This window comes from Monodelphis domestica, chromosome 1 (genome assembly GCF_027887165.1).
Source record: "Monodelphis domestica isolate mMonDom1 chromosome 1, mMonDom1.pri, whole genome shotgun sequence".
NCBI classification, from domain to species: domain Eukaryota; kingdom Metazoa; phylum Chordata; class Mammalia; order Didelphimorphia; family Didelphidae; genus Monodelphis; species Monodelphis domestica.
This window is the reverse complement of record NC_077227.1, coordinates 75,695,900-75,840,078: the sequence shown is the minus strand read 5'-3', so window position 1 is coordinate 75,840,078 and position 144,179 is coordinate 75,695,900. Positions and strand designations below refer to the sequence as shown.

General features: G+C 39.8%; 2 protein-coding genes across 3 annotated transcripts; one reads left to right on the top strand and one right to left on the bottom strand.

The window, feature by feature from the left end:
- Positions 1–72,827: 72,827 nt before the first annotated feature.
- SLC25A28 (solute carrier family 25 member 28) lies at positions 72,828–85,432 on the bottom strand. 2 transcript variants are annotated; one of them, XM_007478649.3, is made up of 4 exons: positions 85,018–85,430; positions 78,326–78,554; positions 76,861–76,917; positions 72,828–75,476 (listed from the first exon to the last, which is right to left on the bottom strand). In XM_007478649.3, exons 1-4 carry the CDS (start codon positions 85,306–85,308, stop codon positions 74,959–74,961), a joined length of 1,095 nt encoding a protein of 364 aa, XP_007478711.1. In that variant the 5' UTR covers positions 85,309–85,430; the 3' UTR covers positions 72,828–74,958. The 2 variants fall into 2 exon arrangements, with proteins under 2 accessions (XP_007478711.1, XP_007478712.1); XM_007478650.3 differs by lacking the exon at positions 76,861–76,917 and having other exon boundaries at positions 85,018–85,432.
- A 13,145-nt stretch (positions 85,433–98,577) lies between these two features.
- Positions 98,578–143,683, top strand: ENTPD7 (ectonucleoside triphosphate diphosphohydrolase 7). Its single transcript, XM_007478648.3, has 12 exons — positions 98,578–99,227; positions 101,398–101,580; positions 110,358–110,563; positions 111,596–111,746; positions 119,095–119,198; positions 120,374–120,430; positions 120,688–120,821; positions 121,688–121,854; positions 122,625–122,949; positions 139,832–139,917; positions 140,240–140,401; positions 140,783–143,683. Exons 1-12 carry the CDS (start codon positions 99,220–99,222, stop codon positions 141,012–141,014), a joined length of 1,815 nt encoding a protein of 604 aa, XP_007478710.2. The 5' UTR covers positions 98,578–99,219; the 3' UTR covers positions 141,015–143,683.
- The last annotated feature ends 496 nt before the right edge of the window (positions 143,684–144,179 follow it).

Here is a 144,179-nt window from a genome sequence, read left to right as displayed (position 1 = left end):
GTCCCAAAAGGCTGGAACTGGGAGAGGCTCCAACCCCACAGACATGAACCCTAAGCTGAGGCTTACCATCATTTTAGACAGCTGTGCCCAGGAATAGAGGGAGGAGTACTTGCAAGAGCAGACCTGAGGGCCTCCCAACTTAGCAGGACAGTGGAAAGAAAGGACAGTTGCCCACAGCAAATGGAGAAGATAATGTACACACTCAAATGGAGATCAATGAGAAGCACTGGCACTATGGAAACAGAAGGGGTTCTTGAAAGTAGAGGAAGCTCTCCGTTCTAGCACATGGAAGATTCCTTATCTGATGAAGAAGGAATGAAAGAATGGCCATCCGTTTTAGAGGAGTAGTTTTTTGTTTAATTTTCCATTACTGAGATGTGTTGGACATGGGTCTTGGATCCTTCTGGAAATAAGTTCCATTCCATTTTAGAATAGCTTCCAGGAGAGAAGGAGATGCTGGAGAATGAGAGGAGGTCAGCAAATGATTATTTACCATTTGTTACAGTATATAAATTGACCTCTACTGAAATGACTGTGGTTCTTTTGTGCACTGTCAGACAACGGAAAGCACCATGGAGGGAACATTTTGGCACCAGTGGATTGAAAACAGTTCTCCTAAATTTCTTTAATATCAGAACAGTAGCCTACGCTTTTTTGAGAAGAAAAAAAGTAGAATGGCAGCCCAGTTGAATATTAACCATTTAACAAGCAAATATTAAGCATTTAATAGGTTGTTGTCTTGAAAAAATACCTACTATGTGCCAGGGCACTGGGCTAAGTGTTAGGAATGCAAAGAAAAGTAGAAAACCCTCTCTGCCCTCAAGGTGTTTACATTCTTAAAGGTGGAATTTCCAGGAATGTACAAATTTCATGCAGAGTAGATCCAAGATAACCAAGATAAAGGCCTGGGAGGTCTGTAGGAGGAAGGGAATTATGGAGAGGAGAAGTGAAGGACTAGAAAAATCTTCCTTCAGAAGATAGAGCTTGGATGAGACTTGAAAGAATCAAGGAGAGTCTAAGAGGTAGAATGAAGAATGAGGAGAGCATTTCAGGCATGGGGAGCAACCAAGGTAAAGTCAGGATGGAATTTTGTGTGTGAGCAACAGTAAATAGGACTTGTGACTAGACTGTCCAGTTCCTGGAGGGGAATAGTATTTAAGAAGACTGGAAATGTGGTCAAGGTTTATTTAAATGGCAAATACATAATATAATACCTGATTGTTTTTATTTCCTGTAGAAATGTGAGGTTTCCAAAATATGATTGAAGGCCCTAATTACCTTTGTATTCTCAGGATCAACCATTCTAGCCAAATTGCCTTGAGTTGTCTCATACTTTAAAAAATAAAATAAAATTTTCTCAATGAATAAAAATTCATGTTTTCTCCTTCCCACTCCTCCTCTGAAGAAAGAAAAAGAAAACCCTTAGAGTATGCATAATCAAGCCAAACAACTCCCATACTGGCCACGTGCAAAAATACATATCTCTTTCTTCAACCCATCTCCGTGGAGAGGTGATTTTCTCATTTCATCATTAGTCCCCTGGAGGTTTGGTTGATCACTGCATTAATGAATTCCTTAAGCTTTTGAAGTCATTTGTTTTTACAGTGTTGTATAAATTGTTCTTCAGTTTCCTCTGAATCTAGTCAGACAAGCTACGGAGGTTTCACTGAAACTGTCCCTTTCTTTTCACCATTTTTTATGGTACAATAATATTCCATTCCATTCATGTATTATAACTTGTTCAGCTGTTATCCAGTGGATGGGCACCCCCTTATTTCCAGTTATTTGCTACTATTGCCACATTCTTTTTTGGTGTGTTTGAGCTGGAGGTGGACTAACTCAGGGTCCTTTTAGATTCTAATAAAGTTCTTGGGAATTTTTTTTCAAAATACCTACACAATCAGCTAAGAAACACAGTGGAGAGAGAGTCAGGCCTAGAGATGGGACGTCTTAGGTTCACATCTGGCCTCAGACACTTTCTAACTGTGTGACCCTGGGCAAGTCACTTAACCTCAATTGCCTATTCTTTACTGCTTTTCTGTCTTGGAATGGTCCTGATTCTAAGACAGAAAGGAAGGGTTTATAAAATCAAACAAAACAAAATACCTATAGAACTTCACAAATTCGTGAGTAACTTATGATTAAAATTCTCTAGAGACTTTTAAAAAATTTAATTATTTATTAAATAATTAAAATCAGTCCAGAGAAAGAAAAAACACCAGCCACATGTGGCCAGCCACTTTATTAGCTGCTTTCTCCCTGAGCCAGTTGGACCAGCCCCAAGCCTGATGTTATACCTCCTCAGTCTTCTATTCCAAGTAAACTGATCCCCTTTCCCCTATGCCAATTTATACTGTGACCTCTCTTTCCCAAGCCTCATTGATTGGAGGACTCCAACTTCAGTCCAAACAAGATGCAGGTCTTCCAGACACCAGGAGTCACTACCAATTAAGTATAAAATAGCTGCACAGCACGTGTGCACTTTTCTCCACCTGGCTCTGCCTAGCTCATTTAATTGCTTCACCAATCAAGAGACTTGTTTACAGATAAATTATTTATTTCTACTCTGCTCCATCGAGGGGGAGAAGCAACTCATAGGTTCTGTCTTAAGATCAAACTTCTTTTCCCCTATAAAATCCAAAGGTTGTCTTGAGATGCCCAAAAAGGGTTCAGATGAATATTAACTCTCCACACTCTTCTTAAAAATTTTTAATTGATATTTTTAGTTCACCTGCATTTCTCCTTGCTTTATCTTTTTATGATCGTTTGACAATATACATTTAAACAGAACCAAAATTCACAAACTTTCTATATATGTATATATATACACGCACACTGATGCACACCTCCTTGACCTTTAAGAAAAAATTCATTTTTTAAAAATAAAAGTTTATTTTCCTTTTTGAGTTGCAGCTTCCCCCCTTCCCCAAGTGAAAAACTATTTTAGCAATTTAGGCAAGCCAGAGGAATCAAGGGAAGAAGGAAGGAAGGGAGAGAGGGAGTAAAGAGAGAAGGGGAGAGATAAGGTTCATGATCCTATAGAATTAAAAAAGTATGAGGGAGGTGGTGGTGGGAAAAAAGGAGAAAGGGGAACAACATACACAAACTAATAACTGTAATACAAATTAATACAAAATACAAATAATACAAAATAAAATTAATTAATAAGTGTAATCAGAAGAGCCCCTCTGATCTGTTGGGCTATTTCAGAACACATTTCTAAGGACAGAGAGCACAGATCTCTGGAAGTGGCCCAGGGCACAGGGATATCCTCATACATATTGTTCCCCTTCCCCTCTCCATCATGCCTGAGGACATTTTTCACATCATCCACTCCTCTGTCCAGCAACCCAGTGGGAATGCTTCTTCCCTCCCCTGTCTAGGCTAAGGGGGTGGCTCATAAGCAATGTGAGGGTTTCAGTTTAGGCACTCAGTCTCTAAAAGGTTTTACATCATTGCCATAGGACATAAGGATATGAGCCTCAGACACTTCCCAGCTGTGTGACCCTGGGCAAGTCACTTAACCCCCATTGCCTAGCCCTTACCACTCTTCTGCCTTAGAATCAATACCAAATACCTAGTATTGATTCTAAGATGGAAGGTAAGGGTTAAAAAAAAAAACCTTCTGTCTTAGAATCAATATTAGGTATTAGAAAGACTAGGCAATGGAGGTTAAGTGATTTGCTCAGGGTCACACAGCTCAGAAGTATCTGAGGTCAAATTTGAACCCAGGACCTCCCATCCCTGAGTCTGATGCTCAATCCATTTAGCCACCCAGCTGCCTCCCAATATATAGGTTTTAATTGGCATTATATGCAGTGCTCCAAATCCCCAACTGCCTTCTCTGCAAAGGATAGGGCGAGGTGCCATCTTTATATCCTTGTTCTTTATCATTTCAAAACATTCTTTTTAAAAAATTGATTTGTGGTTGTTGCTTTTCCATTTGCATTGTTATGGTCATTATGTGATTTTTTTTCCTGGTTCTGCTTACTTTGCTTTGCATCCATTCATATTACTCTTTCCACACTTCTCTAAATTCATTGTTTCTTACACTATCTTATTACATTCAGGCACCACAGTTTGATTAAGTATTTCCCCAGTTGATGGGTTATTGCTTTTGTTATAGAATGTTTTAAGGCTGAATCTAAGAAATTGACAGGTCTTAAAGAGTCTAACTTTGATAACTAGCAACATCTCCACAAAAAAGAATCTCGAGGCTCCCTGAATGGGAAGTTCTGATGGATGTGAGACGATACTTCATAATTGTTTTGTCTGCATTTCCATTATCAGTCGTGATTTAAAGCATTTTTTCATTAACCTATAAATGGCTTTGATTTCTTCATCCATAGAAAATGACCACAAGGGGGCATCATTTCCTCATTTCAAAAATAGCCTTCCAGAGAGCATTTATCTCTCTTCAGGAACTCTTTTCCTAGAAAAAAGAAATCGTAGCCAAATGGGGTCATTGATGGAGGGCTTGAAGGGATCTTAGAGGCCTTCTAGTCCCACTTCTCTTGTTTTTCAGTTGAGGAAATAAATCCAGTGGGAGGAAATGACTTGCCCCAGGTTACACAGGCAGTGATTGAATATTTAGGGGAAACAAGACAGGAAGAATTTTAAGTCATCTGTTGCATAGCTACACTTCTCTGGGGAACAATTTGTCTAGTGGAAAGCATGCCAACCTAGCCCTGGGAAGACCTGGCTTCAAATCTCAGCCCTGCGATTTAGTAGCAGTGTGACCTTAGACAAGTCACTTTTTAACCTCAGTTTCCTCATCGGGCAGGCACTGTGCAAAGTACTTTACTATGATAAATATCAGCTATTATGATTTGTTATTTCACTTCTCTAAAGTTCAGTTTACCCCTCTGCAAAATGGGAACATTTTATTATAACATTATATGCCTCACAGGGTTGCTATGAAGAGCCAGTTAAAGGAAAGCCATAAAACTTTACATGATTATAAGTTATTATCCTCTATTCTAATGCTATCAAATTCAAACAAAACCCAATTCCCTTAGCATTGATTTAGAAAACCATAGATGAACATTATCTGTGTTGTAGTGGGGTTTTTTTTGTTTTTGTTTTTACTTATTTTGTGAATTATTCCACAATTACATTTTAATCTGGTTTAGGCTGTATTTGGTAGTTTTGGAGAGATGCCTACAACTAGTGGGTGGGCTAGTCTTTGACATTTTGGTTTAAATTAAACCTCACATATTTAAACTATGTACCTCTCCTCTATTTGTCATAAGTATATAAAAAATAATGAATGAAGCCTTGATTACAAAAATTAATTAAGTCGAGGCTTCATTCATTATTTCTAATGTACTTAATTAAATCTCACAGGGGTCAAAAGATATGAATAAGAGGGGACAACTAGGTAGCTAAGTGGTTTGAGAGCCAGGCCTAGAGACTGGAGGTCCTGGGTTCAAATCTAACCTCAGACACTTTCTGGGCAAGGAGTGACCCTGGGCAAGACACTTAACCCCATTGCCTAGCCCTTACCACTCTTCTGCTTTGGAACCAATACACGGTATTAATATTAAGATGTAAAGTAAGGGTTTAAAAACATTTTTTTAAGATATTAACAATTAATTTTCATATGAAAAAGTCAAAGCCATCAATAAACATATAAAACTATTCTAAATCTCTCTTGATTAGAGAAATGCTTTTTTTTTTTAAACAATACTGATGTACCACCTCACATCTATCAGACTGGCCAATATGGCAGTAAAGGAAAGTAATAAATGTTGGAGAGGATGTAGCAAAATTGGGACACTAATGCATTGTTGGTGGAGTTGTGAATTGATCCAACCATTCTGGAGGGCAATTTGGAAATATGCCCAAAAGGCTATAAAAGTACGTACCTTTTGATATCATTAATGGGTCTGTATCCCAAAGATAATTTTTTAAAAAGGGAGGAGAGGACCTGTTTGTACAGAAATATTTATAGCAGCTCTTTTTTTAGTGGCGAAGAATTGGAAATTGAAGGGATGCCCATCCATTGGGGAATGGCTGAACAAACCGTGGCACATGTTGGTGATGGAATATGATTGTACTTTGAGAAATGATAAGCGAGATGATTTCAGAGAAAGCCAGAAAGATCTGCAGGAACTGATGCAGAGCAAAATAAGCAGAACTGGGAGAACATCATGCACAGAAACAGCAATATTGTTTGATGATTATCTGTGAAAACTTGGCTACTCTTAGCAGTGCAGTGATTTGGGACAATCCTGAAGGACTTATGACAGGGAAATGCTCTCCACCTCCAGAGAAAGTTGGAGTCGTCTTTCACATCAATGCATTTATGGTTTTATTTTGAGGTTTGGGCTATGTATGACTTTGTTCTTGCAACAGTAACCAATATGGAAGCATCTTTTACATGACAATAAAAATAAAATTTAAAAAGTTAATTAAAATAAAAATAACTTAATTAGACCTCATCCATCTTCCCCCTTTGCTTCCTTCCACTCTTTCTTAATCTTTCTTTTACTCCTTAAGCTTGCTCTTCTTTAGAAGAGGACTATGCAGTGGGAAACATTTTTCTTAGTACAATTGAATTGTGTCAATTATTTCAAAACAATAGCCCAGAGGTAGCCCAGCACACTTCTGAGATGTAGCTGACACGCTAGGAGAGATGGAGATGAGGAGGAAAGAATTTCAGGCTTGGGAAGCAATTAGTGAAAATGCTAGGACAGTGCCATCTAGAGCTAGAATAGGGTTGTAGTTTCAGAACTATAAGGAATCTCAGAGACCATCTAGCCTAACCCCCTTATTTTACAAATAAGGAAACTGAAGCCTATGGAGTTTAAGTGACTTGTCCAAGGTCACACAAGTAGTTAATGTTAGAAATGGAAATCGAAAGCTGGGGCTTCTGACTTCGAAGTCTTTGTTCTTGAAACATTCCCATATAAAACAGGCATGATTTACTTCTATTGCTCTCCAAATTTTTGGTATATGGAAAGGCGGTATGATATAAAATGCAAACTCAGTTTCAGAGCCCCAAGCAAAGCTAGAGAGCTACAGCTTCTCCCTCACCCTCGTGCCTGAACCCTATGCTTCTCCAACTCCAGATTCAAGCCCTTATGCTCATTGAATCCCCGAGTCGGAAGAAAGCTCAGGAACCAACTTGTTAAATCCATAACTGGACAAGAATCTCCCCCATAGCATCCCAAATATTCATCCTTCAACCCTTTGCTTAAAGACCATACATGAAGGGAAGCCCCACCACCTGCCAAATCAGCTCATTCTATTTTGTTGTTATTCAGTCATATCTGACTTGTGAGCCCATTTGTGGTTTTCTTGGCAAAGAGACTGGATGGGTTTGCCATTTCCTTTCCTAACTCATTTTACAGATGAAGAAACTGAGGCCAAAAAGATGACATAATATGCCTTGGATCATATAGGTAGTATCTGAAGCCAGATTTGAATACAGGAAGATAGATAAGTCTTTCTGACACCAAGGTGGACACTATCCACTGAGCCACTTAGCTACCCACTCCATTTTGGGACAGCTTCCTTTTCTAGAAAACATTTTTTTAAATGTCAAGCCTATATCTGTCTCTGAAACTTCCACCAAAACTCCTAGTTCTACCATGTTGGGCTGAGCAGAACAAAGGTACTTCTGTCACATTACAGCACTTGAAGACAGTTAGTATGCTATCCCTTCCTCCTCCCCCCAAATCTTCTCTATACTAAATATTCCAAAATTCTTCAATGGAACTTAATATATGTCAGACTTTCATGGTCCCTTCCCATTCTGATTACTTACTTCTGAGCACCTTCTAGTCTGCCAGGTCCTTCCTAAAAGGTAATACCCAGGACTGAACATAATCTCCAGAGTGATCTGACAAGGATAAAGTATAGGGGAATTATCATCTCTTTAGTCCAGGACACTGTGCCTATTTGCTTGTCAGTCTGTGTCTCTCTGTTTTTCTCTCTCTCTCCTTTTACAAGTAAAGGGAACTCTCAGTAAATAAGTCTCTCTACCACTGTACACTAGCACTTCTAGTCTTAGAAAGTTGTCTAGGTCACCTGAGGGGTTAGGTGACGTGCACAGAGTCACACATCCATTATGATCAGAGGCAGGACTTGAACTCAGGTCTTTCTACTCTCTACATAGCTCTCTATCAATCACTTTAAGGCAACCTTTCAACTAGGCCTCTCTTAATGCAGCCTAAGATCATCACAAAAGAGTTAATAATAGATAAAAGTTTATACAACATTTTAAGGTTTGCAAAGTATTTTACACGGTATAGTTTGGTTTTCTCTACAACTCTATGAAATAGTTACTATTATTATTTCCATTTTCATATGAGAAATTGAGGCAAACAAAAGTTAAGTGACTTACCCAGGATCTTATACCTAGTACTGAGGCAGGATTTGAACTCTGGTCTTCCTGATTCCAATTTAGTGCTCCATCCTTTGCACTGTTGACTGACACTGAGCTTGATGTCCATTAAAATTCCTGGATCATTTTCAGACAAAATTTCCTCTACCCATGGCATCTCCATCTAGTCCTCTGGGTTACTGAGCCCCCAAATCACCCAGAACTCAGAGGGGTCCCCAGAACCTGAATTGCAGGGCAATATCCATAGCTGACACATACTTAAGTCGACTCAATTACCTGATTCTTCTCACTTGCACATTCATTCTCAGCACCACTTAATCTGAACTGAATCCACTTTCTTCCATCACTGACTTAACACCCAAGAATTTATCATTTATCCCTGCAGCAAACTCACTCAGCAGCATTAGGAGAATGCTAATCATTAGGACTGCTGTCTGCCCTTTTAAAGCCAGTGGAAAAAACTAGGAGATACAGGCAATAAAGACTTCCCATCATCTTCCTCAGAGTTGTTTATTTTTCGATGAGGATGTCTTTTCAGCATAACACTTTCCTTAGTTTGGGGGGTGAGAGGGGCTCAGCTCAGGGTAAGCAAGGTCAAGATCTGGCTGTCCTCTGTTGCGAGCTACTCTCCAGCTGATGGAAGGCCACCTCCTTCAAAGAATCATTTTTAATTTTTAGACAGCTGAATGCATTGTTTTGTGTGTACGTGTGTGTGAGCCCGTCTGCTTCAGTGCAATAGTTCATGCAGGGTTGAGTCTGGAGGATGTAACCTCTAAGCTGCCTACCCCAGTGTGGACCAGTGAAAAAAACTCTGGTTCTGGCATCAGAAAACCTTGGTTCAAATCGCACCTCCAAAACTACCTGGTCAATGAGCTTGGGTGAGCCAATGAATTCCCCTGGGACTCAGTTTCCTCATCTGTGGGATGAGAGGGTTGAAATGGATAGCCTTTGAGATCCCTTCCAGGTCTAGATCTATGATTATTTCTTTGCTCCCTGAAATGGTGGGATGGAAGTGGTGCACCTCTGGAATGTGCTCTTTTTTTTAAAAAAAAAGAATCAATACTGTGTATTGACTCCAAGGCAGAAGGGCAGTATAAGCTAGTCAATGAGGGTTAAGTGACTTGTCCAGGGTCACACAGCTAGGAAGTGTCTGAGGCCACATTTGATCCCAGGACCTCCCATCTCTAGGCCTGGCTCTCAATCCACTGAGCCACCCAGCTGCCCTCTGGAATGCCCTCTTTGATCCATGGTTCATGACAGGGGGGGTATGAGAAATCATCGCCCTCTTCCATCAATCATGAAAGTTACCTTAGGATGTGGCTTCATCAGTAGCTGCTAAAAGAACTTGCAATACCCCATGAAGCACTGGAAAGCCTGGCTTTAATTTCCTTAGGAACCCACCATGGTTCTATGTTATGCAAATTATCTGGACAACTTGTTGATGGGAATAGCCATGTGGAAGGTTTGTAAAGAGCCCAGGAAAGGACCATGCTCTCCACCATTTCTCTGAAACATGAAGTGACTTTCTCTCCTATTTTGGGGTTCTGTTATCCTTAGGACACATTCAAATGAAGTAGGTCCTATCGTCAAACACTGTAAATAATGGCTTGTGCCTGTAGAAGCTAATGGCATATTATACCTGTTAAAAATCAATCCCAGGGGTAGCAAGATGGCTTAGTGGATTGAGAGCCAGGTCTAGAGATGGGAGGTCCTGGGTTCAAATCTGGGCTCAGACACTTCCCAGCTGTGTGACCCTGGGCAAGTCACTTAACCCCCATTGCCTAGCCTTTACCACTCTTCTGCCTTGGAACCAATACACAGCATTTATTCTAAGAAGGAAGGCAAGAGTTAAAAAAAAAATTAATCTCCAGGTAATGTGTTTATCTGTCCTGTGGTCTCATTATCTCTCCCTCTTCCCTTCTTTTCTTTCCCTCTCTGCTTCTTCATCTCTTTTCTCCCTCTTTCCTCTCTCCTTTTGCTCCCCAACTCCCTTCCCTTCCTCTTCTTCACCTGCTCTCTTCCTCTCCCTCCTTTTCCTGCTCCTTCTTCTTTTCCCCCTTCCTTTCTTCCTCTTCTCCTATCTCTCTCCCTCATTCCCAGCTCCTTGCCCTGCCACAGAGAGACCACCACAGTAGGAGTAACTGAGTTCAAGTTCTGTCTCTAAAGACCTTCCTTTCTAGGAAAATCTCATTAGCTACCATGATTTTTTTAAACTTTCTTTTTTATTGTAAACTTAACACTTGTCAAAAACCAAGAAAGACTATATAAGAAACCATAAAATTCTTATGTGTTGTGAAGATTAAATTTAACTGTCCCCTGATTGTGAAAATGAAAATAATTAACTCTACCCTGATTGTGAAGATTAAATTGCTAGCCCTGACTACTTTTAGACTTAATCACCAAAAGTATAAACACCCTACTTAAAGGTGAGTGGGGAGATCTGCCCATTTTTAGATTTAAACACCAAAGTTGTAAACACCCCATTCAAACTTGAGTGGGGGAGGCCTGTGACCCACGTGTGCGATAGTGGGTGACGAATCAGAATCGACTGACTGCCTCCTGGGCAATCCTAAAGCAGGACTTCAACTGTGATTGGTAGACATAGAATTAGGGGAAGGCACAGGAAGTGATGCAAGAGAAAGTGTCTTTAAAAGGGAGGGACAACTTCCTGAGTGCAGTTCTACTTGGAGTGGAGGTTGGCAGAGAATCTCTGACTGGACCCCAGACATGGTAAGTGAAAGGCTAACTCCTTTCATATTGGATTTTCTGAAGAGACTAGCCTTTGGAAAGACATCCCCAGTCTAAAGACTAACTCTCCCTGCCCAGGTTGAGCCAGGGGCTGGGTGTAAATTACTTAGTGCTTAGGCTAGATATCTTACCCTATCCTCTCTCTGATTTTCTTACTTCACTCTTTCTGTATTTTGTAAATAAATTGTAAATAAATCTCTTTGGAATTAATATAACTTCCTGGTGACCCTATTTTAAATATAATCCAGTCCAACCTTTTTATACAACTAACCCCTTTTTCCCCCATATAATGTGTCATTAAAAAAAATTTATATATAAAATTGACAAAGTAGGAACAAAATAATTGTGTTCCCTTTTTACTCCTTTATGTTTTCTTCTCCCCAGTTAAATAGGTCTTTTATTGATGCTCTTTCCCTTCTATAGCTATCTCTATGCACTAATTTCCTCACCCTATCGTCTAAATAGAAGCCCTCCCTTGTAACAAATATGTATATTAAAGCAGAACACATCATTCAATTGATCATAGTTGAGAATGCACACTTCTTTTTGTCCCTCTAGTCCATAAAATTTTTGCCAAGATGTGTTGGGAGAATATGTTTCATTATCAGTCTTTCAAAGTTGTAGTTGGTTATGCTTGCTTCTGAGTTCTTATGCTATAATGTCCCTCTCCCCTTTTTAGTAGTTTTTAAATTCCCAATTTCATATTGAAAAGAGGTTGTTTTTTTTAAATAAATATAACCCTTACCTTCTATCTTAGAATCAATACTTGGTATTGGTTCTAAGGAAGAAGAGTGGTAAGGGCCAGGCAATGGGGGCATTAAGTGACTTGCCCAGGGTCACACAGCTAGGAAGTGTCTGCGGTCAGATTTGAACCCAGAACCTCCCATCTCTGGGCCTGACTCTCAATCCAATGACCTACCCAGCTGCCCTCTGAAGCAGTTTTAAACATTTGTTCTCTGACATTTTTTGATCCAAATTCTCCCCTTCCTTCTTTCCTTTTCCCCCTCCCCAGATGTCAAGTAATCTGATATAGTATATGTAACGTAACATAGGTAATATATATTTCCATATTCATCATGTGTAAAAGAAGACACATCTTCTGGCCAAAGAAAAAGGGTCTTTGGCTCCCAGATAAAACTGAAGAGAGAAAGATGTTCCAGAGTTTTCCTGGGTAAGAATTAGAAGAAAAGAAAAGTGCAAGGAAATATAAGAAAAGATGGCATGATGTGGAATTAGCTTATCTTTCCATTGTGGAAGATGAGGAGAAAAAGAAGGCGCAAACTCCTCTGATAATTCCATAGAGAATAGAGTGTTTGATCAGTTCATTTTCTCTCCTGGCCAGTAGGTTGTGATGCTATCTAAGAACAGCTTGGCTTCTAGACCTGGTAATGAAGGAAGGGTGGGTACAGCCTTAGACTGGTTTGGTGGACAGAAGAGATCATGGGGCGATTTTTGGGATGTTCATAAGTCACTTGTTCAGAATTCAGTATTGATGGGAAGTCGATTTGGTGCCCTGGCGTGTCTTCTTGAATTCAATCCAATCGTGATTTGTTCTGTCTGCTCTGGAAGGCATTATGTTAGGTACAAAGACCAAAGCAGTCCCTTCCCTCAAGGACATGACATTCTACCAGGGGGCACGACGTGTTCACAAATAACTAATACAAGGTTAATGAGGGAGAAAGTTCAAACAAGTACCAAGAAGGTGGAGCCTTAGCATGAAGGAAGACACGAATTCCAAGAGATGATAAAGAAGACGGAAGCATTCCAGGCATGGGATACAATCTGAGCAAATGAACTAAGGCATCGGAAATGGAGTGTTGAATTCAGAAAACTTAATGGTCTGGTTCATGGAAGGAGATGGTATGTGAAAGGTCTTAAATGCTAAGCTGAGATTTGATTTCAGTGGCAACAAGGAACTAACTCCTGATGGTTTTTATTTTTATTTTATTTTATTTTTTAAACCCTTACCTTCCGTCTTGGAGTCAATACTGTGTATTGGCTCCAAGGCAGAAGAGTGGTAAGGGCTAGGCAATGGGGGTCAAGTGACTTGCCCAGGGTCACACAACTGGGAAGTATCTGAGGTCAAATTTGAACCCAGGACCTCCCATCTCTAGGCCTGGCTCTCAATCCACTGAGATACCCAGCTGCCCCCTGAAGTTTTTTATTTTTTTATTTTTTAAATCCTTACCTTCCATCCTAGAATTAATACTGTGTATTGATTCCAAGACAAAAGAGCGGTAAGAGCTAGACAATGGGGGTTAAGTGACTTGCCCAGGGTCACACATCTAGGAAGTGTCTGAGGCCAGATTTGAACATAGGACCTTCTGTCTCTAAGCCTGGCTCTTAATCCATTGAGCAATCCAATCAGCTGCCCTCTGTCATGAAATTTTTTTAAACAGGAAGTAATATAATCATGCCTGCCCCTTGGGAAGATTCTTTGAGCTGCTGAGTGATGCAGAGGGCCTGAGAATACCATGAGACACTTAAATTAGTAAATTTAAGGTACTAAAACTGTCAGCTATACTGAGACTTTGGGGACTCCCTATATAAAAGGAAAGAAATATTGAGGGACTGATGTGGATACTGGAAAGGCACCAAGACACAAACACAAATCAGAAGACCCGGATTTAAACCCTTCATCACTTGCTACCTGTGTTACTGTAGGCACATCACTTCATCTTCGACTCTATAGCCTCCTCTTTTAAGTCTGTGAAATGAAGGCGTTAGATCCGATGGTTGCTAAGGTATCTTCCAGCTGGAAGTCTTTGATCCTATGACCGATATGGGTTTAGAGAAGGAGATGGATTTTAGAAATGCTGTATGGAACTTTGAAAGGTGGACAACCTCTGACTAATACAATGATCATTTATGATTTCCAAGGACCAATGAGGAAACATGCTATCTGTGCCATAGAGATGATGGATTTAGAGCGCATAATTTAGAGTGTATATATACCAGAGGACCTTGATTTACATGGCAAATACTTTCCAAGACCCTTGGTGTGAACTGAAAATCACACATAATTGCAAACCCCATTATTTAATAAGGATTTTTTATTCAAATATATCTACACACTTTTACAGCTTTTCTTGAGCTTATCAAAGCTATCAGCATCTCCGTTCTTATGCTTTGGCACCATTATTTTTTTTTAAACCCTGACCTTCCATCTTAGAATCACACACTATATAAGTTATAGATATACATACACACATATATATATGGGGTATACATATTATGTCTAAAATCTATACACCATACTACATATAAAATATATGTATATGTACATGTATATAATAAGCATGGATGCTATATATGTACATTATACATATGTATATGTTTTTTTATTATAAGGGACAGCTAGGTGGTACAGTGGATAGAGTGCCAGGTATACAGTCAGAAAGACTCCATCTTCCTGAGTTCAAATCCAGCCTCAGACACTTTTGAGTTGTGTGACCTTAAACCAGTCACTTTACCGTATTGACCTCTGTTTCTTTATCTATAAAATGATCTGGAAAAGGAAATGGCAAGCCACTCCATTATCTTTGCCAAGAAAACCCCAATTGGGGACATAGAGTTGGACTTGACTACCCAACAACATAGTATATACAACGTTGAGGGAATTTGTTTTGCATGTTTGTTATAAGAAATTTATTTTGCTTTTCTTTTTCCCTAGAGGATGAAAAGGATAAAAAATTAATTTCTCTTAATATTTTTAAATAGAGAGAAAAGTATATTGGAGGGTGCTACAGACATGAAATGTTCCATACACTTTCCAATGAAGTCACTGTAATATTAGTGTTACTGGATTGTTTTACTTTGTTACAAGAAATATCTAATGAAGAGTATTCTATAAATATATGTAATGTAAAGACAAAACATATCAATAAATTTATTTTTATATTTTTAAATTTAAATTAAATTTAATTTAATTTAAATTTTTAAAAACTACATTCAGATGAAGAAATCAAAACTATTAATAATCACATAAAAAGTGTTCTAAATCCCTCCTGATTAGAGAAATACTAATCAAAACAACTCTGAGGTATCACCTCACACCTAGCAGATTGGCCAATATGACAGTAAAGGAAAATAATAAATGTTGAAGGGGATGTGACAAAATTGGGGCATTAATGAATTGCTTGTGGAGTTGTGAATTGATCCATCCATTCTGGAAGGCAATTTGGAATTATGCCCAAAAGATGTTAAAAGACTGTCTACCCTTTGATCCAGCCATACCACTTCTGGCTTTATATACCTCAAAGAGATAAAAAACATTGTACAAAAATATTTATAGCTATGCTTTTTGTGGTGGCAAAAAAATTGGAAAATGAGGGGATGCCCTTTGATTGGGGAATGGCTAAACAAATTGTGGTATCTGTTGGTGATGGAACACTATTGTGCTATAATGAATGATGAACAGTTTCATTTCTATGTGAACTGGAAGGACCTCCATGAACTGATGCAGAGTGAAATGAGCAGAACCAGGAGAACATTGTACACAGAAACTGAAACATTGTGAGATGATCAAATGTAATAAACTGCTACTAATAGCAATGCAATTATCAAGAACAATCCTGTGGAACTTATTAAGAATGTTATCGACATCTACAGAAATAACTATCAAAGTAGAAATGCAGAAGAAAAACATATGATTTATCACTTGTTTATATGGGTATAGGATTTGGGGGGGGGGGTTAAAAGATTACTCTATTACAAATATGAATAATGTGGAAATAGGCTTTGAGTAATAAGACATGTATAAACCAGTGGAATTGCTCATCAGCTCTGAAAGGGAGGAGAGAAGAAGGGAGAGAGAAAAAATGAATCATGTAACCATGGGAAAATATTCTTAAAAATAAATTAAATAATGTGGGGGGATAGGAAAAATTATGGAGGTAGAATCAACAAGACTTGGAAACTGATTGACTATTGGTAATGAAAGAGACAGAATAGTCAAGGATAAGTAGATGATGATGTCCTAGAACAAGTTTAGGAGTGATATTAGAGTCAAATACTTAGATCAGAGAATCTTCTGCATAGAAATGACCCTTAAACTCATGGGAAGCGATGAGACCTCTAAGATAAAAAGTATGGACTAAAAAGAGAAAAGGTTATGAGATAAGAATCAGTAGAAATGAAGAAAATGAATATGTAAGAGGGGGAAAGAATTTTAAATAGGGCATGTTTCCAGGAGATATAAGAGGAAATGTTATTCAATCATGCTCAACTCTTTATGATTTCATTTGGAATTTTATTAACAAGGATACTAGAGTGGTTTTTCATTTTCTTCTCCAATTCATTTTATAGATGAGTAACTGAGGCAGAGTGAAATGCCTTGCCTAGGGTTACACAGCTAGTAAATGTCTGAGGCCAGATTTGAACTGAGGAAGGGGAGTCTTCCTGACTTCAGGCTTGGCACTCTATCCACTGCACCACTTAGCTGTCTTTCAAAATTAAATTAAATTAAGAATCTGTAGCTCTCCCTTCTAGGGAGAGACATTTTCACCATCAAATTCTAGAAGATGATTTAATAAAAAAACCAATAGTTGGCCCTGAAGAGTCTAACTAGTTGATGCCCAACAGATGGTAAGTAATAGGGTGAACTTCAGTGACCATAAGACTAGAGAAAACTCTCAGAAGTCAGAGGCAGTTTTGAACAATTGGAGTAGAGATGACTTGGCTCAACAGAAATGATACATTTACCCAAAACCTAAATGAGATGGCCAGTAGGGACGATGTATCCCAGCAGAAATGTAATGTTCAGATGAGAATATCAAAGAACATAATATCACAAGAAATAACATTTGCAATAAAGAGGTGTAAGTTGCTCCTGCCATAAGTGTGCCTTGACCATCTTTCTCCTAGTCTATACCTTCCATGATGAGCCACCAACAAATGGGTTCCTGATATTTGTATATTTATATGTTCCTTGGTCATATATATTCACTAAGTTTATACACTCTTCCATTGGTAGTATGATAACATGAGAGAGTAGGGGTATGTATTGGGCAGAGGGGAGATCTTTTCTTGTCACTTTATTTACTATTCTACATATGTGCATTTTACAAATGAATTAATTTATTCTCTGGATGACTGTTAAAAATAAATAAATAACCAGGGGTAGCTGGGCAGTTCAGTGGATTGAGAGCCGAGCCTAGAGATGGGAGGTCCTAGGTTCAAATCTGGCCTCAGACACTTCCCATCTGTGTGACCCTGGGCAAGTCACTTAACCCCCATTGCCAAGCCCTTACCACTCTTCTATCTTGGAACCATTAAACAGTATCATTTCTAAGATGGAAGGTAAGGGTTTAAAAACAAACAAACAAACATCACTGAGGGCTGATGAGCTATAGTTTTGACTAAGTGCTGACCCAAAGAGATCTTCAATGGCCTCAAATATTTCCTAGTTGACTGACCCTGGGCAAGTCACTTAACCATTACCTAGCCCCTATCATTCTTCTACCTTGGAACCAATACATAGTACTGATTCTAAGATGCAAGGTAAGAGTTTAAAAAAAATGAGTTCCTCAAAACTAGTGGACAGTACTATGTGCCAGGTACCTTTCCAAATACTGGGAGTATAAAGGAAGGTCAAAAAAAATTCCCAATTTCCAGGAAGTTACCAGAGAGTTACAAATAAAAAGAATGCCATGCAATATTGAGGGCCCAGCAGAGAGATGCAAATCAAAACAACTCTGAGGTATCACCTCACACCTAGCAGATTGGCTAACATGACAGTTATGGAAAGTAATGAATGCTGGAGGGGATGTGGCAAAGTAGGGACATTAATTCATTGCTGGTGGAGTTGTGAACTGATCCAGCCATTCTGGAGGGCAATTTGGAACTATGCACAAAGGGCGATAAAAGAATGTCTACCCTTTGATCCAGCCATAGCACTGCTGGGTTTGTACCCCAAAGAGATAATGGACAAAAAGACTTGTACAAAAATATTCATAGCTGCGCTCTTTGTGGTGGCCAAAAATTGGAAAATGAGGGGATGCCCATCAATTGGGGAATGGCTGAACAAATTGTGGTATATGTTGGTGATGGAATACTATTGTGCTCAAAGGAATAATAAAGTGGAGGATTTCCATGTGAACTGGAACAACCTCCAGGAAGTGATGCAGAGCGAGAGGAGCAGAACCAGGAGAACGTTGTATACAGAGACAAACACACTGTGGTATCATCGAACGTAATGGACTTCTCCATTAGTGGTGGTGTAATGTCCCTGCACAATCTGCAGGGATCAAGGAGAAAAAAACACTATCCAAAAGCAGAGGACAAACTGAGGGAATAGAAACACCAAGGAAAAGCAACTGCCTGACTACAATGGCTGAGGGGACATGACAGAGGAAAGACTCGGAGCGAACACTCTGATGCAAATACTAACAACATGGCAATGGGTTCAAGTCAAGAACACATATGATACCAGTGGAATCACACGTCGGCCTCGGGGGGTGGGAGGGAGGAAAAGAAAATGATCTTTGTCTTTAATGAAAAATGCATGGAAATGATCAAATAAAATACTATAAAATTAAAAAAAATAATAATAATATTGAGGGCCCAGTTATAATTTGAATTTGTAGTGGGTCCAGGTGCACAGTGGTGTGATTTCATTGGTGGTCTTCTGCAATGTGAAAGTAGGAGGAGAGAAGGTAGATGGCAGGTGTGGGATAGGTGAGATCAGTGGAAGAACCAGAGGACAAGATATGATGAAAGTATAATTAGTGAGTTAACTATGGGGAGGAGGTTATAAAGAGAAGAAAGTAAGGTCAGAATAAGGGTGATAGAGGAGAAATGAGAAGGGGTGGAGTGACCCATGGTTGCAGCTGAGTATGAAAAATAGTTTTAAGGAGGAGTGAGATGGGAGGATAGGTAGAAGGACAGATGATTGTTGTCGGGGGGAAGAATTTCAAAGTTCAACATCATATAGGAGGAACAGTTAGAGGCGATGGTGACATTTAAGGTAAGATCAATCCCTGATGAGGCACAGGGAAGGTGTAGGCCAGGAGAATTAAGGAGGTTGATGAACTGGGTGGCCAGAGTATTGGGGGGAAATCAACTTATTAGACTGAAGTTCCTCATTATAATAACTGACATTTGTACAGCCCTTTATGCTTTGCAAATCACATTTTACATATATGTGTGTATGCATAGATAAATAGGCAGACAGATATACACATATAATTAATCTCATATAAGCCTTAAGAAAACCCTGTAATATAGATAGGTACTATCAGCATTATCATTATTTCTCTTTTACTGATGAAGAAATAGACCCAAAGAGATTTAGCTCATGGGCTCACAACTACTAAGAGACAGGATTTAGATCGAGCTCTAGACTTAGAATCAGGATGGCTTGGTTTTCTATCTCACCCCAGACACTTATTAGCTAGTTGACACAGGACGAATACCTTTACCACTTTGTGCCTCAGTTTCTCCATTTGTTAAATGAGGGAGTTGACCTCCAAAGTCCCTTTCAATTCTAAATCTGTGATGCTATGATTCAATGATTTCCAGTCCAATGTTCCTATCAGGGATGGTATGGAGATAAGTTAGAGAGGAAATCAGAAAACTGCCAGGAACTAAAATCTGAAAAAGGAGTGAGTGTAATCTAGAAACCAGTAGAATCCAGGAACAAGGATATGTACTGAGTGAAACAGATTGAGTGAACCTTAAAGGTTGCTGAAAGATGATGTCAGAAAAAAAAATTAGAATAGGCAATGGAGAAAAAGGGGTATGAAAACCCTTTCTGGTCCAGTGGGTCAAGGGACATAAGAAAAGACATAAACAGCACTGAAAAGGGGCCAGGGATGTATGTTTTCTGAAAAGAGCCAGGTTCCTGTGATGAGAGACAGAAAGAGACAGAGAGATAGAGAAAGTGAATAGGAAAGATTTAATAACATTAATAGCAATATTATAATAATAAATATGTAGTGCTTTAAGATTTGCAAAGTGCTATTCAATGCCATATCAGTTAAATTACCAAAAAATTATCTTATAGAACTAGAAGAAATAATATTGGGAGATGTATCATGGAAAGGGGGTTTTGATCTTGGGAGAGCAGAATTCTAAATCTTAGAGATTAAGGGAACCAAAGGTATGATAAAGCTATCAATAGGACGGTGAAATACCAATTGGGCTTCCATCTTATGTTCACGCTCCAGATGCTTGGTTCCTGAGAATGATGAGGAGTTCAGATGTAGGCACCCAGGGACCAGACTGAATTCACATGAGAATAGCTTTGAAGTTGCATCCCAAAATGGTGGCATGAGGCACTTCCAAACTGTATCCTTCATGCAGAGTACACAACCAGCTGTGTCAGACCTGGTATTTTAGACCCTGGATGTGGAGTCTGTCAAGGCAGCACGAATCCTTTGTTTAAGATCTCAGTATTTCCTATTCCAAGTCTGGCAAATGAGTCCTTGGTCAGAGGAGAAATAGGCCTTTTACAAGAGAATGATTTTGATCGGTATCAATAGAGGAATCAGCTCCCATTCTAGGATTACTAAGTAGCCTCAGTGACCAAGGGAGTTCATCTTACCTGTATGTAGCCTCTTGTTTTTCCACCTTTGAAAGTCCACTCATCAAATCTGACCTCAGACATTTCCCAGCTATGTGACCCTGGGCAAGTCACTTGACCCCCATTGCCTAGCCCTTACCACTCTTCTGCCTTGGAGCCAATACACAGTATTGACTCCAAGACAGGAAGGTAAGGGTTTAAAAAAAAATAAAAAATAAAAAGAAAGTCCACTCAACCCTTCTCCCAAAGGTAAATAAATCACTTTGCACAAATAAAATGCCATAGAGGTACTAATTCAATGCAACAAGTATTAGATAGCTACTCTGTGTAAGGCATTGAGCTAGATACTGAGGATACAGAGACAAAAAGGAAACATTCCTTTCCCTAAAATAGTTTACATTCTATTGGGTGGAAACAGCATGTACATAGATAAATATACACAATGTATATATAAAGTAATGTGAGGTGATTTCAAGAGGAAGACAAATCACTGATGACTGGAGGGCAGATCTTGCTCTATTCCCTTTTACTCTGTTCTTTCTCACCAGTATTTTGCTTTTTGTCACCCCCTACTTCCCAGTCCCTCCCAATTACCTCCCCCTTCCCTTGTCTTTTTCCCCTTCTATACTCTACTGAGTACACTGGTTTTTCCCTCTCTGAGCCAGTTATGATGAGAATAAAGTTTAAGCATTGCCCATCACCACCCTAATACTCCCCTCTCTAGAATGATTTTTCACTCCTCTTGATGTTCTATATTTTTATTGGTGATATTTTAATATGGTTTGGAGAGGATTCTCAAGGTGACTCAGAGTTGGTCTGCTTTATTCCGCCATCTTGACTCTGCCCCTGAAAGTCTATGACTGGAGATAGTACCTAAACTATACTTTGAAGGAAGCTGGGGATTCTGGGAAGGAGAAGTGAAGAAGGAGTCCCTTCATAAATGGAGGGCCAAAAAAAAAAACGTGGAGGCAAGAAATGGAATGTCATGTATGGGAAAGAGCCAAGTCAATGAATCAAGCCAACTAACCTATTTGTTAAGTACCTACTGTGTGCCAGGCACTATGCTAAGCCTGGGGATATAAAGAAAGGATGATGGGGATGGGGTGGGAGTGGGGATAGTTCTCCCTCTCAAAGAGTTCTCAATCTAATAGGGAAGACAACATACAAATAACCACATGCAAACAAAGATATCAACAGGATAACCTGTAGCTAAATTTCAATGGAGATGGTGATAGAATTAAGGAGGATTGGAAAAGGCTTCTTATGAAAGATAAGATTTTAGGTGAGTCTTGAAGGAAACTGGAAGATAGTGATGACGAGGGAGAGAAGTCTAAGCATGGAGAAAAGTAAGTGAAAATGCTTAGAGTTGGGAGGGGAGCGCTATGTATAAAGGCCAATAAGGAGATCTAAATCACAGAATTCTGGGTGGTTGAGGAAGAAGAGGGTGTATAAGGTGTAAGAAGCCTGGAGAGGTACAAAGGGAGCAGGTATGGCTTTAAAAGACAGAGGAAGGGGAAGGTAGGGGGCTCAGTGGGTAAAGAACCAGATCTAGACACAGAAGGTCTTAAGTTCAAATCTGGCCACAAATACTTCCTAGCTGTGTGACCCTGGGCAAGTCACATAACCACCATTGTCTACTCCTTACTGCTCTTCTACCTTGGAGTCAATACTTATTATTGATTCTAAGACAGAAGGTAAGGTTTTGTTTTTTTTTAAGTCAGAGGAGTTTAATAAACAGGCCAATCTAACTGGAATGGAGATGTGTTAGGAAAAGTGCTGGATAGGAATAATAATACTTTAGAAGTCTTCAAATTGTAATCTTGATAATGGACACAAAGACTTGTACAAAAATATTCATAGCTGCGCTCTTTGTGGTGGCCCAAAACTGGAAAACGAGGGGATGCCCATCAATTGGGGAATGGCTGAACAAACTGTGGTATATGTTGGTGATGGAGTACTATTGTGCTAAAAGGAATAACAAAGTGGAGGAGTTCCATGGAGACTGGAACAACCTCCAGGAAGTGATGCAGAGCGAGAGGAGCAGAACCAGGAGAACATTGTACACAGAGACTAATACACTGTGGTACAATCGAACGTAATGGACTTCTCCATTAGGGGCGGTGTAATGTCCCTGAACAACTTGCAGGGACCCAGGAGAAAAAAACACCATTCATAAGCAAAGGATAAACTATGGGAGTGGAAACACCAAGGAAAAGCAACTGCCTGAATACAGAGGTTGAGGGGACATGACAGAGGATAGACTCTAAATGAACACTCTAATGCAAATACTATCAACAAAGCAATGGGTTCAAATCAAGAAAACATCTAATGCCCAGTGGACTTACGCGTCGGCTATGGGGGGTGGGGGTGGGGAGGAAAAGAAAATGATCTATGTCTTTAACGAATAATGCTTGGAAATGATCAAATAAAATATATTTTAAAAAAAAATTGTAATCTTGACTTGATTCTTATTTTCAGTCATTTTTCAGCTGTGTCCAGCTCTTTGTGACCTCATCTGGAATTTCCTTGGCAATGATACTGGGATCCTTTGCCATTTCTTTCTCCTGCTCATTTTACAAAAGAGGAAACTTGGGCAAACAGTTAAGTGACTTACACAAGGTCACATAGCTAGTAATTATCTGAGGCTGGATTAACCTCAGGTTGATTGTCTTCCTGATTCCATACCTGGTACTCTATCCACTACACCACCTACCTGCCCCATAGTAGACTTGTCTCTACTCTTCAGAAAATGTATGACATTGGCCATATTAATCTCCCCCTCTAGGCCTCAATTTCCACATTTATAAAATAAAAGTTGACCTTGATTACCTCTAAGGTTCCTTTTGGCTCAAACAACTTATAACTATGATAAGAGGTTATTGATGTTGGCAGAATAGTGTAGAAAGCACATTTAATTTGAAATCAGGAAAGATAGAATCTAATCTTGGCTCTGTCATGGCTGAGTGACCTTGGACAGTTCAATGCAGTTTGACAAACATTAAGCATTTTTTTTAAAAAACCTTTATCTTCTCTCTTAGTATTTCTTTCTTTTTTTTTCTTACCCTTACCTTCCATTTTGGAATCAATACTCTGTATTTGTTCCAAGGCAGAAGAGTGGTAAGGGCTAGGCAATGGGGGGCTAAGCGACTTGTCCAGCGTCACACAGCTAGGAAGAGTCTATGACCAAATCTGAATCTGGGTTCTCCCATCTGTAGGCCTGGCTTTCAATCCATTGAGTCACCCAGCTGCCCCCTCCAATCAATATTCTTTTTTTTTTTCTAAAGTATTGGATTCCATATAGGAATCAATGCTGTGTTTTAGTTTCAAGGCAGAAGAGTGGTAAGGGCTAGGCAATGGGGGCTAAGTGACTTGCCCAGAGTCACACAGCCAGGAAGTATCTGAGGTCAGATTTGAACACAGGACCTCCAGTCTCTGAGCCTGGCTCTCAATCCACTGAGCTATCCAGCTGACCCCCTCTCTTAGTATATTTCTAAGACAGAAGATCAGCAAGGACTAGGCAATTTGGGTTATGTGACTTGTCCAGGATTACACAGCTAGAAAGTATCTGAGGCCAGTCCTCCTGGCTCCATATTGTTAAAATGGGAATTTAAGGGAAGGGAAGGTTTTAAGGATGGGAACACACACAAGTATGTAAATAGTTTTATTAGCTAAAAGGGATGGGGATGGATGGACCAACTGACTATTTCCCACCCAGAGAGTTAACTCAATAAGGTTTCTACTCAACCTAACTAAACTATCACAAAACTAAAAGGTAAATAAACGATAAAGTCCAAAAGGAGAGCCCAGATTCTCCCAGAGTCCTTGCTAGGATCACACTGAAGAATCCATCGTATGGTCCTTACAATGATCCTGGAAAGGGAGATCTCCCCCAAATCACTTCTGTCCACCAGAGTGAATGGGGAACTCAAACTCCACCTTGTTCTTGAGGACAGTCCAAGGCAGGCAGCTTCAGAGATGATTTCTTCAGGGAGCCTCAGCCTGGGTCTGAATCCCAGCCTCACTGCCCAACCACTTCGAATCCGGACCCTGCCAGCTCTACAGAATCTGGGCCCGAGGGCTGTCCATCAGCTTTGCTCCTGGAGCTCTCTGTACTGTGCTATCTGGCAGGGGCCTGCTTAGCATTAAATAAATACATGTGTCAAGTGCTCTGCTCAGAAACACAAAGACCAAATTGTAACAGTTCCTGCCCTCAAGGAGCTTTTATTCTACCTGGGCAGAGGGAGAAAGAGAGGAAGAAGAGACTGCAAGTACACAGTAAGTAAACAGAAATAAAGTACATACTAAATAAATATAAAGGACGTTTTAGACAAGGTCGTAACTAACAACTTGGAAATTCAGGCAAGGCCCCTAGTAGGAGCTGGCCATTGAGCTAAGCCTTGGAGAGAGCCAGGGAGAGCATTCTAGCCCAGGAATGGGGAAGAAGTGAGAGAGGAAATATCATGGAGGAACACTAGAAAGCCAGTTTGGCTGGAATGTAGGGTACGTGAGAGGAGGCATGGGAAGTCACTCTGAAAAGATAGATTGGAGTAAGATCTCGAAGGGCTTTTAATGCCAAATGGAAGAGTCTATTGTAATCTAAAGAAAATAGCTATTGGAATTTCTTGAGCAGGACAGTGTGCTTTAAGAATATCATTTTGAGGGGGCAGCTAGGTAGCTCTTTGGATTGAGAGCCAGGCCTAGAGATGGGAGGTCCTAGGTTCAAATCCAGCCTCAAATACTTCCCAGCTGTGTGACCCTGGGCAAGTCACTTAACCCCCATTACCTAGCCCTTACTGCTCTTCTGCCTTGGAACCAATACCCAGTTTTGATTCTCAGATGGAAGGTATGAGTTAAAAAAAAAATATATATATATACATATATATTTCTCATTTAAATGATATTATATATCATATTAATTAATCAATTAAAATATTATATATCATATTATATTATATATTTAACATATCATATATATAGATATCATTTGAGGCAGATAAGTGGCTCAGTGGATTGAGAAATAGACCTAGAGACAGGAGATCTTAGGTTCAAATCTAATCTCAGATACTTCTTAGCTATGTGACCCTGGACAAGTTACTTAACCCCCATTACCTAGTCCTTACTGCTCTTCTGCCTTGGAACCAATACATAGTATTGATTCTCAAATGGAAGGTAAGAGTTTAAAATATATATTTTTAAATCATATTTATCATTTATATAATATTATATTAGATATATTAATTAATCAATTAAAATATTATATATCATATATTTCACACACACACACACACACATATATATATATATATATCAATCATTTGGAGGAGGCAGATAAGTGGCTCAGTGGATTGAGAGCTAGACCTAGAAATAGGCGGTCTTAGGTTCAAATCTAATCTCAGATACTTCTTAACTATGTGACCCTGGGCAAGTCACTTAACCCCCGTTGCCTAGCCCTTACTGGACTAGCTTAGAACCGATATAGAGTATTGATTCTAAAATAGAAGATGAGTTTGTTTGTTTTTTTAAGAAGAATGTTATTTTGACAGCTGTCAAGGAGGGGTTAGAGAGGAGAGAGACTGGAAGCAGGAAGCCTACTTAGCAGGTGAAGGCAAGAGTCCTGAGGACTAGTCTCCATCTACAAGGGTCCTGAGGAAATGTACTGAGAATTCAGATTGTCCTCTATGAATAGGGAGAAGAGATAAGTGGAGAAGATGTCCCTCCATCCTTCTGTTTCAGCTGTGTATTCAATACTTCTTTGAAGAGTGTAAAGGCTCTGCAAATGAATTGCGTTCATAGGGATTAGTGAAAAAATACCCAATTGGGGGGGGGGGTTCTCAACATCTTCCAGAGAGCTGAGGTTTGGTTGGTGCTAGCTACCTCCCAGGGCTTGGGTGAAGGAAGAACACTGCTCCTCCAGATTTGCAGAATGCTGGGAAATAGTCGGGGGGGGGGGGGGGGGGTGGTGGAGGGAGGAGGATAATCAACCCTCCATCTTCGGATGAGGCACCCGGCAATAAGAAAACAGATGAGCAGCCTTCCTTGGTGCAAAACTGACTGGCCTTGCTAGTCAGCTCCACAGCAGCCAGGAAGGAAGCAGCAATCTGTTTGCTAAACCCAGGACAGGTTTGAAGCTAGCCGAGTAAGGCAAAAGTGACTTTGCAGCAAAAAAGTGAGAGGGAAAGGCCTGTTATGCTGGAGTTCATGCAGATGGGTAGGGAGTGTGAGGAGAACAAACAGTGGCTCTAAGAGTGTGGGGGTGGGCGGGTGGGGGGGGGGAGGGGGAGCTGCCACTCTCAATGCCGATCATTGTGGTAGGAGAGCCAGAGGGTGAGGAGAAAGGGCACTTCTTGTACTGCATTGGGAAAAGATTTTCTCTGCTTTTCTCAGGATGCCTTTTTAACCCTGCAGCCCAGTGCGTCTGAAAAATCTAATGAAAGCTAGAAAATCTGATGGCCTGAGCAAAGTACAGGGACCTACTATGTGCCAGCCATCAAGCTGGGGCTACGTAGGCAGGGAATGAAACAATTCCTACTCTCAAGGAGCTGATTCTTGGGGGAGACAACACAGGTAAATAAATGCAAGACCTTTAGGGAGGGAGGGCACTAGGCAGCTAGAAGAATCATGTCGGGGACTTTGTATAGAAGGTGATGCTTTGACTGCTAGACTACAGGGGTTGAGGGGATATGACTGAGGAGAAACTCTAGTGCAAATACCAACAACATGGAAATGGGTTCGAATCAAGAACACATGTAATACCCAGTGGAATCACGCGTTGGCTATGGGATGGGGGTGGGGGGGAGAAAATGATCTTTGTCTCCAATGAATAATGCTTGGAAATGACCAAATAAAATAATGTTTAAAAAATTAAATTTAATTTTAAAAAAAGAAGAAGGTGATGCTTTTTTTTTTAACCCTTACCTTCCGCCTCAGAATCAATACTGTGTATTGGTTCCAAGGCAGAAGAGTGGTAAAGGCTACACAATGGGGGTTAAATGACTTGCCCAGGGTCTCACAGCTAGGAAGTGGCTGAGACCAGATTTGAACCCAGGACCTCCTGTCTCTAGGTCTGGCTTTCAATCCACTGAGCCACCCAGCTGCCCCCTTTTGATGTTTTTTGAAGGAAGGCTCTGCTTCTAAAAGATAGAGAGGTGAGGAAAGAGAGTATTTCAGGCACTCAGAACAACCAAAACAAAGAATTAGAAATAGGAGATAAAATGCCACATGTAAGGAACAGACTACCCAAAAAAAGCTAAGGCTTTGTGAGTTTCCTGTAATATAAGAGGAGATTGGTGGTGCAGTGGTTTGAGTGCCAGGCCTGAAGTAAGGAAGACTCATCTTCCTGAGTTCAAATCTGGCCCCAGACACTTATTAGATGTGTGATTCTGGGTAAGTCACTTCACCCTATTGGTCTTCGTTTCCTCTTCTGTAAAATAAGCTAGAGAAGGAAATGGCAAAGCACTCTACTATCTTTACCAAGAAAACCCCAAATGTGGTCATGAAGAGTTGGACATGATCAAAACACTGAAACGAAAGAAGAACAACAAAATTGCTGCTGCCTGTAACAGTTCAATAATAATTGACTCAAAGCCCAGAGGTTCCATTTTCAGAATCAAGACTCTTCCTGTTTCTTTACCAGCTCCTGCCCCTACCTCACTCTCTCACTATTTCTCAATGCTGTATTCCATCTTGGTAAATTTAGGATACCCACATCTCTCCCTGGATACCATAGTACCATACTAGTAAGAGAAACCTCAGAATTCTTCTGTTCTAATAAATAGTTACAATTTTTAATGCAAAACACAGCTCTGGAAATAACAGGGGATTTTTTTATTATTGAAGATTTTTCACCTCTGCTCCTTTGTTTTTGATACAGGTACAGACATTTACCCATAGTCAAAATGCTTGTCTCTTACCTTCTCCAGTGATGCCCTCTTACCCATGGTCAGAATTCTTGGGCTCTGACCTCCCTCAATGATGCCCTCTTATTCTGAACCCTCTTCTACTCTAGGCTATAGGGAAACCAGAAGTATAGCTATGAAGAGTCCTGGAGTCTAATGGCTAGTCCTTGAGTTTAGGGTCTACCTCTTATTAGCAATGCAACCTTGGGCAAGCTATTTCTTCATTCTTGATGAAATTTCTTCAGCTGAAAAATGAGGATAAAAACCCTCTCCCTACCTAACTCATAAGGTTGCAGTGAGGATCATAAGAAGATATATATGTATATAAAGTGTTTATTAGCCTCTAAAAGTTTATATGAATTTGACTCTTGTGCCAAAGGCTCTCTCCTAATAAAAATTTTGGGACCCTTTCTTACCTAGTTCATTGCTCTGCACTTCTGAGAAATATGGAAATTTCACTACTAGGTGTTTCCCCTAAAGGTAGTTATCAGCTCCCCTTACAAGCTTTCAGTCTCACTCACATCAATACACAAAATAATCTCCTTAGAGAGACCTTTTTCTTTTGTGAGCTATCACTAGATAAAGGAAAGAGAAAGGATGGGGAACAGCTGGTAGAGCTGTCTGATTTTCTTAGCTCTGTTTCTCCCAATTAGGTCAAAGTCATCCATGATCTATCTAGCTATCTCTTGATTCAGCAAATTACAAGCTCATTGCTCACCCTAGCCCTTCTCCAGGAAAACTGGATTTCTTCACTAACTGATCTCCTTTCTATGAACTGATGGGTAGAAACAGCAAAAGTCTAAAAACTGGAGTAAGAGTTCCCAGTCTTGTTTAGGCCTCAAAGCATCTTCATCTTTCCCTACTCTCCACTCAGAGAGATCTTTAGGGGCCAGGTAGTCTTTTTAAATGTTGGTTATTCTCCAAATCATTCCCTAATTTTGGGGATCTCTTTTTTCCTCCTTAGTTTGGTGTCAGGGGGTTGCCAGTGGTCAGGTAGAGTGATGTGGGGTTTTTGTTTGCTTTCTTGCCTTGCTTTTGGCCTTCTCTGTGAAATGAGTTTCTGGTTCGTGACTCAAGGTTTTTGCTTTTTTCTGGATCAAGAATGCATCTTTCAAGGTGTCTAAACCATAGCATGCATTCAGAACAGGAAATCTATTTGCCCTGTTCCAGACTCCAATGGTAGCTTTCCCTTATAAGGATTGGAGCCACCTTCTAACTAGGGATTCTTAGTGGAATGAAGGAAAGTCACAGCATTGCTACAGAGTCTTCCCTTAAATTGGGGTCTTTACCCCAGAGCTGAATGGGAAAAAAGTATAGTTGTTAGAGTATTTCTTCTAGTATTCCAAACTTTGCCCTGAAGCAACCTTGAGAAGGGGGGATTTGGACAGAGGATAGGTGGGATGGAGGATGATCTATTAGATCACCCTGACTCATACTGGATCTACTCCATTTTTTTTTGTCAGTCAAACCATCCTAAAGGCCAAAGTTTCAATACTGATGTTAGATCAGAAACTCAAGCACACACTAATGTAATAATAAATAATAATAAAGGTCAGAAGGGCCAGAAGGGGGAAGGGGAATGTGAATGAGGCCCAATAAAGGGCTCATTATTGTCTCCATGTTACTGTTGTATTTTGTGTTGCTCTTTTGGGGCATCTCTCCTCTTGTCAATATTCTATATTTTGCTGCTGTTACCCTTCTGACAGGTTTTGTCATTCCTTCTTGGCTAATATTGCACGGCTCAGAATTTCTTCACTTCCTCCTTGAATTTTCCTCCAGCATATATTGCTAGTTACCTCCTCTGTGGGAACTAGTTTTCAAACAGTTGGACTATGGAATAACGGCAACTCTCTTTTACCCCTGGAACATAAGATGGCTCCAGCTTATTTAAATCATGTGTTTTACATTCAGTTCCTCATAGGCTCACTGATCTTATACCCATATTCAGGGGGTTATGGAAACTACTATTTTTTTAACTGCACATACTCTATTTTCTTTTCTTTTTCCCCCTCAAAACTCTTGCCTGCTGTCTTAGAAGAGTAGTAAGGACTAGGCACTTAAGGTTAAGTAACTTAGCCAGGGACACATAGCTAGGAAGTGTCTGAGGTCACATTTGAACTCAAGACCTCCTTTCTCCAGGCTTGGTTCTCTATCCACGGAGTCATCTAGCTACTCCAATTAGTTTTTGTTTTTGGTTTTTGTTGTTGTTGTTGTTGTTTTTTATAAAAATACTGAAGTGGTTTCCCACTTCCTTTTCCAGCTCACTTTATAGATGAAGAAACTGAGGCAAATAGGGGTAAGTGACTTGCTCAGGAACACCCAACTAGTATGTGACAATAGCAGAAACTTAAAGTTTTCTAACTCTTGATCAGCCATATCAAGTCAGTTGCCACTTACCTACTCCTTTAGCACCTGAACAATGTATTTCCTGCTCATGTCAACCTATGCCACTGAGATTCAGCAGAGTTCCCCTTCCATTTGTTTTTCCATCTTTGGTCTTCCTCCAAGGCAGCTGCAGTGATTTATGCAAATTATCCCCAGACTGCTTCTTCAGAGATCTCAAAAAGGGTTGAGGGACATTTGGGGCTTATAACCACCAGAAGCTCCCATGTTCCATTGTGCTTATGGCCCAATGGGAGAGATGCAACTCCTTGTTACATAAATTTTACCAATTATTAATTGCAAATAATCACTGAAACCCAACTCAGGGGTCTTTTCTACTTCTCAACTCTAAGATTTATTGACTTTACCCCAAGGAAGTATTCCTAACTACTCCAGGGGACCAGCAAGGCACTTTAATTGTCCCTTAATTTACCTTACTTAAACATCGAGCAAAGAAATTATCTAATCCTTTTACAACACAGTGAGTATTACTATTCACCACCACCACCACCATCACTGCCGCCACTGCCCCCTCATGTGAAGCTGTGTTCTTAGCATTACCCAAAGAAAACATACCTTGGAAGCCTGCCTTCACTTCTTCTCAATCAGCTTGTTGAGAGTGAGAGGCCAGAGCCCAGAATCTTTGCTGTGGCTAAGCAGCGGTTCATTGGTAATGCCCCTTAGATAGATTGTGAAGGTGGGAAGAAGTTGGGGGTCTTGAGCCTTTGGGGCACAATGTTGGGGACTTGGATGTTCTAGAACCATGAGGACAATGATCATTGTATAGGGAAAGGGAAAAAGCAATGGTTTTAGAATCAGAGAATCTAGTTTCAGATGTTGATTCTGTACAACCTTAGGCCACTTTTCTTATTGGACCTTAATTTCTTCCTTTCTAAAATGGAGGAGTAGATTAGATAATTCCCAAGTTCCTTTTGGCTTCAACTCCAAGTCCTACAATCCTTTGGTTCAATCTTGAGTCTTCTTTGTCTCTTATAACTGATAATTATTTCTGTGGTCTTGGGCAAGTCACTCTGTGACTCAGTTTCCTCATCTGTAAATTGAAGAGAGTTGAGTGGGGTTCCTTCTAGCTCAAAAATCCTTTGATCTTAATGACCCTGTCTTCTTTTAGAGTAGAGAGCTTGTTGGCTCTTCCCTGAACCAATGATGAGACTAGTCTGGAAAGTTGAAAGTTGCCTCTCTTGAGCAAGGACAAGTCAGATATCCCAGGGAGAAAGAAGTATTTGTATGGATGGGTGGTTCTCTTGACTTCTGACTTCTTCCCTTGGCTGAAGTCATCTTATTTACCTTCCGCCCCGTCAAAATTCTGGGAAGGCCCTTGGCTTTTGGGGGATGAACAATGGCAAAGCCAAGTTAAGACTGGGTGGTGCTTTGGGAGACCTAGGGTCTTTGGATGACCTGTTGCAACTTAGCGTGCAGTATATATTGTTTGGGCTGAGTTTTTAAGTGTTCTTTCCGAGTTTGTTTGTTTAATTCCTGTGCTTTTGTATGTTATCCCTTATAAATCTCCCTTGCCTTAAGGACTATGTTTGACAATTTCATTTCCCTCCAACTGGAGACATTTCCCCTCCTGTGGGTCAAAAAGTCTGATTAACCAATATTAGAGATGCTGTCTGACTGAACCCCCACCTAGAGGTGTGTGCTCCCAGCAGGCCGAACAGAAGGATACAGGAATAAAATACTGGACTTGAAGCAATGACACAGATCAGGCCAAACTGGATTCCTCTCCGAAAATGAACTCCTGACCCCATCTTTCCCCTTCTTTACTGGATGGACTCTTAGCAACCAGGACCTTACAGCTTCAGGTTTCCTGAGAGACAGCCAGACAGCCAGAGAGAGAGACAGAGAGGGGGGCGAGAGGAGGAAGAGGAGGAGGAGGAAGGAGGAGGAAAGAGAGGGGGAGAGAGAGAGAGAGAGAGAGAGAGAGAGAGAGAGAGAGAGAGAGAGAGAGAGAGAGAGAGAGAGAGAGAGAGAGAGAGAGAGAGAGAGAAGAAAAGGGAGAGAGAAGGAGAGGGAGAGAGAGAGGGAGAGTGTGTGCTTGCTTACATGATTTGAAGAGACAAGGTAAAAAGATAATTGAATGGAGCCAGAGAGAAAGGTCAAACAAGGTAGGATAAACAAAAAAGTGGACCACCAGGGTTTCACGGACCCATACCCTATCATGGGCAAGGGGCAGAATTGTAGCAAGACATGAGATTTTGGTGCTCTGGGTGATTCTGAATGGAGTCACGGTGGCTCAGAAGGAATAGGGGCCACTGAGAGCTTACGAGTTAATGAACATGTAGATGATGAATGACTTATGGACCTGCACCGGGTATGAAATGGCACTTCCCCCCAGATCCTTTTCATCATTGGAGGTTTGCCTCTCTGCTTAGCATCCTCACTGAAGCCTTTGTTGACACTGTCTATAGTAGTCCTGGACAAATCTGACTAACTTTCTTCCAGGGTAAAAGATACACCATTTCTCTGGGATCAACGTGGTTTTTTTGCCCTTTGTTCCCATCGCAGTTCCTTCCTTGGGGTTTAATTGAAGGGATTTCTCCTAGGGTGTTTGGTCAAACCCACTTTGTCTTCATGACTGCTTCCTGCTTATTCACATCAATCCAGAACTTCCTTTAAGACTGACCACATGGGACTACTGACATCAAGGGAGGAAGTGAACCAGCACATTGGGTTGGGTATTTTTTACTGTGAAAGCCAATTTCACATCTTCCCATCACCTCTCTCCCCTTTGCTTGCCTGAATGTGGCATGACTAGCCTGATGGGGTGCCCTGTTTTGTTTGTTTTTTTAAATCCTTGCCTTCTCTCTTAGGATCAATACTAAGTATCGATTCCAAGTCAGAAGAGCAGTAAGGGCTAGGCAGTGGAGGTTAAGTGACTTTCCCAGGATCATAAAGCTGGAAAGTGTCTGATGCCACATTTGACCCAGAACCTCCTGTCTCCAGGCCTGACTTTCTATCCACTGAGTCACCTTGCTTCCCAGCCCTATTTGTTTTTGTTTTTTTAAGAAAGTTGGCAAGATTATCTCATAGGAGACAAAAAAATCTGTTTTATATTTCACTAGAATTTTTTTTTAATCCTTACCTTCTATCTTTAGAACCTGTATCATGTAGTGGTTTCAAGACAAAAGAGAGACAAGAGCTAGGAAATGGGGATTATGTGATTTGCCTGGGGTAACATAGCTAGGGAGTGTCTGAGATCAGATTTGAACCAAGGACCTTTCTCTGGGCATGGCTCTCAATCCACAGAGCCACCTAGGTGCCCCCTAGACTACAGTTCTCCTGCTAGTCTTGAGTTCTTGTGAGTGCCTCAAAGTTTAAATCAGGGAAGAGGCAATTGGGTCTAAATTTCATGGCACTAAAATTCTTTTTTCATTTGAAGAAGTTTATTTAGTCAATTTATTCCTTGGTTACAATAATCACACTATTTCCCTTCCTCCCCTCCTCCCACTCTTCCTGCAGCCAACATGAACTTTCATTGGGTATTACTTGCGTCCTTGATCAGAACCTATTTCCATGTTTTTCGTGTTTGCATTAGAATGTTCATTTAGAGTCTACATCGCCAACCATATCCCCTTAACCCATGTATTCAAGCAGTTATTTTTCTTTGGTGTTTTTACTCCCACAGTTGTTCCTCTGAAAGTGGATAGTGTTCTTTCTCGTAGATCCATCCAAGTTGTTCAGGATCGCTGCATTGCCACTAATGGAGAAGTCCATTACCTTCGATTGTACCACAGTGTATCAATCTCTGTGTATAATGATTTCCTGGTTCTGCTCCTTTCGCTCTGCATCGCTTCCCGGAGGTTGTTCCAGTCTCCATGGAATTCCTCCATTTTATTATTCCTTTGAGCACACTAGTATTCCATCACCAACATATCATGGTACTAAAATTTAAAGGATGCCCATAATAGGTTTTAGGATTTTCTTTCTTCCCTCCAGTAGCTGTAATCCGAGTAAATTTCTTCCAATTCTGCCTCACCCTTGGTGACAGCTGGGCTCATCCTTGTACCTACCTAGTGGTGTTTCCTCCTGGCCATAGTCGACCCCACCTTTCTGTTTCTTTAGAAAGGATCTGTCTTTCAGTAGAATAGAAATCTTGATTTCCTCCCCTTGGATCCATGAACCAGGTGAGCCCCCTTCCTCCTTGTCACCACCCCACACACTTCTGTACCCCTGACCTTTCTTGCCTCTAATTATAGAAGCTCTGACGGTGCACCAAGTGAATAGATCCAGACTCCAGGGTCAAGAGTCCAAAGGAAGCCCTGCTTCCGATGCACCCTGTCCTGAGAGTCTCTGGGCCATAAAAGGGAATATTTCCTTTAGGAAGGGAGATCTCAGCTAATCTCTTTACTTTTACTAACCTTGGAAATGAGCAGCACATTTCTAGCCTCATACCCAGGGAATTTCTCAGGTCATCTGCCTCTATTCTCCTCCAACTGTCTTGTTTTCTAGATGAAGAAAATACACTTCAAAAGAGGTTAAGCAGATTGTCAATAGAGAGAGGAGAAACTCTTTTTAGTCTGAGGGGTTCAAAAGGCTCATGCTATATAGCTTATTTCTCAGGGGTTCTCTGATCTGGAACATCTTTTAAGTTTCCTCATTAGGTTTTGGTTTTTCTTGCCTTCTCAGTGGGTGGGGCAGGGGGGAATTTGAAACTAAAATTAAAATTGAATTTGCTTTTTTTGTTGTTGTTGTTGTTGAAAAATTGTAATTAATTAATTAATTCATGTTCTTTCCCTCCCCACTCCCACTCCCCTCCCCTAGCCAACAAGCAACTCCACTGGGTTTTACATGTGTCATTGATCGAGACCTATTTCCATATTATAGATATTTGCACTACGGTGATCATTTAGAGTCTACATCCCCAGTCATATCCTCATCGACCCATGTGATCAAGCAGTTGTTTTTCTTCTGCGTTTCTACTCCCACAGTTCTTTCTGATTCTTTTAGAACATTATTTAATATGTAGTATGACACTGCATGTTACATGATAGATGAAAGAAATTAATTCAGCAGCAGGCACCATAAACATTCATTCAAGAAAATAAATAATAGTAGATTTTCATCTTGAATGCTTACTAGATCAGAGAGTAAGAAAGAGACAGGGACAGGCAAAGGGAGAAACAATATTCTCTCACCTTCCCTGGCACTCTCAGTCACTGATACCCTCCCAGTTCCAGCAGCCCAAATTCTCTGCCAGGGAAGTCCCCAAGTCCACCAAAGCTGATTGCCATCCCTGAAGCTACTTTTAGCAGTCTCTATGACAATGTACAGCATAGCACCCTTAGCACACACAGAAGGCTTCCTGACATTTATTTATATTTGTTGGTATTACATCATTACTACCCAGAGAATCTGGAATTTCTCCTCCTTTGTTCAGGACCACAGCCATTCCCTCCCAGTTCTCTCTGGCACCTCCTTTATGTAATACACGATTTTCCATATATCACAAGCTTAATCAGCCTTTTAGAGGCTATATTGTAAGGAAATCTCAGACTATAAATTCTCCTATTGGAGAGATACAGATACAGAGCCTCCTCACTTAGGCCAGCTTGGCATAGCTTAATACCTTGGCTGTTGTTTCTTTCAGAAGCTCATTCCTTAGCTGTGCTCCTTTCTTGTTGGGTTGAATAGAGGCGTGCTGGTAAATGATTAGCAACCAACTTTCGGGAGGGCGTGCATGTGATATACTTTTTTCATTCAATTTGAATTAATAACATTTTTTTCTGTACTTTCTTCAATCTAGACAATCAATAAAATAACAAATCCAGGCCTGATTTCCAAGGTGCCCACAGTGAATATTTAATAACTGGCCCTTCCAACTGGCTCTGGTCCACCCTTGGCTAAAGGTATATTGTGGTTTTTCAAATAGAAACTGCCCTCTGTTTAATCACCTAAACCTCAGAGTGACAGCTCCCTTTGAATTATACCAATAAATATGATGAGTTTGTTTTTTTACACAACTTCTCTTCCCTTTTCTGTTTTTCTTTCAGTTCCTGCCTCATTATTCTCAATTTTTCTTAGTCCGTTTCCCACTTATTTCCTTAAATTCTCTTATTTAGGAACTGAAACCCTCTAGCCTATATCACTTCCTAAAATGACTTTTCAAAAACTTTCTTCCCCCGCCCTTTTATGATTTCCTTAATATCTACCAATAGTCACAAATATTTGAATATATACAAACAAAGGCAAAACAAAACAATGATTTTTACCAAAACCATAAACTTTTATTATTGGGGGGGGTGTTAAAAAAACTATTTGTTTAAATATAATTTTAAAATTTTTATTTAAAAAATATTTTTCCAAGCTTCCATGATTCATGTTCTCTCTCCCTGCCCCTCCTGGAGCCAACAAGCAGTTCTATTGGGTTAAAAATGTATTATCACTCAAAACCTAAAACTATTTGTTGGAAAAAATAACTTTTACAAGGTAGTAATGAAGGCAGCCTGTTTTGTTAGGAAGACCTGAGTTCAAATCTAATCAGATACTCACAATAGCTATGTGACCCTGGGCAAGTCATTTCAGATTCCTCATTTGTAAAAATTGGGATAAAAATAACAACCACCTCCCCAGGGTTGTTTTAAGGATCAAATGAGGGAACATGTAAAATGCTTTGCATATGAAAATCTAGCTATTATTGTTGTTACTATTATGATGTCTAGATTGTTACTTTGATTATTCCTTTGTGCATATTCCTTTTATTTCTTGACAATATTGAGTTACATTCATATAGCACAATTTGTTCATTCATTCCCCAGTTGTTGGACACATCAATTCTGTTCACTAATTTCCTCATATGTAGAGGTTAGATTTTCAAGTCAGTGAGTAAAACAAAATGAACCTAGTAAAAATAAACCTTGAAAACCCTTTATGTCACCTGTAAAATATAATGTATAATAGATCAAATATAGATACAGTATTGTTGAAGAACTGTAGCTAAGTCCTCTTTTTTTTTTTTAATAAACCCTTACCTTCCATCTTAGAATTGATACTGTGTATTGGCTCCAAGGCAGAAGAGTGGTAAGGGCTAGGCAATGGGGGTTAAGGGACTTGTCCAGGGTCACCCATCTAGGAAGTGTCTGAGGTCAAATTTGAACCCAGGACCTCCTGTCTCAAGGCCTGACTCTCATTCCAATGAGCCACTCAGATGCCCCCCCCCCCCAGGTTATTTTTTTAAAAAGGACTTAGGGGGCAGCTGGGTGCTCATTGATTGGATTGAGAGTCAGGCCTTGAGACGGGAGGTCCTGGGGTCAAATCTGACCTCAGACACTTCCTAGATGGGTGTCCCTGGACAAGTCCCTTAACCCCACTTACCTAGCAGGTGCTTCCTCTTCTGTCTTAGAATGGATATTAAGTCATGGAGTGAGGGTTTAAAAAAAAAAAAAACCAGTCTATCTGTGTCAGCAATCTGGTGGATTGAACAATGATGACTTTGGAAATAATTGAATACAAATTTTGCTCTTGATTATGCCTAGCTGTATTGCTCAGTGAAGAAGTAGGAATCAGAACTTCTACTCAAATGGCAGCGAATGGGACAGGATTGAACCCTCCCCTCCCCAGTGTGGAAATTCCTTCTACCAATGACCATGGCCAGTGAAGTTCCCTTTGTAAATTATAGTCTTGCAATGAGAAGTTAATTGACTTTCCCAAGGTGACACAGCTACACATACCCATCCATATTTTCTGACACAGTCAAAAATCCAAAAAGCGTTTCTGACGTTGAATATTTCAAGCCTTCTTCCCCCCCCCCCCCCATTTAATTCCAATATTTCTGCAAAAAAGATGTCGGCCTCTATTGTATTACTTGTCACCTTGAGGAAGGCAGAAGAGGGAGGGAAGGAGAGAGAGGGAAAGAATGTGGATTGCAAAATGTCAGAAAGTGAATGTTAATTATTTCTGTAGGCAATTGGAAAACTATACAATCAAGTCTTTGAGGGTGAGACAAATAGGACTAAAGGGTGTCCCACCCTCCCAGGATGTGCCTTTTCAATCCACTGTCAGACCTACAATTGTTACAAGCCTGCTGCTGTGTTTCCCTGTGTTGGTTCCGACCTCTGGATCAACACAGACCAGCAAAGTAGCTAAGTATAGAACTCCTGACCTGGCTGTGGGATTTAAGTTCACAGGGGCTGATCTCTTATTCCCCAACAGAAAAAAGAAACCTGCTTAGGACCCAGGTATAGAAGCTGATTCTTTTCGCCTGTTTCATGACTCTATTCTTAGCTAGAATTATAGTTTCTGGGCAACAAGGTAGCACAGTGTATAGCATGCCAGACCTCAAATTGGCAGGATCTGGGTTCAAATTTGACCTCAGACACTTCCTAGTTGTGTGACCTTGGGCAAGTCATTTAAATCTCCTTGCCTCTCTTCTGACTTAGACTTGATTCCAAGATAGAAGGTAAGGGTTGTTTGTTTTTTTAAATAATTGTAATGTTTTACATTTATTTTTTTAGTATTTTGTTTTTTCTACTACATTTAAAGCAATTTTTAACACACATTTTGTTTGTTTGTTTGTTTGTTTTAAACCCTCACCTTCCCATCTTGGAGTCAATACTGTGTATTGATTCCAAGGCAGAAGAGTGGTAAGGGCTAGGCAATTGAGATCAAGTGACTTGCCCAGGGTCACAAAGCTGAGAAGTGTGAGGCCAGATTTGAACCTAGGACCTCCCATCTCTAGGCCTGGCTCTCAATCCACTGAGCTACCCAGCTGCCCCCTTAACAAGTGTTTTTTAAAAATCTAGTTCCAAATTTTCTCCTTTCCCCAATCCATTGAAAATTTTTCATTTTCAAATAAAAGTTTTTATGTGGAATGATTTTGTATACTCAAAAAGGTAACATACTAAGGATACTGATTTATAAGCTTCTACCAATTATAAAGAGTATCAAATAAACTTTACAATGTTTTAAAAAAATAAGTGTGAATAAGACATTTATTAAATTATAAGCCATAGCCTTAGAAGAGTTGAATTAAGAGTTAAGTGACTTTCCCACTATTCAAGGGAAGACTTGAACCTAGGTTTTCCTGACACTGAGGGCAGCCTTTCATCCATTTTATGATACTATCTTTTCTCCTCTAATAGAAGAAATACAGGCAAGGACTTAGCTGACAGGAAAACTGATGATTAGGCAGGAAATACTTTAGAAAGGACTTTCCACTTAGGTGCAACTATATTAGGGAATGATCACATCACCACATTACTTTTCTTCTTGCTCCATCATGAGGCAAGAAAGGAAATGAGAAAGTCAAAGGGAACATGGCATCCTCTAGGTGTCGAGGGATGCAGGGAAGACACACCAAGTCAGTCCTCTGTGCAGCACTGGCTGCCTAAGCAAAATGAATGAAGATTCTTGAGAGACTGTCCTTTGCTTCTTTTTGCATTGCCTGTGTAGTGCCTGGCACATAGTAGGCATTTAATAAATGTTTCTTCATTGACCGATTTAGTATGATTAAGAAGAAATTAGAATTACACTCAGCCAGGGGATGTGGTCTCATTATCATAAACATGAGGGAATTGACAGTGATGTAGGGAATAGTTTATTCATGGCTTCCATCTCATTTTCACTAGCTAACATCAAATGGAATGGTGGACAGCATCAACTGCACTATGAAGTCATTCATTCTCTCTTCTAATTTCTCTTTGGATATGTATTTGACAAGGCTATGTGAATAGTGCTGGTGGGAATATTTTTGTGTGTCTCCAAAATACCTTTTTTAATTCTTCTAATAACATCCTCAGGACACACCTGGAATACTGAATCTTGAGCCATTGCCAGTCATCCTGGAGCTCTATCCACTGAGCCACCTAGCTGTTCCTTATTCCCAATAATTTTTAAGGAACGGAATGATGAATTTTTCCCAATGTCTTTTGATCTTTGATTTATCTAAAACCAATTTGAATATATATTTGGTTAGGGTTCAGTTATCTAATTTGTTCTATTTTTTCATTTTTAATTCATAACCAGATAATTCCAATAATCACAATATTGTAATTTGAGAACTGACAATGCAAGCTCTCTTCTCCTGCTTCCTTTCCATTTTCCCTTGATATTCTCTAGTTTGTTCCATATAAATGTTAATATTTTGTCATTCTATGAATGTTATGGAGTATTTGGGCTACCCCCCTTCTTGCACATAGGGCCTTTTATAAAAGCTAACCCAGGGGAAGGGTCCTCTTTGGGCCTTCATGCACTTAAAACCATAGTTCAAAATCATCCACTGTGTCCCTGGGCCTTTTCCAGTCATCCTGACTTTTGTCTTGCCACTGGACTTTTATGACTAGAAGAGAGAGGGAGGCTGAAATTTTGCCCAACTCTACCTTGCTTAAATCCAATTCACTCAAAAGGCAAGATGTCACTTGGGTCCTCTTTGATAAATGAAGGACAAACAACAACAATTACTCTGAAAATGAAAGTGTCCTTGCCCTCAAAGAGCTTGCATTGTATCAGGGTTACAATATATATATAAGTAAGATATTTTATATATACAAGATCAGCACAAGCTAAGTTTATGGGGGGGGGGGCGCTGAAATCCAGGGAACAGGAAAGGGAATAACTATGTAATAAGTTCCTACTCTATTCCAGATACTTTACAATTATTATCTCATTTAATCCTTACAATAATGGTGATTGGTGGGTACCATTAGTATTCTCATTTTACAGTTGACAGAGGTTATTTTTGCCAAGGGTCACAAAGCTATTAAGTGTCCAATGTCAGATTTGAACTTAGCACTTCCAGACACCAGATCTAACATTCTATCCATGGTATCACTGTGTAGAACAGTGATGGTAAGCCTTTTAGAGATAAGAGTATTGGGCCCTGCCCTCATCCCACACATCCCTAGGCTGAGTGCCATGCTGCCCCACCCAGACAGAACAGGGGAGAGAGGAAGTAATCTGATTAGGTTGCTGGGCAGAGGGGTAGGTGAAGTGAGGAATGTCCTCAGTGAGTATATAGAGGGGGAGGCAAGTGGCCTGAGTGTTCCACTCCCCTCTAGCTCTGCTGCCTGTGAGATGCTTTCCTTACCCCTGTGTACTCCCATTGAACAAAGGGGCAAATGATGTGAAAAAATGTCATCTGGCACAATAGAGAGGGGGAGGGGAGCAGCTCCACCTGAGTACTTCTGCCTTTCTAGTAATGAACTTGGGGGGGGGGGGTGGCTATGTGCCTACAAAGAGTGCTCTGCGTGCCTTCTTTAGTATCTGTGCCATAGATTCGCCATCACTGGTACAGAAGATGGAATTTAAACAGAGTCTGAAGGAAACCAGGAATGTTTACAAGATAAAAGTGAGAAGTGAGAATGCTTTCCAGGAATGTAGGCCAACCAGTGCAAAGACAGGAGATAGAGTGTTGTATTTGAGGGACAACAAGAACACAAGCTTAGCTTTACTGTATATAGTTGAAAGAAGAATAATATATTATCAGGTTGTGAAGGTAAGGTGGAGGCCAGGTGGTGAAGAACTTTAAAAGCCAAAAACAGGAGCCTGTATCTAATCCTATAGGCAACACTCAAGAAATGGCATGATCAGTCTAGGACTTTAGGAAATTGTCTCTGGTACATGTGTGGAGAGTGGATTGATGTAGGGAGAGACAAGGCTAATCAGGAAGCTATTGCTGCAGTCTGGGAGAGAGATGATGAGACCTTGAACTAGGGTAGGAGTGGAGAAGAGGAGATGGATTTGAGAGATGTTGTAGATATAGAAGTAACAAGACTTGGCAACTGATGATATATGTAGGGTGAAAGAGAATGAGGAGTCCAGCTTTTACCCCTGCCTTTCTCAAGGGATCTCGTTGTTTCTTAGCTGGAATTCATTTCCCAGTGCTTCACATACTCCCACCCTCTCCTGTTCTCCCCATCTGGACAATCTCCAGTCCCTCTCCACACACACACACACACACACACACACACACACACACACACAAACAAAGTGATCCAATACAGAGCTGACCTTCCCTTCCACTGCCTTTGGAATTTGTGCTGCATAGTTAACGAACTTGCTTTCATCTTTAAAACTCTTCCTTTCTAACTCCTCCTCTGATAGTTTTCTTTATTTTTTCTCCATCTGTTGTGATCTCCCCCTTATACTTTTTGGTCTGGTCGTTTTATATTCCTTTATGACTTGACCATGACAACTGATTAAAAATGGTGGCTTCTAATGGTTAGAGAGATTGCAGTTTGCTTCAGTAGGGTTGTGATCACAAAACGAAGTCATCTGTCCTCTGTGTATTACAAAATCTTCAACTTTACCCAAAGGCCTTTGTTTTAAAATCAATGTGATGATCAAGAACAATCCTGTGGAACTTATGGAAAAGAATACTATCCACATCGAGAGAAAGAACAACAGGAGTAGCAATGCAGAAGAAAGACATATGATTCAACACTTGTTTATATGGGTATAGGATTCGGGTTGTGATTTTGAAAAGGTTATTACAAAAGTGAATAATATGGAAACAGGTTTTGAGTGCCAAGATATGTATAAGCCAATGGAATTGCTTGTCAGCTCTGGGAGGGGGGACAGAAGAAGGGAGGGAGAGAACATGAATCACGTAATGATGGAAAAATAGTCCAAAAAAAAGAAATAATGTGAAAAAATAAAGATAAAAAATCAAATCAATGAGTCAGATATTTATTGAGCAATTATGGAATTTCAGTATTCTACTAAAAGCAGTATAAATGGATATAATCAAGGGATTTAAGTTTCGTTAAGGGGGCAAGTTGTTTATTCAAAATAGTACAATTGGGGTTAGTTAGGTGGCTCAGTGGAGACAGGAGGTCCTGGGTTCAAATGTGGCCTCAGATACTTCCTAACTATGGGACTCTGGGCAAATCATGTAACCCCACTTGCCTTGAATTATATTCAGAATTGCCAGAATATATGCCAGAAGTGACTTTGAATGATGATGACCTTTTGGGATCAAGTAACCATCAATCAACTGGTTTTTTGGTATATCAAGATCCTTTTTAAATAGCTCAGAAATACTTAGAAAGACACTGCATTATGCAAATATTCTAGCTGATCACTGAAGATATAATATTTGAACAGCCTTTAATATTTGAACAGTGCTGTTTGGTATGTCAGATTCAGGACATAATCAAAGAAAGGAACACCAGATAAAACCTGCAAATAAAAGAACTCCTCTAACCACTGTTCTACTTTGGAACCAAAACTTAGTACTGATGCCAAGATAGAAGGTAAGGGATTAAAAAGAATTGTTGGGGGCAGCTGGGTGGCTCAGTGGATTGAGAGCCAGGCCTAGAGATGGGAGGTCCTAGGTTCAAATCTGACCTCAAACACTTCCCCACTGTGTGACCCTGGGCAAGTCACTTAACCCCTATTGCCTAGCCCTTACCACTCTTCTGCCTTGGAGCCAATACACAGGATTGACTCTAAGATGGAAGGTAAGGGTTTAAAAAAAAAAAGAATTGTTAAGTGATAATATAAAAGAAAAATGTGATTAACTGGCACATGTGTTGTAGAATTTGGAACTCAAAACTTTTTGTAAATGTTAAAAATTTATTTTACATGTAATAAAGGAAAAATAAAACATCATTTTTTTAAATGGGATATCTGATGCCTTCCTTTTTTATTTTTCAAAAATGTGTTTTTATTGATATATCTCTTATTTTTATATTATCTATTTGTCAATAGATCCCTTCCTCCTTTATGATTAATAATCTTTTTTAAGAAAGTATAAAAATGGGGGGGTTAACAAAACTAGCATATATTTTTAAAAGGTAACACTACAGATCTATAGTATTCCACACCCATAATCCTCTGCTTTTATGAAGAACTGTGGGAGGTGCATTCTCAAAAAACTCTTCTTTGGGGCCAAACCTGGGGATTATAATTTCTCTCCATTCAGGCCTGATTGTTTTATTTTTGTCATTCTTTCCATTTACATGCTGCAGTCATCTATAGTATATTGTTTTCCTATTTTCTTTACTCTGTATCAATTCACATTTTTCCATTTCCCTTCTATATTTATCATATTCATTTCTTACAGGGCACTTATATCCCTTTACCTTCATGAGTCATCCTTCGCTCTTTATTGGTGGTGGTGGTGGCTAGTTGTCTGTCACTCTTCATGCTCTCTTTTTTTTCTTTCAAATATTTTTGTTTGTTTTTATTAAATTTTTTTCAAAGTTCGCCTATCTTCACAAAACCCCAGGAAATGCAACTGAACATAAAAACAAAATGTCCAATGGAGGTCTAAGTACCCAGAGCTAAAAGGAGACATGACACCGTGCTGTGTAGTGAGCTCATAGGGTGCCTATCCCAGACAGCTGAGGACAGAAACAAAGAGGAAAGAGAATGGGGGAGAGGGCAGGTGTTATATTATCCAGTGGACAATGACAGTGTTGAGCAGGTTGGCCTCCTTCAAGGTCTGGTTCTCATCAGCTAGCATTTTGTTGGGAAAAGTCATTATATGGGGAAAGTTCATGGCTGCCATCATCACTGGCTAAGCATCAGCGATGAAAAGCTTGACATTCCTGGTCCTGTGATGGTGGTTAAACTTTTGTACCAGGCTCCTGCCATCTGTGAGTCAGATTTGGATGTTGGTCATTGGCTCTAACTCATCAACTGTGATGGAGAAACTAGCTTTAACTTCATTTTCTTTTTTTTACTTTTTTTATTATATTTTATTTGATCATTTCCAAGCATTATTCATTAAAGACATAGATCATTTTCTTTTCCTCCCCCCCACCCCCCATAGCCGATGCATAAATCCACTGGGCATTACATGTTTTCTTGATTTGAACCCATTGCTGTGTTGATAATATTTGCATTAGAGTGTTCATTTAGAGTCTATCCTCTGTCATGTCCCCTCAACCGCTGTATTCAGGCAGTTGCTTTTCCTCGGTGTTTCCACTCCCATAGTTTATCCTTTGCTTATGAATGGTGTTTTTTTCTCCTGGATCCCTGCAAGTTGTTCAGGGACATTACACCGCCATTAATGGAGAAGTCCATTACGTTCGATTGTACCACAGTGTATCAGTCTCTGTGTACAATGTTCTCCTGGTTCTGCTCCTCTCACTCTGCATCACTTCCTGGAGGTCGTTCCAGTCTCCATGGAATTCCTCCACTTTATTATTCCTTTTAGCACAATAGTATTCCATCACCAACATATACCACAATTTGCTCAGCCATTCCCCAATTTATGGGCATCCCCTCGTTTTAACTTCATTTTCTGCTTGCTGACCTGCAGAGCTTATGTTCAATAGCTGAGGGGTAGTGCTTCCCACCAGGGGTTTTCTTGGCAAAGATCCTGGAGTGCTTTGCCATTTCCTTCTCCAACTCATTTTACAGATGAGGAAACTAAGACCATCTGGGTAAAGTGACTTGCCCAGGGTCACACAGCTAATAAGTGTCTGAGGCTAGATTTGAATTCATGAAAATGAGTCTAACTCCAGGCACTGTGAGACTGTCCACTGTGCTCACTAACTAGGTGCTCAACTAAGCTCATGCTATTTCTTCTATTCAGTAGCTACAAGTGCTTTCAGGGAGTCTAAATGCCCTTTTTTATTTTATTTTATTTTATTTTGTATTTGGTCAATTTCAAACATTATTCCTTGGTTACAAGAATCATATTCTATCCCTCCCTCCCCTCCCCCTCCTCTTCCTGTAGCTGATGCTCAATTCCACTGGGTATCACATGTGACCTTGATCAGAATCTATTTCCATGCTGTTGATGTTTGCACCAGGATGTTCATTCTAAATGCCCTTTATAGGCAGCTAGGTTGCCAGACTTGGAATGACACACATTTGGATTTGAATCTTGCCTCAGATTGCTAGCTGTGTGACCCTGGACAAGTAACATAATGTTTCTCAACATCAGTTGAATTACCTCATCTGTAGAACAAAAATGAATAGGAGTTCCCCATTGTTTTCCCTTGCCCTTCTTTAGATTATAAAGGCCAAATGAGATAATACACAACATAAAGTACTTTGCAAGTCTTAAAGCTATTATTATTATTAAGTTCCACACCCCAGGACATTGCTCTGCTTTAGTTGTAGCCCTGGTTGGCAGTGATCAGAAATCTTTCAACATAATTTGAGGAAGAAATGATGTACTAAATATGTGCTAAAATCTGGGAGGTGTGCAGAAAAGGAAGCTAGGTGGCTCATTAGATTGAGAGCGTGGCCTAGAAATAGGAAATCCTGGGTTCAAATTTGACCTCAGGCACTTTCTAGCTGTGTGACCCTGGGTAAGTCACTTAACCCTCATTGTCTAGCCCTTACTGCCTTAGAACCAATATACAGTATTGATTCTGAATCAGAAGATAGGTTACCAGCTCCCTTAAGGCAGGAACAGCAACACAAATTTTCAAATAGGACAATTACTATATCCATACATTTTGATAGAAATATTGTTTAAAAAACAGAATTCTAAAAAACAGTTTCTAACTGCTGAATTTACCTAAACAGAAAAGTAAAATTACAGGAAAAAGTCAGATGTTTCCCCAAATTAACACCCAGGTAGAAAGCGGAAAAGTTCCAAAGTTCATAAAAACTGACATTGATGTCAGCCTGAATTGACTTGTAAGCCATGATAGTTATATTTTCAGCATGAGCCATTTACATCTCAGAAATTAGGGAACACTAGAAATCAGAGCTTTGTTTTTGTTTTGATTGGACTAAATAAAATAAAGGAGAAAAGTTTAATAATGAAGATTAAATTTTTTAAAATTTATTTATTTTTAATAACCCTTACCTTCCTTTTTAGAGTCAATATTGTGCATTGGCTCCAAGGCAGAAGAGTGATAAGGGCTAGGCAATGGGGGTCAAGTGACTTGCCCAGGGTCACACAGCTAGGAAGTGACTGAGGCCAGATTTGAACCTAGGACCTCCCATCTCTAGGCCTGGCTCTCAATCCACTGAGCTACCCAGTTGCCCCCAGATTAAATTTTTTAATGGGTAAAGGGTACAATTTTTGCAGAGGGGATGAGATCTGGTTGTTAGGCGCATATTCCTGGGTAGAGCCCTATAGATGGGAAATGTGGCATATGTTGTCAATTGCCACATTTCACATTATCACAAATGTCACATTATCAACTAATTTTGATTAAAATTTTGCCTTTATTACAAGGAAGAATTCCATATTGGAGCCAAGTAAGATTTTGGTGGAAACAAATATGGCATAAAAATAAAAGTCAAGTAATAATGAATACAAGAGGAGTCAGTGAAGTGGCTCTATGGGTTGAGAACCAGACCTAGAGATGGGAGGTTCTGGATTTAAATATGACCGTAGACACTTACTAGCTGTGTGACCCTGGGCAAGTCACTTGATCCCCAGTGCCCAACCCTTACCATTCTTCTGTCTTAGAACTAATACATGATATTGATTCTAAAATGGAAGGTAAGAGTTTTAAAATAATAATAATAATGTTGAATATTAGGTATTCAGGAAATATGGGAAAATGTTGAAATGGGAAGAATCTGATCTGAAATAGAAAGTGAAATAGAAAGAACAAGAAATAAATTATGTACAATGATTTTAAGAATGTAAATACAAAAAAACTTAAGATGAATATTGCTTTGTATTTATAGGAACTAAGCTTACTCCAGAATAGATGAACAAATGCACCTGTCTCCTTTCCTTGGAGACACAGGAGACTATGAACGAGACATTTGCAGTAAGATACAGTTGATGTGTTGTTTGGGCTGAACTGGATTTTTTTTTATTTGATTTCATATTTTTCCCCAATCGCATGTAAAACTATTTTTTAACATTTGCCTTTTAAAATTTTTTTCATCTCTGTTCAATATTCTCCTCATTCTCCTCACTTCTCTTTGCATCCAGTTCATATAAATTTTTCCAAGTTTTTCTGAAATCATCCTGCTTTGTTATTTTTTATAGCTCAATAGTATTCTATTGTTATCATATACCACAATTTGTTCACCATTCTCTAATTGAAAAACAACTCCTCAATTTCCAATTTTTTACTACCACAAAAAGAATTACAATAAGTATTTGTGTACAAAAGGTCCTCCCCCACTTTTTAAAAAAATTTCTTTGGTATACAGAATTCATTGTGGTATTGATGGATCAAAGGGTATACACATTTTTAGAGTCTTTCAAGCATAGTTCCAAATTGCTCTCCAGATTGGTTGGATCAGATCGCAACTCCACCAACAGTGTATTAGTGTCCCAATATTCCTTCATCCCCTCCAAAATTTTTCATTTCCTTTTTAACTGTGAATGATCTACTTGTTCTCAGCAATACAGTGATATAAGAGACTTGTGATGAAAAATGCCATCTGTCTTCTGAGAAAGAACTATGGAGTCTGAATGCAGACTGAAACATATTTCATTTTCTTCTTTTTTATTTGAATATCTGCGACAAAATAACCAATATGGAAAAATGTTTTACATAATTGCATTTGAAAAATCTATATCAGATTGCTCACCATCTCAGGAAACAAGGAGGGCAAAGAGGGAGTTAGGAAGGGATGATCAGAATAAGGGAGAGAATTTGGAACTCAAAACTTTTTCTTTTACATGCTGAAAAATTATGTTTACATGTAATAGGAGAAAATATTATTTAAGTTTTTTTTTAATTTTGAGTCTCAAATTCTCTCTCCCTCCTGTATTCCCCTCACCAAGACAGTAAGCAATATGGCAATGTGATATAGACTGTACATGTACAATCATGTAAAACATTTTCTCATATTAATCCTTTTGTGGAAGGAAACCCAAATGATAAATGTTTAGCAACTAACTGAAAAAATGTCCACAAAACATACTCTTAAATTTAATCTGCATTATTAACATTTTCTCCATCACTTTCTTATGTAGCAATAAAAAGTGGGAATGGACTTAATATGTGCTACATATGGCTAGGGTTTGTCCTTGTGTGTCTTGAAGGGAAGCGTAGCCTCTTGGCTAGGCTTTTCTCCTCCCACCCTTCTCTTTCATTCCTGCCTGGGGAGGAAAACATGACTCTGATCTGCTTAAAGAGAGATGGTACCAGACTAGAAGAATATCTACTTCCTTAAATATTGTTTGTCACGGGGATATGATTGGGTTCCATCTCATCTTTGATCACTTTGTCATTTTGGGGGGCAAAGTGATCCCAAGATATATATCCAAGGCTTGACTCTTCCCAAAATAATGCTAGTTCCACAATGAAGAATATGTAAATTTACACATGTAAATATGTCAAAATAGGCATCACATAAAGAATAGTGAAGAAGCCCATTTATTCAAATAGGAGCAAAACAGAAATCAGAGAAAGTCTACATAGGAGAATATCTCTCAGAAAATCCAAAGTGAAGGAGCTCTCGCATTGGAAGTAACTGGATATTCTAGAAGACTCTTCTCCATATCCTTCCTTTGTTGGCCCTAAGGGTTTCATTTTTGGTTTTGCATTTCCTCCTTTGTGATCACAGCCATCATAAGTCTAGATTTGGAGGAGACATCAGAGGCCAGGAAGTCTCACTCTTTCACTTTACAGATGAGGAAACTGAGGTCCAATAAGATAAAATGGCTTGATGGCTTAATTCATATCCCAATAAGAAGCTGGTCGCATTCTGTGTGCATTTACTGGGTCCCATAAATTCAATAACTAAGGGTCCATAACTGCAGGTCAGGATTAGCTACCTGTTAGCCTCTGATAAACAAGATTTTATTAAACTTCCTGAACAGAGAAGAAATTGGAACCTGCTTTCCCTGCCCCAGTTGAAGATAACCTTTCTCCACAAAGAGGTTTTTCCTACAAATATCAAACCAGCTATAGGCAAAGCATGGTAGCAACCATTGCAATAAGATATCCAGTTTGGGGACCTACTTCCTCTTTCACCCAACCATCTCCTATTCTACACTCACTAATATATTTCTGAAGAGAATATATAATTTCATAAATAATGTACCAAAACAAGACAGAAATATAAAAATAATTATCTAGCCCCTGGTTGCCTTAGTATTTGATTTTCAAACTATAATAATTAGACTCTACCATTCTCCAGGCTTAGCTTGGATCGTCTAGTCCTGAAATATATGTCTTCCTCTTGATTCTTGAAGAGAATGGCAAATGTGACCTGGCTCAGGTAAGCTCCAATTTGGAATTGACTCAAATCCCAAATGGGATGAGCTGGCTGCTCTGGGTCAAATTTGTTTGCCCGTTTTACTAGTCCAGGCCCATTCTCAACCAATCAAAGGTATTCTGGATTGCATGGCAAATTTTTTGGTACACTCCCAGCTTCACATCACTCGGATGACTAGGTAGATTGTTTCTTTCTTCTCCAAAGTGGGCACAAAATAAAAAGAAGGCTCACATGCAATTTTCCATACAACCTAAAAAATAAAATATACTACACTAAAATTAAACTCACATTGAAGTCCTCCAAAGCCTTTTTTTTCCTCTCCTGTTGGCACAAAATGAGCAAAGACTGTATTTTGTATTTTTCCAGTTGTTTTTCCACCCTTTTGAAATTACGCTGTGCTCAATGAAACCTGTAAGCTATTTTTGTTTGATTTTCCTATTTATCACAATCATTTGGAATCTCTTTCTAGTTCTCCAAGGTGCTACTTTCATGCTTCAGTCTGATGTCATTCCAGATTTATCATGAGCATTTCCCTCTTCCAAGATAATATATATGACTGTTGCAGACCTCTCTTGATTACATTCTTCTTGGCTGACACTTGTAACTTCTTTTTAAGAATAATCTTTGAGTTAGGGGGCAGCTAGGTGGCTTAGTGGATTGAGAGCCAGGTTTAGAGATGGGTGATTCTGGGTTCAAATCTGGCCTCAGACACTTCCTAGCTATGTTACCCTGGACAAGTCACTTAATTGCCTGACCCAGTGATGGCAGACCTATGGGACAGATACCAAAGATGGCATGAAAAGTGCTCTCTGTGGGAACATAGGCAACCCTCCCCCTCATCCCCAACCTGAGTTAATTACTAGAAAAGCAGAGGGACTTGGGCAGAACTTCTCCCTTCCCCCTCTCCACTTTGCCTGACCACATTTTTTCACATCACCCACCCCTCTGCCTAGCAGCCCAATGGGAGCACTTCCTCCCCCTCTCCCTATCTGGAGTAAGGGAATGGGGATGTGGGGCACAGCATTAGGTTTCTGGGGGAGTGTTGCATGGTGCTCAGGCTCTAGTGGAAGGTCAGCATGGCACCCAGTCTAGGGGGTGGGTAGGATGGGGGTAGAGCCTGGTACTTCAGCTCTAAAAGGTTCACCATCACTGGACTAACTCTTACCACTCTTTTGCCTTGGAATGAATCCTTGATATCAACTCTAAGCAGAAGGTAAAGGGTTTGTTTGTTTGTTTGTTTGTTTTAAAGAATGACCTTTAATCATCTTTAATTAATTGTAATACCAAAGTAATGACTGGATATAATAGAGGACAAGTAATCCAGGACAATTCCAAGAGACTCCTGATAAAAAAGGTTACCATCTATGATAGAAGGAACTATTGATGGAGTCTGAATACAGACCAAAGCGTACCATTCTTCACTTTGTTTTCTCTACTATAAGTGACATGTGTCTTCTTTCAAAAGATGATGAACATGGAAATATATATTATAGGATAACATATATACAATCTAGATCATATTACTTGCCATCTTGGAGAGGGGCGAGAGGTGAAAGAGTAGGAGAGAACATAGATTGTAAAATGTCTGAAAACAATTAAAAATTTTATCAGCATGTACAAAAATTTAAAAATGTTAAAGACAGGTTAGGGAAAACTTTCTGTGGCAGGTAAGGTTTCAGTTGGAACTTAAAGAAAGCCAGGGAGGTCAGTAGTTGGAGTGGAGGAGGGAAAGCATTCCAGGTATGAAGGACAGCCAGAGAAAATACCCAGAGCTGAGAGATGGAGTTTCTTGTTCCTGAAATAGCCAGGAGGCAAGTGTCACTGATTCAAGAATAAGATTCAGGGAATAAGGTGCAAGAAGAAAGGAAGAAGGGAGCTAATTTGACTATGATTGTTAAATTGAGCATTTTGAAATTTATTCTGGAGGCAAAAGGAAGCCACTACAGCTTGCTGAGTAAGGGAGTGACATGCTTAAACTTATACTTTAGGAAAATCACTTTAATGATTGAATGGAGGTTGGATTCCAATAGGAAGAGAGGAAGAAGCCAGGCCCACCAGCATTCTATTGCAATAATCCAGAAGTGAGGTGATGAAGGCCTGCTCTAGATTGGTGGCAGTGTCAAAGGAGAGAAAGGGGTGTATTTGAGAGATAGAGCAAAGGTGCAATTGGCATACCTTGGCAGCAGATTCAATGTGAGGTGTGAGAGATAGTTAAGAGTCCAGGATGACTCCTAAGGTATGAGCCTGAAGGACTGGGAGGGTGGTGTTTTACTCTACAGTGATAGGGAAGATAGGAGGTGGGGGATGGTTTAGGGGAAAAGAAAGTAAGTTCAGTTGTGGACATGTTGAGATAAAATGTCTACTGGATATCCATTTCTAATTCAGCAACTAATGCAGTTATTTTAAGTAAGCTACTTGACCGCCATGGGCTTTATTTATAAAATGAGGAAGTTGGAGTAGATGGTTTTTAATATTCCCTCCTGCCCTATAATCAAACTATGGTGTGATCTAGGTTGTCATGTCACCCCCTTGGAACTCGGTTTCCTTAAGTATGAAATGGGAAGAGTAGGATATAACCAAAGGGGTCAAAGAAAGAGGAAAAGGTCCTCCATATTAAAAATATATATTTATAGCAGCTCTTTTTCTACTGGCAAAGAACTGGAAACCAAGGGGGATATCTACCAATTGAGGAAATGGCTTAAGCTATTGTATATGAATAGAATGGGATACAATTTTACTGTAAGAAATGATGAAAGACATGATTGTAGAAAATCCTTGGAAAACCGGTATGAACTGCTGTAGGGTAAGGTGAGCAGAACCAAGAGAACAATTTAGATCAATAACAACGTGGTAGAGAGGAACAATTTTGAAAGACTTAAGAATTCACATTGTAGAAGCATGTGCTCAGCCATGATCCCAGTGGGCTGGGGATGGAGAATGCTGCTCTTCTCTTGATAGAGAGAAGATGGAGGCATCTGAAGCATGATACACATTTTTAGACATGGATGACAGAGAATTTGTTCTGCTCGAGTATACATATTTATTACAAGTGTTTTGTTTTGGGGTTCTTTTTCCCCTCCTATTGGGGTGAGGAGTGGGAGGGAGGAAGAAAAACAATACTTGATAATTGAACATTTTTCATTTAAAAAATAGAGGTAGCTTACATTAGTGGTCTCTCAAAAAAGTTAGTTACAGTATGATTGACTGGAGTGCATGAAGAAAATACGAGGATTTCTATTTATTATTATCTTAAAATAAATTTTATTCATATTTAACAGATATTATTGATGTTAGAAGGATTGATAGTGGTAGCCTCACTTAAATGTTATTCACATTTAATAGGTATTATTGATGTTGACTGGATTGATGAGGCAGCTTCGTTTCTTGTACAAAGATGTGATATATCTTGAGGGAAGAGGGGGAGTTCCGCAACACAAAAGAGCTGAGATGATGCCAGCTCTCACTCTTTTTCAGTTATTGCAACATGTTGCAATTTACATGTGTAGGTCAAGTAGGTTTACAGATAATATTATTTTTGTTTTCTCTAAACTAAGACTCCCAAAACAGATAAGCGGCTTTAAAAGATTGCTACAAAGAATTCTTGGAGTCAAGATAACACAGATAATATGGATAGTGAATAATAAGAAAATGGCAGAGCTGATATTCCACTTCTAGGTGAAAGCTTTTCATCAGCCATGTTTTTAAATAAAAAGTCTCATCAAATTTGATCAGAAGTCAGCTGAAAAAATTGGAATGCCTAAGATTGTTAGAAATAAGAATTTGTGGGGGCAGCTGGGTAGCTCAGTGGATTAAGAGCCAGTCCTAGAGACGGGAGGTCCTAGGTTCAAATCTGGCCTCAGCCACTTCCCAGCTGTGTGACCCTGGGCAAGTCACTTGACCCCCATTGCCTAGCCCTTACCACTCTTCTGCCTTGGAGCCAATACACAGTATTGACTCCAAGACGGAAGGTAAGGGTTTAAAAAAAAAAAAAAAGAAATAAGAATTTGTGCTTTTGTGGGTTATATCTAGACTACTTGCTATATTAGAAATTAAAATGTATTAATATTATGATTTAAACATTATGATTATTTATGGTTTTGACCTCACAGACTCCATAATAGGGCCTTAGGGACTATGAGGAGAACCACTGCTTTAAGATTCGAAGTTGCAGAATTCCTCCTGTGGGAGTAACAAGGAAATCCCAGGTCTAACCTCTATTTTTTTTTTATTAATGATAATAATATCATGAGACAGATAGGTGGCAAAATAGAACACCAGGCTTGTAGTCAGAAAGACTCAAGTTCAAATCTAGCCTCAGAGACTTAATAGCTCAATGATGCTGATTAAGTCACTTAACCTGTGTTTGACTCGATTTCCTCATCTGTAAAAGAAGTATGATAATAATAGTACCTACTTCATGGGATTGTTGAGAGAATCAAATAAGGTAATAACTGTAAAACACATAGCACAGTATCTGATACATAGTAAGTGCTATATAAATGTTAGTTATTCGTTATTATTATTAATGGATATTAAAATACTTTGTAAGCAATAAAGAACTTTAGAAATACTAATGTATCTTTGTTATTTGATTCACATCACCAATTGGAAACAATCTTTCCCTCCTTGAAGAAAAATATCAGGAACAGCTAGGTGGCTCAGTGGATTGAGAGCCAGACCTAGAGATTGGGGGTCCTGGGTTCAAATTTGAACTAAAAACTTCTTGCCTGTGGGACCCTGGACAAATCACTTAACCCTTTTTGCCTAGCCCAGTGATGGCAAACTTATGGCACACATACAAAAGAGGGCATACAAAGCACTCTCTATGGACCCACTGCCTCCCCCACCTCCCAGAGTTCATTATTAGAAAGGCAGAGGGACTTAGATGGAGTTGCTCGCCTCCCCCTCTCCACGGTGCCTGAAGACATAGTTTCACTTCATCAGCCCCTCTGCCAGCAGCCTAATTAGGAGCACACAGGGGGTAAGGTGGGCGGCTCACCCTCAGCAGAGCTGGAGGAGGCACGGTGCTCAGGGAACTCCCTTCTCCTTTCTATACTCTCTGAGGATATTTCTCACTTCACCCATCCCTCTGCCCAGCAGCTCAATGGGAGCACTTTCTCCCTCCCCATTGTGGGATAAGGAATGGGCAGGGGAGGTCTATAAAAAGAGATAATAGATGTAAAGCATTTTGTAAACCTAAGTTGTCATTCAGTCATGTCCTACTCTTTGTGCCCTAGTTTGGGGTTTTCTTGGCAAAGATACTGAAAGCGTTTGCCAGCTGATTTTACAGGCAAGCAAACTGAGGCAAACAGGGTTCAGTGACTTGCCCAGGGTCATATAACTAGTGTCAGAGATTAAATTTGAATTCACATCTTCCTTATTCCAGGCCCAGAGCTCTATCTACAATGCCACCTAAACTACCCCGGTAAATTTAAAGGGCAGGTTAAATGTTAGCTATTGTTATGTTAATATTTGAACTAAGGGATTTAGGTATTTTCACCATTAAAATCCCATTTGGACCTCACCCTCTCCCCTGTAACCACGTTATCACAACGGTTGCTTTTCAAAACCAAATTAAAACAGAACAAAACAAAACAAATTGTTTCCCAACTCAAGAACCTGTCCTACTCATAATCTTCCCAGAGAGCCTCCCTTTTCTCCAAGATAAAAGGGACCTCTCTCTTTCTTCCATTTTTTTCTCTCTTTTTTAGTCATTAAATATTTAATCCTTCAGCAAGTATTTCTTAAACACCTACTAGGATGTGGGTAGAGGCTTCCAATGAGGGGATTTCTCCTGTTAATGTATATCATCAATTATTTATTATTTATTTATTTTTTATTTATCAATTATTTATTAATCAACATGAGTAATCATTTCCTTAGAGGAAAGTGATTTGGAACCATTTGTTTAGTTATTTTCAGTGGCATCTAACTCTTCATAACCCTTTTGGGGATTTTCTCAACAAGGATACTGGAGTGGTTTGCCATTTCCTTCTCCAGTTCATTTTACAGATGAGGAAACTGAGGCCGACAAGGTTAATTGATTTGCCCAAAGTCACACAAGTAGGAAATATCTGAGGCTGAATTGTAACTATGCTCTGAAGCTGTTAATCTGTTCATCCCTTTTAACAGAACAAAATTGTTACTAGGTCTCTACTCCAATGACATCAAAGAGGAAAAGGGTCCATATGTACCAAAATATCATTTGGGGGATGGCTGAGCAAGTTATGGTATATGGATGGGATGAAATACTACTGTGCTATAGAAATGATGAAGGGTGTGGTTTCAGAAAAACCTGGGGAGATTTTCATGCTCTGATGCAGAATGAAATAAGCAGAACCAGGTGAGCACTTTATATATAGTTCCAGCAATATTGTAAAGATAATAAACTTTGAAAATCTTGGAACTCTGATCACTACAATAACCAACCACATTTCCAAAGGATTCATGATAAAGCATGCTATCCACCTCCAGATAGAGAACTGATAGACCCAGAGAACAGATTAAAGCATTTTTTCTCCTATTTCTTTTTCTTTTTTTTAAAACATGATTAGTGTGTGAGAGACAGAATTGAGAGTGCTCTTCTCAGAATGAGCATTCAGCTCACAAAGGCTAGTTTGTTACCTTTTTTGATTGAGGACTCCAGGACAAGTTTAGGAGGGAGACTGATGAAGGTCAGAAAGGGCCATGAACAGTTCAGTTGCTCTCCTTACTTCACCTGAATTGGATTGGATGACACATGTAGAACCCAGTGGAATTGCATTTTGGGTACAGGAGTGGGGTAAGAGGAGGGGAGGGAAAGAACATGATTCATGTAACTATAGAAAAATATTCTAAATTAATTAAACTTTTAAAATAATAAAAATAAAATTATGACCAAAAAAAAAAAAGAATTGGATTGGAACCACGGGTGTTTTGCAAGGTCTGATGTGGGTGCCTGACAGGGGAGGAGGCAGGAGCCTTGTGTGTGTGTGTGTATATATTGCCTGTTTGCTGCCTAGTCAGTTGGCACTTCTTAGCCCATCACTGAAGTGCTCTTTCATGAAGGGCATAAACAACTGCCTCTTTTCACTCCTACCTTCTGACTCCAGGTTTTGTTTATTTGAGTGAGTCACCCTTTTTCTTGTGTTACATGTCCATACTTATTTGCAATGGCTTTTCTTTTTCATGACTTCTCAAGGGGTGGGAGATGTGTAGAGGGAAGAGAGACAATTAGGAACTGAAAAATGAAATAAAATTGAACTTAAAGGAAAAAGAAACACAAAGCAATAGTAACATTGATTTGATTATGATTCCCAGAACAAGAACTGGGGAGGATATATTTATGTGCTGAGGCAGAGCAGATGTTCAGGCTGAAGGGGATGGAAGGCATGATCTGGGGCCAGTTACATAGTGAGTTGTTGAGTAAAGGCTCAGCCCCAGGGGAGTGGAGTTTCAGAGCTCAGTAGAATGACTTGGAGAAGTGGATATGTAATGTCTGTAGAAGCCCTGTCCTAGACTAAATAACCTTCCTCTGGTCACACAAACCAGTAGATGTCAGAGGTGGGATCTGAAACCAGGTCTTGCTTTACTCTATGCCTAGCCTCTTAAAGTCTCTCTTTAAAAAAAAAACAAAAACAAACAAAAAAAAAACTTACCCTCTTAGTATCAATTCTAAGATAGAAGAGCAGCAAGGGCTAGGGAATGGGGTTAAGTGATTTGCCCAAAGCCACACAGCTAGGAAGTGTTTGAGGTCAAATTTGAACCCAGATCTTTTTCTTTTTTTTTTAACCCTTACCTTCCTTCTTGGAGTCAATACTGTGTATTGGCTCCAAAGCAGAAGAGTGGTAAGGGCTAGGCAATGGGGGTCAAGTGACTTGCCCAGGGTCACACAGCTGGGAAGTGTCTGAGGCCAAATTTGACCCAGGACCTCCCGTCTCTAGGCCTGGCTCTCAATCCACCCAGATCTTTCTGACTCCAGGCTTGGTGCTCTATCCACCGGGCTACCTAGTCGCCCTTCAGTCTTGATGTTTATGAGTTAGATTGATATCTTCTTTCTCTTCGAGCCAACCCCAAATTTCGGCCGTTAAAGGGGGAGGGGAAGTAGGGAAGTAACTGACTCCTTTACTTCCCACCAGTTGTTGGCAAGGAGGATGAGAGGAAACAGAAAGACCTATTATTGTCCCTTGTCTGCCCCCCCCCCCCCAACAGCCGGAGATAGCCTGGGGCCTGTCTTCAGAGCCTGGACTTGTTTTTTATAGTACAAGGATTTTCTAGACGACACAAACCTGTGGAAGGACCCAGAGAGTAGAGATGACTGAGGGCCCTTTAAATTCAGAGGCGTTATTAGCCAGGAAGGTTGGTCTGAACTGCCCATGGTCGTCACAGCAACTGCTGGAGCTGGCAGCTATGACCACAGGCTTCTAGGAGTCCTGCTGCCTTAATCCTCTGCTCCAGGTCCTGAGCTAATGCTGTGGATTCTCCAGCACGGAATAGGGACCCCTCTCCACTCTTTGCCCTTCTCTCTGGCTTTGCCATCATCCCGATTGCTACGTAGCACTGTGCCTGGCACATAGTAGGTGCTTAGTCAATGTTGATCGACTGATGATGATCACCGGACTTTCTTCATTTCCTATGACTCCCAGTGTCTGCCTCTTAGCCTAGCTGTGACTAGAGAATCTTACCCAGGATCCAAACCCCTGGGGGTGAGGAATGGGGAACAGCAGAGCCCAGGGAGAGAACAAGCAGACTGACTGAGGGCCCAGTGGCCAGATGACTTGTCCTTTCCGTCAATGGTATCCAACACAAAATGAGCCACACTTCCAAGTGCAGGCCTGGACTCTATTGAAATGTATTGGGGATACTTCTACCTCTTTGGTAAAGTTGAGGAAAAAAGGAGAACAATTGTTGGAGGAGTCTCTGTGTGAAAATAATGGAGTTTTTTTAGAAAAAGAAAAAGAAATGTATTGGGGATACTTCTACCTCTTTGGTAAAGTTGAGGAAAAAAGGAGAACGATTGTTGGGAGTCTGGGTGTGGAAATGTTTTTTTTTCTTTTTCCAGTGAAAAAGAAAATGTATTGGGGAAAAACGTAACAAGATCAATAATATACAAGAGAACATATTTTTGTGGATATATGTCTCTATATGGAGTCATCTGTTTTGTATATACATATATCTCAGTAGGTATGTAGTAATTTGCACATATATATCTAGATCTATCTCTAGCTATGAAACTGTGATCAAACCAGTGCTACCATTGCTTTTGGCTTCTTTTCTCTTTAAATTCATTTTTATTTCATTATGTTGTGGGGTTCAGAGGTGAACCCCAGGGGTTCAGGAAGGATACCTTTTGCAAGAATGCCAGACTCCGAAACTTAGCTTAAAAGTAAAGAGATTTGGGGGCAGCTGGGTAGCTCAGTGGATTGAGAACCAGGCCTAGAGACGGGAGGTCCTAGGTTCAAATTTGGCCTCAGCCACTTCCTAGCTGTGTGACCCTGGGCAAGTCACTTGACCCCCATTGCCTAGCCCTTACCACTCTTCTGCCTTGGAGCCAATACACAGTATTGACTCCAAGAAGGAAGGTAAGGGTTTAAAAAAAAAAAAGTAAAGAGATTTATTAGTCATGTTGAATTTTCAGTCAGCAAGACAGCATGAGTGGAGCAACCAGGGAGGTGGCTCCCGGAATGCCTCCATTCCAGGGGTTTTTAATATTCTTCTATAGCAGAGGATGTGACTCCGGAGCCAGGGGTTGGGGGAAAGTTTGCCCGAGGGCATGGGGGTGGTTCTCCTGATTTGGAGGAAAGAATGAGGTGTGTCTCTTTGTCCATCTCAATTCAATGGGCGATCAAAGGAGGGTAATCTTCAAGGTCTGGCGTTTTAGGTGGGGAGAGAGTCCGAAGGTCTACCAGAGCAGAGGAATTTCCCTGATTGAGTTAGACATCATTGGTCTCCATGATGCTGGAATCTTTCATCTCTGGACCACCGGAAAGGAGGGAGAAATCCACTCCTAGCTAACATTAAAAAAAAACCCTCACCTTCAATTTTAGAATCAACACTGTGTATTGGCTCTGAGGCAGGGGAGATAAGGGCTAAGCAATTTGCCCAGGGTCATATAGCTATGAAGGGCCTAAGATCATACTTGAACCCAGGACCTCCTACCTCTAGGCTGGGCTCTATCCACTGAGCCACCTAGCCTCCCTCCCCCTGCCTCATAACTACCATTTATTTATATAGCCCTCACTATGTGCCAGACCGTGTGCTAAATGCTTTGCAACTATAATCATGCCCTGCTTTTCTCATCCTAGAGATGATTCCTGCCCTCTAATTGCTTGGGCCAGTGACTTGGAGCTAGAACACTCCTATCAGAGCATAATCCTAACTTTATCAAAGGCCTCGTCATAAGTGAACGGATTCAGAGCCCCCGGCTAGGTCTAGCTGGGCCCAGGGCTGAACTGACCTAGAGACGGGCTTTGGGATGCAGACTGTTTCTGTTCTCAAGGACCCTGAAACCAAGGACATGTGTCTAGTCAAAGTCCTGTTTGTTCTGGCCGGATTTTGCCAAAGTCCTTCCCCCTCCCCATCCGCCTCTCCTCGCGCAGAGCCCTGGGTTTCAGAGCGGAGGTGCAGAAGCATGGTTTGGCTTCTTCGGTGGGGTGGGTGAGTGGGGATGCTTTGGGGTTTGGATGAGGATGCTTCCCGTACCTCAGCAGCAGCTAGGAAGAGCTCCTCCTCCAGGGAGAAAGTTAGGTGATCCTTGCCAGACTGGAGTTGGGGTGGAGTCAATGTCCCTTGTAAAGCTGAAAAGCCTGTAATTTCTATTTGCTCATCTTGGACCTAGCAGAAAAGCAGCTTACAGACTCCCAAGAAGAAGCAGACTGGCCAATGATGATTCAAAACACACACACACACACACAAGAGACAGAGACAGAGATGTGGGGGAGGGGGGAGAAAGAGAGAGAGAGGGAGGATGGGAGGAAGGGAGGGACAGACAGACAGACAGACAGACAGACAGACAGACAGACAGATAGACAGACAGACAGACAGAGGCCAGCCAAAAAAGAAGAGAGGTCTTGGGAGAATAGATCCAGGGCTCCATGGTCTTGGCCGCAGTGAGAGGAGGAAGAGAGCTGGCCATGCTGCCCTCAGGACTTGGCCCGCCCAGGTCAATTACACTAAGATCTCAAGCTCCTCCTAGTTTCATGGGAACGTCTGGATTCTTTCCTTCTCAGCCAAGCTACTTAGAGATGCAAATTGGGAGAGGAGGTTTCTTGGGGGAGGGGGGGCTGGGGGCTTGATCAGGCACATCAGAGTTATTTCCTATCTCTGATATCACAGAAGGAAGATCTTCATTCTGGGTATGTACCCACCTCTCTAACAATCATGGGGCATGAAAATTTCCAAAAACAGAGAATTCCAGATCCAGAGGTTTACAGAAATTGGGCAAAACTGAGCTGCCACAGGTGGGGCAGAGCAGTACTTAGAGCAGAAATAATCAGTAGCACATATTGTGTGATACTGAAGAAAGAACATTGGCTCTGAAGTCAGAGGCATCAAGTCCAAATTGTACCTCTGACTCACTACCCATTTGATCTTTAGCAAGTCACTTTTTTTATTAGTCAAAGATACTTTATTTTCCCAGTTAACAGATAATTACAATTTTTGACATACGTTTTCAGAAAGTATAAGTCTCCCTCTCTTCCTTCCCTCCCCCTTTTTAGAGGTGGAAAGCAATTTGATCTGGATTATACTCCTATAACCCCCAAATGATAACCTAAATAAACAATCACATGCTTTGATTTGCATCAGACTCCAACAGTTCTTTCTCTTTACAAATATTATCTTTCTATGGATAGCATTCTCAAATTATTTAACTATTCTGGATCTCAATTACTCACCAAATAAAGTGAGGGGAATGTTTTGGATCTATAATCCTTTGTAACAGATTTTCAGCAAGTGGGAACCTCTTGTGAATTTATTTCAGCTTTAGCTGAAAATAGGTATGATGGGTGGAATCCCAGTCCTATACGAGTCTTGTAATTCTGCCTTCTTGGAGGGGAATATGACTCCTTGGTTATGAGACCTCTGAGCCCATTCGGTTTTATATCTGCTAAGCTCTTAACCTTCCTTGTGAAGGCTCAGCAAAGTGGCTTTTATTCAAAACCCTTTATCGTGCCACTGGACTACAGATGCTTGTTGTGTGCTAGATAAGTACTGTTCTACCCCCTAAGACCTTTTTGGAGATGGGAGGATGAAAGAGAGATTGCCCAGCCACTGGGGTCCTGGATCCTGCATGTCTCTCCCCACCTAGGCTGTCTCTGAAGGGCCCTCTTCCTATTCTTTACAAAGGTGGAAATAGAAGTCTCCCTTGGAGATAACCACCAGATCCCAGACCATGTATCTCCCCAGGCCAAACGTGGGCCAGCTGTGTTTATCAGACAGTCACTGACCACAAATATCTTACATGGGAAACTATAGAGTTTCATGAAATGCCAGTGATTTCATGGCATCTGGTAGATATCATAACTAGGTGGTATAAGTGGTTGGAGCACTGGATATGGAGACAGCGCAGCTCTGAGGTCAAATCTGGCCTCAGACACTAGCCAGCTTCTGTTTTTCCATTTGTAAAATGGGGATAAAAATAGCACCTACCTCTCAATGTTGTTGTGAGGGCAAAATGAGATGATAATATTTGTGATGCACTTTGCAAATCATAAAGGGCTATATGTTTATATATATATATATTCTATTATTATTCTCCTACTCTATTCTCCTAAGAAAAGGAGATTGAGCTAGAACCCTCAGTGTTCCCTTAGGCAGCAAGGTGGTATGTATAGAAACAGATCCCTGCAGACTGCATATAGACTTAGAAAACCCTTTATTGTATTTTATTATAATTATTATTTTTATATTATATATTTTTTTATTTTGTTAAACATTTCCCAATTATACTTTAATCTCATTTGGGATACACTTGGCAGTGTTGCAGTTGCAGTACAGCTGGTGGGCAACCAGTTTGATGCCTCTGTAGAGAATAGCATGCTAGGCTTTGAGTTTAGCCTGGAGACCAGAGGTCCTGGGTTCAAATTTGACCCCAGACACTTCTTAGCTGTATGACTCTGGACAAACCATTAAATTCCAATTCCCTAGCCCTCACCACTCTTCTTTCTGTCTTGGAACTGATACTTAATATTAATTTGAGACAGAAAATAAGGACTTAAAAAACAAACTGGAAACATAGTAATTGCTCATTGGCATAAGAATGCAATGGAATATTACTGGGTTGTAAGAAATGAAAACTATGATGAATCCAGAGAAGCATAAAAAGATCTGTTACAGAGTTAAGTGAAGAGTTTGGGCCTAGAATTGGTCTTCATCATTTTGAAATGTCCAGTTTCAATAGTTTGTTTTGTCCTTTCCATTTCCATTGTTGTTTGTACATAACTACAAATTGTAGCAAGCAAAGACTCCTTACTGCAAAAGTGATTGACAGGGACATGTGACACAGAATCACATGAGAGCCTGGGCCAAGATTCTAAGGTCCCAACTGAATCCAGAGACTTCTGGGTGAAGCTTTTGGAGTGGCTGTGATTTCCATCTTTCTACAAGTTTTCTGACCCCTTTTGAGATACCAGCTTGAGAGGAGAAAACCTGCTTGAACTTCTGAAGCCCACAGAAGAACCATCACTTCTCTGCTCAACTTACTTTGGACTTTACTTCTGGGATCTTGGCTCATTTACTGGACTCTGTTTTGTGAGGTTCTGTTTGGGGGGAACTTGACTTATTTAGCCTAGATAAGTTAGCCTATAGGATAGTATTAAGGAAATTAGTTTGGGAATAAGATTAAGAACTTTCCCTTCTCCTTTGTTACCCTCCTTCCTCTCCCATTCCCCATCAATAAACTTAAAATATTTAGATGTTTCCCTCTTGTCTCTTAAACAATCCCATAATAACAAAAGATCCAGATGGAAAGAAAAGTAAAGCAACAGAAATGGAATGTTGGAAATTATGACTAGCCCACGTGGTCCCAGAGAAGAGATATGAGAAGATGCCTACTTACCCCTTTCTTTACAGATCAGACCTCCACTGAAGTGGAGAACATTGTATATGATTGCAGACTTTTTACAACTTGTTGATTGGTTTTCCTAACATTTCCCCCACTCCTTTTTTCTTTCTTATTCCTTGTTATAAATCAGCAAATGAGAGACATACCGAGGGAAATGAAGAGATCAGTAACAAATTGATCATTTTTTAAAAAAAAGAAATTTCACCCATCCTTCAAAGTCCAGGTTAAGGTCACCTCCTCTAGGAAGCTTTCCCTGACAGCTCAAGCAAGTGACTTTTCCCTTCTCTGAATGCCTGCCAGTTTTAGTTTTATTTCTCTTCTGGTATATATCCTCTACTTCCTTTTTAGTATAGTTATTCCTATTGATGTCTTATTTTTCCTACAAAGTTGTAAGTTCCTTGAAGTCAGGGACTTGTTTTATCCTGTGTTCTTCACAGCATCTGGCCCTATGCCTGACACATTATGGCTACACATCGAATAGTGGACTGAATGAATGACCAAAGTTAGTAATTTGACTATTGAACGTTTTTTTTTAACCCTTACCTTCCATCTTGGAGTCAATACTGTGTATTGGCTCCAAGGCAGAAGAGTGGTAAGGGCTAGGCAAAGTCAAGTGACTTGCCCAGGGTCACACAGCTGGGAAGTATCTGAGTTAAGATTTGAACCTAGGACCTTCCATCTCTAGGCCTGGCTCTCAATTCACTGAGTCACCCAGCTGCCCCCAACTTTTGAACTTTTAAATGATTTTATCAAATTTGATTATAGGAAGGGAAATTGAAGGAAAAATTCATTGTGCCCTTTTTTTAAGGTTTCAAAGATACTGTATTGCATTTGCAAAAGATACCAAGAGATCACTGGCCACATTCCCATATGCCTCCCTCCTTCCCTAAACATTTCATCATGGTCTTTTAAGCCTGACAGTTTTGGTCCTCACCAATTTTCCTTGTTCAATTCAGGAATGTTTCAGTAAAAAGAAATTCAACAAGACTTCTGATGATACCTTCTTCACTCATGAGGCCCTTTACTCTTTGTCAAGGGAAGATAAGGGGGCAGTTTGGAAGGCTGACAGTTGGGCTTGGCTGTGGTTAAACTGCATTCAGTCTTTTTACAACCAACTTATGCTCCCTTATTTGGCCCCTGAACCAAGGCTACATGAAGGCAATGATTTTCTTCTTTTCTCCTGAATTAAATTCAAATTCAAATTCAATTGACCTGGTCTTGGCTTGCACAGTCTATGTAAGCAAGTGTCTAGAGTTTGGCAGGGGTGCAAAAAGAGGGAAAGATGAGGGAATAGATTAGTTCTAGGGTTGGGGTGGTAAAAGGAATAGAGTGCTGGACCTGGAGTTGGGAAGACTCATCTTCCTGAGTTAAAATCTGGCCATAGACACTTACTAGCTGTGGGACCCTGGGTAAATCCCTTAATCCCATTTGCCTCAGTTTCTTCTTCTTTAAAAATAAGCTGGAGATACAAAACATCAAGCCATTCCTCAATTGACAAATGGTTCAAGGGACACAAATAAGCAGTTTTCAGATAAAGAAATAAAAATGATCAATAAACACATGAAAAAGTATTCTAAACTCATAATTAGAGAAATGCAAATCAAAACAATGGTGAGGTACCACCTCACACCTAGCACATCAGCCAATATGACAGTAAAGGAAAATAATAAATGTTGGAGGGGTTGTGACAAAATTGGGACACTAATGCATTGCTGGTGGAGTTGTGAATTGATCCAACCATTCTGGAAGGCAATTTGGAACTATGCCCAAAGGGCTTTAAAAGAATACATGCCCTTTGACCTAGCCACAGCACTACTAAGTTTGTACCCTAAAGAGATACTCATGTAAAATGGTTAAATATTCATAGCCAAGCTCTTCATGGTGGAGAAAATTTGAAAAATAATGGGGTGTCCCTAGATTGCTGAATGGCTGAAAAATTGTGGTATATGATGGTGCTATAAGGAATGATGAAAGGGAGGATTTCTATATGATTTGGAAGAATCTCCAGGAATTGATGCAGAACAAAATGAGCAGAACCAGGAGAACATTATATACAGAAAGTAAAACATTGTGGAACAATACAATGTAATGGACTTTGTTAATAAAAGACAATCCCAAGGGACTTATGAGAAAGAATGCTATCCACATCAAGAGAAAGAACTGTGGGAGTAGAAACACAGAAGAAAAGCAAATGACAACATTTGTTTATACAGATATATAATTTGGGGTTTTGGTTTTAAAAGATTGCTTTATTGCAAAAAATGAATAATATGGATATAAGTATAAGTGATAACATTTGAATAGCCCAATGGAAGTACTTATTTGATCTGGGAGTGGGGAGGAAAGGGGGAAAGAAAGAGAATGAAATATGTAAACATGGTAAAAGATTTTAAAATTTTAAAAATTTTAAAAAATGATCTGGAGGAGGAAATGGAAAACTACTCTAATATCTCTGCTAAAGAAATTCCAAATGGGGTCATTAAGAATCAGACACAACTGAAATGATGGAACAGCAACAACAAAAGGATTGGGGCTGGGAGTTGGGTAGGAAGACTGAAGGGGTGAAGGAATTAGATACTTCCACTCCTAGTTTTTCCCCTAGCAGAGAGCATTGACATCAACCAACCACTGAGTCCACCAAATAAGAGATAGAAAAGGAGTCCAATTCTGATTATGCTTCTTTAACTTTTTCTTGCCAGAGAATGTGTTTACTAATGCTCTGACTCTCGATGGATCAATTCTTTGGACATCCTCTGTTCTAGAACAAAATTCACTTATTGGTGGAGGGCCAAAAGTTTCTTAAAGTTGAAAGGAAAGTCCTTAAAACAAGTAGAAATAAGAGGAAGAGGATGATTTAGAATAGAACATTTAGCATTAGAAGTAGGCAAGCTAAAAAAAAAAGTAGGCAAGCTAGGCAATTACCAAGTTCAAAATACACAGAAGTCACAAGAATCGCCTTTTAAAAATATGTATATGTATATATGCTGTTGTTCAGTTGTGTCAGTCATGTCTGACTCTTCATGACCCCATTTGAGATGTTATTTATTGGCAGAGATACTGGAGTGGTTCACCATTTCTTTCAAAAAACCTTGTTCCCCATGATATACAAGTACTGATTTTGTGGTATATCAAGTCACAAGAGGCACAGGGAAGGTTCAAAGCCACTTGAGGACAGTAAAATGGTGGTGATAAGGGGAAAGTGACTGTAGAATGGTGTTCATTCTTGCCTTAGAACACACAAAGAACTTTTCTGAGTCCTAGAAAGAGCTAAGAAGGCCAGAGAGAACAATTCAATTGGAACATAGCTAGCAAGTCTTTGCACTTTCACATACATGTTTATTCACCTGTCCTTTGAGGGAGACTGGCCTTCCTTCCCATCTACTTATACAAATGCTCAGGTCTCCCTAATCCTAGAAAAACTTCCTCTTCACTCAACCACCACATCTTTTCCTCCCAATCACTACCAAACTTCTTGAATAGGTTGTCTACTCTAAATGCCTACACTATCTCACTGCTGTTATCTTTGTAATCTGACTTCTTTCCCCACCTTTGCTAGAACTGCTCAAAGGTCATGTAATTTTCATATTGGCCCATTTTTGATCCTTATCCTCCTTGATTTCTCATGACCATCTCTTCTTTCTGGGTATGCTTCCTCCTTGGCTTTTAAGACAATATATTTCCCTTTTTCTCCTCCTACCTCTTTTACCACTTCTCTATCTCTTTCCCTAACCCTCTTTGTGACCCATTAAGATTTCCCCAGGAGCAGCTAGGTTGTGGGAGGTCCTAGGTTCAAATTTGACTTCAGACACTTTCAAGTTGGGTGACCCTGGGTCACCCTTAACCCTCATCGCCTAGCCTTTACCACTCTTCTGCCTTGGAACCAATACACACTATTGATTCTAAGATGGAAGGTCAATGTTAAAAAAGAGCTTCCCAAGATTTCTCTTTTTTTAAATATACCCTTGCCCCTAATAATATCATTTATTCACAACTTCAACTCTCACTTTTTCATGGACGATCCCAAATTTGCTTCTTTAGGGCTCTGGGCCCACACTTTTGGCTCCCTACAGAATAGCTTAACCTGGGCATCTCAGTGGCACTCCAAACTCAACATGTCTCAAACCAAGACTATTGCTGTCACTCTTAAACGTACTTCTTGTGTCTTCCTTATTTCTGCAAATGACACCCTTCACCCAGCTTTCCTATAGTAAAAAACCTAATGTTTTGATTCTTACTTCTTCTGTGATTCTTTTATTTAATCTGTTACCAAATCCCAGTGGTTTTATATCTGAAATAGTTCTGGTATCCTTTCCCTTCCCCTCAGTTCCCACTACTATCACTCAACCAGCCCTGATAATGCCTCTAGCTTCCCCACACCTGTTAGGATAATCTTCTTGAATTCTTTCCATTTTTTTATTCTCCTATAGGAGAATCCATCGTATCTCTCTATCACATCGCTTGAGCCTTCACAATCAGTTGGCACCTCCTCAGTTTTACCAAGTCTCCCTTCCTTTGCTAACATTCCTTGAGTGCAGCTTGCTTGTTCTCTTTTATTTTGAACATGCCATTATTACCACAATCCTCTGGAATGCTTATCCTTCTTTCTTTCCAATAGTCCATGTCCTTCCTTTACCTACTTCAATCCCTAATTACACATTCATCCCTTCCAGGAAGCCTTCCCTAGTTTGCCCCACTCACTGGTTGTTCCTCAGTGTTCATACACTTGGTTCAACCATGTGATGTTATTTTGCACGTGCTAGCTAGGTAGCAAAATAGATAGGGCTCCTGGCCTGGAATCTGTAAGATCTGAATTCAAAGATGACCTCAGACATTTACAAGCAGGGTAACTCAGTTAACTCTGTTTGCCTCAATTTCCTCATCTGTAAAATAAGCTGGAAAAGGAAGGCAAAGTTCTCCAGTATCTTTGTCAAGAAAAATCCAAATGAGGTCATGAAGAGTTGGACACAAGACTGAAACAAATGAACAACAAAAACAAAATATGCTGTTTTGTACCTTCTACTGATTTCACATCCATTAACAAATCTCTCTGGTTTTTCTTATTGATGTATTTCTCCAAGAGCTCTAGCTGTTTTGTATACAGTTAGTGCTTGGTTGCCCAGAGTCTGAGAAGCCCTCAATGTTAATCCATTAAGCACAGACTAGAACCATTAAAGCAGCAGGACTCACCCAAAGGGAAAGCTTACCCCTTAAATGAAGAATCATGTTGGAGATCTTAAGGGCAGGGCTCTTGCCTTGTCCCACACCTACTTAGAGCTTTCAGCTGTTGGCAGCAAGGGGAAAACCCTCTGTGACTCATCAGTTTCTTTATTCAGATGTTATTGCCTAGTTTTCCAGAGCCTAAGAGTGGGCTGAAGGTTCTGCATTGGCAAAGATTATGACTCTTGGTGGTATGTCAGAGATCCAGCTTCAATGTCTGTGTACTGATAGGGGAAGGTTTTGATAAAGTATGACTCAAGTGCCCCAGTAAAAGTGTCAGTGGTTCACAAATCTGGGTCTTGGTTTGGTTTTAGGCCAACTCTGGGAGGTTCCTAAACCCAAGATAATTGTTCTCCTACCAATTTGTCAGTGGAAGGTTAGATCATTGGGAGGGCAGAAATTCACTCTACAATGCCTCTTCAGTCTTCTCTATTGGCTCGTCTTCTTCCTCCAGCCATGCCCTATGCATCCTTTAAGATTCTCTTTCTGGTCTCTGGTTTCCTCTACACTTTCTTCAGAGAGCTCCTATTTTTTCCCCCTCAACAATTACTACTTGGTAAATTATTCTGCAACCTTATCTCTAGCCCTGAACCTTCACCTATTCTTCAGTTAATATATACATTTAAATGCTCTGCTCCTATCTCACTTCATTGTGAATTCACACATTCTTCAAACTCCTAGAAATTGGCTTCCTTTGTAACTTCTTCATTGTTGTCATTCTTCCCATCATTCAGGTCAGAAACCTTGAAGTTCTCTTTGGCTCTTCCCCCTCCCTTTTAGCCAGTGTTAATTTGCCATCCAGCAAGTCTTTATTGAAGACCTTTTATGTACAAAGCATTGAATTAGCTGCTGGAAGGGGAATCATGAGAAGCAGGCGTTGGTTCTTGTTCCTCATCTAATTGAAGGCAATACCCAGATGAAACAGTTAAGTAATAAGATGAGGCAAGGCACTGACTGGGATTAAATCCCCAAATCAGTGTCTAATCCATCACCAAATCCTGTTAATTCTTCTTCTTTCAGTGTCTTTTGGAATCGTCTTTCCTGAATTCTTGCAACAATGTCCTCGATGAAGTCTCTGCCTTCAGTTTCTCCCCTTCCAATCCATCTTGTATCATACTCCCTGATTAACCTTTCCCAAATACTTTCATCGTGTTACTCCTTGCTCAAGAATATACAATAACTTGTTAATGACCAAGTCAAGTCTAAACTCCTCTGCCTAGCTTTCAAGTCTCTTCATAATCTGGCCCTACCCCATAATGACAGCTCTCTTCAAATACCATATTTAAAAGGTTGTCCTGTGGAAAAGGGTTTATGCTTATTGTGCGACTCCAGAGGACAAAGACAGGAACAATGTGGTTAAGTTACAAGGAGGCAGATTTTGCCCCAATACAGAACTTTGTAATAATGATGGGTGGTTACTGGAAAACACTGCCTTTTAAAAAGTAATGATCTCTCCATCACAGAAAGTATGAATGACTTCCTTTCACAGTATTACAGAAGGGATTCTTCCATTGAAGGGAAGTAGATGCAAATGACTGCCAAGGTTCTTCTTAACACTAAGATTCTATGTTTCTGTAATTGATCTGAAATTCTACCTATCTCCACTTAATCCCACAATTTCCCAACAAGGACCCTTTCAGCTAATCTGGCTGGTTCCCTGAGTAGAACATATTAATTCTAGCCTCTGTACTTTCATTTACAGCATTCTCTTCATGCATTTCCCTCCCTCATCTTCCCCACTTGTACCCTCCTGCCCCCCCCTTTTTTCTGCCTTTCCAAGTCTTAACCATTCTTTAAGGCCCAGCTAAAATTCTGCCTTTTCCATGAGATCTTTTCTAATTAGTCCACCTTTTCTTCACCTCTCCTTCTCTAAAGCCCTTTGGCACTTTACTATTTAGTTTTGTATTGTTCTGTAATCATTTAATGAATGTTGGTCTTGTCCTCTCAGATTGAAAGCTTTTCTGGAAGCTTGAACCATGACTCATTCTTATTTCATAATCTCCATTACAAGATCAGTGAAAGGCCAGAACTAAACTTCTGAGGCTATTGTTCACTTTTTTTTTTTTTAAACACTACCAACAATAAGAATTCACCTCCATGCATTCTACTCTTCTTTTTGAGGAGGGTGGGGAGGCTGTAGGCCTGGACCTGAAACTTCATTGGTTTGGGAAACACCTAAAATGGAAACTCAGAAGACTCTTACCAATGCAAATAGGCAAATGTTCTCAAACAGAATCTTGAGTGATTTGCTTAAGAGCCCTGAAAGGTTAAACCACTTTCCCAGGTCACACAGGCAATGTACCAGAAGGGGGTCTTGAACTCTGATCTTCTTGACACCAAGGCTCTCTATACAATTATTCTGCACTATCCCTTCTTTGTGGCACCATCACATTCTGGACATGGGCACAATAGTGATGGGGCCAAGAAGCATATAAACAGGTTCCCAGTCCAAAACTCGAATGCAAGAATCTCTTGACAAATGAAAGTTACAGGGTCACTTCTGAACCTAGAAAAAAAGTTCTGTGACCATTTCCCCCCTACTTACTGAAACGAACATGTTGACTTGATTTCCTATATAAATTTTTTAAAAAATAAGCTGTTCAAAATAGATTCATGGTTTTAGACACATTCCTTTTTATTTTTTCTGTGTATATAGAAATGCTCGTGTTTGTTGTTGTTTAGCAAGTTTAAAGTAACAAAAGGTTTAAATATAAATAAAAATTTAAAAGCAATTGAATACAATTTTTCATATTTTGTCTAGAGGACAATAAGACTCATTAGCAGAGGTAGTATGGTATAAGTTATTAGGGCACTGGACTTGGAATTGGGAAGATGTTTTCAAATCCTTACCTCAAACTTACTGTGTGACCTTGGGAGAATCACTTAACCTCCTGGTCTCTCAGTTTCCTTAACTGTAAAATAAGGTTGGCCTTTTCCAGCTCTAAGTCTGAATCTCCCCAAACTCAACCCTTTCCTAATTTTCCAGTTTGTCAAGCTTAGTTCCAGCTTCCTAGTCACCTACCTTTTCCACCTCAAGTCATCCATAATTTGTCACTCTCCCCCTATCCAATAATTTTCCAAGTTTTGTTAATTCTACCTCCATGATATCTCTGTAAGCATTCTTTTGAAAGTTATATTATAACTAGGGACAGGATAGGCTTGCATCTCTTGGGGGATAGGGCCATATAAAGTTAAGTCACTCTAGAACAAGAGTTCTCTAGAATTGGGGTCCATAAACTTAAAAAAATATTGACAACTGTATTTCAATATTTATACATTTAAAAACAATATTCTAAGGAGTCCATAGTTTTTACTAGATTACAAAAGGGGTTCATGATACAAAAAAGGTTAAAACAAAGGATTCCATTTCTTCATTTTCCCATTCAATTCTATGTTCATTTCCACATAAGCACTAGGGACTAGATACCTGGTGCTCCCTTGGCACCATCCCCATGGCAAATCCTCAGAAGTCCCCTCTGAGATCTCTAGCATCACATTCTTGTCAACACACAAATAAGTCAATCGCCTGCAGCCATTACTTAGGATTTTTAGCATCTTATTTTCTCATCTCACTTTTTAAATGAGAGAAAATGGTTTGAAATAAATTTTGGAAAGGAAATCAAAAGAATGCTGTCTTATGATAAATAGGACAAATCACTTCCCATCTTCATTCATCAGTGAGTCCCAATAGACATAAAACCCTTTCTCCTACTAGTCTAGGCTGAATTACTGTGAATCTGAAAGAACTGAGCCTTGAGGCCAAGAGTGTGGCTCCTCAAATTTCACACCAATCTAGCAGGCTCCCTGAAGGCAGGTCTAATATTTAATTTGCTTTACCAAGCATCTAGGACCACATAAACCAAAGAACTGAGAAATTACCTAATGGCACTTAAGTATTAATTGAAATAGAAGTTCAGTTCCTCAGTCTATCACTTAATAAAAGCAAAACATAGCTGTAAATTTGTAGCATTAGAATACACAAAGCCTCAGGTATGGTAGAACTTCCTCCTAGAAGCCTCAGGAGTTTCAGAGTAAAACTTTAGTTCTTGCAAATGCCCTAAAATGAGATAAAAAAGACAAAATGGAAACATTGTTGGTAGTTTAAGAGCTATAAATCAGAACAAACAAGCCCCAGGAACTCTCTGATGTCATACCATTCCTCTAGGGAAGAGTGATGGTAATGGGGTCTGGGTGCCCACCAGTCTAGGTGGGAACTCCGACAGATGCCAACAGAGCCAAAGCAGCCTTAATCTCCTAAATTCTCCCCATCAAAACAAAAACAACATAAAGAAGAAGAAGCAAATCCTAGGAAAATGCAATGTACCTTTAACTCTTTGCTAAGAATGGAAGCAAAGGTAGCTAGCTGCTTTTTGCTTCCTTTTATAAGACAAACCCAATGAAGCCATTTAATTTAAAGAAGCCTCTTTATTCGGAACCAGGAGAAAGAGCTCGACTTCTTGCTCTGATAATCTGGAGCAGGATACCTGGCCAAGGATGACGAGAAGATGTGGATATTGTGCTGCTAAGTGCGACACTGCCCTTCCTTGGGGGAAGCTCCACTGGGTAAGGAAGGGCAGGAGAGCTACAACAGGTAATGGCAAGAAGTGGCGTTGGCGACGACACCCGCAGCCTCAGAAAAGCCTTTTCCACCTCCGTGAACTGGAAAGACTGAAGCCAGCCAGGGAGGGAGTAACAGAGGAAGAGGAACAGGGCAGCACCGAGCCCCAGCTTCGATGCCACCTCATTTCCCAGCCCTTCGATCTTCCTGGTGTTTGGTGATTAAGTATTTGAAGAACTCGTACACAGACCACGCGATGGCCGTGGAGGGGATCTGGTAAATGACTCTGGCCTGTACCCCTCGGAAGTAGGCGGTCACCCCGCCTACTTGGTACACCGTCCTGAAGGCACTAGCCATGCCTGTGATATGTCCACTAATATTTGAGTTCAAAGCCAAGGATTCCTGGGTGTTGAGCAGCGTCTTGCAAACGTCCAAAGGGGTAGTGAGGGCAGCAGCGACAGCTCCTGCACAGGCCCCAGAGATGACATGTGAGCTAGGATCGTACTGTCTGTGTGGGTTAAAGTGCTCTTGCAGGAATTCATAGGTCATGAAGTGAATGGCTTGGAAAGGGATGTTCATGGTTAACTGGGTGGTATAGCTGCGGTAAAAGGCTCCAGCCCCTTCGTTCTGCCACACTGCCCGAACACAGTCTGTCACCCGATGGTACGGCGAGTTGTACATCTGCATCCTCTGTTTGACCACTGGTGACCACCAAGAAAGAAGGGAAAGACAACCAGGAGTGGTGGTGTCCGGGTTCAAATTCCCAAGCCAGCAGATCAGCCAATGAAAGAGAAGAAAAAACAGAAATGGATAAGCTACTAATTCTGTAAAAAGAAAATGACTGAGGGTGGAGGATAAAGACATAACGGATCCTTCATTCAGTTCTAAATGGATGTTTTACACATATTTATAAGCCAATGAAGATATCCTTAATGTTCAAGGAACCTAGGAAGTCCTTATGGACTTTACCTCTTGAGACAAAGCCACCACCTTGTGGATAACGTACTATTACTCTCAGCCCTAATATTTACCTATATCCAGCCTAAAATCATAGGAATACCTGGTCCCAGTGGCAACAAAAACTTTGTAGAGGAGGATCGCTGGATTTGAGCTCAGGACCTAGCCCTATCTCTTACTAGCTTGGGCATGTCTACCTCTCTACGTGTCAGTTTTCTCAGGTACAAAATGGGGATAATACTTAACTACCTACCTCAAAGTATTGTTGTAAGGGTCAAATGGCAAATAATATATGTAAGAGCTTTGTAATAATTAAGAGCTACATAAGCATATGGTATTATTATTGGCACCAATAATAATAATAATAAACACAGACCTAACAATTCCAATCCCTTCTCCAGATACAAGAACGGCTAACTCTGAATACAGAGATTACTTCCCTCCTGGAGAAGCTGCATGAACTCTGGTGCCAAAAGGAAAAGAGCAGTTAGCCAGAGAAGTTTAACTCTGATGTCAGAGAACCTCCCCCTGCCCAAGGAGATAATGCTGGGTGAGCTATGTGTGTCTGCGTGGCTTCTGACCTTTTATCAAAGTTGTTAGGCTCTGTAGATTCCCACCACCTGGCTTTGGCCCAGACAAGGAGCCACCGCCACACAAGGTAAACCCAACTCTGCCACAGACAAGCCCCATTTATTTATAGCAATATAGTTGCCTCTGTTCCCTACAGACCCCCGATGGTGGGGTTAAGCATATTCCTATAAGAAAAAGAATCAAGAATTCATCTTTACTTCTCATTTGAAGAAAATAGCAGGAAGCTTCTTGACTTCCAAGGATGCTCAAACCTGGGCCTGTTCCCCACAGATGGACCAAAAATAGGCCCTACAAAGCCTAGCACTTTCCCTGACAAAGATACCTCCCAGTGATTCAGGGAAATACATCCGGTTACTGTCCAAGGGGCCTGCCCCACCAAGCAGATAACATGAAGGAGCAGTCCCCTGGGGACCCAAGGTGCAATAGGGGTGTGGAAGACTGAAATCCCACCAGCTCTCTTCCCCTCAAGAAGCCGAGGGAGTCCAGAAGAGCAGATACCAACTCCCTATTCAGGGAGAACGGTGGGAAAATTGTTACCTTCTGCTGGATTCATGGCCGCGTCATGGAGTAATGTTGCTACACACCCTGCTGCACCTGTAAATAAGAAAATAACTGCCACATGTGAGGCCAGGAGAGGGTGAGCAGAGTGCTGGAGTTGGAGTCAGGAGGACCTGGTTTTGAATCCCGCCTCTGACACTTATTAGCTTTGTGGTCCTGAGCAATTTATTTAACCTTCTATTCCTCATTTTCCTTATTTATAAAAGGAGGATAAAAATCAAGTGCTCTGCAAAAAGTTTAGAGATATAGATATCACTGAGCTATTATTACTGTGATCCTAGGATGAAGTAAGACCCATCAAACACCAATCACCATGTTCCAAAAGTCAACCAGTGTGGATCAGAGGTGAGAAAAGGGAAACTGAGGTTATACTAATGCAAGAAATCAGAAATCAACAGCCCTTAAAATCTAAAGTTGGATGATACTACCAACAAAACGAGGATGTGCCAATGTAAGTGGCTGGTATATACCATGGAAAGGGTACTTTCTGGCAATGCCAAATCTCAGTCAAAAGGCCCAGCGAGAGTCAAAGAAAATTTCCCAAAGATGTACCAGGAAAATATCTTGTATCAAGAACTGATATAGTTTGTGACTCCTGCAGACACATGAGCTACCCAAGTGTCAGTATGATGTCTAAGCAAGGGAAGAGGGATGTGAGTCACTCAGGGAGATGACCTTACTGGGTCACAGAGGTAAGGCCTCACCTAGTAGCTTCTCAACTATTTATCCCCTTCTCCTAAATCTTCCTGCCTAGAGTCTTCCTGTCTGTACCTCTCCTTTAATCCTCAAACTATAATCTCCCTGGCATATACCACTGAATCAATTCTTAAAATTGGGCACACTCTAATACTATACAGCTTAACCATCCCTGTCCCCTTCATGCCCCAAAGTTCTCGTTTTCATATAACTAGAAGGTGTCTTACTACCTATAAATTGTTCTGACAGCTAGTCCAAAAACTCATCTCATTATTCAAGACACTTAACCTCTAGTCTTTCTGCTCCTCTGAATATCTAATAGGAAGTAGTTCATATAGTCCATAAATATTTATTGAGGGCCTACTAATGTGCCAGGCACTGTGTTAAGTGCTTGCTTCCTATTCCACAAGTAACCTTGCTCACGAGAAATGACAACTGCATATTTAAGAATGATGCAGAGATTAGGGTTATTCTATGAGTGTCCCCAATTAGCACGGCACCAGAAAGAAACATGGGATGCAGGCAAGAGGTAGGAGGAAAGAATATTTGAAGTGTTGAAGCCAATGGGTATTCTAAGAACACACATGGAAATTCAAAGTTTGCTGATGTTTTCCCTCTAATCTGGTCTAATCTTGACCAAAGCTTCAGTTAAAAAAATTTTTTGAAGTATCTAAGTGTTGAGAGCAGCAAAAAGACCAAAGAACAGGTTGGGGGTGGGTAAGGGTTGCAGCATGGGAAGGATTAATACCATTGGCAATATGGCTATTGCCCCCGGGATGGATTACATCACTCAATGTCTTTTTTAACTTTTCATAGCAGGCAAAGTATAAGGCATGGGCAGGCCCGGCACCAGTTGCAGTGATGTTCAGCCCCCGCATAGGCCTCCACAAGCCTTCTGTTCGCACAATCCTCCATAGGGCCTCCAACACATTGCGGTATCGAGCAGCTGGGTCTGGCTGTAGACTCTGCATCCGGGTCTGAAATTACAAAGAGAAGAGTGATGTTCATGGTGTTAGAGAGCTAGGTGTTCTCACCAAACCCCTATAGACACACATGCTCCAGGCAATGGAAAGGCCTTCCACATGGAGTAATGCCATGTCAATCACTACTGACCTGCAGGAGCAATACTTGGCTTTTGACTCCAATTCTCTCCAGATCCTCTAATCTTCCAGAATCTTATTCCTGTCCATTCTTGCTCTAGCCAGCTCTAACCCTGAGGGTAGAACACCACTCCTCTCCTTGAGAAAATTAACACTATTCTATATTTATAGATGTGTCCTTTAGAGGAATCTCAAAATGAATTATACAAAGGAGTAGCCAACAGGCTCCCCAGAATTAAGTGAGGTTTCCTCTAACTTCCACTGAATTAGATGCTTGATATTCAAATAAACTCAAGGTATCCAAGAGTTCTGCAAAATGGATTTCAAATTCAATTTGACAAATATTTATCCAGCACCCAGTTCCTGTCCACCCATTATACCCTCTCACGAGGGAGTGGCTAACAGTTTTAACAACCAACAAGGTGCCCTTACATTCCTCAGGGTTGGAAGTATAGGGTGAAGCTGGCAATCTGGTTTCCAAGGGACTAGTTGGGCAGAAATGGATTTCCTACTTTGTTTTATCTAAGGAGAAAAGACACATAATAGGACTATGGTCTACCTGAAAAGCATGCTTTCCTGAAACTTTAAAAGTAGTTTACATTTACCTGGAAACCAATTCTAGGCAGCAGAGTATCTCATATCATTCTTACAGAGAAGATAGAGAGATTATGAATTAGACTAGAATTAGATTCAGACCTGGTTGGATGGCTGGACTCAGAGAAGTTATTAATGGTTCAATGTCAATGTGGCTGTAGTCTCCAGTGGGATCTATGTATGGCTCTGTGGAACATGTTTATCAAAGACTTTTTTGATGGCATGCTCATCACATTTTAAGATCATACAAAGATGATCATACAAAGGATGGCTAAACAGAGTCAGGGTTCAAAAGGATCTTAACAGACTGGAGCATTTAGGCTGGATCCACCAAAATGAAATTGGGATAAATGTAATAGTCTTATATGTGAGTATAAAAAAATCAATGTCACCCGTTCGAGTTAGGAGAGGCAAGGTCAGAGAGCAGTTGTTCTAACAATGGTGTTCTAAGAATGGGGATTCTAATAGACTGTAAGCTCAATGAGTCAGTATGGGAGACAAAGAGATGACATGATCTCAGGCTGCATTAAAAGAGGTCAAGCTTCCAAGAAGAGGGAGGTGATGGTCCCACTGTTGTCTAGGCCCTTATCTGACAGTATATTAATTCACTTCTAGTTACCACTGTTTAAGAACATTTATAAGATGGAAACTCTCCAGAAAAAGGGCAACCAGAGTCCATGTCATATGAAGATTAATTGGAGGCACAGAGAAGACCCAGGGAGGCCATGACAACTATCTTCATGCATATGAAGGGCTGTTATGTGGAGGAGGGATTTAACTTAATTGTTTTGCCCCAGAAGACAGAATCAGGAGCAATGGGTAGGAGTTGCTAAAAAGGCCTGTTTAGGCATGATGTCAGGAAAAACACCCTTTAACAATTAGAGCTGTCCCAGAATGGAAGGGGCTGCCTCAAGAGGAGGTATGTTCTCCTTCCTTGAAGGAATTTCAATTAGAGACTGACTAATCACTTATTGGGTAAGTTAGAGTGGAGATTCCTGTGGTATATGCATTAGACTACATGACCTCTCAGATTCTTGAAAGCTTTCAAATTCTGTGATTCTGTGGAATGAGGTTGCACTGAAGTTCCTGTTAGTAGCTGGCCAAATACCAAAGTGGTCAAGAGGCAGAATAAGCCCTGGAAAGCAAGAACCCTTGCAATTCTCATTTGTGTAATCAATAAATTAAAATTATGATAGAAAATGCCATTCACCATTGTTAAGAATCGTATTCTGTGATCCAGGAGCAAATGTTAATGTAATTTAAGAAGTTAATTTTACTTAAAAAACTCTCACAGACCACAATATCCTCTTGGCAGGTACTCCTTTGAAGAGTATTCCACAGCCCAAACCACTGCCTGCTCATCTGTGTGTTACAAGTAAAAACCTGGAGGCCAGAGACTGTATCTCACTCATCTTATATTCCCCTCAGGGCCAAGCGCACAGAAGTCATTCAATAAATGTTTGTGGTGTTGACTTCACAACGTGACATATCATGTGGACCTAGAATCAACATAACCATCAAATTCTTATGTTGTATAACTAGTGACATTGATTCAAAGTACCTGGCACATTTATCAATGACTCAAATAACGTCTGAATATGGTATGGTACTTTGTTTAAACCTGCAGCTTGTAAAAATCTAGTTCTCTTTTTTCCTCAAAGCACTGGACTCAGAGGATCCAGATATCTGACACTTTGTGCAAACTCAGGGTAATACAAAAGTTCTATCATCCCAGTAAGAAATTGGAGACATTGGGAGACTAGATTAGCTGATCACTAAAGAGAGTGCTCAGCAATTTACATTCCTTTGTAGGCCTTTCCTAATGGATAGTCAGTAAGGATATGGCTGAAACCTAGAGAGGATGGAATCCCAGAGGATTCATCAATCACAATAAGCCATTGCTCTTTTCCAGAAGACAAAAGTAAATATATTTATTAATCTTTCAGACCATCCAGAGGAATAACTATTTAGATAAGCAGCCCAAGCAGATAACTAGTATTAGATAGACATAGTTACTGGTGAGCAAGATGATATTAAATCAGATAATTTAGTGTTAAAAAGAACCTTAGAGATGATTTAGTCCAGGTGAGGAAATGGAGGCCCACAGAGTAACCTAGGCACATAGGCAGGTGACTTGCAAGTAATAGTAAGTGATAGAGCTAAGATTAGAGCCCAAGTCTTTCTATTACATCAGGATACTTCTCCCTCTTCTATCTGCTCTTTGCACAGATCTTTTTCCATGCCACTGGAGAACATTTTTGGTGAGTTTACACCTTAACTGATGTTGATTTCAGAAGGCTGATGAACAACCTCCATGAATGTTATTTCTTTTAGAGATTACCTCATCAAATACCTTCATTTTATAGATGAACCTAAGGGCGGGAGAGTTGTGGCCTGTTTAAGGCCACAAAAGTATATGGTTACACAAAACAGCTGGGATATGAATTCAGGTTTTCTTCCTCTAAGCCAATGTGCTTTTCCTTCAGACATCGTCTAGGGCAATGTTCACCCCATCTTCCTACCTTTCAGGGGTCTAGGATAAACATCTATGACCCATCTGATAAGATTTATGCCAGTCTTGAGGCATACAGACCCAGCACTTTTTAGGCCCATAGGATCATAGGATTTGGAGTGGGAAGGCAATCTAGTTCAATCTCCTCATTTGGTTCCTACACCCAAATCACACACCCTTCAACTGGCTGTTAGAATACAGGACTACAAGTGGTATGTCTGGTTCTGCCCTGCTTTGCCTGAGGCAGAACAAGGCTGGGTATTTATGGTTCATATCCCTCATAAGGATATTTCAAGCTGGCTTGATCTTGAAAAGCATGAGGGTTGTGCAGGTTTGGATGCCATGAGGAAGTGAAAACTTTCAGTTAGTTATGGTGAATGCCTTTATGATTATGCGGTAAGGATGTGTGGGGAGAGGGTTGTTTTCCTTTTACCCTCCCCTTTTGCCTTCTTCCCTTCCATTTGTGATACATCTGCTCAGGGGAGTTGTCCTGGAAGCTTCTAAGAGAAAGGAAGAGAACTCAATTTCCATGTCTGTAATAGGATCTAATATCATCTCACAAAATGCTATCTATGTTTAACCTACTTCTCTAAAGTAACTTAAGCTCTGGCATTAGGGGGGGAAAAGGGAAAAAAATTACTCTACTTAAAAGGGCCTTTGTATACTTGAAGATTTAGTAAAAATTCTCCAAGGACTTTTTTTTCCCTCCAAACCAACAAGATGAGAATATCCAGTAAGGAGACTTTTTAAAAAACTCTACAAATCACTCATCTGACCTACAACAATTATCTTGAGGTCTATACCCTTCTTCCATTAGTGCAGTCATGACTTCAAAACTTCTTGGAAGTTCTGCCTGGAAGCTGTCTAGAGTTGGTTTCTGGGCTGTGCAAGAAAATCAGGCTCATTCTTGTTATCCCATTGCGTTCTGGGTTCCAAAGAGTATTTACTCAGCGTTAACAACTGCAATGGTCAGTCACCAGGCTCCAGTCTGAATGACTTAGGACTGTTTTCAGAATTCAAATCTAATCACTCAGGTCACAAATTTTGCACCCCAGGAGGGCATTCCAAAGGACAGAGGGATTTGACAGCTATTCTTGGAGGAGTTTGTTCTGAGGAATGGCAGCACTGACTGGCAGCATTAGCCTTGCAAGGTGACACCTCTCATTTGAAGGAATTTTGGTCTGCTTGTGAAAATCCAATCTCATTTTAGAATCACATTTTGCATTTTCTAAATCATGAAATGATTTTCACTGTTCTTCCTTGGCCTGTTTCTTAATTTCCTGACATTTCCCTTAAAATATAGGACCTTAAGCTAGACGAAGTGCTCTAACAGCCTAAATATAGTACAATTCTTTTAAAGTTGAACCATGCTAATTTTTCAAATATGATTACTGACTTCTTCAATTTACATATAATTCATTCTGAGTATTGAATTTTTTTCAACTGGACCCTTATCTGTTGTGTTTATAAGACCTTCATTTCTGTAATTCCCTGCTTTGTATTTGCCTTTTTTAGTTTCTCAGAATCTCAGAAGGAAATTTGGAGATCACTTCATTCAACCCCTTAATTTACAGATAGATAACTGAGGTCCAGGGAGATATCAGTACTTATACAAGGTCACAAAACTAGTTAGTAGTATAGATTAGATCTGGGCCTAGCACCCAAACTTCCCAGGACAATATTCAAAACAGTTATTTCTATTCTCCAGTTTATTAAGATTATGTTGAATTTTTAACATTCAAAGCATCATAAGATCATAGATTTTTGAGCTGGAAGTCACCTCAAGTGATCATCTAGTTTAACATTCTCATTTTACATTGGAGGAAACTGAGATCTATTGAGGTTACATAAGTTGCCCATAGTCACACAGGTAGAAATCTACAGAGAATCTTCTCCACCAAAGTAACATTCCATAAATCTGCTCATGTTTCACACTTGGTATCACTTCCCCAAGGGCAGCTACCCCAGTTTATTTACTGTCATTCAAAAAACTTTTTAACAAGCTTGGTCTACATTTCTTTGTCCAAATTACAAACGAAAACATGAAACACTATTGGAACAAGAGAAGAGCACTGGAGAAGACCGATTAAAACTAAGGTCCTTTTAAAATAAAATCCACTAATTAACTGGAAGAATAGTGTATTCTAAATCACATCTTCCGGTTTGGAAGAGAACTTTACATGAAAAAGAGAGCTTGTTAGCTGTCAGCTACTGTCTGATTCTTAACTTTCAATAAGTAGTTGGGCTTCAGGACCCTAGGTTCTATCACAATAACTTCCCCCAACTACTAGCTCTTGCTTCATTCCTATTCTGCCCTCACCTTATTCATCATTTTGACAGCTGCTCCAGAAGCCATGACCAATATAGATAAGTCAGGGTCAGCTCACTTTCTTAGCATCCTTTCTTCAGGGCAGGATCTAACTTTCAGATTCATCAATTTAGACTGTTTTGTAATGTGATTGTCTTTGCCTTCAAGTAATTTTCAGGTGCTGTCTCAATCACTATGCTTCAAACACTCATTTTCCCTTCTGCACAGTGGCTCCATGGCTACAGGAATTCATTTCCAGTTTAAGGTCCTGCCTGCCTCATGTCGGAGTCGCACACATCTATATCCTGATTCCAGCTCAATTTTCATGTTCAGGACATAGATGGGGGTATCAAGTGCAATGCACTAAGTAAGCCTCTGGCCATTCTTCCCCCCAGACTAAGCCTCAGAGTTCTGGCTGCATTTTTGATTTCCAGTTCCTACAGAGAATGAAAGCATGACCCAGTAAAGAGTTTCTCCTGCAGCTAAGTCTCAATCTGTGGCTCCTGCTCCCATCATCTGGGAAGGCAGAGATGGTAAAGACCTGCCCTGGGCACATGCTGAACTAAGCAGTAACTGAGGAAGACTCTCCACCTGATGTGATGAGGGGTGCCACTAATGCAGACAGGGGGGCCTCTCCCCCACCTCACGTGCCTCCGGCTACCCCCTTCCTCCCTCCTCTTCCATCCCAGGGCCTTTTAGCCGATGGATCTCAATTTGGTAAGACCCCTGTCCTGGGCCCGGTTTGGCCGTCAGCCCCAGTTCGAATCGGGTCCCGGATCTGGATCGGGATCAGGTCCCTGCATCAGGTCTCGGTTCGAATTGGATTCGGAAGGCGGGTTCCGGCCGGGAGAGTGGGCCAGACCCGGCCCGAGGTTTCAGTCAGGACCAGGTGGTGCTCGTGGGGGGAATCCCGGTCCGGGTCTCACCTTGACACAGTCGATGGGGTACATCACGCAGTGCTCCAGGATTCCGGCCACAGCGCCCGCCACCATGTGGGTAGTGACAGTGGCTCCGGCGGGCAGCGCCTCGTAGTCTGGGTCGGGCTCCGGTTCCTGCCGGACCGGGGGCCTACAGGCCCCGGCCTCCCCGCCGCCGGCCCCCCGGCCCACGCCCCGCTGCAGCCACCCGTCCAGCAGCGCCGACTCTCCGGGGCTCCGCCCCGGCCCAGTCGTCGGTCCCCCCGCCACGCCGCCGGCCCCCCGCCCCTCCAACTCCATCCACCCGGGCCAGCTGCGGTTCCCACCCCCGCTGCTGCCGCCGTCACCGCCTCCGCCGCAGCAGCCACCTCCCCCCCGCCCTGCCGTGTCCGCTCCAGCCGCGGCCCAGCGAGTCCGGGGCCTCCGGCTCCCGCTTGGCCCCGAGGACACGCCCCCCAGCCAACCATTGGCGCAGATGCTGCGATAGCCCCACCCTCGTCCTCGCGTCCCGGAGCTGTGCGCGCTCCATTGGTGAATCTACCCGTCGCTTCTTCTTCCTGAGGCGTTGCTAGCGTTTAGGATCCTCCCCTTCCCCTTTGATCTTCAGAGCGTCTTGTTTATTAGCCATTGATTGGGTCGTCTCCGTAAGTGACCCTCCTCTGTACCCTTTGGAGGGCGGGAGAACTTCACGTTGAACAGTGATAGGCTAAAGCCTCCAGAAGGTTTGGTCGCGCCCATTGGACCCCACCACCTCGATATCTGATTGGCCATAGAAAGAGAGGGAAGCCTCGCAGAGGGGAAGGGGCCCTGGGCACGGGCTTGCTATTGGCTTCTTCTTCCACCGGCGCTGCGGGCGGGATGACGTAGGGGGCGGGGTGAGGGCTTCAAGGTCAAACTGCCTAGGGTTGCCGTTAGAGCTGTATCTCGAGAATGCATCTTAAGTTTCCTAGTCGGCTGCTCCTCCTCTGGTTCTCGCCGCTCTGGCGGCACTACCCTGAATGCTTGGAGGGGTTGGGGGTGGGAGAGTGGAAGGAATCTTTTACCTAGGAGGGAGAGGCTCCGCCCTGCCGCGCCCTGCCCCAGGGTGCTCGCCTCTCGCCGGGCAGAACTACTCGCTGTAAGTCCAGGCGGCGTCCAATTACCTGGATCCAATTACCCAAACACATAATGACCGGGCGAGCCGCGGGTCAGGCTTGTGAGCCTCCGCTATTGAGATCGTCGATAGCCCATTGAATAAGCGCCTACTGTGTGCGGGGTATTGGGGTATGGAAGCAAAATTGAACCTGTATTCAAGTTGCTTACAGTCCAAGCCGGGCAACTGCTGGATCCCCTATCCGAGACTCAGCTAAGATCCCGCTTTCTTTGCAAAAGGCCTTTTCAGATTCCAGGAGAGCTAGGACCTGGAGATAATCTTCCATTCCCTTGCATAGATTTGGTGTGGATGGGGTTCTTGCACGTGGTCTCTTAGATTGAAGGCAGGGACCACGTGTTGGGCTTAATTTATATCTGACATGCTTAGCATGTGGTTCTGTCGTGCCCAACGCTGTGACCCTAAGAGGGTTTTCTTGGCAAGGAGACTGGAGTGGCTTGACAGTTACTTCTCCAGTGGAAAAAGGCAAACAGGTGAAATAAATTTCTGAGTTACACAGCTAGTGGACGTTTAAGGCTGAATTTGAATTTAAATCTTCTGACTACAGACCCAGCACTCTATTCATTGAGCCACCTAGCCGCCTCTTATGTGATTAATCAGTGCTTACTGGTGATGTCAGATAAAAATTCCTCTATAAATTAATTTCAGGAGATGGGGTATTCCCACCCAGGAGATCAGGAAAGGCTTATAGGAGGTGGCATTTGGGCCAATCTTTGAAAAAAAAGGTAGGGATTCAATGAAGAGTGCATTTGAGGCAGGGATGGTAGTATAACTCAGTAAGGTAAGTAGACTTAAGGCTAGAGTGCTAAAACATTAAACAGATTTTATACACAATTCCACCTCCATGCAAAGGCATGAAGGTAGAATGTATTATGTATTTAGGCAAAAGAGTATGCAAATATTAACTGTTGTTATTTTTCCAATGTCACTCCTCTGTATCTGCCTGCCCATCCCTAAAGGCCAAGTTGGTCTTACAGATTTGCTTCTTAGTGAATTGTAGCCTCAGTCATTGTACCTTTGCTATTAAGAGAGTAGTATCAACTGATAGTGTTCATCTGTTTTGGGGAAATATGTGCCTGTCGAACTTAGTGGTGTAAGATTGGTCCAGTCTTCTGAGGAAGGAGGATAAATGTTCAGAAAAGAGAGAGAGGAAAGAATAACCAGAAGGTAGAGGACTGAAAGATTAGAACCTTCTCTCCCAAATTTAGTGTAGTATTCTCCAAAATCAGGAATTTGTAGGGATAGGATAGGGACTTGATTTTGAATTTTTTTGGTATAGGAACACTCATGTACAAGCATCTGGAGGGTAGCCTGGAAAGAAAAGAAGATAGGACTGGCCAGGGCCTCCTTAAAATGAATATTCTGGGAAGAACCAGCTAATCTGAGAGAGGGACACAAATAAAGACTCCCAGACTAATAGATATACAGTCTTTCCCAGAAAGGATCGGTTCTCTATATCCGGTCTGCTTTTTCATTTTCCCCTAACATGAGCAATTATATCCATATCTCTCATCTGTCTCTCTCTACACTTCCTTTCCTTTGGTTAATAAAAGGAAAGAAGGAAGAAGTTTTGAGGAAGGTCTGTAGAAGTACAGACTGGATGAGAAATGTTGAGAATCTGACACCACATTTAGCCAAATGGGAAGTGCCCATTTACTCCCTCTTCTTAGGAAGGAGCCTTGGCCAGTGACAGTATTTTTTCTTTTAACTTAAATGAGTCAAAAGTTAAATATAACTTTTGAGAGCGGTGTTGATATGGGACATTTTAGAACATTATTGAACAAGAAGAGATTATCCTTAGCCTAGGTCAGCTCCCTCTCATTCCCTATCTTGCTAACATTGAATTGAATGCTTAGAATGTGTAAGTTATTGTTTTCGATATTAGGGAAGATGAATAAGGCCATCTAGTAAGAGAGAAAGAGACATGTAGATACATAGCTATATGGCACAATGGCAAATTGCAGTTAAAGATGTTGACTGCTATAGGAATTCAGGAGAGGGACAAATAACTACTGGTTAAGAACATTATTCAGTGATAGCCACTGGATCCTTAATTTCAGAAAATGAATGGTGATCAATGCAAATTGATCTCTGCACCAGTGCAAAGTGGCACTTTATAGTCTTAGCTTCCTAGATCATTGAGAGGTTAGGTGCCTTTTCAGAGTGACATAGCTAGCATATACCCAGTGAGTGCTTGGATTCTGGACTTCCGAGCTTTGAGGTTTGCTACCTTTCCACTTTGGACACTGCCTTTGAATGTGAGGTCTTTTTAATAAGCCAAGAGGATTGGATCATAGGATTTAGTTAGAAGGGACCTTTGATATTACCATCATTTTACAGATGGAGAAATGGTGAACAGAAAAATTTCATTCACTTGCCTAAGGTCACAAATGTAAGTAGCAGAGTTCAGGTTCTGACCCAGGTCTTTTGACTACAAATCCAAGGCTCATTCCAATACTGTTGTCTTCCTTTTAATTCCATTCAACTCAAAAAACAATAAACACCTATTCATTACATCTCAACTCCGTGACTTTGTACTAGGTTGCCTCCCATGCTTGGAATGCCTCCTACTCATCTCTCAGAATCCTTAGTTTCCAACAAACTCATTTCGAATGTGATTTTCTGTTTGAAGCCTTTCCTGATGTATCAATGGCTGCCTTTCCCCCACAAATTACCTTGTATTGATTTTTTTATATAACTATATGTATGTCTCCCCTCATAGAATATACGTTCCTTGAGGGCAGGATATTTTACACTTCTGTCTTTGTATCCCTAGCCTCTACCTTAAACAATATGCAACTAATATTTGTTTAATTGAATGGATCACCTTCCAGGGGAACCAGAGCCAATCTAGAACCATTTGATTGAATTTATCTTCACAACACAGTCACAACCTTGTAAACAATGACTTTTCCTGTGAGACCTGAACTGTCATCACTCCTTGCTGGTGGTGGCAAAAGCATCTATCTCAACTAATGTGTCTTCCTCCCCTGCTCCCAACACCTATATTCCTATGCATTCTTTAGTAGCTTGGGCTGACAGTAAGACCCTGTTGCTATATTTCAAGTTCCAAAGATCTAAGAAGATCCTAATAGCCCCCATGTGGTTAGAGCCTGGCTAGCATGGAAGTAGACTGACTTAACCAGCACTATTTGTCAAAATATGACCATGAAATAAGGAAATGTACTATTACCTCTATTGGAAACTTATAATTTCTTAGTTATACTATCACTTTCTGGCTCCCTAGAGGAGCTGGCTTCCAGTTAGGTTTAAAGCTGCATGTAGCAGGTGGCAATGTTATATAAGTCAAGGAAATAACTGTTAGTGAGATTATCTTTGGTCAACAGATAAAAAAAGCAACATGGAATAGACCACAAAAACTTGAAACCTACACAGTGAGTCCTGTCCATGCCATGATTATTTAGCCTCTGACCTTAATTAGTGATATGGAAGGTCACTACTTAGGAATTTTTGGATAATCCTAATTGTTAAGAAATTCTTATGGTCAACTAAAATCTGCTTTCTTGGTAACAGCTTTTGTTCCTAGCTCTGCCTTCAAAGCAATGTGTATCTCTTGTCTTTCTCACATGAAAAATCCTTCCAACATTTAAAAGACAGCTAATGTACAGGCTCAGGTATATTCTGTGGGTTAAACTTTGCAGTGATGCTGTTAAGCCAGATCTTTCCTATTCTGTACATTTGGAATTCTGTTGTTTTTCATCTAAATATATTTCAACAAAAACTGTCCAGTAACCAAGGATATGATGTCTGTAGTAAAATATATATAGAATATTAATAAATGATCACAAAATCTTTCTTTTTACAAAATTAGTATGTAGAACATATTTATTCTATATCAGTGCCTAAAATTTAAATTAAAAAAATTAAAAATAAATATCTTAAATTTATATTCCTTGGTTCAGAAAATTTTCAGATACCAGAAGTATAGCAACAGAAGCATTGAGAATATATGTGTCTTATGATTCCTTTTGGCCTAGGACCACTTTATAAACCCCAAATCTACAGAATGCAATGTCTGCCTCTCTATGCTCTTAACCAGGCTCTGCAGTCTGTCAGCACCCACCCCCAACCCCACCAGTTAAGATTGGGGTGGGTGGAAGCAGAGACTTAGCAGGGATTTGAGATATTTTTATTATGTATTTATTTTGAGGCTAGTCATGGGCCACCATGCCTGGCCTCAAATCAGTTTCTGTAGAATGCAGGCACTAAATAAATTCCAAGGGGTTGGGGAGGAGGTGGTGAGTAAACAAGTTAAACTGGTTAACTAGTTGACCTCTAACCACTATATCCCATCTTCATCATTTTACCATTTATATTTTACCTGCCCTTTATGCCTGGGATACATAATTTTCCCACCGCTACCCCTCAGAATATTTAGTTGGATGCATAGTCCAGTGAAATAGTTAAATGGCTCAGTGGATAGAGTGCCAAGCCTGGAGTCAGCAAAACCAGAGTTCAAATCCAGCCACAGATAATTCTTAGGTGTGTGACCCTGGGCAAGTTACTTAACCCCTCTCTCACTTTACTCATCTATAAAATGTTAATATATTGGCACCCATCTCCAAAGGTGATTGTAAGGATCAAATGAGATTAAGTGCTTAGTGTAGTCACTAGCATATGATCAGCACTTTGGCAATGTTAGGTATTTTATTTTATTTTTTAATTTTTAAAATTATTTTAAATTAAAATTAATTATTTTATTTAATTATATATTAAATATATACATATATTTATAATATATACAAATATAAATAAAATTAAAATTAAAAAATTAATTATTATTTATTTTATTTTTAATCATCTTAGCTACTTCCTACAAAGGCTTTCCAGATCCTGGAGTTTCTTAGTGCTTTCTCAAATTAGCTGTTATTTACATGTCTATGTAATCATATTTCCAGAAGGATGTAGGTTCTGAAGGCAGGGACTGTCTTTTTTTTTTTATCTCCTGCCCTAGCATAGTGGATTGCTTTTAGTGGATATTTCATTTATTTATTTATTTTTATTTTTTATGTATTTTATTTTATCCCCCCCCCCCCCCCCCCCCGCCTTAAACATTATTTTATTCGGTCATTTTCAAACATTATTCATTGGAAACAAAGATCATTTTCTTTTCCTCCCCCTCCCACCACCTCTCCCATAGCAGATGAGCGATTCCACTGGGTATCACATGTGTCCTTGATTTGAACCCAGTTCCATGTTGTTGGTATTTGCATTAGGGTGTCCATTTATTTTTTTCCTTACATTTATTTTTTTTAAACATTATTTTATTTGGTCATTTCCAAACATTATTCATTGGAGACAAAAGATAATTTTCTTTTCCTCCCCCTCCCACCACCTCTCCCATAGCAGATGAGCGATTCCACTGGGTATCACATGTGTTCTTGATTTGAACCCATTTCCATGTTGTTGATATTTGCATTAGAGTGTTCATGTAGAGTCTCTCCTCAGTCATATCCCCTCAACCCCTGTAATCAAGCAGTTGCTTTTCCTTGGTGTTTTTACTCCCACAGTTTGTCCTCTGCTTGTGGATAGTGTTTTTTCTCCTAGATCCTTGCAGATTGTTCAGGGACATTGCATTGACACTAATGGAGAAGTCCATTACATTAGATTGTACCACAGTGTATCAGTCTCTATGTACAATGTTTTCCTGGTTCTGTTCCTTTCGCTCTGCATCACTTCCTGGAGGTTGTTCCAGTCTCCATGGAATTCCTCCACTTTATTATTCCTTTTAGCACAATAGTATTCCATCACCAACATATTCCACAATTTGTTCAGCCATTCCCCAATTGAAGGGCATCCCCTCATTTTCCAATTTTTGGCCACCACAAAAAGCGCAGGTATGAATATTCTTGTACAAGTCTTTTTCCTTATTATCTCTTTGGGGTACAAACCCAGCAGTGCTATGGCTGGATCAAAGGGCAGACAGTCTTTTATCACCCTTTGGGCATAGTTCCAAATTGCCCTCCAGAATGGTTGGATCAATTCACAACTCCACCAGCAATGAATTAATGTTCCTACTTTGCCACATCCCCTCCAGCATTCATTACTTTCATGGATATTTAATAAATGTTTGTTGAATGATATATCAAGTCCAAACTACAATTTCAAGAAGTTCTTCTGTGAAGCAAAGGAGAAGAGACTCCTCACTTGTATTGCATTCAAGATTGCATTAACTTTTGGGTAAGTTAGTTCATATTGTGAGAATGTGGTTAAAACTGCCAATTTTTTTTTCCATCATATGATTTACTATTAAATAAGTTCTTCCCTCTTCTATAATTTTGCAATTAATTTGTAATATGTGTGTATAGGTGTGTATTTGGTTGTGTGTAGGCGGGCAGTTAGGTGACTCTGGGTAGGGAGCCACCATAGAGATGGGAGTTCCTGGATTCAAATTTGGCCTCAGACACTTTATAGAGTGCCCCAAGCTACTCCATAACCAATAATAGCAATCTAAACTTTGCTTGAAGACTTCTGGAGAGGGAGAACTTGCTACACTGACCCCTCTCCTTAGTCCTATCCCAGGCAGCCCATCTCATTTTTGTTATTAGTTCTGGTTGTTAAGATCAAGCCTATGTACCTTGCACCTCAAACATTGCCTCATGCCCAGTAGGTATGCAAGTACTTGCTGATTGATTGAAACCTAAATTGCCCTCTTTACAATTGTGTCCATTATTGTGTCTTCTATGACCCAACATTAAGTCTAATTCCTTTTAAAACTAACAGCCTTTAAAGAACTTGAAAACTACTACCAGTCAGCACACCTTTCCTTCCATATTCTCCTTATTAGCAGTCTTCACTTCTCCTGGTTAAAATATCCCTACATCTTTCAACCCATTCTCAGTTATAATGGATATGCTGACTGTTAATTTTTTCTGGTTGGACTTGAATAATTGTTGGTCGCCAGGGATTTAATTTCTAAATCCCAAAATGAATTAGAATTACTAAAGTAAAATTGAATTTATGGTAGTTTTTTTTTACAATACAGGGAAGATATTAAGGAAGTAAGAAAAGGGGAGAGTGACAGAGAGACAGAGAGACAGAGAGAGAGAGAGAAAGTTATGGCTTTCAACCAGGGGAAAGGAGTCTCAAAAGGATGGGCCTTTCTCGGAGGTTCACACCTCCAGAAAGGCAAGGAAACTAAGTCAGCCTTTACACTCACCATAGTGACCATCTAAAAGGAAAGTACTCTGAGGTCTCCTGCATGAGCTCCTTCAGGGGTCCAGTTCCATAACCAAGTATCTTCACTCTAAGTCTGAGTGTCTGTCTTCCAGTCTCTTCTCCTAGTGATTCTCCTTAATTCTTGATCTATCGAATTGATCCATCTTTGTGTGCCTCTGTTTCCTCTATTTAAAGATCTTTTTCTCTTGTGTCACCTCCCCTAAATTTTTACATCTACCAATCACAGCAGAAGCTCCTCTCCAGGACTGCCCACTCAATGCATGAAATGGGTGTTCACACCTTGTTGTTGTTGTTTGCACCTTTTTGTAGTTAGTTCACACCATGTGGTTAAAATGGGTAGATCTACTTTAAATACTGAGTTAACACTTTGGGGGGATTAAAATCTAAAAATAGATAGGGAATTACAATTTAATCTTCACAATAAAGGAAGACCTAAGTACCTTCATTGTTACAATTAGGAGGTGGTTAAATCCAATCTTCACATGACCTTTACCATCCTGATTGCACTTCTCCAGAAGCTTTCCATCTTGTCATTGTACTAAAGAACAATTCCAGGAATTGAACATAGCACTCTAATCTGGCTGTGGGCAGAGTATCATACAACTACCATCTCTATTGATTGGTTCACCAGTTACATTTGGCAGTTTGTTTCTTTAATTTTCAATACCCAAAGGTGTAGTTCATCTGAGCTGGTTACTATGTCCTTATATATATTGAGTATATTATACAATATTTCCCTTGGCACATATTAATTTTTTGATCTACCCTTCCATCTAAATCCATGGCCAAGAAAACTAACAGTTAAGCAGTTCTTCCTTTTCTCTGTTATCAGTAATGGTTGATCCTCCTGCCTTGAGCAGTGGCCCTGTATCTTCTCTGACTTTCTTCCCCAAAATGGTAAAAATCAAAAGCAAAATCCTTGATGTCCAGCCTTGGTTCATCTTGAATTTTATCCTTCTAGTTTTACAGAGTAATGCCTTTAAGATTTTATATTCATTTTTCAATTGTGAAGATTAAATTGTAATCCCTTGATTGTAACAATGAAGGTACTTAACTCTTCCTTTATTGGGAAGATTGAATTGTAATCCACAATATATTTTTAGATTTTAATCTACAAAAGTGTTAACTCAGTATTTGAAGTAGATCTACCCATTTTAACTACAAAAAGGTGTTAACTAACTACAAAAGGTGAACTAACCAAAAAAGGTGTTAAGTAACCAAAAAAAAGGTATAATCTAACTAAAGAATGGGCAGTCTTGGAGAGGAGTATGCATCTGCTGTGATTGGTAAATGTGAAATTTAGGAGAGGGACACAAGAGAAAAAGATCTTTAAAAGAGGACCAGAGGCCAGAAGAAGAGATTTTCAATTCAATTGAAGATATATTTGATTCAATTTGAGGAGATCAAGGAGGATTCTCTGACTCAGAGTTGGACTGGAAGAACTTGTGCAGGAGACCTCAGATTGCTTTTCTGAATATCGTATTCCAAGCCTTGTGGTCCTTTAGTGTGGAAGCTGCCAGGTCTTGTGTGATCCTGATTGGTGCTCCTTGGTATTTGAATTGTCTCTTTTTGGCTTCTTGTAGAATTTTCTCCTTAGCTTGAAAGCTCTGGAATTTGGCAATTACATTCCTGAGAGTTGTCTTTTGAGGATTTAATGTAGAGGGTGTTCTATGAACTCTTTCAATGTCTATTTTTCCCCCTTGTTCAAGAACATCAGGGCAGTTTTCTTGGATGATTTCTTGTATTATGATGTCAAGGTTTCTGTTTATTTCTGGCTTTTCAGGTAGACCAATAAATGATTCTCAAATTGTCTCTCCTTGTTCTGTTTTCCTGATCTGTCATCTTGTCAGTGAGATATTTTATGTTTTCTTCTATTGTGTCAGTCTTTTGACTTTGCTTTATTAATTCTTGCTGTTTTGCAAGATCATTGTCTTCCAGCCGTCTAATTCTGGTTTTTAAAGACTGGTTTTCCTTTTCGGTTTGTTCTATCCCATTTTTCGTGGCTTCCAGCTGTTTCTCCATTTGGGAGTTCTTGTCCTTTAAACTGTTATTTTCTCTTTGTACTATTTCCCACTTTTCTTGCCAGAAGGCTTCCATCTTTTTGATAAGCTCCAATTTAAATTCTTCCAGAGCTTGTGGACAATTTTCATTTTGGGGGGGAAGGTTTGGGGCACTTATTTGAATTTCCTCTGTAGCCTGGGTTTTCCCTCTGTAAAAATTTTCCAAGGTCAACCCCCTGAGTTGTTGGTTTTTTTTTTTTGGTTGATGGAGGTTGTTGCTCTTGGGCACAATTTGCCATCACTGTGGAGGTTTATCCTTCCCTTTTTAGTCAGAAATCTGAGTGATATGGGAAGGTTCTCTGTGTATGGAGTTAAGGAGCAAGAATTTTGCCTGAGGCAAGCTCTCAAATTTTCACAGTTTCTGCTGTTTGCTGTCCTTCTCTGTGCTATCTTCCTGGGAGTGCCCACAGTCTGCACTCTTCAGCTTGCTGGGGTTTCAGGTGTAGCTGCTCTCAGGGGTAGGCCTTTGGTGGTCTTAGTCAGCTCCCAAGGACCTAGAGGTTCCCCTTTCCCATTCTAGAGGTACCCCTTGCTCACTCATTGATTCTGGCACTTACTGGCTCTGACTCTGACTCTGGCTCCTTAGGTGGGGTGGGGGAGGGTAGATCAGCTGGTGTTTTTGGTGGGAGCTTTTTCACCCCCTTATAGTGTGGAAATGCTCAAATCCCACATCCCTTCAATGCTGTGCCCTATAATAGAGTCCCTTCATTCTTATGAATTTGGTTTTTTTGATCTTTTGAGGTAGTCTATACTGGTGGGTGCTGAAGAGAGGATGAGTCTTGCGACTAGACTGCTGCCATGTTTACCCGGAACCTCTGGTCCTCTTTTAAAGATCTTTTCCTCTTGTGTCATCTCCCCGAAATTTCATGTTTACCAATCACAGCAGATGCATACTTCTTTCTAGGACTGCCCACTCTTTAGTTAGATTATACCTTTTTTTGGTTACTTAACACCTTTTTTGGTTAGTTCACCTTTTGTAGTTAGCTAACACCTTTTTGTAGTTAAAATGGGTAGATCTACTTCAAATACTGAGTTAACACTTTTGTAGATTAAATTCTAAAAATAGATTGTGGATTACAATTCAATCTTCCCAATAAAGGAAGAGCTAAATACCTTCATTGTTACAATCAAGGGATTACAATTTAATCTTCACACAATATTTGTTCTTGTTCATATCTTCTGAGCATAATTTTTAAAAATATAAGTTGATGAATTCTCTTTGTATACATATGAGATAGTTGAGAAAAATGTCTTTTTCCCCTCTCATAGATATGATTCATTTTTGTGTCCTCAGAATTTTATCTTTGAGAGTTTCCTATTACTTCAAGAAACTTACAGTCTCTTTGGGGAGATAACACACATGAAATAAATAAGATAGCATATGAGCAGGTATTATAGGAGGTGGAAGAAAGAAGACAGTAATATGAATTAGAATAGAGAATCCTAAACCCTGAAGATACAGAAAGACATGAAAAAGACAGGACCTCTACCTTCAAGGACCTTACAGTCTCCTGGTGAAGACAACATGTAAACTTATATACAAAACAAGCTATATATATAAGATGAGTAGAAAATTAACAGAGGGAAGGTATGTAGATAAGGAAAAAGACAAGGCTAAAGAAATTTGATTAGCAAAATCTTAGAAGTGAAACTAAATTATTGTTTGGGGGACAATTCAAATGATTAATGATGAGTTGTTCTAAAATGGGCAGAGTATGCAAGAGCTCTCTGCTAGAGATGGAGATAGTTTTCTCTACTACATTGATGACTGAAAGGAATACATATTTCAAGAAACCCTGTGAATTCTTTCAACTGTCTGTTTTCTGCATAGACTATAGAGGCTGAGGAAGGTAGCAGGTTTGAGCCATAAATCATCTATCTATCTATCTATCTATCTATCTATCTATCTATCTATCTATCTATCTATCTATCTATCTATCTATCTATCTGTATGTATGTATCTATATATCTCCTCTTCTAGCCTCTGTTCTGAAGCACATTCAAAGCAACAAGAACAGATGAGTTAACATAGATGGCCCTTCAAAAGTTCCCTGTCCTCCCTAATAGTCCTCCCAAATAGTCCTCCCAACACACTTTATGATTTTTTAGTTTTGTATTCTCACTTCCGCCTACTAAAGACGAGGGTGACAAATGCACACTACTTACTACTAAAATGAAGATGCCTTTGCCTAGGGATAGGGAGAGACAGGAACATTCTAAGCAAATTGCAGCTACAGCTGCAGGTGTGTCGTCAGTAAAAGGTTTTGAATTTAGCATTTCTATAATGTGTTACAACATGCTTTATACAATATAAGATGAAAACTAAATCTGGTTAATAGCATTTTCTACTCTAGCACAGTAGATGAAAAGAAAACGTAGATTCAACCAATTTTTTGGCTCTGCTGATTGGAGAAATCAAAACACTAGCTTCTAACCTTTCAATAAATGTCTGAAGGATATAGCCACTCTATATAATCTAATATATATGTACATATATATATATACATATATATATATATATGTGGCGAAGGAAGTTACAATGGGAAGGTTTGGGGATTAGACAGATAAATGAGGCATTTATTAAGCAATTATTGCCACAGGATTAAGAGAGTATTTATTCTCTATCAACTTTGCATTGATAGAGAATCATCTTCTCTAGAAGCATCAACTTCCTAACTTGCCGATGAACAGGAATGAAGTTCTGCACATTAAACAGTCTTTTAAAACAGCATCTTCACTCCAGACCTCCAAGTTACTGGGAGGTGGATGGCTCCACAATATTGTCAAGGCGATCCTCATTTGCTTGTGCTCTCAGTTCAGCTAGCTTCTCGGGGAGCCGCCTGGAAGCTGCCCAGGGGCCCATAAGGAAAATCTCCACCATGCGCACCGCGACTCTGGAGAAAGGAGCTGAGGGGACCATGGGGGGGGGGGCAGAGCTCTGCTGGGGGCTTACTAGGGGAGCCAGGATCGGTGACAGTCAGAAATGAGGAGGATAAGGGTCTGGAGAGGAGAGGGGAGGGAGAGAGAAGCTCCAAGGACAACCGTCCACGCTTAGAAGGCAGGGTTCCCAGCTGCTGGGTGATAACGGAAGAGAGGAAGGGAAGAGAAGAGGAAGAGGAGGAGGGGGCGGCGGCGGCGGCAGCAGCAGCAGCAGCAGCAGCGGCCTGTGTTTTAATCACGAAGACCTGCCCTTGGTACCTCCCACCCTCTCAGCCTTCATCAAACTATTCATGATTGGCTGCAGCTGCGGCCCAGGGGCGGGCTGAAGAGGCCAATTTCTCTTGTGGATTGGCTACGTGCTATTTATTCCTCGTTCTGCTCAGCGAGGGCCAGCCCCTGAGGGGGAGAAGTCTCGTCTCATTGGCTCCTGATCGTTTCCTTGGGGACGTGGCGCCGCGGCCGGTCTGGCCCTCCTTCCGGCCAAGAGTCTGAGAAAAGCGGTTTGGCCGGGCCGGGAGCTATCTCGGACCGCGCTCTGCGGACCTTCGGGTCATATAGCGGCCTGCGGGAGAGCGATCCTTCATAGTCGGCGGGAGAGGCAGGCAGCAAGGAAGGGTCGCCTACGGGTCGGTCCCTCTGACCGGGAGGCGGCAAAGCAGTTCCCCAGAGGAGCTGGAGCAGGGGGTGCCGGAGCCGGACCGGGCTGGGCCGGCGGGGCTCTACGACCGGGCCTTTTCACAAACCGTCATCTTTCCAGGCTGGCGCAGACGGAGATGCCCGGGACGGGGAAACCTCCTTGTCAGGGAAAAAGGAAAAGGAGGTGACAGGGGCTGAGCCCCCCGCCCTGCCCTGAGGGAGCCGATGGCCAGGTTGGCGCTCGCGAGTGTGTGTACGCGCGTGTTTGTGGGATTGTGTGTTAGTGTATCTGTGTTTTTAGATGACTGGGTGTGCTTGTGTCTCTCTGAGCCAGTGAGTGTGTATATCGTGTGGACAGATAAAGTGTGTCTTAGTGTGTGACTGTCTGTGGGAGTATATCCGTGTGTGACTACGTTATGTGATAATGTATTTTAAAGTATAGGTATCAGTGTGAGTGTATTTGAGATGACATGTGTGAGGCTATGTGGATCTAGTGTGGGATTGTGAGAGACAGTGTGTTCTACAGTATATATGTGTATTTGATATGGTAAATGTGAGACAATATGTATAGGTATCAGTGTTTAAGAGATAGTGTATTTATCTCTGTGACTACATGAGAGTGTTTGAGGGTATATGTGTATGATTTTGTATTGGTGTGGGTGCTGGAGCACTCCAGTGCCATCCTTGATTGAGTTCTCCCCCTCTTTCTTCCCAATGAATAAAGGCCACATTCCTTAGCTTAGCATTCAAGGTCCTCTTTTAGTGTCAGCCCCAGCTGTTAGCCTTAGTACAGAGCCCTTTCTGGACTCTTCTCCAAATTCCAAACAATTAGCTGTTAAGTTTGCATGGCAGTACATGTCCATCTCCTGGCCTTTGCTTACTGTCCTATTTCAAACCTATATCTTCCAATTAAGTTCTTTAAACCCCCTCCACTATATCTTCCATTCCTTATTATGCACCCCATCCCACTAAGATCATACATACTCTTTCTAAGAACTGCTCAGTTACAACTTCTTTCATGGGTTCCCAGCCCAAGCCAAATGATCTCTTCCTCTGGTGCTTTCTCAGAACTTTTGTTTGGCACATCCTTGAGGACTTTCTTTTATGTTACCTGTCTAATTTTCTTATTAAAACATGAAATTCTTCCATGATAGAAGGAACCATGCTTTATTTTTGTATTTTTTCACTGTCTAGCATGAAATAGGGGGAATGTTTGAATTGTTGAATATAAGAAATCTACTAATTGGACAAATCTATGTGCCTGTGGAACACTGAAAGTTTAGGTAGTAGGCAGTAAACTGGGGCTCTGTAAATTAATTGTGTCATTTGTTATTCAGTTATATAAGAATGATGCCAGGAGATCCCAAATCACTTAAATTCTTTTTTTTTTTTTTGCACCTGTGGTTTAGTTAATGTAGTATGGTGACTAGTGAGGAAACCCCCTTTACCAAATGCAGGTAGACACCTACTCTTGCTATTGATTGTTTAGAGTCCTCAGGTGGCTAAGTGATTTGCCCAGGGTCTCACAGCCAGTATATGTCCATTTGAAACTTGATACCTCCCCCCTTCTACAGGCTAACTGTCCACCATAGTACACTGTCTCTTCTATTCTTATGGGCAGGAAAAGTTTAATTTCACTACTCTTTCTTACTATAATTTTCTGCTCTGTAAAGTAGATAGATGTTATATTTCAATATTTGTTAATCAGTGTTAACTAGAGCTTTGTAAACCTTAAAATACTACGTAAATGTTAGTTATCATCATCATAATTTTTATTACCATATTGAATTGTGCCTGGAAAAATTGTCTTTAGAATTCCCAAAACTATTCTGTTGAATTAGGTCAGAAAGTTAATCTTAGAGTTAAGAATCTTTTTGGGGGCAGCTAGGTGGCTCAGTGGTTTGAGAGCCAGGCCCAGATACAGGAGGTCCTAGGTTCAAATATGACCTCAGACACTTCCCAGCTGTGTGACCCTGGGCAAATCACTTAATCCCCATTGCCTAGCCCTTACCACTCTTCTGCCTTGGATACATAGTATTGATTGTAAGACAGAAGGTAAGGGTTTAAAAAAAAAAGAATCTTTTTGATACTTTATGGAAAGTAGAAAATTTTAATGGCTATAATTCTGTAATTTCATTTTGTGAGATTGTTTGGGGAGATAAATGATTTTCTATTTAATCTCACAGTTTTGATTCCATAAATTCCATTCCTTAAATTATACTCCACATATACCAGGTGGTCCATGTGGACTTTGTAATGTCAGTACAGTACATCCAGATCATATACGAGGGCAGTTTGTTGATATGTATCAAGGACTTTGATCATACTGTAGTGACTTACCATTTTCCATTGGCCTCTGAATAAGAATTTTTTTAGCTTTACTAATGGATTGTTTTATTTTAGGATTAGTTTTTCATATCTCTGCCCGGCCTCCTGGTATTTTACTGTGCCTACAGTGAGTCCATTTGCACGCCAGCGGGTAGCTTTTCTGGGACTTCTCGTTATATCCTGTCTTCTTCTACTTATGGTTGTAGTGGACTTTCGACACTGGGGCTCTACTTCACCTCAAGACAGACAGTACGAAAGGTGAGTCAGCCTTTATTAAATCAATGTAAGCTTTGTCATTCAGGTTAATGTTTTAAGAGCAAATTGATTATTAGACCATTTAATTTGTTATGCCCTGGACCTTTTTTAGGGAATCCTTAAAAAAAAAAAAGTAAAATCTTATATAATTTATCACACAGATTTAAAACTAATTTTCTCAGAAGTTGAATTTCAGAATTGCTTACATTTTTCCCCCATAGAAAAAGATCAGGAAATACCACAATCAAATTTTTCTTGCAAAGAATATATTCTTTTATTGTTCATCATAATTTTATTAGATAGTCTTCACAGATGACCTGGAAGGTACAGCCAGGTAGAGTTGTGAGTGAATAGAGTCCTGGATTTGAAGCCAGAAAGACCTGAGTTTGAGTCCTGTCTCAGATAACTTTCTAGGTGTATGACACTGAGTATAATATTCAGGCTTAATTTACTGACCTGCCAAATAGAGATAAAAATGGATCGTTACTAGAATTAAATGACATAAAACATGTTAAATGCTTTATAACATTATAGAAATACTCCCCCAACCCCCATTCCTTCTTTCTCCTTCCTTCCTTCCACATGTTAGGTTCCCCACCAGTTAGGTTGGCCACAACACATTTTCTCTTTTATAGTTAAATAGAAAATTTCTAATGATGTTCCTTTCCTAGTAGCTTCGTATTTTTTCCCCAAAGGAGGAATATTTCTTTATGATTAGAAGTACTGCTTTGTTGTACTATGAGGCTATTGTTATAATGATACTCAAAACTCCCTTTAACTATACAGAGAATTCATTTTATTAAACACTTGCTGTGTGACTGACACTGTTAAGTATTGAGAGTACAAATGCAAGCAAGCTAGATAGTTCTTGCCCTTGAGGTACTTACATGACACACAGGTGAACTGAAGATCAGGGATTTGGTGGGGAGGGAAGAAGGAAGGGAGAAGGTAACAGTTGAGAAGTCTGGAGAGGGAGTCCCAGGTGTGAATGTCAACTGGAAACTGTTAGTGCTTGGCTCTATAAGGGAGCATGGATAAATGCTAGTAATATGGATTCTCTTTAGAATCTTTTGATCAAGAGGCGGGACTGAATTTCAAGAATGAAATTGAAATGAGAGATTCTTGTAAGCCCTTGACACCACCATTTATTTTTTTAAATTTCATTTTATTAATTAATATGTTTGTTGATTACATTAAAATCCCAGGTCTCTCTCCCTCCCTCCCTCCCAGCACTAGAGAGGGCATCACTTGAGACACACACACACACATACACACACACATTATGTCTTTTATGTTTTTGTTTATTAGTTCTTTCTCTGGAGGTGGATATTTACAAGTTATTCTTCAGACATTAATTCTGTAGCTATATATATAACATTGTCTTGGTTCTACTCGTTTCATTTTTCATAATTTCATGTAAATCTTTCCAAGTTTTTTTTAATTAACCTGCTCATCATTTCTTATGGTGCAATAGTATTCTATCACAATCATATGACACTCTGTAGTTAAAGGTATGATGTACATTTACTGTCTAACTTGGTGAGGTGGTCACTTAACCCCCATAGGACTCAAGTTTCTTCATTTGTCTAATGGAGAAAACAACTAAACAAAAGCTGGCATTTAGGTTGTGCTTTAAAGTTTGCAAAGCCTTTCACAAAGATAGCCTCATTTGAGCCTTACAACAACTCTATGAAGAAGGGATTTCAGGTATTATCATTCTTAATCTAAAGATGAGGAAAAGAAATTCGAGACTTATCCATGATTACAAAGCTAGGAAGTGTCAGAAGTAGGATTTGAACTCAAATCTTCCTGATTCCAAATTCAACACTGTTATGTATCTACTATGGCACACTGACCCTTACAGGTACCACCTACTTCCCAGAATTGCTGCAGGGATCAAATTAAATAATGTGCTCTATAAAGGCAAATAAATAAAAACAAAGCTATGGTAAAAAGGCAAAAATATAAGATGTAGGAGTCAGAAGTCTAGACTTTGCCACTTGACTGTGATTATCTCTGGATACTGAGAAGCTGAGCTTTTCTAAGAGTGACAAGACATTCACCAAGAGGCAAATAGGTAGGAGTTGGTTGCCACATGTTGACAAGTTGCCATTTTAATTGAGTTTTATACTATCACTGACTTCTGTTTGAGCCCCCAAAGGGGTATGTATAATTGGTGTTCATTTTGTTTACTGGATAATGGCTTAGTTTAATCCTGTTATGTTTTCAGGATAATGGTACTAAAAAGCCATTGTCTTCCAATTCCAAGTATGCTGATATATGTGTGGGCAACTTCTTTTCATTGACTCAGCTGTATTGAGAGAAATTGTGCTTTTCATACTGCAGCAATCAATGTCTTTTAAGGAAAATCCAAGACTTTTTCTTTGGGGACTTGAGGGATCCTAGAGCTTTGGTACATTTCCCTTCTAGGGTCTCATTTCACTTAAGAAATTGGCTTAGTGCAGCATCAGCAAAAGTACTTAGTGCTAATACTTAGCACTGATGCCTGCATCACAAATCACAAAACCACATATGATAAAGTCTATTCTGGGCCTGGAGATACACACACACACACACACAAAACCAAAAAAAATAGAAAGCAGAGAGGGGCTGCCAGTAAACATAAAGAAGCCAGCTACATTCTTGTGGTTCAGGGGTCAAAGATGCTATTGCTACCCTGGTGATTTTTTTTTTGTATTCTGTGGATGCTTGTTTGTATGGAATGCAAGAAGTCAGAACTTTGATAATTCAGTGTGATGATAAAGGATGTTGAGTACTAACTGTGTATAAAGCAGGAATGGAGACTGATCTGTAGAGTATCAATGAAACAATTTGTATTTTATTTTCTTGCTTGGCCAAAATATAATTAGAAGAATAGAAAAAAAATGCTAAGCAAAGTTGGCATCTAATGAGAACAGTCAATTGCTTGTTTAGCTTGGATCTACCAAAAATATTCTAAAGTCAATAAAGAAAACTAAGGAAACTTTCCTTAAATGAGACAGAAACTTTCAGTAGATTTAAGGAATCACCAGACCAGGACCTTTCCTAATGGATCTCATGGTCAAATCCCTCCTTCAATTAGAAACCATCTGTAGGGTATCTGTTGTGAACAAAATGCCCTATTAAACAAGAAATGGGAGGACACAAAAAAATATTTCATTTTAGGACTGGATGGGGCTCCTGGAGTCTACTATCTAATGTCAGAGACAGGTAAACACTGAAAAAGACATTCTTAGTATTTTGAATGACAAACTAGCAAAAGAAGATAGTTGTTATGGAATAGGAGGGATTGAAAGACCACTTTTCAAATCCTAGTGGTATTTTAAGGTTGGGCAACTTTATTAACTTTTTGGAACTTTAATTTTCTCATATACCAAAGAAGGGTTTGAACTAAATGACCCCTAAGACTTCTTCTAGTTCTAAGTCCTATGGCCCTAGGAGAAGGTTGCTTGAAAGAGTGATAGATGTGATATTTAAAGAAATGGTTTTGATTGGTGTTTATAGATAAGGTAGATTGAAAAGGGGGGAGAGATAAAGGGCTTCTTAGGTCAGGACTTGAACCTGAACTTGATTTTTAAAATATATTGACAACTATATTTCAATGTACTAAGTAACTTTTATATTCCTCTACATTTTCATCTAATGAATTTTAAAACATTCTTAGAAGAGGTCCATAGGTTTCACCAAAACATGGCCAAAGAGTTGAGCCCTCAGAAAAGATTAACAATTCCTCAGATGTTGTACTAGTGCAGATGTAAGAAGGTAGAGAGGGGAAAGTCGAGGATGTTCATTCCCCTCATCACAGCATAGAGGAGAGAGAGAAGACAATACTGTGCTAGAAGTGTTGGGGTAGTAATAGGGTTGTGGAGAAGGGGTCGGGCTCCCAAGTTCAGGGGGATATGCAGAGGAGGAAGACAGATTTGTGATAACAATGAATCCTGAGGGTCACTATTAGGTGGTGGAAGACTTAAAACGGGGGCTTTGATAGGGAACCTCCAATCACTTTCTCAGGTGTGAACTCTCTGGAGCCTATCAGTGGGGTTTGAGCTCAGAGTTAAGAGTGGGGATTGGAAAGTCTCTGATAAAATGGAGTCCAGAGGGCCTTGAAGAATATCAGATTTTTCAGTGCAAACAGGTTTTTTCCATCTGTCTCATTCCCATGAACCAATTTTATATTAGTGGATACTATGAAATAATTTTCTCTGTCTTTTCTCCCTTTTTTCCCCTTTATTATATTCTAAATTACACAGAATACACACATATATGTCTTATTAAACATGTGTCATTTATAGTAGGATAGGAAAGATTCCTTTATTTCTGTTTCTGCTTGGTCATTTTTATTTCATGATTTAAAAAATATATTTATTGTGTTTATTTTTAGTTAATATGTACTAATTTTGGGAGAAAGTTTGTTTTCCTCACTGCCATTGAACTCTGAGACTTGATATCTGAAACAAAAAAATAAGAGGCTAGATTATTCTGAATCCTGAGTCAGTAAACATTTATTAAGGGGCTTACCATGTGTCAGGTACTGTGCTAAGTGCTAGAAATACAAAAAGAGGGAAAAGCCACCCCCTTTCCTCACAGAGCTTATAACCTAATGGGGGAAGACAGCCTGCAAAGAGAGGCAAAAAAGCAAGGGTGGGGTGGGAAAGTGTGCAAGTGGTAAGAATATATTTTAAATGTTATAGCATTTGCCATCATAGAATTGTATGGTCTAGAACAAATCCACTTGGTATTTTGCTAATCAATGATTTTGCTAATCATCATGTATTTTATTAAGCACCTTTTGTGTGCCTATTACCAGAAGAGTTCTGAGGATACAAAGACAAAAAATAAGTCTACTGTGGAGGATCTTTATTTTTCTATTAAGGGAAACAACATATATGAATAAAAGTAAATTCAGAGCATTTACAAGGTCAATAAAAGTAATTTCAGTGGTTCAGGGAGCAGGAAGTAAGAGAGTAGGAAAAGTCTGATGTGGCCCTTGAACTGAGTTTGGAAGGGAACTAGGGAATTCTGGGAGTTGATGGAAGGAAGGGAGAGGTTTGGAGGGGGAAATAGATTTTGGGTCGTGTTCAGAGGACACTAAGTGAACTAATTTGGCTGGCACATAGAGTGTGTCAAGGGAAATAATGTGTAATATATTTCCAAAGGTGGGTAGGCCAGTTTGTGATGGTCTTTATATGCCAAATAGAAGATTTGTCTTTTATAGTGGAATTGCCACAAAGAGATATTAAAAAGCAGAATTGATGAACCTTTGGCAATTATTGGATATGGGAGGAGTGATAGATGTCGAGGAATAATGATCTTTTTTGCTCACTTGTCCATCCCCTCTCTGCCAAAAAGAAGTTAGTATGTTTTGCTGTCAGTCATGTTTATTCACTACTATGATCAAAGTTCTGAGGGCTTTGGAAATTGTTTATTCATATGATGATTGTGGCAATCAAATAAATTGTTCTGGTTTTTTGCTTGTTTCAGACCTCATCAGATACCAGTCTTTCCACATTACTCTGAATCTGTCATGCTCATCACTTTTTTTATGCCTCAGTAATATTATATTCTTGTTTCACAGTTTACCAAGTCATTCTGCATCAGGTGCAATGAGTTATTTAGAGCCCAGGGGTTCAAATAGACAGCCCTCCTAAAAACACAATATTCCCCTACCCCCAGGTAAATGCAGTTTATGAAACTAAAAGCAAATAAAAACTACCAGCAAGGAGTGATCCCCCCCTCCCCCCCCCATCTCAGGAGTGACCTTCCAAAGCTCTAAAAAGTGCTTTTTTTACTCTTCTTGTTCAAAGGGCCCACAGTTGGATCCTAGATCAGCCTATCTGGGGCCAAAGTTAACCCCACCTGTACCACTTGTTTCCAATAGTGCCAGCTAGTTTGGAGAATATTGGGGTTAGTGCTCACCTCCCCAGTTCCATCAGTATCCTGGCCTGCTACAAGCTATTACCCAATTGTTTGATATCTATTTTGTTTCCATTTCTTTGCTATAGGACAGAAGGTCATGGTATAAGAACCCATGTTATCACTGTAGTACCCTCCCTTGTTATATTGACATGTTTGTATTCATTGATGATTAAAGTCACACTTTAAAAAAAAAAGAAAAAGAGGATGCAAGTATGATTCTGAAGTTGCAAACTTGCATGACTGAAAGATAGCATTGTTCTCAGCAGAAACAGGGAAGTTAGGAAGAGGGGTGAATTTGGGGAAGAAAATGCTTCAAAATTATGATGATTGATATTTCAATATTAATTGAAGATAATAGTGAAGATTTCGGGATTTGATGTGAGTCTTTTGAAATAAAGTCTGTATATAATATAATGTGATAATTAAGGAGCACACTGAACTGGGAAGAAGTGTGTGGGCTTAATCTTGCTTACTATATAATATTTCTTTCCAGGACTTTATGGGAAATACTACTATCCAAGCAGGAAAAAAGCAGGTGTTTTACCTGCAGTTGTGCAGTGAAACTTGGCAAAACTTGTTTAAAGCCAGAAAAAAAGGCCACGGTAGAGTTGGGATTAGAATTTCATCCTACACAATACTGGTTCATGACTTAGTAACAAATTAAGGAAATCACACTAATTATATTTTGTTGTCAGTTTTGATGGCTACTCAGAGGTTTGCAAAAAGATGAATAAATTATTTGTTTTCTAGACTTGACTTTATTAGAAATGCTAGTTGTTGTTTTTTTACCGGATAACCATCTACAGTGAGTAGAGAGGAGGCAGATACATTAAATGTGAAAATTCCTTATCCTTCAACTGAGCCATAGCTTTATGGTGAGAGCTGTCTGATTGTGACAAAACCTTTGAATAAGAATTAGAAATACTTATAGTTTTCTTTTATATGCTTGCCTTCTGTCCTAGTAACAACTCTATGAAAGAAGGGCAAGGGCTAGGCAAATGGGGTTAAGTGACTCCTTGACTCCAGATCTGGTGCTCTATCCATGGCGCTACCTAGCTGCTCCATATTTATAATTTTTTGACTCAGATTCTGAAAAAACTGAACTATTAACTGAAGCAGTAGCTTCAGTGATGATAGTGCCTCAGAGTAAAGGTGATAGAGTTTATGGAAGTTGTAGCATAGGTTTTCTGGTTTTTCTGATCAGGTCATACAAGTATCACCTTTGAGGTCTTGATCATATTTCTCAGGATATACCTTACCCATATTTTCCCAAGAATGTCAGAAAATCCCAGCATAAGTGTGATGTTAATTAGAGATTGCTATGCATTCTGTTGGTTAGGATGAAAAAGATTACTATAGCAGTCAACTTTGGTGCTTCACCAAAATACAATGCAAGTGAGTGAGTCTCCTTTTTTTTTTTAACCCTTACCTTTTGTCTTAGAATCAATACTATGTATTGATTCCAAGGTAGAAGAGCAGTAAGGGCCAGGTAATGGGGGTCAAGTGACTTGCCCAGGGTCACACAGCTAGGAATGTCTGAGGTCAGATTAGACGCTAGGACCTCCTGTCTCTAGGCCTAACTCTCAATCCACTGAGCCATCCAGCTGCCTCCTGATTTTCCTTTTTAAAAAGTTGACTGTTCAATGTAATGGACTTTGCTATTAGTAGCAATGCAACTAAACAAGCCAGGATACTCCTGAAAGACTTATGGGAAAGAATGCTAATCACATTAAGGGAAAGAACTATGGGAGTAGAAATGCAAAAGAACAACATATGACATCACTTATCACATACATATATCGGTATGTAATTTGGAGTTTAGACTTTAAAAGATTGCTCTATAGCAAAAATGAATAATATGGAAATAGGTAACAAGTGATAACATTTGTACAACCCAGTGGAATTGCTTGTCGGCTCTGGGAGGGAGGCAGAGAAAGAAAATGAATCATGTAAACATGGAAAAATATTTTAAAATGAAAATTAAAAAAATAATAATAAAATAAATTTTTCCCCAAGGGGGAAAAAAGTTGATTGTATGTTTCACGACAGTTCTGAAGGACTTATGACAAAGAATGCTGTCCACCTTCAGAAAAAAAACTGTTGGAGTCAGAAAAGCATATAACTTTTCATTTGTTTATTTGAATCTTTGTTTTGGTGTTTTCATTTTATACTATTATAAGTACATAAATAATAACATAAATATATAATACATAATAAATGCATAAATAAACACAAATATAAATAAAACTATATAAATAAATTATTTATATGATTCACTTACAAGAATGAACAATATAGAAATAAAAAATACATTATTTTAAAAAGTTGATTGTATTTTTTAAACAAGCACTTATTTTCTCTTCTACTTTCTCTCATTGAATAATTAAAAAAAGGAGAAACAGAACATTCAAAACAAATATGCCTAATCCAGCAAAACAAATTCCCACATTGGCTGTGTCCAAAATTTCATTCTGCATTTTTAAATCTTTTGTTTCTTTGGAATTGCAGTTTGTCATTGCATGTAACAGTATAGTAAAATCGTTCAGAGTTTTTAAAAATAATGTTGTCAATGTATGTACTTTACTCCACATCAATTCATAGAAGTTAATGGAAAATATTCTTAAAGGTGGTAGGAATTATTGAAATTTATTAAATACTACTAGAGAAACAGACTTAGCAAAGTATTCTGATTATAGTCATATTCATTAGTATAGTCATCAGCATTGAAATCCATAACTGGAATACTTGTTTGCCTTGCTTACCAAATGTGTGGAGATTTGACTCATGCTTTCTATGGTGCTGTGTTTATAACTTTGCTGTATGCCAGACTGCTCAACTCTAATTCTCTCTCTCCCTTTTTTCAGGTATTTAGCTCGAGTAGGAGAACTAGAAGCTACAAACACTGAAGACTTAACTCTGAATTATGGCCTTGTTGTAGACTGTGGCAGCAGTGGCTCCAGGATTTTTGTTTATTTCTGGCCACGTCATAATGGGAATCCACACGATTTACTGGATATCAAACAGATGAGAGATCGTAACAGCCAACCAGTGGTTAAAAAAATCAAACCAGGTACTAAGTGGACTATTTTCTTGTTATGGTGATACATATCTAGATTAAGTAGAATCGGGTAGGGAAAAGAAGGTAGGAATCCATCTTTTCTTTTCATAACTACTCTATGGGGAAGGCAGGAAGTCTCTTCTTCTGGGTCCTCATAAATTCATGTTTCAAATCAAGTCATTTCAGCAAATTTTTTATTAATAACCTACTGCTTACAAAGCATAACTCTAGGTTAAGTATCCCTACCTTCAAGGAACTTACTGTTCTACTAGGAAGATACAACATATTTATAGATAATAAATACAAAGTAATTTGAAGAGAGTGAGAATATTAACAACTGGTAAGATCAAGGGAGGCTTCAAGAATGATGTGTCTCAGCTGATCCTGGAAGGGTAAAAATTTTGACACATGGATATGAAGGAGAATTTCCCAGGCATGTTGTTGGTTTGTACAAACCAACATCAGAAATGTTGAATTTGAAAAACTAGTGGTCTAGCTTGGCTGATATACAAAGTATTTGTAAGGAATTAGTGTGAGATAAGGACTAGGAAGGTAGGTGGGAGCCATTTATGAGAGCCTTAAATTCCAGGATGAAGAATTTGCATTTTATCTCAGAGCCAAGTAGGAGCTACTGAATGTTTCAGATGCATACCTGAGTACTTTGGCAGCTATGTGGACATCACATTGGGTAGAGGAAAGATTGGAAACAGGGAGACTAGTTAGGAGGCTGTTCATAATAGTCCACGGGAAAAGTAATGAGGTCCTAAAAAGCAGAGTGGAAAGAAGTGGAGAGAAAGAAATAGATAGGAGAGGTGCCATGAAGAAAGAATTGACAAGACTTGGTTCAATGATTGAATATGGAGGATGGGGGAGAGGAAAGAGCAGTTGATCCCAAGGCCAAGAGTAGGATAGTTGGGAGCTAATGATGCCCTTCATAGACATAGGGAAGTTTGAAGGATTCTGCAATTGAATCCTTTGGGACTGAGGTGGTAATGTTTTTAAACTGTGTGTTCAACCTTTACAAATGTTTTCATTTTTGTATAGGGATTTCTGCAATGGCAGAAACTCCAGAACATGCCAGTGATTACCTTCGCCCTCTTTTGAGTTTTGCTGCTGCCCATGTGCCTGTGAAGAAACACAAAGAGACACCCCTGTATATCCTGTGCACAGCGGGCATGAGACTTCTTCCAGAGAGGTGAGAGGCAGACAATTTAAATAAAATGGAGATTCTATGTAATTGTGTCCTTTAGCTGAATGTGGAAGAGTGAGTTGATCTTAATTGTCTGGAGTAGGCCTGGAGTCCCTGGAAGGCCTTTTGCTTAAAGATAACTTCTCTCTCGTCATCACATTAATTAGAGATTCTTTTGGATTTTCTGCACTCTTTCCGAGATGCAATTACTCCCTGGGAATGCTAATTGGTCATTTAAGTCATTCTGTCAGTTTATAAAATTTAATAATTGTCTACTATGTGCCAAGCACTGTGCTAAGCCTGAGGATGGAAAAAGAGGCAAAACACATCCCTGCCCTCAAGGAGTTCACAGTCTAAAGGGGACGACATCATGAAAATAAGTATATACAAAGAAAACTGTATAAAGACAAAATCATCATCAGAAGGAAGGCATTAGAATTAAGAGGGACTGGGAAAAACCTAGAAGAGATTGAATTTTAGTTGAAACTCAAAGGAAGCCAGGAAAGCCAGTAGGCAGAGATGAGAAGGGAGAGCATATTCTCAGCATGAGGGATAGCCAGAGAAATGCCTAGAGTCTATAAAAAGGAGTGTCTTTTTCTTGGAACAGCCAGGAGACCATTGTCACTGGATTAAAGAGTGTGTATTGAGGAGTAAGGCATAAGGAAGCTAGAAAGGTGGGAGGGAACTAGATTATGAAGGGCTTTGAATGCCAAACAGAGCATTTTGTATTTGATCCTCAAGGCAATAAAGAACCTCTGGAGTTTATAGAGTTGTTGTGGGTGGTGACATGGTTAGACTTTCTCTTTAGGAAAATCAGTTTGGGGGCTGAAAGGAGGGTGGCTTGGAATGAGGAGACACTTGAGGCAGGCAGATCCTTCAGGAGGCTATTGCAATCATCAAGCAATATGGCCTACACCAAGGTGAACATGTGAAGGATGTGGCAAAGATGAGATCAGGAGCCCTTGGTGCTGACTTGGATATGAGAGATAGTGAGGAGTCCAGGATAAGGTTGAGGTTGTGAGCCTGAGGACTGGGAGGACAGTGTTGTTGTCCCCTATAGAAATAAGGGAGTTAGGAAGTGAGGAAGATTGTTTGGGGAAAGATAACGAGTTCTGTTTTGTACATATTCAGTTTAAGATGACTCTATTGGATATAAAGTTCAAGATATCTAAAAGCATTTGAAGGTGTGAGATTGGAGGTCAGCAGAGAGACTGGGGCAAGAAAGGTAGATTTGAAAATCTTAATCATTGAGACAGTAATTAAATCCTTGGGAGCTGATGAGATCACCAAGTAGAGGAGTATGGAGGGAGAAGAGAAGAGGGCCCAGGACAAGACCCTGAAGGACACCTATAGTCAGAAGGTGGAGAAAATCCAGTAAAGGCAACTGGGAAGGAGTGGTCAATGATTGGGAATTTGGATTAGGCTGGAGGAGGAATAGGGGGTGATTTTGAAGCTTGGGGCACTTGGGGTGGGACTGGCCTATCACTATTTGGACCTAAAAGATAAAAAGGTGAGAGAAGATCAGCCTTTGGGCAGGGTGAGGAACTTAGCAAGGAACTTTGCAATTTTATTTAGAACCATGAGTTGATACTGAAATGTTGCTCCCTCTGTTACTAATTTTGTGTTTGATAAACACAAGTGTTTTTTGGTTTATTTTGTGGTTTTTCAAGGTAACCTTTAAACAGTCCCTCTCCCATTTAAAAAAAAATCATCTCTCTCTTTTTAAAACCCCGATCTTGTCTTAGAATCAATACCATGTATTGGTTCCAAGGCAGAAGAGTGCTAAGGGCTAGGCAATGGAGGTTAAGTGACTTGCACAGGATCACACAGCTAGGAAGAATCTGAGACCATATTTGAACCCAGGATCACCCATCTCTAGGCCTTGCTCTCAATCCACTGAGCCACCCAGCTACCCCAAAGGCATTTCTCTTTTTAAAAAGGTTTAGATGACCTCAGTCATTCTGGATATTTCTCCCTTACTGAACCCTTCTTTTTGCCAAAGCAAAACCAATCAATGTAGTGCATTAAACATATCTTAAGCCCCTACTAACTGTAAGGAACTGTGCTACCTGCTGCAGATACAGAAATGAAAAAAAAAATGCAGCCCTTGACATCAGGTGGCAGACCAAGACAGCACATACTCCTGATTCTATCTGGAAAAGGAGAAATCCACAGTCCTCTAGAAAAATGTGAGATCATGTTCTAGCTGTGGGCATGGAATAGGGTCAAGAAGTCTGGTAAGACTGTTTTGGAGGAGATGATATTTATGCAGGGCCTTGAAGGAAGAAAAGGATTTCTGTAGGTGGAGATGAGGAAACATTGAAAATATGAGTGGCCCATGTGAATGTGCAGGGTGAGAAAACAGAAAAGGCAGTAATCTCCTTTGACAGCTCACAGAAGCAATGGATAGAGGACTAGGCCTAGAGCCAGGAAGACCCAAGTTCAAATTTGGCCTTAGACACTTATTAGCTGGGTGACTCTTCCCCATAAGTCACTAACCTTTGTCTTCTTCAGTTTCCTCATCTGTAAAATGGGGATAATAATAGCAACTATCTTCCAGGAATGTTGTGAGGACAAAATGAGATAACACTTGTAAAGTATAGTAAAGTATATACAATTTGTAAAGTTCTTGCTATGTAATAATAGCTATATGTATTAGCTATTATTTACATCATTATAATCATCAAGGACAGAAGTGAGAAATAAAGCTGGAATGGGGAAGGGTAGATTGTATTGTTGTGGAGGACAAGCACTTAAAAGCTTGGTAAGGTAAGGAATTCGGATTTTTATTGTACCTTCAGTGGCAGCAAAGAATCAGAGAAATGATAGTCAAACTTGAATATTAGAAAGATAATTTAGCAGTTCTGTAAAGCAGAGGTGTCAAATTGGCTGCTACAGAGGCCTTCCAAACCCTCAAATTTTTAATCTGTTGGAACCAGATTCAAATGTAATTGTGGGAAATGCTTGACAAAATAAATAAAAATAGAATAGAATAGAATGTTAATTTGTGACTTTTTAAGTCAGTGGGCCCCCACAGAGATCTCTTTTTATTTGAGTTTGGCATCACTGGTATAAAAGATAGATTTGAGCAGGGGAGAGACTGTAGCCTAGTCTAATTGGGTGGGGTTTAAGGGTTTTTTGGGGGGTGGCAAAATGAGTAGATCTGGGAAAAATGAGATAATACCTGGGAATGAATCAGAAGGATGAGAGACAAAGAGACACCTAGATCACAGAAATCAAGGCAGAAGCTCTTGAGAGAGCCAAAATGAGGCCCCAAATCCATATCAATAATGATAGAGTTAAAAAGCCAGGTTCCAGGAATATCAGAAGTAACTAGGTGGGATCAAAGTGGAAACATTAAGCGGAGCCTTTCCAAGGACTTAGCAGTGGGAGGCAGTGTCCAAGCAAGGTTTTTTAAAGACATTGTAGACTAGAACAAGTTTGTAAGCATATGAGGAAAGTACTAGTGGATAGGAAGAAACCGAAGCTGAGAGAGAGTAATTGAAGGGGCATGTGCTCAGAACAGGTAGAAGATGATTTTGAGAGCACATCTATAAGATTTGGTTTTGACCAAAAGGACTTCCTTTTCTTTGATGACTAGTATAAAGGAGGAGAGTATGAGTGAAGCTATAGATGTGGGATTGGCATAAGATAGATCATGACTCTCTTCAGTTTTCTTGATGTCTGTGAGGTTGATTTGGTGTGTTGTCTTTGAGATCCTAAGAGACTTGAAAATTGCCACTGAGGGAGAGCTGGGCATTACTGATGAATGTTTCAGGCTTTCATGATGCAGTTACAGATATTGGCTCCCTGAGGCATAGGAGGAAGTTATTGTAGCCTCTAGAGATCTAGAATCCTGAAAAGTGTGAAACTCTATCCCAAAATCTATGAACAGCCTGAGATTCTGTAGCCTGGGAAGGAAGGCTGTTGATAGAGAAGGCTGTTAAGGTCAGAGAGCATTGCTGCCAGGTGGACAATGCTGAGTGTAGAGACTTTGGCCAGCGTTACAGCCACCTCCACGTCTTAGATAACTGGAACAAAGGCAAGGAGGGCCACATCATCTGCTGTGTCAGCTTGTCCTTAACTTGTGGAATCTCAGCTCCATTTCATTCCTTTCTGTGAGCAAGGAATTTCATTTCTTTCAATAAGTTTTATTGATGCCTTTTATTCTTAAATCACAGTAATTTCTGAGACAACCATTTCCCCTCTTAATATAACAAAGAAAAATAGTTACTGTGACTTCATCTGATAATGTATACAGCATTTTTCCTATTTAATTCTCAGAATCTGCCAAGGACAGTTTTTTCATTATCTGTTCGCTGGAATCATAATTTGTTTTTTAGTGACATTTTCACTTATTAGTTAAAGTCGTCTTGTTTATTCTTTAGATTTTGCTTATGTAGCTCTGTGTAAGTTCATACATATTTTCCCATGTTTTTCGACTTCTCATTCATTTTGTATAGGATAATGTTATATTAAATTCAGATATTTTGAACAGTGTTGTTTTTTTTTTTTTGCATTAAAGTAGAAACACTGACTAAAAAATGTTAATTAACTAGAGACCTGTAAAGCAATAGCCCTTTCCTTTCCCTGTTTGTAACCTTCCCTGTTAAGAGAAGATCTGTTTATTCTTTCATTTGGTGTTTATTTAGGACCTAAGGCCATGTTACTGTGCTAGGTATTAGAGTAACTATGAAGATAAATAAGACTAACCTCATAAAGTTTCTCCTGTACATCTTAAAATTTCTCAGACTTATGAATGTTGGAAATTTCCCCATTGGGGAATCTTCTACTTAAAAAAATTCCCTAGCAGATAATGAGAATTCTGCTTGAATGTGAAAACTCCTTGTCTTGGGAATATCCCTACTCCACCCTACTTAAGACTGCTTTAGGACAGAAAACTGTTTGCTAAACAATGAAAGTACTTTGATCCATGCTTATGGAAGGGACAGGAAGTTCTTTGAGTCATGACTGTTTTAGAATTGATAAAAGGGGATACTAAGTACCTATAAAGGTGGGGCAACTTGTAAACTACTTAAACCTAAAAGGGTGATAACTTATTCAGAGGTTTTTCCTTAACGAAATTTGTCGACACAGCAGCATTTTTTCCTGACTTACTAAAGAGATTAAAACTACTCAGCTGTGAATTCAAAATGGGTGGTCCTTTAGAAACATCTACAGTGATTGGTAGATGTAAGGACTTAGGGGAGGTAACAGAGGAGATTTATCCCTTAAAAATAAGAGCTCAGAGAAGAGCAAGAAAGGATCTCGATTTCTGACTCTCATTCTGAAGGAGAGTTCCTTAAGGAGCTCCTCTGAGGGGCTCTGTCCCTTTGGGGTAGGAGCTCTGGAGGCTCTTGAGAGAGGCCCTTTGAAACAATCTCTGGCTGGAAGACTCTTTGAGGAAGAACGCTGGCCTGGTGTCACTAGTATCCTTGTTTAGTCAGACCTTGTGGTGAGTGTTAAAAAACTGACTGATTTTTCTTTTAAGACTCAGGTCCAGGCCATATTGGCTTGAGGCCCTTCATACTTATTCCTTTCTTACTCTCTCTCTCTTTCTTTGATTACTCATTGTATTGTTAATTAAAATCTCTATAAAACCCAATCGACTTGGGTATTTGAATAATTGGGAATATTTCCCTGGTGACCACCTTATATTTGATTTTAAAACCCAAGACACTGTAGTGAAACATATTTCTGTGGTCAAATTTACTCACCCTCTCTTATATCTATCACAATTTATATCTTCCACTATTTTAATCACTACAGTTTAAGACCTTAGCCATTTTAAATCTCACACTCCAGAATGGAAAGATGACAATGCACAACAGAGCGTGATGCACCAAGCATAGTGGGAAGAGCACTGATTTGAACCCTTGCCCTGCTTGCTTAATCTTAGGACCTTTGTTATCCTTTATATAACATGAGGCATTGGATGAAGTGATTTACTTTGAGCTCCAAGTCTGACTTTGACCTCTGAGCCTTTTCTAATTTTAAGATATCATTGTTATATGGCTTTGTTTCCCAATTTTTTTGCTCAGTTCAGTTCAGTTGTTTTTATTTGTGTCCAACTTTTTAGGACTCCACTTGGTGTTTTCTTGGCAAAGATACTGGAATGGTTTGCCATTTCCTTTTCCAGCTCATTTAATAGAGGAGGAACTAAGGCAAACACAGTTAAGTGACTTGCCTATGGTCACACAGCTTGGGAGTACCTGAGGTCAGATTTGAATTCAGGAAGATGAGTCTTCCTGACTCCAGGCTCAGCACTCTATCCAGTGTGCCACCTAGATGCATAGTTCAGTGGAGAATAGCTAGCTCTCTGTTCTATTCCTATGCCCTTGTATAGTATCTTTCTCTGTTGATAATGTTTAACACTGAAATTTACAGAACATTGTATTTGATGTTAGGAACAGGGACTGAACTTCAAGGATAAGGGAATTCCTTCTGCTATTGCAGCTTGGCATCTTCTCTATCAGTTACAGTCTTAGAGAATTTATGCTTAAAGCACTAGGAGCTTAAATTTGTCCAGTGGGCCATAGCCCATATATGTTAAAGGCAGGACTTGGACCTAACATCTCCTGGCTTCTAGGCCTATTTACATGCTTAGTCTCCCTCAGCCCCATCAGGGGCTTCCTTACATCCAATCTGCATGTGGGTTTCCCTGTAATCTTCAGCCAGACGTCCTGGTGGTGTCTTCAGCCAGACTTCCACCACTGCAGCCTCCTCCAAAGCCAAGGCAGGACTCTTTGTCACTCACTCCGAACACCAGGAGAGGAATGATCCCTAGACCATGCTGGTTTCTTCTTTTATGCTCCTTTTCCCATGTCACTTCCTGTTACTCCCACTTCTTCACAAAAACCAATGGCAGTCTTTCAATTCAAGCCTAGCACTACTGCCCATGGGGGTGGCGGGGGAGGGCAGTGGTCTTTGGAGGTGTGAGCTTACTCTAGTAAGTGACTTGTGAACTCTCATACTTAATGGTAAGTAGGGGTGCTTTGATTAGCTAAAAACAGACAGGGGAGAGTTAATCCTATCTTCACATTAGGAACAAGTGTAATTATTTTATAGATCAGAATTGAGCCATCATTTTCTTGCAGCATTTTTAGACTTATTCTGTGTGTGGCATGGAGCCATGGTATCATTTTCCAAGCTTGTACTAAATCCCTTACTGTTTCCCCTGTTATGACAAAATTGGTTGAAGCTGTGTTTTAACCTTAGAGGTACCTTTTCTCAGGAGTTAAGAGGTAGAGAAAGAAAGTAAACATTGAGAACACAAAAGTTAAATTGAAACAATTAAGAAGTGCACCAGAAAAGTTAATCAATATTCGATTTTGGGATCTTGTCTTTTCTACAGGAAGCAGTTAGCAATACTGACTGATCTAGTAAAAGATTTGCCCTTGGAGTTTGATTTCCTCTTTTCCCAGTCTCAAGCAGAAGTAATCTCTGGAAAACAAGAAGGTACTAGAACTAAATATATAATTGATTTTTCACTTAAATAACTGTATTATTTTCATAAAAGTTATATCTTTCACAGCATCTGAATTATATTCAAGACCCTTTCAAAAATAAATAACTTTTACCTTTTTATATGAACATAATTTTTCTTGATTCTGTTATGTATCATGCCATGCATAGTTACATGAATCAGTATTCACATTTGATTTCAGATATAGTTCCTCTAGTTTGCCTGTTTTTAGTCTTGTATTTAAAACCCATGTGCCTGAGGGTACTTATTATTTAAAGATGATCATTCCCAATGAGACTTCTCATAGCTAATGGTAATTTTGGAACAATCAGGCTTGTATTTATTTGACCTTTTTTTTGTTATAGGCCCTTTTGGCAGGCTATGTGAAACCTATGGAACTCATTGAAAATAATTTTCTTTTAAACTAAAGGAAATCTTAGAGATTAGTGAAAAATAAAGATGGAATTTTACCCTCGTCTAAATTTACAGATCCCTTCAAATCTCTTTCTTGATTACTTTAGGGAGAATCCCAGGTTAAGAAACCCTGTTCTTTATCGTTCATATACAGTGTTAATTTAAAAATTAATAATCAATAACTACATATTATAATTTTAAAGTTTTATTAATAATAACTAAGGCAAAAGAACTGCCTGAATTCAGCAGGTCGCAGGTCCAAAAAGAGCAAGAGGGAGGAGTTACATCCACTTAAATACAATCACACAAAATGCAGGAATGCAGGAAAAGAGAATTTTTGGAAATACTAAGGGACTTCTAGGGGATGAAGTCCAAAAGGCTCAAAATCTCCATTTATATACGTGACAACCATCACCATGTCATGTGTCTGTTACCTTTGGGGTTAAATTTATAGGCTAATGGTTATATCAAGTTGTTTTCCTATTTGTTAGAAAAAAGATGGGGTAAATTTCCTGGTGTTTATGTCACATAGTTGCCATTTTGCATAGTGCCAAAATTCTCATTTTTTCCCCATGAAATCTGTAAAATACTGGCAACTGATTGGATACATAGGAAATGCCATATTTGTTTTCCTGAAGGGAAAGGGAGCTTATTTCAAGTTGTCAGTAGAGAATATTTTGGTGGAGTTTCAGGGGGACAGATGTCAGGTGTAAGGTGGAGAGATTTGAGCAAATGGTATTCGTTTCTCCTTCAGGTGTTTATGCATGGATTGGTATCAACTTTGTTTTGGGAAGATTTGACCATGAAGATGGTAAGTGTTTTATTGTGTTTCATTTAATGTGGGCCAATGGGAAATGCCAAGAAGGGTTTAAGTGATGACTTGTGCTTGTGGGGAGCTCACCTCTATTTATGATGGTTAGATACTCACTGCAATCTCAGAGCATATTCTTTGCTACTATCTGGGATTTGCTTCCTAGTGCTTGTTTTATTTTTATGTTGATTCTATTCTTAGGTTGGCTGGTTTGTTTCTCTTCTAAGAATTTCTTAAATACCTTTTTTTTCTTTCAGACACAGAAGTCCTGGGTCCTCAGGAATCAGTACCTGGACGTAAGAGGACAGTAGGGATACTAGATATGGGAGGAGCCTCTCTCCAAATTGCTTATGAGGTCCCTACCTCTCCTACTTTTCTTCCTCCAGAACAGGTACATATATGCGCTCCATGGGGAGAATTCCCACGTGTCCCAGTGTTTGGGTAGTTTATGCCGTTTGAAGTAATTATGTAACACAGTGTATAGACTACTAGACTTAGGGTCAAGATGACTTGAGTTTAAATCCAGTCTCAGACATATAACAAGCTATGTGACTCTGGACAAATTTCTCAACTTATTTTCTTGTCTATAAAATGATGATGATAATAACATCTCCCAGGGTATTGTGACAATCAAATTAGATAATATTTGTAAAGTCTTTTGTAAACCTTAAACCCCTAAATGCTGCTGTTAATAATAGGCCTTCTAATCTCCCTTGAGTTATTAGAATTTATTTTGAAGGAAGACATTGGGCACATTGACTAGAAAGGTGAATAGTATGGATGATGTGAGATGTATGAAATTAAGATGAGCAAATGCTATTAGTCTGTGGCTCTGATCTCAACACTTGGAAATAGATAATGAGGTGGCAACAGAGGTCTGAGGGGTCCCTCAAGAGATCCATGACTTGTAGATTTTTGTAGATCTACAGTGCAGCTGGAAAGTATGTTGTACATTAATTAACTTTGGTTCTGCTGCAATTAAACAGAGTGCCTAAATCAACTCTAATTCTGCTCTTGGTTAGGTTCACAAATGAGTCACCTAAAAGAGCCTCTAGAGAGAACTGATTATAAAGTCCTTCTGGTGAATGGTCTACAGGATGTACAATTTAATAATAATAACATTCAAATGAAAGAGACTGCAAGGCTTAAAGTATAGTCATCGCCCTCGAAGCAGCATTTTGGCCCATGTTGTCCTTGCCTAGAAATGAAATGAATCAGTAATCCAGCTTAGCTATTTCCTTCTCCACTGAATTATAGGAAGAAGCTGCCAAAGTCCTGTTAGCTGAATTCAATCTGGGTTGTGATGTACAGCATACAGAACATGTCTATAGGGTCTACGTCACCACTTTTCTGGGCTTTGGGGGCAACTTTGCCCGGCAACGCTATGAAGATATGGTGCTGAATGAAACCTTTACCAAAAATAGGTAATGTTGGGTTGGGGCTTGAACTATATATACTATATCCTGAGCAGCCCAAAGATTTAATTCTTCTTATACTGGTATCTTGCATTTAATAGACATTTAATGAAGGCTCCTTGAATTGATTGAATGTCAGGAAGAAAGAGGAGCATCCTGATTAGCTAAAAGAACCCTTTGTCATTTGGCTTGTGCTATCAGTTTTAGTGACCATTTTTGTCTATAGATGGAATTGGCATTTCTTAGTACTGCTCTGTTTGAATTAGGATTTTGGCGTATTCGACAGAGAGAATTTTTGGACTCTTTAAGTGCTGATTTTGAAATGTCTTACTAATCTTTGTATTTCCAAATAACAGCTAATAAGAATTGAGCTTCATTTAGTCACTTGTTTTAAAAATGTGAATACAAAGGCAGCATGATGGAGTAGAAAGAATACTGAGCAGACCCATTCAGAAAACCTGGGGTGGAAGCTGATCTTTCTGCTGCTTATTAGCTAGGTGACCTTGGAAGAGTCACTAAACCTTGGTTTCTTTACTTGTAAAGTGGGGATAGTGATATTTGCATTATCTACTTTATATGGTTGTGAGGATTAAATGAGATCTTCTCTATAAGTGCCTGGAAACCATAGAGCACTATATAAATATAAACTATTATTGTCATTACTACAGTCTGCTTCACAAAAAAATAATTAAATATGTCTGGTAAGTACATTGTGTTTCTTGGAGTAGGATGGTCAGATAAAAGCAGAGTTCATATTATTAGGACTATTCTTGTGGCAGGTTACTGGGCCAGCAGACAGGTTTAACTCCAGAAACTCCCTTCCTGGATCCCTGCCTGCCTGTGGGCCTTGAGGATGTGGTGGAGAGGAGCAGCCAAGTCCTATATATCAGAGGAAAAGGAGATTGGCTTACATGCGGGGAAATGTTGCACCCACTGCTGTCCCGGGCGAACACCAGCCAGGCCTCTCTGAATGGCATCTACCAGTCCCCAATTGACTTCAACAACAGCGAGTTCTATGGCTTCTCTGAGTTTTTTTATTGTACAGAAGATGTATTACGCATTGGTGGTCGCTACCATGGGCCAACCTTTGCCAAGGCTGCACAGGTAAATGATTTAAGTTTATTTATGTCTTTTGTGTATGGTTTCTATGGAGACTTCTGCCTGACTGCTCCTCTCCCTGCGCCCTTAAATTCTTCTTGGGAAATTCACTTCCCGTACCCTAAAACCAAACAGGCCTTTCTCTCAGCAATTTGAACCCCCCAACCTCACCACCCCCTTGTTGTGCCTGTGCTGTGAGCTTCTTGATGGTAGGGTTTCTCTCATCTTTTTATTTGTTTCTCCTGAACTTAGCACAGTGCTTGCCATAGAGTAAATATTCAATAAATACTTGTTCATTCATTCATTTGCCAAGGCACAAGAAATCATACATGCTAAAAGACAACAATATTAAGTATCTTTGATAGACCATAAAACATAAACAAGCAATTAATGCAGGGAATACAATACTAAATGGACACTACATAATGACATCTTGAATAATGAGTGGGTCAAATCATCTGAATTGGTAGCTATGAAAAGAGAATGAATACATTTATTTACTATGCCAAAATTTTGAGGATATGGCTAAGGAAGTTCTCAGAGGAAAAACTATATTTCTAAAAAGTCATATAACAAAATAGAATAAGACAGTGTTAAGGAACAGATTATGTGATCAAAAAATATGAAATCAAGACATTGGCAAACCCCAAAGAAGATAACATCTTGAAAATGAAGGAGAAATAGATACCATGGGGGGGGGGGGAAGTCATAGGTATTATACAACTCCTTTTTTTTTTCTTTTTAAAAGGAAGTTAGAGGAGAATAAGAGAAGACTGGGGTCTTGAGTCAGCATTCTTGGGTTCAAATCCTATCTCTGCCACTTTCGTTCTGTCACTTAACCTTCCTGAGCATCAGTTTCCTTGTTTTTAAAATAAAGTGCTTTGACTAGATGGCTTCTGAGGCTTTTCCAACACTAGATCTTTGTATTAGCCACATATTGCACATAGTAGGCAATTAGAAGATATCTATTATTGGATTGTTAACAGAACTTATATCATAGCTTATCATCCATACTTTATCCTTTTTTAAAAAACTTCTTAGTATCATTGCTAAGACAGAAGAGTGGTGCAGGCTAGGCAATTGGAATAAAGTGACTTGACCAGGGTCACACAGCTAAGAAGTGTCTGAGGCCAGATTTTAACCCAGGCCCTCATTTTAATTTTGATTCCATTTGAGTTCTTTCTTTTAAAAACTACAAGGATATAGGATATAACCCTGTTGGTATTATAAGGATGACATTAGAAATTAGGTCTTGTTATGTTAATTGAGAGATAAAAAGTAGAGAAGCTGACTTGAGAAAAAATTGGAGTTTGAAGCAGATATGAGACAGAGTATCAATTTCAAATGTTGACAGTTTAACAGTTTTCCTGCGACAGTTATTCTTTCTGGGTGTGGCAGTTTACTCAGAGGGAGTTGGAAACTCTCTGGGAGGTAGTGAGGAGTTACTCTCAGAGTCCTAATTTGATTCTTGTTGAGACTCAACCATCTAGCCTTTGTTAGTTTTATAACTTGGATGCGAAGTTAAGAATTATAAGGATAAGAGTGTTAGTTTATTGTAGAATAGGTAAAATTTGGGTTAGTCAGATTAGGAAGGATTAGTGTAGCCTATGGACACAGGAGAAGTGGTTCCTTGTGGAACCAGGGAGTTTTATTTGGGTGAAGTTAGAATCCCTTAGAGTTAGAAATCATTTTTTATCCTTATATTTTAAATAAATAGTTTATTTTTATTTTTATATAACAAGAGTCTCCATAGCATCCTTGCACCTGGCAAGAGAAGTTAACTTATGAGCTTCACTTATAAACTGAAGATACTTTGTGAGCACAGCAAGCAGAGTCTCAAAATCAGTTTATAACCAATAATCAACCCATTGCTTTATTAGTTTTACAGTTTCTTTTTATTTTTATTATAAAAACTTTAAGAATATAGGATATAACCATGTTGGTATGGATACCTTTGCTTCATTGAAGCAGATTGTATCCCATCTACCAAGATAATTTTTAAAAGTCCCTGTGGCCAAAAAAAAATCATCCCTTGGAGCCATGTAAATTGCTGTCTTTAGACAGAAGATCTGTTGACATTTGCTGAGTTTATAAGCAAAGCTTTTCCAGCTTGGTAGAGGACCCACCAGACATTAGAGCTCATACTTCCCTAGCTTAACTTTTGTGACTTATAGTCACATCCATGTCATGATGAGGCAATCAGAAGAGGATTTTAGTGGAGGCATCTTCCCTCAACTTCAGAATATTTCTGTTAAGTTTTACAACTTTGGATAAGGATTTCCCACAGTGTTTCTTCTCATTGAGTATTCTCACTTGTGATTTATATTTTTAGATATAGTTATATGGACAAAGACAAATTATTTTCCAAAGATATGAGCTTTAAAAAGACCAGATATTGGCTCCATGATGTCTGAATTGTTTCTTTTTAGCTGCTTATAGTATCTTTGATTTGGTCTGGAAGTTCTTGAATTTGGCAATAACATTCCTGGGCATCATCAATTGGGGATTTAATGCAGTAAGTGATCTGTGGATTCTTTCAATCTCTCTTTACCCTCTTGTCCAAGAATATTAGGGCAGTCTTCTTGGATAATTTCCTGTAGAATGATGTCCAGGCTTTTTCTTTTGTCATGATTTTCAGGTAGTCCAATAATTCCTAAATTGTCTCTCCTTGATCTATTCTCCAGGTCTGTGGTTTTATCAATGAGGTGTTTCCTATTTTCCTAAATTTTTTCATTCTTTTGATTTTGTTTTATAGACTTGCTGCCTTGCAAAGGCATTTGCTTCTAGTTGTTGGATTCTAATTTTTAAAGACTGAATTTCATTCCTGGCTTTTTGATCCTCCTTTTCCTTTTTCTCTATTTTTCTTTATAGGTCATTATTTTTATCTTTTACTATCTTTGCCTTGTTTTCAGGCTGGTCATTTCTGGCTTTTAAGACACTATTTTCTTGTTTTAGTTCACATGCCTCTGTTTCCAGATGACCTATTTTGCTTTTTAAGTTCTTTTCCCAATTTTCTTGAGCCTCTCTTAATTGTTTTTTGAATTGTGTTTTGAGTTCTTCCAAAGCTTGGCTCCAATTTGCTGGAGTTTTTGCATTTTTGCTTGGTGTTCCTTAGTCCTCCTCTGTTCCATTTGTTCTTTGTTCATTACCTGAATAGAAGCTGTCAATTATAATTTCTTTTTTTCTTTTTCTGTTGTTTACTCATATTTTTTTCCTCCTTTCCCCCCTCTTTATTGGCTGTATTCTTGTTCCTCTGTTTATTTGCTGGTTCTGTGAGTTTGGGCTTTTCTACCCTGAAGGGGCTTCTTCACTGCTCTGCTGATTAACTAGATTAGGCAGAAGGAGCTGACCTGTTTTATTAATGATCCCTGAAGCCAGATCTTCCCCAGCTGCCAGCAGAAGCTGAAGGTGAAAGTGAAGGTGTTGAAGCTGAAGGTAGTTACCTTCCACCTCCTTTCTTCCTTTCTGCTAGCTTCCTCCCTTCCAGTTGCCTAGTCAGAGCCCTGAGCTTTCCATGGTGGTACCAAGGTACTCTGTTGTGGTTGTAACCTTTGCCCTGGGATCCCAGTCAGCTGGATTCAATGCAGTAGGTAGGAGAGGGGTGTTGGATCTTTCCTTTATACTGGAGAATCCATTTGACTTTATCTGTGTACTTTTCAGGTTGGATTGAGGAGAGACCTGTGGCTCTTTCTTGTTGAGTTTGGCTTTCTGTCTATTTTGAGGTTGGGCTTTTCTGCCCACTAGAGGTTTCTTCTCTGCACTATTGATAAACTGGATTAAGTTGAGCTGATCTGCAGAGCTGAATATGTCCTGAGGCCCAAAATGGAGGAATAGTATCTGAAGGCTGCGACCAGGCTACGCTCCTCTCTGGCCCTCCCCTCCAGCTTCCTCCCTACCAGCTACAGTCAGAGCCCTGAGCCTTGTGTGGCTGTGGTAGCAAGGCACTCCCTCCAGGCTGGAGCCCTCACCCTGAGATCCCAGCAACCACCTGAGTCTCTGTACAGTTGGTGGGGGAAGGACACTGGGACCTTCTTTCCTTCTTTCTTTTCCTTCAACCTAAGAATTCTACCTTCTCTGTGGTCCCACAGCTCTGTCTTGTTGTTGGATTTGGTTTTCTGTTCCCCTTGAAGCTCTTTATTTTTCATTGGTGTGGAAGGGTTTTCACAGAAGAATCAACTTTTGCTGCTTCTGAGCCCCCATTTTGACTCCCCTCTCAAGGTCACACATTGGGATACCTAGATGGCTCAGTGGGTAAAGGGGCAGGCCTGGAGACAAGAGGTTCTGGGTTCAGATTTGGCCTTGGACACTTCACTTAACCTCATTTGCCTAGCCCTTATTGCCTTCTGCCTTGGGACCATACTTAAGTATCAATTCTAAGACAGGTTGAATCAATGGGTCTGAATAGCTTAGCCCTTGTTATATACATATTGCCATACAAAAAGACTGCATCAATTTACAGCCCAGAAATCCTTTTCTTCTTGCATTTTTGAGGTCTTCTAACTGCCCTGCCCTGCTTTGTTAGAATATTCCATTGTGTCTGTGCTACAACTTCATAAGGCTCTCCTTAATCCAACATGCATTTATTAAGCTGTGCTACGGATACAAGGATGAAATGAAAAACAGACCCTGCCTTTAAGGAACCTAAATTCTTCTTGGGGAGAGAATGACATCTAAATATATATGAGATAATTTCAAGAGGTGGAAGGGAAAACGAAAAACTCAGGGGATTAGGAAAGACTTTCTGTAGGAGATAACATGTGACTTGAGGCTTGAAGGATAGTAGAGGATGGTGCTCAGAAGGAGAGCATTCTAGGCATGTGCAAAGGCGATGGCTGTCAAAGTCAGAGAAAAAGTAGACCAGTTTACGTATATTGAAGAATGTAGTAAACTAGGAAAAGCAGGGCAGAGCCAGATTATGAAAAGCTTGGAATGCCAAGTTGGGGAGGTTGTATTTGATCTTGGAGCTAAGAGAGAGCCAGGGAATTTTCTTGAACAGGAATGTGCTTTGGACAAACTTGTGCTTCAGAAAGAATATTTTTTTAACATTATTTTTTTATTTGGTCAATTTCAAATATTATTCCTTGGTTACAAAAATCATTTTCTATTCCTCCCATCCTTTCCCCCGCCCCTCCCATAACTGACGTGCAATTCCACTGGGTATTACATGTGTCCTTGATCAGAACCCATTTCCATGTTGTTGGTGTTTGCACTAGGATGTTCCTTTAGAGTCTACATCCCCAGTCATTTCCCCCTCAACCCCTGTAATCGAGCAGTTGTTTTTCTTTGGTGATTTTACTCCCACAGTTTTTCCTCTGAATGTGGATAGTGGTTTTTCTCTTAGGTTCTTCCAAGTTGTTCAGGGTCACTGCATTGCCACTAATGGAGAAGTCCATTACATTGGGTTGTACCACAGTGTATCAGTCCCTGTGTACAGTGTTCTCCTGGTTCTGCTCCTTTCACTCTGCATCACTTCCTGGAGGTTGTTCCAGTCTCCATGGAATTCCTCTAGTTCTTTGTTCCTTTGAGCACAATAGTATTCCATCACCAACATATACCACAATTTGTTCAGCCATTCCCCAATTGAAGGGCATCCCCTCATTTTCCAATTTTTTGCTACCACAAAGAGCGCAGCTATGAATATTCTTGTACAGGTCTTTTTCCTTATTATCTCTTTGGGGTACAAACCCAGCAGTGCTATAGCAGGGTCAAAAAGCAGACAGTCTTTTAGCGCCCTTTGAGCATAGTTCCAAATTGCCCTCCAGAATGGTTGGATCAATTCACAACTCCACCAGCAATGAATTAATGTCCCCACTTTGCCACATCCCCTCCAGCATTCATTACTTTCCATAGCTGTCATGTTAGCCAATCTGCTAGGTGTGAGGTGATACCTCAGAGTTGTTTTGATTTGCATCTCTCTGATTATAAGAGATTTAGAAGACTTTTTCATGTGCTTATTAATAGTTTTGATTTCTTTGGCTGAAAACTGCCTATTCATGGCCCTTGCCCATTTATCAATTGGAGAATGGCTTGATTTTTTGTACAGTTGATTTATTGCAAATTTGAGTAATTAGACCTTTTTCAGAGGTTTTTGTAATGAAGATTGTTTCCCAGTTTATTTGCCTTCTAATTTTGGTTACATTGGTTTTGTTTGTATAAAAACTTTTTGCTTTTTAATTTGATGTAGTCAAAATTACTTATTTTACTTTTTGTGACTCTTTCTAAGTCTTTCTTGGTTTTAAAATCTTTCCCTTCCCAAAGGTCTGACATGTATACTATTCTGTGTTCACATAATTTACTTATAGTTTCCTTCTTTATGTTCAAGTCATTCACCCATTCTGAGTTTATCTTGGTGTAGGGTGTGAGGTGTTTATCCAAGCCTAATCTCTCCCATACTGTCTTCTAATTTTCCCAGCAGTTTTTATCAAATAGTGTTTTTTTTTTTTTGTCCCAAAAGCTGGGATCTTTTGGCTTGTCATAGACTGTCTTACTGAGGTCACTTACCCCAAGTTTATTCCACGGATCCTCCTTTCTGTCTCTTAGCCAGTACCAGATTGTTTTGATGACCACTGTTTTATAGTATAGTTTGAGATCTGGGACTGCAAGGCCATCTTCCTTTGCATTTTTTTTATGATTTCCCTGGATATCCTTGATCTTTTGTTCTTCTAAATGAACTTTGTTATGGTTTTTTCTAATTCAGTAAAAAAGTTTTTTGGAAGTTCGATGTGTATGGCACTAAATAAATAGATAAGTTTGGGTAGGTATGGCACTAAATAAATAGATACGTTTGGGTAGGATGGTCATTTTTATTATGTTAGCTCGTCCTACCCATGAGCAGTTAATGTTTTTCCAATTGCTCAGATCTAGTTTTAGTTATGTGGAAAGTGTTTTGTAGTTGTGTTCATATAGTTCCTGTGTTTGTCTTGGCAGATAGATTCCTAAGTATTTTATATTGCCTAGGGTGATTTTGAATGGAATTTCCCTTTCTAATTCCTGCTGGTGTAATATTTATTGGGAAAGGGAATGGGATTGGGAAAAAGGAAGATAAATGGGAGGTTTGTATGGGGTATGGAGTAGTTGAGGGGAGAGAGGGAACACTGCTTGGTGAGGCAAGGGAGGGAGATGCCCCCTGCTGAGAGGAAACAGCAGGGGTCCAGTAAGGACGGTTTGTCTTTGAATGACTGAAACTGAAGTTCAGCTCCCTCTATGACCAGAAAAGATAGTCCACTTATCTGACTGGGAATTCAAATAATATAAAGTTTAATAATCCAGTTGGAATTGGAGTTTTTCCTTTGCTTCAGAGTATAGGGCCAGGCCCTAGAGGCTGGTGGAGGGTTTTTCCCAATCCCGTCTACTCTCGTTGTTCTAATTCAGAATCTTAGCAGTACACAGAAAGCAAACAAGAACAAATCTGACCTTCAGAAGCCTGTGTCTTCCGGCTGAACCAAGAAGAGCATGCCACTCCAGACTGGGCTGACCACACTCCTCTCTCCTCCAACACCCGGAAGCAAGTCCCACCCGGCAGAAAGGAAGTGCTAGTCACAAGACCCAACTGCCCCTCCCAGTTGGCCCTTCCCCCACACAAACTATTAGTCTAGTTTCCTTTCCACAATCGTCCCCTTTTTTTTGTTGTGACCTTCACAAGGTCACATATTTATATTATAGTTACCAATTTACTAAATCTACTCTAAGGATTCTTAGCAGGAAAGTAAGGGTAAGGGTAATTTTGGGGTTTTACATTAAATTCAGTACAATAAATGTTGAACAAAACTATTACAAAAATTTGAATCTTAGTGGTAATACTACTTATTCTAAGTTAACTAAAACTAATACCTTATTTACAGAAATTATTTGCATATAATACAACAATATACATTGTTCAACATCATAATGTGAGTCAACTAGAAATATCTATTGATCTTTCTATTTGCCTAAGACCTTATGGAACTAACTATATACCTATTTACATTTTGCATAAATACAATTTCAGACACTTATTTATATAAATAAGGTCTCTCAATATGTCAGTTTGTGATTTTGTGTTTTGTGTCTAATAGTGTTGTGTTGATTTAATACTTATCAAGTTTCTTCAGATTTCCACTTCTCATGTTGACTGATGGATCTCTTTCTTCCATGTTATGTAGTGATGCATGCTATTTCCCTAATATGTGAAATTACTTTTGTTTTATTATTTCAACACACTCAGTCTTACATATAAGTCTCATTTTTGATCTGTCCTCTTCTTATATAAACAAATTTACAAAGTTCAAAGTCTTAGCTGTCTATTTCAGCTTTTCCTCTTTGTTTCTTGTCTCTAGCATCTTTTCTTGATGCTTTTCTTCTGTGCTGGTTTTTAAAAATCTTTTCCTCTGGGATGCTTTTCCTCTGGGTTGCTTTTCCTCTGGGCTGGAAAGTTGTCTCGAACATTACGTGTCACTATTATTTCTTTGTGTTGTACTTCTTATGTTAATCAGTTTTTGTTTCCATTTCTCAGCCCTATCTGTTGTCTAATTATCTTCGATGTCTATTACAGTGGTGTCGAACTTTTTCTGGTTTCACGTGGGAACAGTGAAACCATGAGTCTTTCCCTGCAACTTTTATAGCTGTTGGGGTAGTAAGCAATACTTCATGTGGTCCAGTCCATTTTATGTCTGTAGCCAATTTTCTATTGAAATTTTTTAAGTATACTATGTCTCCTGGTTTGATGTTGTGCAAATTGTAATCCAGGGGTACTGTTTGTTGTATCAAGCCCATTTCATGCAATTTTGCTATTCTTGTCTGTAAAGCTTGTATATATTTTGTTAATTGACAATCTCCACCTATCATGGCAATGTAAGCTGGCTTACAAGTCCTTCCTTGCCAAATTGCGTGTCCATATAGCATCTCAAATGGAGAGATGTGCAGATCTCCACTGGGTCGTGTTCTAAGATGGAACATAACTAATGGCAGAATGTTTGTCCATTTTTGGTGTGTTTCTGCACAAAATTTTCCTATCAATGTTTTAATGTCTTTATTTAATCTTTCCACTTGCCCTGAACTTTGGGGATGATATGGTGTGTGGTATGTTGCTTATATTCCTAGATTTTTATAAATTTCATTTAATATTGACTGAGTAAAGTGACTTCCACGGTCTGAGTCCAATTTTGAGGGAATCCCACATCTAGGTATGATTTCTTTTAATAGGATTTTGACCACAAATGCTGCATTGTGCTTTTTGGAAGGAAAAACTTCTGGCCATTTAGTCAGTCTGTCTATGATGACAAGGCCACTTAAACCCTTTGTCTTTTGGCATATTGATAAAATCTATCTGTATGCATTCAAATGGAGTATATGCTAAGGGACGACCTCCTAAGCCTTTGGTCTTATAAACTCCCTGATTGAATTGCATACAAATTTTACATTTTTGACAAATTCTTATGGCATATGAGGATATTCCTGGTGCAGTCCAAAATCGTCTCACTGAATCGATCACAGCTTGGGTTCCACAGTGTCCTTGTGCATGTATTGCATTGCACACGTGATAAAATAAATTTTTAGGCAGGATGGGCTTGCCTAGTTGCGAAAACCATATTCCTCTTATTTGTTTTGCTCCTAAGTTCTTTATCCACGATTGAATTTCCTGCTGATTATAGGCATCAGTTAGATTGTCCTGCTCAACTATTGAGAAATTCAATACATGAAAAGGTCCTTCTCTAGCTCCAAATTTTGCTGTAATGTCAGCTCTATGGTTTCCTAAAGACACACGATCATTAGCCCCTGTGTGTGATCTACAGTGGATTATTGCCACTTCCTTGGGAAGTTGTACAGCCTCAAGAAATTGCATTATTAGTTTGGCATATGCGATCTCTTTACCTGCACTTGTCAAAAATCCTCTATGTTTCCAAATTTCTGCAGTGGCATGAATTACTGAAAATGCATACTGTGAATCTGTGTAAATATTGACCTGTTTATCTTTACTGATTTGCAAAGCATTTAATAAAGCAACTAGCTCTTCCCCTTGAGCGCTCACGTGCTTTGGTAAGGATGCATACCATAATGTCTCTGTTAGTGTTACTACTGCTGCTCCAGTATACCTTTCTCCGTTAACTATCTTGCTTGAACCATCGGTATACATTTCAATGTTGGGTTGTTCCAGGGGAGTGTCTTTTAAATCATATCTTGTTTTTTCTACTACTGAAATTGTTTCTTGGCAATTATGTATGGGTTCCCCTTCCAATGGTAGATCTGGAATCAAGGATGCCGGATTCAATGGTTGGCAATGTTTTAAAGTGATGTTTTCGTTGCTTAGTAACACAATTTCATATTGAGAAAGTCTTTGCTGTGTGAAAGCTTGTAAATGACATTTCTTCAATATGGATTCTAGTTGGTCTGCAGAGTAGACATTAAGTTTTGATCCTAATACCAAATCAGATGACTTTTGGATCATGGTTGCCGTGGCTGCAATTGCTCTCAAACAGGGAATCATTTCTTTCTCAATTATATCTAGCTGTGTACTATAATATGCCATTGGCCTAAAATTGGGTCCTAAAGTTTGGACTAACACTCCAGAAGCTATGCCTCTTGCTTCATGTACAAAGAGATGGAATTCTTTGTTGTAGTCTGGAATACCTAAGGCTGGAGCTGTTATGATTGCTTCTTTGAGCTGTGCCAAGGCTTGGAGATGCTCTTTCATTAGTTTCAAAGGTTCTGTGACTGTGTTTTTGGTTAAGTCCTTAAGGCATTTTGTTATTTGGCTATAGCCTGGGATCCATTGTGTACAGAAACCTGTCACTCCCAAAAAGGCTCTCAGTTGTTTCTTAGTCTTTGGCACACTGAGCTTCAGTATGTCTTCTACTCTTTTCTTGGAAATTTTTCTCGTTGTTCTAATTCAGAATCTTAGCAGTCCACAGAAAGCAAACAAGAACAAATCTGACCTTCAGAAGCCTGTGTCTTCCAGCTGAACCAAGAAGAGCATGCCACTCCAAACTGGGCTGACCACGCTCCTCTCTCCTCCAACACCCGGAAGCAAGTCCCACCCGGCAGGAAGGAAGTGCTAGTCACAAGACCCAACTGCCCCTCCCAGTTGGCCCTTCCTCCCCACAAACTATTAGTCTAGTTTCCTTTCCACACTGGTGAGATGTGTTGGAGATATATAGAAATGCTGATGACTTATGTGGATTTATTTTGTATTCTGCATCTGCTAAAGTTGTTATTTTCACTAGCTTTTTAGTTGATTCTCTAGGATTCTTTAACTAAGACCATCATATCATCTGCAGAGTGATAGCTTTGTCTCTTCATTGCCAATTTTAATACCTTTAATTTCTTTTTATTCTCTAATTGCTACTACTTGTGTTTCTAGTACAATGTTAAATAATACAAGTGATAAGGGGCATCCTTGTTTCACTCCTGATCTTATTGGGAATGCATCTAGTTTATCCCCATTGCAGATGATGTTGGCTGATGGTTTTAGATAGATACTGTTTATTATTTTTAGGAAAGATCCTTCTATTCCTATACTTTCTAGTGTTTTCAATAGGAATGAGTATTGTATTTTGTCAAAGGCTTTTTCTGTGTCTATTGAGATAATCATGTGATTTTTGTTGGTTTGCTTGTTGATGTGGTCAATTATGTGGATAGTTTTCCTGATATTGAACCATCCTTGCATTCCTGGTATAAATCCCACCTGATCATAGTGAATAACCCTCCTGATCACTTGCTGGAGTCCTTTTGCTAGTATCCTATTTAAGATTTTTTGCATCTATGTTCATTAAGGAGATTGGTCTGTAGTTTTCTTTCTCCATTTTTAAACTGCCTGGCTTTGGAATCAGTACCATATTTGTGTCATAAAAGGAAATTGTTAGAACTCCCTCTTTTCTTATTATGTCAAATAGTTTGTATAGTATTGAGATTAGGTGTTCTTTGAATGTTTGATAGAATTCACTTGTGAATCCACCAGGTCCTGGGGATTTTTTCTTAGGGAGTTCTTTGATGGCCTGTTCAATTTCTTTTTCTGATATGGGATTACTTAAGAATTCTATTTCTTCTTTTGTTAATCTAGGCAATTTATATTTTTGTAGATATTCATCCATATCACCTAGATTGGCATACTTATTGCCATATAACTGGGCAAAAGTTTTTAATGATTGCCTTAATTTCCTCTTTTGTTGGAGGTGAACTCTCCCTTTTCATCTATGATAGTGTTAATTTGGTTTTCTTCTTTCCTTTTTTTTTATTAGATTGACCAGTACTTTGTCTATTTTTTTGTTTTTTCAAAATATCAGCTTCTAGTCTTATTGATTATTTCAGTAGTTCTTTCACTTTCAATTTTATTAATTTCTCCCTTAATTTTTAGGATCTCTAATTTAGTTTTCTTATGGGGGGTTTTAATTTGTTCGCTTTCAAGTTTTTTGATTTGCATGTCCAATTCATTGATCTCTGCCTTCCCTAGTTTGTTAATATATGAACTCAAGGATATAAATTTTCCCCTGAGTGCTTCTTTGGCTGCATCCCATAGATTTTGAAAGGATGTCTCATCATTGTCATTTTCTTCAATGAAATTATTAATTGTTTCTATGGTTTGTTCTCCAACTAATCAATTTTGGAGAATCATATTATTTAATTTCCAATTTATTTTTGATTTGGCTCTCCGTATATCCTTACTGATCATTATTTTATTGCCTTATGATCTGAAAAGGTTGCATTTATTATTTCTGCTTTTCTACATTTGTATGCCATGTTTTTATGACCTAGTATATGGTCAGTCTTTTGTGAATGTACCATGTGCTGCTGAAAAGAAGGTGTATTCTTTTTTGTCCCTATTTATTTTTCTCCATATATCTATTAACTCTAATTTTTCTAAAATTTCATTTACATCGTTTACCTCTTATTTATTTTTTATTTATCTAAATTTGATAGTGGTTGGTTCAGGTCTCCCACTAGTATAGTTTTGCTATCTATTTCCTTCTTCAATTCTACTAGTTTCTCCTTTAGAAATTTGGTGCATACATGTTGATTAGTGATATTTCCTCATTGTCTGTGCTCCCTTTTATCAGGATGTATTTACCTTCCCTATCCCTTTTAATCAGATCTATTTTTACTTTGGCTTTGTCTTATATCATGATTGCAACTCCTGCCTTCTTTCTATCAGTCGAGGCCCAATAGATCTTGCTCCAACCTTTGATTCTCACCTTGTGAGTATCTAGCCGGTTCAGGTGTGTTTCTTGTAGACAACATATAGTAAAATTTTGGATTCTAATCCACTCTCCTATTCTTCTGTTTTATGGGTGAGTTCATTCCATTCATGTTCAAGGTTATGATAGTCACTTGTGAATTCCCTAGCATTTTGATATCCTCTCCTAGTTCTGTCCTTTCTTCTTTTGTTAGATCCTTTTAATCTAGTGATTTACTTTTAATCAATCCCCTCCCTTGATATGCTTCCCTTTCTAGTCCCTCCCTTTTTGTTCCCTTCTTGTTTTTTTTTTTGATTTAGGGTCTGTTAAGTTCCCTCTCCCCTCTCCTTCCCTCCATTTTTTTATACTCCCTCTTCGCTACCCCCCTTAGTTTTCCCTTCTCACTTACCCTGTAGGATAAGATAGAATTCAAATTCCCAATGGATCTAGATGCTTTTCCCTCTCAGAATTGATTTCACTGAGAGTAAGGTTTAAGTATTAGCACTCTCTCTTCCTCTCCTTCTTATAAGAGTATTCTTCCCCTCCCCTTCCCATGTGTATCTTTGTGTGATAAAGATTATCCTATTTATTTTATTTCTTCAAGTACCACTTGGTACCATCATCGATTCCCCCCCCCCCACCTTTTTTCTTTTATTTATAGCCCTTAATGCCTCAGTCTTTTCCTTTGAGTGGTTCTTCTAATTACTATGATAATGAATACAATTTTTGAGAGTTACAAATAACATTTTCCCCATATATTAATATATATATATATATTATATATAATTTGATTTAATTGTAGCCCTTAAAGAAGAGAGTTTGAATAAAAAAAAATTTCCCCTTTTCCCTCTCTTTCTTATTTACCTTTTCCCTTTTCTCTTGATTTGTGTTTGGATATCAAACTTTCCACCTAGTTCTGGCCTTTTCTTTATGAATACTTAGAAATCTAATTGCATATAAGGGGGATAAAGAAGAAGGAAGAATTAAGGATGACTCTTGAGATAGCAATCTTGGGAAAACTGGTGGCACTCAACAGGAAAAGGAACATTTGGAGCAGTGGACAAAGGGGTAGGAAGGCAGGTAATGAGTTGTGTTTTGTACACATTGAGACACCTAGGGGAAGAGGAAATACCCAATATTTGGTGATGATACTGAGTAGAGATCAAGACAGTGATTAGGGTTGGAGTCATCTGCAGAGAGTTGGCAGTGAGCCCATGAGGGATGATATTACCCAGAGAAAAGGGTAAGAGAGAAAGGAAATGGGCTCAGGAACAATCATAGGTTCTCCATACAACAGAGAAAACAATGAAGGCTCAATTAGATAAGTAGGAGGAGAACTAGGGAAGAGCAGAGTAAGGGAAACCCTAGGCAAGGGAAAGTAGTCAGTGGGAGATGTTAAGTCTCATAGACTTTTCTCTTTCCTTCACACCTGACTTACTTTTCTACTATCATGTTCCTTCTTTCCCCAGGTACTTTTAAGGAATTGAGCTGGCCTGTAGGCAAATTTGGGAAAATAAGTTAAATCTAGATCCAACTTTTTAGGGCGGCTAGGTGGTACAATAGATAGATAAGTCAGCAAGATTCCTCTTCCTGAGTTCAAATATAGCCTCAGACACTTGCTAGTTATCTGTCCCCAGGCAAGTCACTTAACCCCATTTGCCTCAGTTTCCTTATATGTCAAATGAGCTGGAGGAAGAAATGGCAGACCACTCCAGTGTGTTTGCCAAGAAACTCTGAAATGGGATTGCACAACTGAAATGACTGAATATTTTCACTTCATTTTTCAGTACTGGCCTCTCACCTTCCAGCATCCTCCCAGAGTCCCCTCCTGTATTCAGTGCCCTCTGGTTTATTCTCTCCAGAACTCCTCTATTACCCCTATGTCACAGAACATCATAAAAATTCTTTGTGTCCCCATTTCCTCATATTAATTCTCAAAGGTATCATAGAATTTAGAGTGTGGAAAAGTCCTTAAAGATAATGTTAATTAGTAGCCTCATCTTACAGATAAAGAAATTAAAGCTCAAGGAGTGAGTTGCTGAAGACCACATGCTACTAAGTGTCAGAAATTTGACAAATTCAAGGTTTTTCCAGTGTACCACCCTTCTCCCTTAGTAGTAGTAGTAGGACAATTATTACCTAATCGGGTACTAATGGCTTATAAAGTGTTGCTCTTTCTAGGGATGATACCTATGTTTTACTTTATTGCCAGAGTAATTCAACCAATTAATAGAGTGGTTGTGATGTGAGCATAACAATGAACAGTGACAGAATTCAAAAAATGTTTTATTTAATTAGTTAGTTTAGAATATTTTTCCATGTTACATGATTCATGCTCTTTCCTTCCCATCTCCTGGAGCTGACAAGCAATTCTACTGGGATTTACATGTATCATTGTTCAAAACCTATTTCCACATTAGATAGATTTTGATAGATTTAGATTTGCTAGATTTAGGTAGATAATTTTAGATTAGATAGATTTCAGATCAGATAGAATTTAGATCAGGAGACCTTTTCTTGATCTTATTGGCTAACAGTTGAACGGTCTGCAGTCTACTGTTCTATGTGTTCATCAAGAAGGCCAGCCTTGTTTGGAAATGTCATCTGTAGAAGGAACCTTATTTACTACGAAGTATCAAGACAGAGAAGTCTTTGGAGACATGGTAGCATGGAGAGAAAAGCATATATTAGGTATCTGTTATTAAGCTAAAATGATGGCATAATCCTTTTGTTATTATGGGGTGGATTTGAAGACATGGAACTAAAGGACCTGTATCTTTTTCAAAAAACATAGGAAAAATACCTTAATATTTAGTATTGGCATGACTTTCTTCACTATTTCAGAGGCAGCTGATGGTGTTTACACTCTTTTTTGCTACATATAGCTCCTTTTTTCAAGTATTTGTCTTCAGGTATGCAGAAGAGTTTTGTTTGGAGCAGTTTTTTTTCTTTTAACTAAATTTGATTTGAGACTAAGTCTACAAGATATTTCTTTTTAGAAGAAGTGTTCAAATCTAGTCATATCCATCTGATTCACATCCCCTTAAATAAACTCTCCAGAATGCCCCCTCCCCCAAAATAAAGTAAAGAAAAGAAAAAGGCAGGAAGGAAGAGGTAGGAAGACTTGAGTTCAAATACTGCCTCAGATATTTACTAGCTATGTGACCCTGGGCAAGTTACTTAATGTCTGTCTGCCTTGGTTTACTCAACTGTAAAAAGGGGATAATAATAGCATGTACTTCACAGAGTTGTTGTAAGGACCAAATGAGATATTTACAAAAAGCACTTGGCACAGTACCTGACAAAGAATAGGCCCCACAGAAATGTTTATTCCCTTCCCCTTCCCTTTTCTTCTCTCCTTTATTTTCATTTCCCCATAATTATTAGTCTGTGGACCAAATAGATGTTATGTTCATAATGTATTAAATCTGTATTTAAGGTTTGCAGAATGTTCTCCCTCGTATCAACCCTGTGAGGTAGTCAGGGCAAATGTTCTTGTCCTATTCTGGCAGGAAAGAAACTGAGCAGTCAGAATACTTGGTAAGAGTTTGCCTGGGAGAAGATGCAAACCTGGCACTCAAACCCAGGCCTCTTCTTTCTGAATCCTGAGCTTTCCCTACTTCCTCATCCTAGATCTTCTTTTATCAGCATAATAAGTATGAATGGGATGGATTGTAAATTTCCCTTTTTGAGTTTATCCTCCGTGGTTTATGCCACACGTCCTCTTTATGTTTCCAACTCAGGATTACTGCAGTATGGCATGGCCTGTACTAAGTCAGAGATTCAAGAATGGCCTCTTCTCATCACACGCAGACCAGCACCGACTTAAGTAAGGGACTTCCTTTTCCTTCTTGAATGTCACAGGGACAGGAGGAGGGCTCCTGGCCTAATCTGGCCTTTAGGTGGAAGGCAAGGTTGGTTGTTGTGGAGGATGTGAGTAGGTATCAAAGTGGGCCATGTTCTAGGAGACTCAGGAACCCCTAAATTCATCAGAGGGGAAGAAAATGAAGAGGAAATCTTTGGGGCTGCATGAGAGGAGGGTGGCAGTGGGAAAGTCATGTGAATGAGGCTTCAGTCAGAGAGAAAGCTAAGAGGGAGAAGGCATGGAGCTCAAAGGGGGGATTTGAAGAGTAGGCCTGCTCTCTTTGCAGATATCAGTGTTTTAAGTCAGCCTGGATGTACCAAGTTCTTCACAAAGGATTTCACTTCCCTTATAATTACTCGAACCTGCAAACTGCCCAGTTGGTGTATGACCGGGAGGTGCAGTGGACCCTAGGAGCCATTTTGTATAAAACACGTTTCCTACCACTCAGGTAAAGCTGGACACATTTGGTGGTATTTAAATCTCTGTACTTCCTGAGCTGAGAGTTACCTGACTTAGGCACAGAGGTGGGTTAGGAGAGGCTTCCTTTATAGCTTCTCCCAGTGCCCCAGTGAGGAAGAGAACAAATCCAGGGGTGGGGGTGGGGTGGGGGATGGAAAGATGGCACTCTTGGCTCAGCCTGGAATGGTAGAAAGGGTCAAGTACTTGAGGAATTCTCCATCCACTCTGCTTAGTGGGTCTCATCTCTACTTGTAGCTGGAGCTGTAGAATATTTAGGGAAAGTGAATCTAGTGGGGACATAATACTCTATTAAAAATAATTTTTTGTCTATGTTAATGGTATTTTTCTCAACCCCCAATTGTTTGCCTAGGGATCTACGCCAGGAGGGTGTCCGGCAGGTTCACAATGGCTGGTTGCGTCTCTCCTTTGTGTACAACCACTATCTTTTCTTTGCCTGTATCCTGGTGGTGCTTCTGGCTATCATCTTATACCTTCTTCGGCTGCGCAGGATTCACCGTAGACAAACTGGAGCCTCCGCCCCCCTAGATCTGCTGTGGATAGAAGAGATGGTGCCTATCATCGGGGTGCAGGTGGGACCATGATGTCTGCTCCAGGACCAAAGCAACTCAAGAACCAGAGAACTGAAGCTCAGGGCGTCCTGGGCCCATCCTCAGTCTGCCTCAGAGGCTTCTTCGGTGATCCCAGGCTACTGTTGTTGTGTTTTCACCTCTTCCTTCCCAAGGCCAGCTATCCAAGAGAAGCCATGACCCGATCTGTGAAGTTATGTAGCTGAGACGCTCTGGTCTGATACGAGGCACTCAGCCTTCCTCTCTCTGCCTGATGGCCACAAGATGTCCTTCTGCCCCTTTGATCAGGGAGGGTTTGGTATTGGAGGAACAGTATCCATGGACTATACCCAGCCCTCACTTCCCTAGATAAAGAAGGGAGTGTGTGGCCCTGGGCGAGAGGATACTGGAACTTGAGGCAGCTGATACCAGGCCTGATCGATTTAGGAAGTGTGGCAGGCTTTTCTTTCTCTGTAACAGAGAAATCCCATATGTGGAGATCCACAGCTTTTAATAATGATCCAAGGATCTTTTGTGCCCGTGGACCAGCAGAACTTCTAGGAAATTGAAATAACACAAGTGAATTCTCTTTTTACTCAGCAGTGAAGCTCTCATAGGGTTGCCTAAGGCCTCTGGCCCAGGCTTGCTGCTAACGTGACTTACATGGGATATGCCCATTCTAAGGGGCCCATCAAAGACTTGGGTTTCTTGTCTGCTTGACGCAGATCAATTTTGTCCATATCGATTTGTTGAAATTGTTGAAAAGACTAAAACTCGGCATTATTTTTGCTTCTTGAGCCTTAAATATGCTTGTGGGACTCTAGAAGCTGTGATAACGCAGGGCCCTCAGGTTTGGTTTTGTTTTTAAGTTAAGGTTCCTGTCCCCCCCAAACCCATTGAATCTGAGCCTTTGTACCTGGATTCTCAGTTGCCACTTCATTCACTGCCTACATAGATGTATAGGGTCAGAAGGGATGTGTTTGTGTAGAAGGGTAGGGAAGTGTCAGGATTTGGGGGGGGGGGGGAGGGAAGCAGTAAAAGTCATTTTTTAAACAGTTCTAGTTTTTGCCTTCAGGATTTTCTGGAGGTAGCAGAATTGGAGGCAGGAAGGTCTGATCTGGCCAGTTTTGATCATTCTCTAAAAGACCTCCTCCCCACTCCAACAGCTCTACCAACATTTCATGAATAAGGATAAGAAAAGGGCAGCAATAATTAGACTAGACTGTTAGAGCCAAAAGGGCAGGCTTTTATAGGATGTCATGGAATGACAGTTTTTAATCAGTTCTCCTTAGGCACCTTTGGTTTGCCTGTTCTTGCAACCTTTGACAATTTATTCCCCTCAGTTTTTCTTACGAAATCACCTCTTTACTTTTGATCTTCCCCCATAAGCCATTCTGACTTTCCCTTCCCACAATTTTTTTCTTGGTTTCCCTTTCACTTAGCATGAGTAAAAAAAAAGATCCCTAAATTAAACAGCAATTTCAGTGGGTACAATGGTGGAAATATACCTGCTTGCTTGGAGAGAACTGGAGGCAAAAGGGTTCCAGACATGCCTCAAATTGATGTTTTAGTTAATAGAGAAGGCAAAGATCTCCATGTTTCTTTCAGGGAAATGTTAAATGAACCTAATACAGGGATTCTTTAGCTTTCTTTGGAAATATTTCCTACACTACATTAGGCTTATATTAATACTCTGTCTCAATTTGAGTCTTTTTTCCACCATTTCTTTGCTTTATATTTTATAGTAAAAACATATTTGGTTGAGATTTAAAAACACAGAAATATGTTAGAGGTCAGGGTGGGGCAGTGAATTGGCACCAATCCAGTTGCATTTTTCTTTCCTGCCTTGGCCTCCAAGTGTTTAGAATGCTGTCTAATCAACTGCCAATAAATCACATTCAATACATAAGGTATTTGGGGGTGAAGGGTATGGAAAGGGGGAAAACATTAAATACAGGAAAGCATTTATGTGTGTATAGCTAATATGCTTCACTGTGATCATTGCTTAGGCTAAATACATTTTATCATGTTTTTTGTGTAAATTATCCTTCATATTATTGATTTATTGGAAATGATTTTTGGATTTTTTGAGTATGTGTTTTTTAATTACAAGGTCTGGGACCAATTGTATTCTCATTCTCAAGTAAGTTATTACTCTTAAATTGTGTGAAATACAGATGGAAAAAAATCTAACTGTTCTCTCTCAAAACTACCCAAAACACTTTTAATAGTTGCTATTGGCATTTTATCTAGCACTTCATTCCTTTGCCTTTTCTGTTGTCCCTTTATCAGGTTCCAAATGACCTTTTTAGAGTCGCCCAAAGACCATCACTTCCTTGACAACATAGCTATGCTTGTTTGCTTTCTCAGGACTTGATCATTTCTGTTGTTTATACAGGTTAGCTTAGCTTTCAGTATCTTCTCTCCCCAATTCTGCCCCTCCATCTTTCAGTCTTTTTGCATTTTTCTTCCACTTGGATACCTATAATTGGAATTTTTCTCCCCATGAAAAGAAATAGCTTTATCAAATTCAAGTTTTTTCACTTAACTAATTTTAATATGATCTTTACCATTATTGATTCAGGCCAAATCCCATTACAACACATTTTATTGTTTAAAAAAATTGTAATGGCATTTGCATATCTCAGGATAACAAAGTTTTTATATTTTGAATAATTAAATACAATATATCCATTTGCTCTTCAGCCTTTGTCTATATATTCATTCCTTAGTAAAGCAGGAAAAACATGAATACTCAATAATTTGCTATAGTGTAAGATCACTTCTCACAAATGTCCTTCTATCTCCACTTTTGAAACAAAAGGATTTTTTGCTTCTCACGTGTCTTCTTGAAGTGTTTTAACTTACTCCCAACCCTGTCTTTACTCTAAATCACTTTCAGGGCCCTTGGGAAATGTTTCTCCAGGTGTGGCCCAATAAATGCTACAAGGCTGCTGATTTCTTTGGTGGAGGGAATCAATCCTTGGGTGAAGAAACTCCGTTCAGTTGGTGCCAGGCAGCATCTTCTCTGAACTGTCTAAAGCAGTCAGAGAGTTAAGTGACTTGGCCTGAGACACAGAGCGATTATCGGCTCAGGGCCTCCCTAATGGGCTAGCTTCCCAAGGGGCTTAGTTTGGGGACTACAATCATTTACTTATGATAACCCTCACTGATGTCACTAAAATCAATGATCTAATTTCT

Excerpts from the sequence above, each read along its gene's own strand:
- SLC25A28 (XM_007478649.3), bottom strand. The coding sequence starts at position 85,308 with ATGGAGTTGGAGGGGCGGGGGGCCGGCGGCGTGGCGGGGGGACCGACG. Across the intron at positions 76,918-78,325 it reads CAATAGCCATATTGCCAATG|GTGCAGCAGGGTGTGTAGCA; the intron begins GTATTAATCCTT and ends TCTTATTTACAG. Across the intron at positions 75,477-76,860 it reads GGCCATGAATCCAGCAGAAG|TGGTCAAACAGAGGATGCAG; the intron begins GTAACAATTTTC and ends GGTGGTCACCAG.
- ENTPD7 (XM_007478648.3), top strand. Across the intron at positions 119,199-120,373 it reads AATCTCTGGAAAACAAGAAG|GTGTTTATGCATGGATTGGT; the intron begins GTACTAGAACTA and ends TTTCTCCTTCAG. Across the intron at positions 120,822-121,687 it reads CTTTTCTTCCTCCAGAACAG|GAAGAAGCTGCCAAAGTCCT; the intron begins GTACATATATGC and ends ACTGAATTATAG.